The sequence below is a fragment of the Cervus elaphus genome, chromosome 9 (assembly GCF_910594005.1).
Source record: "Cervus elaphus chromosome 9, mCerEla1.1, whole genome shotgun sequence".
Lineage (NCBI taxonomy): Eukaryota > Metazoa > Chordata > Mammalia > Artiodactyla > Cervidae > Cervus > Cervus elaphus.
The window spans coordinates 45,818,914-45,960,935 of record NC_057823.1 but is presented as its reverse complement, the minus strand read 5'-3'; the positions used below and the strand labels follow the sequence as shown (position 1 = coordinate 45,960,935).

Here is a 142,022-nt window from a genome sequence, read left to right as displayed (position 1 = left end):
TAGACATATCCTCCCCAACTTCCTCAGTCCCAAGGCAGTCCATCCAAGGGACGGAAGCCTGCCCAGGCTTCAGGGATGTGACAGCAGCCCAGGTCACTAAGGCCTGAAGGGAAGAGAGTCAGCATTCTGTTTTTGTGATTTGTATTTTGTATTGGTGTAGGGTGACTTAGAATGTTGTAGGGTGTGTTTATTTGCTTGTTTCAGGTGGAGAGAAACATGATTCACTTAAGCATAGCTGTATACATGTCCTTATTTTGGTTCTCTTCCCATATAGTTTATTATGCAGTGTTGATTAGGAGTCCTCATCCTATAGTGGGTTTTTGTTGATTATTTAACAGAGTCGTGTGTATATGTTCATCTCCACCTTCTCATTTCCTTTGCCCACCACCTTTTCCTTTTGGTAACCGTAGGCGCTTTGCTATGTTGTGAGACCAGTTCTGTTTGGTAAAGAAGTTCATTTGTATCCATTTTTAGCATCCACCTCCAAGAGATTATCATATGATAGTTGCCTTCCTCGTCTTACTTACTTCCCTTAGTGTGATGTCTCTACTTCCTTCCTTGTTGCTGGACATGGAGTGACGTCACCCTTTTTATGGCTGAGTGATGTTGCTCTGTGTGCGTGTACCCCATCTTGTTTACCCATTCATCTGTCCTTACCACTTAGGCTTCATCCATGTCTTGGCTATCGTACATAATACTGCCGTGAACATTGGGGTGCACCTGTCTTTTAAAATTATGGTTTTCTCTGGATCTGTGCCCAGGAATGGGGTTGCTGTGTCCTATGGCACTTCTCTGCTCAGCTTTTCAGGACCCTTTGTACTGTTCTCCTTTGTGGATTTCCTGACTGTCATTCCCACCAACAGCTAGGAGGGTTCTTTCCCTCCATTTGCTCTCCAGCATTTATTGTCATAGATTTTCTATGATGACCTTTCTGGCCTGTGTGAGGTGATGCCCCATTGTACTTCTGATTCACAGCTCTAATACTTACAGATGCTGAACATCTTCTCATGTGCTTCATGGCCATCTCTATGTCTTCTGTGGGGAAAGGTCCATTTAAATCTTGTGCCCCATTTGACTGGGCTGTTTCTTTGATATCGAGGTGCATAAGTTGTTTGTGTGTTTTGGAGATAAATTCCTCGTGGGTGTCTTTGTTTGCACATATTAGTTCCATTATGAGGTTTGTCTTTTTGTTGTGTTTATGGTTTCCTCTGCTATGCTAGCACTTTTAAGGGGAGTTAGGTACCATTTATTTATTTTTATTTTTCATGATTATAAGAGGTGGGTCAAGAAAAACTTGCCACATTTTATGTCAAAGTATGTTCTGCTTTCTCCCCTAAGAGTTTCATATTGTCTGTCCTTTTATTTAGGTCTTTAATCTATTTGGAGTTTATTTTTGTGTATGCTGTTAGGCAGTGTTCTAATTTCATTCTCATGACCATTTCTTAAAAAACCTGCACCCTGTTCTTCATAGTGGCTGTTACTAGTTCATCTTTTCACTAACAGTGTGGGAGGGTTCCCTTTTTCCACACTTTCTCCAGCATTTATTGTCAACTTTTGGACAATGGTCACTGTGAACCGTGTGAGGAAATACCTCATTGTAGTTTTTATTTGCATGTCTCTAATATTTAGTAAGGTTGACATCTTTTCATGTGATTATTTTAAAGGGTGTGAGTTAAACTTACCTCTTGAAATTGGCCACCTGAATGCCTGCCTTGTTTTGAATTTTTTTCAGTGACACCTAGGACATTTCTTGAAAGCAGGTAATTTTTACTTACAGCCCCTTGATCCTTGTACATACTAAATACCCAGCAGCACTGCTTTTCATGGTGTTGCTAAGTTAAAAGTAGCATGCTCCACAAAGGAGCAGCACTTCTTCATGTTCCACTGTTCTTTTTGTCCCCTGTAACTTCCTTGTTATTTTATGTTGGAATATTGTTGATTTTTGATGTGTTGGTTTCAGTTGTACAGATACATGATTCAGTTATGCATAGATGTTTATTTATTCTCTTTGGGTTCATTTTCATGTATAGCTGATTACGGTGTGTTCATCAACTTTCCTATGCTATTCAGTAGTTACTTTTTGATCATCTATTTTATATATATTACTGTGTATATGTTAATTCCAAACTCTTCATTTCTCCCACTTGTTTCTGAAGTTTGGGGGCTCTGCAGAGGGCAAGAGGTACTCCAGGTCCATTGTGGAGGCACACTGCCTGCCACTTGCTCCCAGCTGCCTCAGCCCCAGGACACTCCAGCCTTGGTACCCGAGTCGGTCAGGCTTCGGGGATGTGACAGCAGCCCAGGTTGCTACGGCCTGAGGGGAATAGAACCAGCATTTCTTTTTCTATATTTTTGTTTTTGTCCTACGATTTGAACTGGAGTATATAGGTGAATTACAATCTTGTGGGCTTTTTTTCCTTTTCCATCTCATGCAGCTTGATTTTCTTAGTGACTAGAAGTTTCTTTTCTAAATCTGTTAGGCTGTGTTTATTTGGGAAAGAACTTCATTTGTATCCATTTTTAGATTACACCTAGAGGGGGTATCATATGACACTTCTCTCTCCCTGTCTCCCTTACTTCACTTGGAATGATCATCTCTATTTCCTGTGGCCGGACTTGGCATTATTTGCTACTCCCTTATCATTGAGAAATATTGCATAGTGTACATGTGCTCCATATTCTGTTTCCATTCATCTACAATTTCTACATTTAGCTTGCTTCCCAGACCTGACTACTGTACGTTGTTGGGCCGAAATTTTAGGGGTCCCCATGTCTTTAAAATTTTTCATTTTCTCTGGGTTTATACCCACGTGTGGGACTGCTGGGTCCTAAGGTACCCAGTGAAAAGGGAAAAAAGAGGAATTTGTTGCAGTAAAAATAAAAAAAGAGACAAATGAGTTTTTCTGTTTCCCCTTCCTGAGAACAAAGAATATGAAGAGAACAGTGAGCAGACCTGAACATTCCTTGTTTGTTTGTTTTTTTAACTTTAGTCGCTCCTAGCTCTCCATGTCTGTAACCAAATTTGCTTTCCAGCCCCCTAACTCTGCAGGAGCTACACTTTGCAGCTATTTAAAGTCTCCTCTGTATTGGGAACAATTAAATCATACTAAGGATAATCAGCCTAATAATACTAGAAAACTAGGCTGGGTGCATTATGGACAATGCCAGTAAATAGTTTCCCTAAAAAATAAGGATTGGTAATGCGGGAGACCTGGGTTCGATCCTTGGGTTGGGAAGATCCCTTGGAGAAGGGAAAGGCTACCCACTCCAGTATTCTGGCCTGGAAAATTCCACGGGCTGTATAGTTCAGAGTCAGACACGACTGAGTGACTTTCACTATACTTTACTATGGAATACACTAAGTCAGATGACAGGTATATACTGGGGTACACGTAAGTTCTTGACTTTAGTTCTTACTGGTGACATTATTATTATTACTGGCTATATTGTTTTCTATATTGCCTGTTTCGAAAGTGTTGTCCATAGCCTATTATACAGAATGAAATAAGTCGTAAAGAGAAACACCAATACAGTATATTAACACATATGTGTGGAATTTAGAAAGACAGTAACGACGACCCTATATGCAAGGCAGCAAAAGAGACACAGATTTAAAAACAGACTTTTGGACTCTGTAGGAGAAGGTGAGGGTGGGATGATGTGAGAGAATAGCACTGAAACATATATATTACTATATGTAAAATAGATGACCAGTGCAAGTTCAGTGGATGAAGCAGGACACTGAAAGCCGGTGCTCGGGGACAATCGAGAGGGATGGGGTGGGGAGGGAGGTTGGGAGAGGGTTTCAGGATGGGGGGACACACAGGCACCCATGGCTGGTTCATGTTGAGGTATGGCAAAAACCACCACAATATTGTAAAGTAATTATACTCCAATTAAAATAAATTAATTAAAAAAATTTAAAACGTATTTTCTCTTACATTACCAAGTGTGTGACAAAGCAGTTGTGTAATGCCCCCAAACTGTGGTCAGATTCATGACTCTGAAGGGGCTCTGCCATCTGCCTCTACAAAGATTAGATCATGGTGACTGAAGCCACTGACCTTCAACACCCTCTGAAAGGAGTTCAGGGTGGAAATTAGGAATGAGGCACTCTGGGCTCCGGAAAAACCTGCAGAAAAGGGCTTCAGATGGTTAGACACTTTTGGGAGGAGATTTTTATGATTCTTGATTCTTGTGTCTTCTCAAATCTAGAGAAACACTAACATCACTGACAGTGACAGCTGCTTTGGCTATTAAGAAAAAATATTTACAATTAAAGTGAAAATAGAGTAGCTATGCAAATAACTAGGTGACACTGTGGTGTGATTTCAGACAAGTCCTTGTACTGTTGAGAACTTGAGTTTTCTGAGTTCTGTCAGACTTAGGATGCTATCAGCCATTCTGAAAACCATGTCTGCTAGCAGCAGGTGACTACAACCTAACTTTTTAAAGGTCTCTCCTTGTAACTGTTATATGTTTAGACAAGGAAATTGCTCTGGATCATATGTTGACAAAAAAAAAATGTGTAATGACCAATAGCCACATTGAAGGTTAAGACCTATGCAGATAACCCTAGACAAATGGCTACCTGGCTACAAGTCCCCTCAAAGTGTTAAGTCTAAATTAAGATTCAGGCTTAATTTTTTCTAATTTGTCTATTAATGTTCAGGTTGTCATTCCTTCAACTATTTCTGAGTCTGAATGACTCCATTCATTAGAACAGGATGACCCAAGCACTGACCCTATCTGGACCACAATCAAAATCATCATCAAATGTAACTTGTTTCTTACTCCTTCTTTGACCCCTAGTTACGATAATCCTTCTACTGATCTATGACCTCTGTTTTCTTAAACTACCTGTTAAGACTTATCTCCTCCAGATGACAACAGTTACATCAAGATAATAATAACATGAAGAGAAAACCCACACCCCAAAGAGATTACAGCCCCTCCTCCAAACAGATCCTGTGGGAATAACCACAAAAGTCACTCTGGGGCCCCTTAATAAAACAGGGCAAGAGCTCAGTGACCCTGATTAGATAGGGTCTATGAGTCCCATGTCAGCTTTGAAGAAGTTACAAAAGATTACCATCTGTCCCTCATCACCCCAATAAAGTTTTCTTGGGGTTCATATCGCTCAAGAAAAATTTGAAGTAGGAGATAGATGGGCCTCTGGGCTTAACAGCTGGTGATGGTCAAACAGAGCAAAACTGAGGGTTTGTCCTCAGCCAGACAAGAACAAGAACAAGACCTATTTCCCTTTCTCCATTAATATGGAGGAAATAAAATGATGGAGGAATTTGTTGCAGTGAAAAGGAAAAAAAAAAGAGAAAAAAAGAAGAGTGAGGTTTTTTTTTTTTAATTTTCTTTCCTGAGAACAAAGAAGATAAAGAGAACAGTGAGCAGGCCTGAGCATTCCTAGTTTGCTTTTCTTTTTTCTTTTCTTTTTTACTTTAGCTGCTCCTAACTCTTCATGTCTGTAACTTAGTTTGTTTTTCTGCTCCCTAACTCTGCAACAGCTACACTTCACACCTACTGTCCTTTGCTTACCCTTACAACACTCTTCCCCTCGTAGTTACACATCAGAAAGAAGGCTGCAGAGCCTGCGAACTGCCAGACTCAATTACTGGGTTACTGATGCCAGCCTATGACTGTTTTTGAGAAGATTCTAATACATTTGTTCCTCATCACCAACCCCTCACTGGGAGCCCTTACCTTATATAAGCCCCTAGACTCCTCATGGCGGGGACGGGGCACAGTTCTTGGGGCATTAGCCTACTGTGTTCCCCTCTAGCCACCTTTCTGTTTCCTCCAAGCTCTGTCTCATTTTTTGATTCAGCTTCGGCAGACAGAAAAAGCTAAGGTTTTGGCCAGCAACACTTCTGTGTTATTTTTCAGTGACCCTCCATACATCCTCCTAAGTGTGCTGTGACAACCGTGCAGGGGCACTGTCTCTCCACACCCTCTCTAGCGTTTATTCTTTTTTTTTTTTTTATATTTATTTTTATTTATTGGCTGCATTGGCTTGTGGCACACAGGCTCTCCACTTGCACCTTCAGAGCATGCAGGCTTAGTTACTATGAGGCATGTGGGATCTTAGTTCCCTGACCAGGAATTGAACTCATGTCCCCTGCACTGCAAGGTGGACTCTTAACCCCTAGACCACCAGGGAAGTCCCCGTTTATTCCTTAAGATGTTTTGAGATCACCAATCTGATGAATGTGAATGCTTACCTCATCGGACTTTTGCTTTGCATTTCTCTAGTCCTTAGTGATGCTAAGCATCTTTTTAGGTGCCTATCTGCTATCTGTAGGCTTTTCTAGGAGAAATATCCATTTCGATTTTTGGCCCATTTTTTTTTCTTGGTTTGTATGTATTTTTTATATTGAGCTGCATGACCTGTTTGTATGTTTCGGAGATGAATTCCTTGTGGGTTTCTTCTTTTGCAAATATTTCTTCCTGTTCTGAGAGCTGTCCTTGTCTTTCCTTGAGGGTTTTCTTTTGGTATGCAAAACTTTTAAGGTTAATTTGGTCCCATTTTCTGATTTGTGGTTTATTTTTCATTCTTCTAAGAGGCGGATCCACAAGGAACTTGCTGCATTCATGTCAAATTGTGTCCTGTTTATATTTTTCTCACGAATTTCATAGTATCCATCCTTACAATTAGATTTTTTAAATCTATTTGTAGTTTATTTTTGCATGTAGTGTTAAGGAGTATTCTAACCCCATTTTCATTTTCATGGCTGAAGGAAGTTTCACAATGCCCTCCATAGTGGCTGTTACCAACTTACATCCCAAGCATCGGTGGAGAAGGGTTCCCTTGTTTCCACACTCTCCCCAGCAGTCACTGTTTTTAGTGTTTGGCCATGGCCATTCTGACTGGTGTGATGTGATACCTCGCTGTAGTTTAGCTTTGTATTTCTCTGATAAATAGTGATGTTGACATCTTTTCTTGTGATTATTTTAAAGGGTGTGAGTTAAACTTCTTGAAATTGGCTTCATTATTGCCTGCCTTGTTTTGAATTCTTTTCCAAAGACCACCCCTAAGGCATTTCTTCATGCCTTAGGAGGGCAGGTGTTTTTTACTTTGTGAAATGAAAATATCTCCCGCCATATTAATAAACAAGAAATGTCACAGCAATCAGTGATTTCTGGCCTCCAAATGTGAATGAGGGCTCCTTAAACTGCAATCCAGCGGATGCCTCCACCCACCCCCCGCCATGATGATTGCTGAGGAACTGGGGGAATGCAAGAAGCAAGGTGAACAAGGAAACTGGATTGGCCCCAGATAGCTGAGGTGCATAAGAAATAAGTGAATGCAGTGAGCCCAGAGGCTTGCATCTTCCCATACATAGAAAGCTCAGTTCCTTAACTTGATATCTGATCTTTGCTGTTCAGACTGCCTGCTCCCTTTGTTGCAAATTTGTATACAGCCTGACTCCCGCTCCTGCCTCCTTGGAGCAGTCTTCTCAGAACTACTGAGATGCTGTCTCCCAGGCTTGGAGCTGTAAACATTCCCACCAAGTAAAATAGCTTTCTACTTTCAGGTTGTGACTGTATTTTTTAGTTGACAATTTACAGACCTTGAATCCTTGTGAATGTTAAATGCGGCAGGCCTGCTCTTCATGGTGCTGTTACATGTTGCTGGCCACTTCATGCAGCACTCTTTTTTTTTTTTTAACTGTAATTTCCTTGTTTTCTATTGAAATATAATTGATTTCTAATGCTGTGTTTGTTACAGATGTACAGGAACTCGATTCAGCTATATTAATACATAGACGTTTATCTATTTTTTTGTTTCTTTTTCACATATAAATGATCACAGTGTGTTCAATAAACTTCACTATGCTATTCAGTAAGTACTTTTTGATCATCTATTTAAGGGATTGTTAATTCCAGTCCCTTAAATTATCCCATCTACATCTGGAGGGCAACAGGCAGTCCGGGATCATTGTATAGGCACATTGCCTGCCACATGCTCCCAGCTCCCTCAGCCCCAGGACACTCCAGCTTTCGGACCCAAGTTAATCAGGCTCCAGGGATGTTACACCAGCCCAGGTCACTATGTCCTGAGGGAAACTGAGTCAGCATTTATTTTTTGCTGCTTTTATCTCATCATTTGATCTGGAGTGTATAGGTGAATTACAGTCTTGTGGGTGGGTTTTTTTCCTTCTACCACAACTAGTTTCACTTCTACTAATACATATTGAGTTTTTTCCATATAGGTTATTACAGAGTGTGGAGTAAGTGTCCTTGTGTTATACAGTGGGTCCTGGTCATTTATTTTATAAATAGTAACGTGCATATATTAGTCTGAAGCAACTCATTTCTCCATGCCACACATCTTTGTATCTTGGTGATTAGAAGTTTCTTTCCTAAGTCTGTGAGGCTCTGTCTCCGGGCAAGAAGTTCAATGGTATTCATTTTTAGATTACACCTAGCGGTGATATCATATGATACTGATATTTGTCTCTTCCTGTGTCCTTTACTTCACTCGGAATGATCATCTCTACTTTCTCTCCTGTGGCCGGCCTTGGCATTATTTCCTACTTTATGTTGAGAAATATTGCATTGTGTACATGTACCCCATCGTCTGTATCAATTCAACTGTGCTACTACAATTAGGTTGATCCCCAGTCTGGTCTATTGTACCTTATGGGGTCAAAATCACAGTTACCCATCTTTTTTTTTTTAAATATTTTGGCTATATTCTCGACCCCACCCCAATCCAAACATGAGACACAAGCCTGCTTAGGCTCCAGGGATGGGATAGCAGCCCAAATTAGGGAGGTTGCAGGGAATAAATTAGGCATTGATTTTTTTCTTTTTGTTTTACTTAACCTCATGCTGAAGCTATGTCAGAGTACAGTCGACTTGCAGTTTTGTGCTTGCCGTTAGTGTACAACCACCTGACTCAGTTATGACATATATGTACAGCGTATCTGTTCCTTTTTGGATTCTTTTGCCATAGAAGTTATGGCAGAAGCTCAAGCAAAGTTCTACTTGCTGAACATCAGGTCCTTCTTGAGCATCTATGACAGCTACAGATTTCTGGGTATATAAGGAAGGAAGGAAAGAGATAATCCTTTTGGATTATCTATTACGCGTACAGATTTCTGTGTATATTTAAGTCCCTGCATGTAAGTGAGAGTTGGACTGTGAAGAAAGCTGAGCGCCGAAGAATTGATGCTTTTGAACTGTGGTGTTGGAAAAGACTCTTGAGAGTCCCTTGGACTACAAGGAGATCCAGCCAGTCCATCCTAAAGGAGATCAGTCCTGGGTGTTCATTGGAAGGACTGATGCTGAAGCTGAAACTCCAATGCTTTGGCCACCTCATTCGAAGAGTTGACTTATTGGAAAAGACCCTGTGCTGGGAGGGATTGGGGGCAGGAGGAGAAGGGGACGACAGAGGATGAGATGGCTGATGGCATCACTGACTTGATGGACATGAGTTTGGGAAAACTCCAGGAGTTGGTGATGGACAGGGAGGCCTGGCGTGCTGCGATTCATGGGGTCACAAAGAGTCAGACACGACTGAGTGACTGAACTGAACTGAACTGAACCTCCAAATTCATCCCTGCCCTTTTTTTTTTCTTTTACTGGAACCCTCTGTGTTTGAATTCTGAGTCTCTTTTTGGGTTGAAACTTAGTTCCTTTGTATCTCTTTTTAAATTTTTCCTACAAGGGACATCAAAGACTATTGTCTTCCTCAGTCTGACTGATTTTACTTAGTGTATGATTCTTCAAGGTCCATCCTCTTAGCGACCAGTAGCATAATTTCATAATTTTAATGGTGCTTTTTCATGGCTGAGTAATGGTCCATTGTCTATAAGTAACACACCTTCTTTAACCTTTAATCTGTCAGTGGACATTTTGCAGGTTCTGTTTTAGCTGTTACAAGTAAAGCTGCAGTGAATGTTGGGGTGCACATGTTTTTATTGAATGATGACTTTCTCAGGATATTCGCCCAGGTGTGGGAATATCTGATCCTAGGATTGACTCTCTTGAGAGATTTTTTTTTTTTTTTTGACATTTGGAGGCTGTGCTTTCTAGGGGCTATTGTCAATGTTCATTTCCACTGAACATGTAGTGGGGTTAGCTCACCTGCCGACTCTCTCCTGCTTTTATTGTTTGTAGACTTGTGAGGATGGCCAGTCTGACTGGTGGGATATGATTTCCCATTGTTGTTTTGATTGGTATTCCTGCAGCAATTAGGGATGCTGTGCATCTACTCCTGTGGTGGAGGTTTGCTTTTGTTTTTTCTTGTTTCCTTGTGAGGAAAATTTACTGTGGCAATTGACTTCTTTTTTTTTTTTTTTTTGCAATTGACTTCTTGAGACTCTGCTGTGTTTGAAATTTATTTCTGCAACCCCCGCTCTGGGAGATTTCCTGTGGGCAGCTGTCATTAACAGAAACTCCAGGGCTTGTGAATTAGAGGTGCTGGTCAGCCTCTTTGGTCAAGTTGTAGTTATAGGAAATGTTTACAGGCGACTGCACTTTTTAAAGCACATCTCTGGTTCCTGGGAAAGTCAGCATCCTGGGCTGTGGATCAGAGCGAATTGTACCTGAGCAAACACCTAAGGGCAGTGTTTCACTACTTTCCCCCCATAAAGCATCACACACACACACACATACACGAGACTAATTACTGCTGGGTCCACAGCACCCTGCTGAGTGTGCTTCTGTGCCTAGGAGGCTGCACTCCAGAAAGGAGGCTTGAATTGGAAGGCATTTGCACCAGGGCATTTGCAGGGTTCATAATATTTGCTCCCTAGTCCCTGGAGGCCTGGATCCTGCTAGGGAGTCTGGTCCAAGTCAGAACATAGCAGACAGTAGATGTTTATTTATTTATTTATTTATTTTCGCCTTCCCAACTTTATTAAAGAAAAAGCAATGATGGTAAATCTCTAGAACATGGTCAATTTTCTAGGATTCTTCCCTCGAAAACATGACATTTCCAAACACATGCCAAAGCTTACATGGTTCCCAATTGTACTAAGTAGGTGAGAAGCTGAAATCCTAAAATGTTCATCTTCCAACTTTTTCCAGTCTGTGGTCTGTCTTTGGGTCAGCAATAATTGCCTGAACAGCTACTATGGCTTCATTAATTTTTGTCTGTAGCTCTCTGAGCTCTTCTACATGCAGTAATCGCAGAATTTGAGCAGCCTCATTAAGAACTGCATCCCCCGTGTCAAAACCAAGAATATGCTTGTCTAAGGCAACCGGCAAGCCCTCTTTCGTTTGATTTGCTTTAGCAACTGCATGTGTGTCAGGCGCTTCTGGACCAAAATGCAAATTGCCTTAAGCATTACCAGGTAATCATCATGACGCTGAACCTAAAGAAGGTTAGCCAAAGCCATTACATCAGCCTTAAAATCAGGATTATTTACATCCAAATTGATCAATGGCTTTGCATTTTTGGCTGCATTGTCAGCGTTTTTTGTATTATCAGGTACCAAGTCCTTGTTGTATTTTTCATCATTATCTCCATACTCAAATCTAACAGCTAAGCCAAGAAGCCAGTTGATCGCTTCCTGTCGATCTTGAATCTTGAAAGGACAGTTAACATCTCTGAGATACTTTTCAAAGAACTTGGGCCAGTCACTGCTGTGGATGTTTCTTAAATTACCTCTGTCTTCAATTTTATAGTGTCTGATTTTCTGGTCCTCAAGCCAAACAATGAAGTTTCTAAATTCTGTTTCATCTTTGCAGTTGAAGCCAGCAGGGTTGCGGTAGTCAAGTGCTGTCAACTTGCGTCAGAACATGGTCCCGGCTGCTCGCTCCGGTCCCCCGGGATGCGGCCAGGAGAGGCGAGGCTAGCAGACAGTAGATGTTTAAAAAGGGTTCAGTGAAGGGCACCCTGCCAGGCTGTGTCCAACCAACCCTAGTCCAGCAGTGGGAAAAGTCTGCTTGGGCTCCAGGGATGGGGTAGCAGCCCCAGTCAGGGAGGTCAGGGGGAATGAAGTAGGCACGGCTTCTCTTTCTTTCTCTTTAATATCATGCTGATGTTATGTTGCAGTAGTTGATTTGCGATGTTCTGACTGTTGTCATATATAGCTGCCTGATTCAGGTATAACGTATCTATGAGATATGTCTATTCTTTTTTGGACTTTTTTGCCATAGAAGGTCAAACAGAGTGGTGAGCATCAGGTACTGGTGGATTATGTATCTCAGATACAGTTTTCTGTGTATACAAAAAGGAAGGTAGGAGATAATTTCTGTGGATTCTCTCCTAGAAATACAGATTTCTGTGTATAAGTTAGAGGTATAGGTTCCCATGTATGTGGGAAAGGAAGGAAGGAAGGGAGAAAGGAAGAGGATAATCCTTGGGAATTATTGATTATACATACAGGTTTCTATGTCTATGTTAGTTCAGATCTCCTGATTCATTTTCAGGCCCTTCACATTCTTTTTTCTTTTTCTTGGAACCCTTTGTTTGTGTTTGAAATCTCAGAGTTCCTTTGGGCTTGTAAATTTGATACTTTGTATGTCTATTGATATTTTGCCTAGAAGGTACATCACACACTATTGTCTTCCTATGCCTGACTGACTTCTCTTAGCAATGATCATTTAAGGTCCATCTCTGTGGTTACCTGTGGACATGTGACCCCAGTTTCAAGGTCTGGGGAGGGGGTCACCCTGGAGACTGTGGACATGTGACCCCAGGTGCAGGGTCTGGGGGTGGGGTCACCTTCGAGAGTGTCCACATGTGACCTCAGGTGCAGGGTCTGGGGGTTGTGTGGGCCTCACCCCTCAGCACAAATCAGGATCGTGTGTACTCGGAGACCTCCTCTCTCTCCTTTTGCAGTAACATGTCTGTTCCCCTGAGATTTCTGACATCCGAGTTGAGGGTGTTGCCCTGATTTACCTGTGGTCCTTTGTCTCCTCTTGTTTCGTTCATAAGAGGTCAGGTGCCTTGGGGCAGCTGTGCTCCATGTTCTGCTGAATGACCGATAACCCTTGGCGTGCAGTTTCTGAACCCCACTTGAGATTCTGGCCCCGGCAGAGTGAAGCCCGTCCACTGACCCCACGTTGTGGTGAAGGAAAGGAAGCATGTGTTGCAGGCACTGAGCAAGGAGTCCAGGGCAGTCCGTGCTTAAAAGGCTGACACTCCCTGAAGGCTTTCATGGGAAGTTTAAAGCCAGAGTTAAGGAGGGGGTTATGGAGTGGGTGATCTGTTCAGGGACGTTCTCCTGACTGGCTGGTGGTGAGGTCATCGGGAGTCAGCATCATCACCTTCTGGTTCTAACGGGTCTGGAGCCTGCATGCTTATGGAGCCTGCAGTCAACGTCTCCACCTGGTGGGGGCTTCAGCGTGTATGAGACAGCTCACACGTCATGGCTCAGAATATTATCTACAGCCCTTGAGGAGGGACATAGGTCCTTGACTTTGGTGGTGGTTTAGTTGCATCTGACTATTGCAACCCCATGGACTGTAGCCTGCCAGGCTCCTCTATCCCTGGGGTTCTCCAGGCAAGAATACTGGAATGGGTTGCCATTTCCTTCTCCAGTGGATCTTCCCAATCCAGGAATCGAACCTGGGTCTCGTGCATTGCAGGCAGATTCTTTACCAACCAAGCTATGAGGGAAGCCCAAAGTCCTTGACTTTGTTTAATGGCTAAATTATTGTTTTGTCTTCTTTGACAGTTTTCCTTCCTTTCTGCTTGTTCTCATTTCTCTTGTTAAGTGTACTCTTTGGAACTCAGAAGCCTGGGAGTCTAAAGGTTTTCAACAGACAGAAGGCAGGCAGAGGACATGCTATGTTTTCCCTTAAAATTTGATTATATTTTGGATTAATGGATAAATCAATGTTTTGTAGGACCTTCTCTTCTTGTTTTATTCCCACCTCTTCCCAGGAAGGTCAATTTCAGTGATTAAAGGACACAGTAGGGACTTCCCTGGTGGTCCAGTGGCTAATAGTCTGTGCTTGCAATGCAGGGGCCCCAGGTTCATTCCGTGGTCAGAGAACTAGATCCCACATGCCACAGCTAAATGATCCCATGTGCCAGACCAGACCCTGCCAAATATTATGATAAATAAATTAATTGCAAATATAAAAACCAAAAATTTTTAATTAAAATATTTGGTAAGACCCATACCTGGCCATTCTTGCAAGTCCTTATTCAGAGAATACATGGCCATGATACATGTCTGCAGACAGGATCCTGTGACATTAGAGAGATGTCACCAGGCAGGCCGTACCTCTGATACCAGAACTACGAGAGGCAGTGATCTTGGTAAACAGGCAGGATTTGTGATTGCTGAGTTCATTCACTTGTTTTACTCTTTCCTTGAATGTGTGTCTGTGCTTGAAACCGAGCAGGACCCTGTTGTCCTCCCCCACCACACCATGTCCTCCGCCTGCCTTTTGTCTGTGGAAAGTTTTAGTCAAAAAGTAAGTTTAATCAGAGAAATGAGATGCTGAAACAAAGGAAAACAGTCAAAAGAGAGTGAACAATAACAATGCTGTCATTAAGCATGGTCAAGGACATTTAGTTCTTTCTCAAGGTCTATAGATAATATTCTGAGCCACATCCTGTGAGCTGTCTTATAGATACCAAAACACCAGGTGGAAAAGTTAACTACATGATTACCAGACTGAACCCAGGACGTGAGCTGCCACAATTCAAAACACTGGCCATAAAGAAATGGGAACAAACTGACCCTGGAACTGAAGATTAACTGTACTTAAAACAGGATGACACTGGTCAGACCACCGATGACCAATTTCAAGATGACTATCAGAGCTGACTGTGCTGTTTCTGCGTGTAGTCCCCCCTCCTCTGTTCCCACCCCCTACCCCCCGCCTCCATCTATAAGAGCTCTCAACCCCTGCTTGTCGGTGGTGGGAATGGTCTTTGGATAGACGTCTGCCACCCCGATCCCCACAATTCCGGCATCTAAAATAAAGCACAGTTTCCTGTCTGCCAACCTGGCCTGTTCATTGGCTTTTGAGCAGCAAGCAGCCAGATCCCACGTACTGTTTCAGTAACATGCTGATTAACAATTGTTTTAGTAAATAATTAGGTATTGGTTTAGGTTTATTTTACTGTTAACTATCAGTGGGTTTATGCATTCTGATATAAGCTTTATGCAAGGAGAAACATTTCTTATGTTATGAACAGTATTGCTTCTGTTAATTAATCAGTTCAGTTCAGTCGCTCAGTCCTGTCCAAGTCTTTGCGACCCCATGGACTGCAGTACGCCAGGCCTCCCTGTCCATCACCAACTCCTAGAGCTTGCTCAGACTCATGTCCATCGAGTCAGTGATGCCATCCAACCATCTCATCCTCTGTCTGTCCCTTTCTCCTCGTGCCTACAATCTTTCCCGGCATCATGGTCTTTTCTAATGAGTCCCTTCTTCGCATCAGGTGGCCAAAGTATTGGAGCTTCACCTTCAGCATCAGTCCTTCCAATGAATATTCAGGACTGATTTCCTTTAGGATTGACTGGTTTGATTTTCTTGCAGTTCAAGAGACTCTCAAGAGTCTTCTCCACACCACAGTTCAAAAGCATCAGTTCTTGGTGCTCAGCTTTCTTTATAGTCCAACTGTCACATCCATTCATGACTGCTGAAAAAACCGTAGCTTTGACTAGACAGACCTTTGTTGGCAAAGTAATGTTTCTGCTTTTTAATGTGCCGTCTAGATTGGTCATAGTTTTTCTTCCAAGGAGCAAGTGTCTTTTAATTTCATGGCTGCAGTCACCATCTGCAGTGATTTTGGAGCCCAAGAAAATAGTCTCTCACTGTTTCCGTTGTTTCCCCATCTATTTGCCATGAAGTGATGGGACCAGATGCCATAATCTTTGTTTTTTGACTGTTGAGTTTTAAGCCAGCTTTTTCACTCCCCTCTTTCACTTTCATCAAGAGGCTCTTCAGTTCCTCTTCACTTTCTGCCATAAGGATGGTGTCATCTGCATATCTGAGGTTATTGATATTTCTCCCAACAATCTTGATTCCAGCTTGTGCTTCATCCAGTCCAATATTTCACATGATGTTCTCTGCATAGAAGTTAAAAAGCAAGGTGACAATATACAACCTTGACATACTTCTTTCCCAATTTGGAACCAGTCTGTTGTTCCATGTCCAGTTTTAAGTGTTACTTCTTGACCTGAATCTTGACAGATTTCTCAGGAGGCAGGTAAGGTGGTCTGGTATTCCCACCTCTTTAAGAATTTTTCACAGTTTATTGTGATCCACACAGTCAAAGTTTGGCCTAATCAATAAAACAAAAGTAGATGTTTTTTCTGGAATTCTCTTGCTTTTTCTGTGATCCAGAGGATGTTGGCATTTGATCTCTGGTTCCTCTGCCTTTAATCCAGCTTGAACATCTGGAAGTTCCACAGTTCACGTACTATTGAAGCCTGGCTTGGAGAATTTTGAGCATTACTTTGATAGCATGTGAGATGAGTGCAGTTGTGCAGTAGTTTGAACATTGTTTGGCTTTGCCCTTCTTTGGGATTGGAATGAAAACTGACATTTTCCAGCCCTGTGGCCACTGCTGAGGTTTCCAAATTTGCTGGTCTCTTGAGTACAGCACTTTAACAGCATCATCTTTTAGGACTTGAAAGAGATCAGCTGGAATTCCATCACCTTCACTAGCTTTGTTCATAGTGATGCTTCCTAAGGCCCACCTGACTTCAGACTCCAGGATGTCTGGCTGTAGGTGAGTGATCACAACATCGTGGTTATCTGAGTCATTAAGATCTTTTTTGTATAATTCTTCTGTGTATTTGTGTATAATTAATAAATTAGTCTGGTATTAATTAGTAGTTTATGTATTTATTATTGTATTTAGGTGATTGTGCAGTTGACCCTGAATGCTTTCTTAATTGATAACTGCTTTTAAACTATGGTATTGTATATGTTTATTCTCTAGAGACATTTGTTGTTGTTGTTTAGTTACCCAGTCATGTATGACTCTTTGCCACCCCATGGCCCTCTAGGCTCCTCTGACCATGGAGATTCTCCAGGCAAGAACACTGGAGTGGGTAGCCATGCCCTCCTCCAGGGGATCTTCCCAGCCCAGGGATCTTCAAGTCCCCTGCATTGTCAGGCAATTCTTTACTACTGAGCCAACAGGGAAGCCCAGAGACATTTGTACCCTGTAACTAAAAACCTGTATCTAAAAACTTATATCTTTTAAAATAACATTGAAAATTATGTTAAAAATTACATTTTAAAGTAATATTTAAAGTAGAACTAAAGTTCTTTTCTGGACAACCAGCTATCACCAGGCTTATAAGGCTTATTAGCTTTACTCATAAATCATAGGATGAGTTCTTATAAACTGTCCATAAGCAGCTCCTCTGGCTCCAGGAAATTTAACTTCTTTTATCATCCTTTATGATATTTTGTCCATAACACCAGCTTTAAATTTCTATCTTCTACACAGAGATGCTAAGTGAGTCTTTTATTTACTTATAAAAGTTGAATCTGGTAGGGAGTTTTGTTGGTTTTAGCACAAAGTGTTCTGAGATTTAAAATCTCCTCTAGGCTTCACTTTGATCCATCCAAGCACACTTTCCAGGATGTTCATCTTGTCAGGACTTATCTCCTTTTGTATGTTAGGAGCTTATTAATGGGTTATGAAGTTAATTGATATTGGAGGGGATGACTGTGTGCTTAATGGCTCAATCAAGCTCTCTATTCTTTATTTACTGCTAAATTCTCCTTTGGTTTTTGTATTTCCTAAAAACTTTTTTTGTAAGGTATGTTCCTAAGGTACAAAATGTAGCCTCCATCTTCCCTTCCCGTGGGCTAGGCCTTGACTGAACATCTGATAATTATGGTAATTATGCTTTCTGCTGTTCTTCACCAGGGTTCCCCGAGGATGGGGTTTACCAGAGTCTGTCAATTATCAAACAGGCTCCTCTAGAGGAGCGTGAATCACTGCCAAGTTCTCTGACTTTTAGGCTGATGCATATCCTGTTCTGCTGAATAATTTTGTTGTTATAATTATGTTAATGTAGGGCTAAGCATAGAGGGATATTTAATCCAGTGTGGATCTTCATTGTGGTATAATCAGAAGTGTTAAAGTCAGCTTCATAACTTATTTATATATTTTTATTATTTTATTATTTTATTTTTAACTTAAAAACTTGTCTTTTTCTTTTATTGATATGTAATTGACATATAGAGACTGTATAATTTTAAAATATACACACCATAATAAGTCAACTTACATACATGATGAAATGATTACCAGAAAAAAATTTAGTGAACATCCAATCTTATATAAATACATCATTAAATAAATAGGAAAAGTATTTTTTCTTTGTGTTGAGAACTCTCAAGATTCTCTTAACTTTCATATGTAACATACACAGTGTTAATTTTATTTCATAGCTTATTTTCTTTTAGCTATGGATGGATTTTTACACCTTCACTAGGACTTAACTTTATTTTGAGGTAATCCTTAACATGCTTTACACTGGGTTTCTACTGATATGAGTTAATCTTAGGACCAAAGTGGCTGTCATACAATGTGCCAGCCCTAATTAGTTGCTGTAACTTTACTCAGACTTCCTCCCGTGTCTGCTTGGTCTCTCAGTCATGGCCGACTCTTTGCGACCCCATGGACTGTAGCCCGCCAGGCTCCTCTGTCCATGAGATTCTCCAGGCAAGAAAACTGGAGTGGGTTGCCGTTTCCTTCTCCGGGGGATCTTCCCAACGCTGGGATGGAACCTGCGTCTTCTGTGTTTCCTGTATTTCAGGTGGGTTCTCTACCTGCTGAGACTCCTCTTGGGGCTTACCTTTCATCCCTGCCGTTTCCCACGGGGCAGGGTTACACAAGGCATAGTTTTTGTGCATCTGGTGTCTGCTCCTTTTAATCTTCTATGTTTAGAGACCGTTCTCACCAAATGCAGATAATTGCATGTGTAAAATTATATCAATATTAGACATTAGTAGACTGGAACTTCTGTGTTTATGGGGTTATTAAATCCATCCAGGTATTTACAGGGCTTCACGTTAATTATTAAGCTGCATCACCAGGTTGAGTAGCACTTTGTATGTATAAAATTTATGCATTTAAGTGATATAATGGCATTCAGTACAGTAGTTTGTATTGGGTTAAAATTAAAATTGAAATATTTAACATTTTTTTCTTTTGAAGGTTATTAAAATGTACTTTATTGCTTATTTTGTCTGAGGTACATGGCAGGTCCAGAGGGATGTCTTTTTTTTTTTTTTAACACACCTTGTCTTTTTTATTGGGGTATAGTTGCTTTACAATCGTGTGTTGGTTTCTGCTGTACAGTGAGGTGAATCAGCTAAGTTTACATATATCCTCTCCCCCCGAGCCTCCCTCCTCCCCATCCCACCCCTGAAGGTCATCACAGAGCAGCGCTGAGCCTCCTGTGCTAGGCAGCAGCTTCCCACTAGCTGTCTGTGTCACACGTGGTGGTGTATATATGCCAGAGCTACTCTCTCCATTTGGCCCACCTTCTCCTTCCCGCACCGTGTCCACAAATCTGTTCTGTAAGTCTGTGTCTCTACTGCTGCTCTGCAAACAGGTTCGTCATACCTTGAGTCAGCATCTTACTTCAGTAGACGAGGACACCGGGGCTTGTACACAGTTTCATTAGCTGGAGCACAATTAGCTCCTAGTGCTGTCTACTCCTTGCCCAGTGGCCGAAGACAGACTGGTCTGGGGTGGCGGGGGGCATGTATTCAGCAAAACTAACTGGAAAATGGGACATCAGGGAAGGCAAAATTGTGATAATTTAAAGTGGCTCTACACGGTGGCTTTTGTTAAAAAAGCAAAAACAAAAAGTTCCAGGAGCCTCTCCAGGATCCAAGCCTGCAGCTGACACAGAGCATCTGTGTTAAACCCAACCACACCACTCTTAGCCTGTTGCCACACAATCATCTACATGGAGATTGTCAATTTATTGGGCTTCCCTGGTGGCTCAGCCGGTGAAGAATCTGCCTGCAATGCAGGAGACCTGGGTTTGATCCCTGAGTTGGGAAGATCCCCTGGAGAAGGGAAAGGTTACCCACTCCAGTATTCTGGCCTGGAGAATTCCATGGACTGTATAGTCCACGGGGTTGCAAAGAATCGGACACGACTGAGCGACTTTCACTTTGACTTTGTCAGTTTATTACAGCTGCTACACTCAACAACACTTTGATATACTAAGGGTATCTTTGCTGTTTGCTACTGTAAAATCACACAGAATCTATGGTGATACCGCTCCGTTCAAGTGTGGCTTTCCATTAAACAGCTTCAATTTACTCATCCACACGATAAACTTTTAACCATGGTCAGAGTGGGCCTACCCAGCTCAGAAGATGGTTTTAAAAATCAAATGAAGTAATTCAATTTTCATTAATTAATTTGTTTGTTTATTTTTGGCTGTGCTGGGTCTTCATCGCTGCTCAGGCTTTTCTCTAGCTGTGACAGGTGGAGACTACGCTCTGGCTGTGGTGTGTGGACTTCTCACTGCGGTGGCTCCTTGGTTGCGGAGCATCGGCTCTGGGTACAGGTTCAGTAGTTGTGGAGCACAGACATAGTTATTCCACAGCATCTAGGATATTCCTGGACCAGGGATTGAACCCATGTCCCCTGCAATGGCAGTCAGTCTCTTCACCACTGGACCACCAAGCGAACCCATGAGGTAATTTTTACACCTAAAGAGAATTTTACGGAAGCCATACATGCAAACAATTCCAGTAGTTGGAATTCTTCAGAAGGAAGTAATGAGCGTATCATTTGAGTTTTATATTTAAAGCTTTGTTTGCATAATAGTTTAAAATTGTTTCTTAAAAACACAGCAATACACATGGCTCTAAGCAGGAAGTGGATGTAGTGGAATGCTGTGGAAAGTGAAAGTGAAGTCGCTCAGTCGTTTCCAACTCTTTGCAACCCAGTGGACTGTAGCCCACCAGCCTCCTCCGTCCATGGGATTTTCCAGGCAAGAATACTGGAGTGGGTTACCATGTCCTTCTCCAGGGAATCTTCCCAACCCAGGGATCGAACCCAGGTCTCCCACATGGCAGACAGACGCTTTAACCTCTGAGCCACCAGGGAAGCCCAATGCTGTGGAGAGACAGCAAGGAACTGTGTGTATGTCTACACACACACTAATCAGAAATGATAGAAATATCAGTAGTGACTGTTTTCTCTGGGTAATGGAATCGCAGAAAATGTTTAAAACTTTCTGTTTGCTTTGTTGTAAGTTATGAATTTTCTCCCATATATGTATAACTTTGATAATTTCTTTAAAAGATAATACTTGGGGGGGGAAATAATCAATGTTTCCCTGTAAAATAGCATTTAGATAGCTCTCCCCAGAATTTTCATTCTACAGAATTCGATTATTCAAGGCTTGAGGTAGAACAGTAAGTGCAGGGCCACTCCTGAGTGCTATCAGAAAAGTCTGTTTAGCAAAATTAGTGCCTTTCCAAGTAATCACACCAGCAAAAGGATTTCTTTTCTATTTCCCGTCATTGTAAGCTTAAATTAAATTCTCTCTTCTCTTCGTTTCCTTGTTCTCTTGTCTGTGTTGTTTCTCTGTGGCTTAGAAGAGGATCATTTTGTAACACTGTCTCTATGGAAACTCTAAGAAAATACAGAAAGAATTGGCCAAGTTGGAATGAACACAAACAGTGAAATCCATTTCATAGTCCTTTTGTGGACTGTGATTGTCCAGCGCAGCTCTGTCTTTTCTGGTTCTGATGCTGAAATGCTTCACCTCTCATTCTGTACGGCCTCGCCCACCTCTGAGACACAGTGTCCCTCCTAGCTGAGGAGGAAGGATTTACTCCCAACATAAAAGCACCAGCAGGAAAGTTGTTCTCATCCCCGCTCATGTGTCTAGGGATCTGAGACAACGGAAAGGATGCTTCACTTGCTTTGTTTACTCCTCTCTTTCCTGGATGGAAGCTAAGGCTCCTAAATGTTATTGTGTTCTACTTATTCTATAACGGCTACTTAGCAGAAGGTTACTTTTTTCTCTGCTGAACCTCAAATGAGAGCTTTTCAAAATGTAACTTCTCTCTTCAGGTCATGCAATAGTTAAGTGAAGTGGCTCAGTCCCGTCTGACTCTTTGCAACCCCATGGACTGTAGCCTACCATGCTTCTCCGTGCATGGGATTTTTCTGGGTAAGAGTACTGGAGTGGGTTGCCATTTCCTTCTCCAGGGGATCTTCCCGACCCAGCGATCGAACCCGGGTCTCCCGCATTATAGGCAGATGCTTTACCATCTGAGCCACCAGGGAAGTCAACACACATATTAATATATGTGTAATATAGCATACACTTTGCCCAGATGGGCTTATAATAGCAGAAATCTCAATGATATTATTTATTATGTGTTGTTTTCCAAAATATGCACTGTTGAAGACCAGTTCAGTGGATAGACTGAGTAGAAGCTCCAAAGCACTTTCCCAAAACCACACTTGCAAGAAAAAAATGTCATGGTAAATGTTTGGTGGTCTGCTGCCGGAACTGATCCACTACAGCTTTCTGAATCCCAGTGAAACTGTTACATCTGAGAAGTATGCTCAGCAAATCAATGAGATGCACTGAAAACTGAAAGGCTTGCAGCCAGCACTGATGCACAGGATGGGCCCAATTCTTCTCCATGACAATGCCCCACTGCAGGTCACACGGGCTAATACCTCAAAAGTTGAACGAATTGGGCTACAATGTTTTGTCTCAACTGTGTATCCACCTGACCTCTTGCCAACCAACTACCACTTCTTCAAGCATCTTGACCACTTTTTGCAGGGAAAACACTTCCACAACCAGCAGGATGCAGAAAATGCTATTCAAGAGTTCATCATACCCGGAAGCAATAATTTTTTTTTTTTTTGCTACAGAAGTAAACAAACTTATTTCTCATTGGCAAAAATGTGTTGATCCTAATGGTTCCTATTTTGATTAGTAAAGATATGTTTGAGCCTAGTTATAATGATTTAAAACTCACAGTTTGAAAACACAGTTAAGTTCACCCCCAACTAGTAGATGGACAACAGGCACATAATAAGATGCTCAGCATCACTAATTATTAGAAATGCAAATCACAATGAAGTACCACTGCACACCAGTCAGAATGGCCATCGTCCAGCCCTTCTTGTAAGCAGGACACAAATCAGGGATCTTTTTGTGTCTTTTACTCATAAAAATGATTAATAACAGAGAGGCAGAAAGTAGCATGATGTTTTGAAAGGTTCTTAATTCTCATCACATGAAAATTTCTAGCAAAGTATTTATTTTAGATAAAACTGAAACATGATATTAAATGTGAAATTATGAAAAATAAGGAACCGAAGAAGCTCTGATGCAAACATTGTTGAATTCTTTTGTAAATCTCAGGGAGAGATTACTAAATGTTTAATTGCATTTTAATGATGATAACCTTGGAGTTAGATTTCTCCAGCAGTGTTAATGCTGAGGGAGGCTACTTAATACATAAAAATGTCATGTATGTGGGATTCACATAGCAGCAGTTATATACACGTGCAGATAACTAACATTTGCTTTGCTAATATGTATCACTGTAAATCTAAGACAGGGCACAGATTAAAACATTTATCCAACCAGCAAAACAGGCAAATTAGCTAGTTGCCATGGGATTTTTTAATTGGAAAATTGCTGACTAGATCCAGGTATGGTATGATATTTTAAATTAGTGTCTTCCTTTATCAGATAATTTCAATAATTTAAGGACGTAAGAAAGAAGCTGCACATATTTTGTCTTTCACAGTTCGTGCATGAAAAGGGTGTTGGATATTCTACATCCGAAAGAGTGGAAGGCTCTTAGTCCTCAGGGCAACAAGCAGTATGTTGTAACTCTGTTCCCTTGGGCACATGGAGCTTTAGAACTTCCTGTGAACCCAAGTTCAGTGTTGTTCCTTTGCTTAAGTCTCAGGTCTCTGAGTAAGCTAGTAGTCATGCTACCATCAAAGAGCATGGGTAGGCAAGTTTCATCTAGAGAACTAGAGTGCATGCCCACAGAATTTCATGTAGAAAGAAAACAATCCTTCAGATCCATCAGACTGGCTTTTACATGGAAGTTCCTGAGGATGAATGTGTGTGATTTAATCAGCTTCTCAAACTCAGGACACTTGAATACTTGCTCAAGATCCCCAAGGAAAACAGACATCATGAAAAAGGACAAAGCAAGCTTCATCACCAACGCCTTTATGATGGTCTCTGGTGGTAGACGTGACAACATGGAGAACATGCCTACATCAGATGGTCCCCAGAGCCCAGGACTCCAGCAGGAGGACCACAACTACAACCATGGGCCACCCAACGTGGAATATCAGAACTTCAGTCCCTACCACGTCTCCCAACATGCAACAATTAAAATTGTTGAATGGGTGAGAGAGTATCACTCTTATGACAATGAGAGATGATCTGGAGCAAAGAGCTTGGAAGGAGGAAACTGCTTGTCTGATCACCTACTAGGGCTCATCTCTGTAAAATGTGAAACTCAGTGGCCTTATTCTGCACAACACCACACACAGAACACATACACAACACACATACAACATATACACAGAACACACACAGGGAACACATACACAGCACGCATAACACACAGAGAACCTTTTTCATAAGAGTAGTGTGAGTGGAGGGCCTTGGTCCCTTTTGCTGCTATAACAAAAGACCACAGCCATCCCTGTGGCTCAGAAGGTAAAGCATCTGCCTGCAATGCGGGAGACCCGGGTTCGATCCCTGGGTCGGGAAGATCCCCTGGAAAAGGAAATGGCAACCCACTCCAGTACTCTTGCATGGAAAATTCTATGAATGGAGGAGCCTGGTAGGCTACAATCCATGGGGTCGTGGGAGTTGGACATGACTAAGCGACTTCACTTTCACTTTCATGGAGGCTTATAAACAATAGATGATTCTGGAGGCTGAAGGCCAAGTGTGGTTGGGGTCAGGGTCAGGGTCGGGTCCATGTGGACTCACAGGGAGAAACGGGGAGGTCCATGGTCCTTCTGAAACAGCACTGACCCTGTTCCCAAGGGCTCCACTCTCATGATGAAGTGTCTCCCCTGGGCCCCACCTCCTAATATCATCATATGGGCATCAAGATCTAACGCGTGAGGTGGCAGGGTCTGGGGAAGGGGCGGCAGGCGCCATGTCGGGCCGCGAAGGTGGCAAGAAGAAGCCCCTGAAGCAGCCCAAGAAGCAAGCCAAGGAGATGGACGAGGAAGATAAGGCATTCAAGCAGAAGCAGAAGGAGGAGCAGAAGAAACTCGAGGAGCTAAAAGCAAAGGCCGCGGGGAAAGGCCCCCTGGCCACTGGTGGAATTAAGAAATCTAGCAAAAAGTAAGCTGTTCCCTTGCGCCTGAGGCAGTGATGACCCTTAGTTCCATTCCTGTTTAAACACCTGGATTCCCTGCCATGATATCTGTTGCCGCCTATAGCTAGAATAATGTGTTGTCTTGGAACCTATTGTACATTTAAGAATAAACTTTTGTAAAAAAAAAAAAAAAGATCTAACGCATGAATCTGGGGCAGACACAAATGTTAACAGGAGCCGAAGTGAACACCTCAGGGCTGTACTTTTGAGTTATTGCTTTTTCTATCTTTTTACTTAACAAGATAAATTTAAAAGCTGGATATGATCAACCAGGATTATTATTCTTTTTATTTTTATTTTTTTATTTTTTGTATTTTTTATTAGTTGGAGGCTAATTACTTCACAACATTTCAGTGGGTTTTGTCATACATTGATATGAATCAGCCATAGAGTTACATGCATTATTATTCTTTTTAAAATTAAAATTAATAGAAGTGTTGCACCAACTTTGCATACTTGGGATAAACCACCCTCGCTTGTGGTGTATAACTATTTTTATACACTGTTGGGTTCTATTTGCTAATATTTTCATGTAGATTTTTACGTTTATGTTCATGAGAGATATTGGTTGGTAGTTTCCTTTCATTTTTTAGAATGCGCGTTTGGCTGTGCTGGGCCTTCCTTGCTGTGTGGGCTTTTCTCTAGTTGTAACACACAGGGGTTACTCTCCATTTGTGGTGCATGGGCTTCTTATTGAGGCGGCCCCCCTTGTTGTGGAGCATGGGCTCTAGAGAACAGGCTCAATAGCTGTGGTGCACAGGCTCGGTCGCTCTGTGGCATATGGAATCTTCACGGGCCAGAGATCAAACCTGTGTCCCCTGCATTGGCACGTGGATTCTTATCCACGGTTCCAACAGGGAAGTTCATTATGTGATTTCTGTTGTTCTAAATTTGTTAAAGTGTGTCTGTGACCCAGAATGTGGTATGGTATATCTTTGTGAATCTTCCTTGTGAGCATGAGAATAATGTGTGTTCTGTTGTTGCCATAATTCATAGCTGTGAACTGTAGCCAACTGATGAATGTTACATTTAAAATATTTATTTATTTGGCTGTGTGGGGTCTTAGTTGTGGCATGCGGGACCTTCATTGCATCATGTGGAATCTTTTGTTGCAGCTCCAGACTAGTTGCAACATGCAGGCTCAGTAGTTGGGGGGTGTGGGCTCTAAAGCATGCAACTTCAGTAGTTGTGGCACACGGCCTTAGGTGCTCCCTGGCACGTGGGATCTTAGTTCCTGAACTAAGGATTTGGTTCAAGCCCTGAACCAGGGTTTGAACTCGTGTCCTTTGCATTATAAGGCAGATTCTTAACCACTGGACCACCAGGGAAGTTCCTACATGTTATTGTTGAGTTTAACTGTGTCCTTCCTGGTTTTCTGCCTGTTGATATGTCCATTTCTAATAGACAGCTGTTGAAATCTCCAGCTCAGATAGTGCATTTACCTATGTCTTTTGCAATTCTATTAGCTTCTCCTTCACACAGTTTATCCGTTATTAGGTTCATTCACATGAAGGATTGTTACGTCTTCCTAATAATTGATCCCTTTATCATTATTTAATGCCCTCTTTATCCCTGATACCTTTCTTTGCTTTGAAGTTTGTTCTCTGTGAAATTAATAGGCTACTCCTGCTTTCTCTTGACTACTGTTTACCTGTGTATTTTCCTTCATCTGTTTGTTTTTATACTCAGCGTGAGTTTCCTATAGACAATGTATGATTGAGTCTGCTGTTTTGATCCAGTTTACAATCAATTATTGGTCATTTAGAGCACTGACTTTCAAAGTGATTATTGATGTAGTTGGATTAGTATCTACCATATTTGTTATTGTAGTTTATTTGTTGCCCTTTTCCATCTAATTTTTTTGACATTTTTTTCTGCCTTTGTGATTTTACCTGAGCATTTTGTGTGATGTCATTTTCTCCCTTTTAATTAGCATATCACTTAAATATATTTTTTACTTTTTTTAATGGTTGCCCTAGAGTTTGCATCATACATTTACAGCTAATCAAAGGCCACTTTCAAATAATGTCATAATTCAAAGGTAGTATAAATACCTTAAAATAACAAAATAATCCTAGTCCCTTCCTTCAATCCCTTGAATCTTTGCTGTCAATTTTAGAATTTATATACAAGCATGTTGTTGTTGTGTTTAGTCACTAAGTCATGCCCGAGTATTTGTGACCCAATTGACTGTAGCCTGCCAGGCTCCTCTGTCCCTGGGATTTCCCAGGCAAGAATACTGGAGCAGGTTGCTATTTCCTTCACCAGGGGATCTCCCTGACCCATGGATCGAACCTGCATCTCCTGCATTGGCAGGCGGATTCTTTACAGCTGAGCCACCTGAGAAGCCCATATACAAGCGTGTATAAGTATATAATATATGCTTACATAATTGAATATACTGTTGGTAGTATTATTTAACAAAATGTTATCTGATAGATACATGAGAAATATTAAAAATAAAAGTTTATTTTGACTTCACTTATTCTTTCCTCAATGCTCTTTCTTACTTTATGCAGGCCTGAGTTTCTGACCATCTCTCTAAACAACTATTTTTTCCTTCTGTATAAACAATTTGTTATTTTCCTTCTCTAAACAAGTTATTTGTACCATTTCTTCCAAGGCAACAAATTCACTCAGTCTTTGTGTGTCTGAGAAAGTCTATATTTCTCCTTCATCTTTGATAGGTAATTTTGCAGGATATAAAATTCTAAGTTGGTTATTTTTTTCTCAACATTAAATACTGTACTCTCTTCTTGTTTTCATGGATCCTGAGAAATCAAATGTAATCCTTAGGTTTGTTCCTCTAAGGTATTAGAGAATGATTAAAGAAAATTCAGGAAATACAAACAAACTTTAACCCCTCATGAAGCAAACAGCCTCCATTTGGAAAACTGCAAAATGGGGGAGAGGCAAGAAACTTTTCTAAGAAAGAATGAAGAACAAGAAGGAGACAAATAGAAAATTTCTGATTGGTTGAGCAAAACAGTCAATCTCATTTAGGATGAGAAGAAGCAAGGTAATGAGTATAGATCCCAGAATCGGTTTGGCCTTTGGGGATTGACTGACTGGATATGCAGTGTTTCTGGTCAAGAGGAACATGTCTAGAGACACAAAAGTCATGTAAGTTTCAGTTTGCTGCCATGGCACCCTAGGCAGGAGCAGCTCAATCTTGGACCTAGAAAGCTATTTCAGCAGCAGACAAGGTGCTTTGTTTTTGTCCCCCACCCCCTCCACCCTGTGTCTCTCAGGATCTCTTGTTTATCGTTGGTCTTATATAGATTGAGCATAAAATTCGAGCCAGTATTGTTTCATAACCCTAAAAACAATGATGCTATTCAAGTGCTGCATTCAGTATGCCAGCAAGTTTGGAAAACTCAGCAGTGGCCATAGGACTGGAAAAGGTCAGTTTTCATTACGATCCCAAAGAAGGGCAATGCCAAAAAATGTACAAACTACCACACAACTGTGCTTATTTCACATGCTAGCAAGGTAATCCTCAAAATCCTTCAAGCTGGGCTTCAGCAGTACGTGAACAAAGAACTTCCAGATGTACAAGATGGATTTAGAAAAGGCAGAGGAACCAGAGGTCAAATTGTCAACATCTATTGGATCATAGAAAAAGCAAGAGAATTCCAGAAAAACATTTACTTCTGTTTCATTAACTACACTAAAGCCTTTGATTGTGTGGATAACAACAAACTGTGGAAAATTCTTAAAGAGATAATAATACCAGACCATCTTACCTGCCTCCTGAGAGACTTGTATGCAGGTCAAGAAGCAACAGTTAGAACCAGGCATGGAACAATGAACTGGTTCAAAATTGGGAAAGGAGTACATCAAGGCTATATATTGTCACCTTGCTTCTTTAACTTCTATGCAGAGAACATCATGTGAAATGCTGGGCTGGATTAGTCACAAGCTGAAATCAAGATTACTGGGAGAAATGTCAACAACCTCAGATGGCCAGATGATACCACTCTAATGGCAGAAAGCAAAGAGAAACTACAGGGACTCGATGAGAGTGAAAGAGAAGAGTGAAAAATTTGGCTTAAAATTCAACATTCAAAAAATGAAGATCATGGCATCTGGTCCCATGTTCAGTTCAGTTCAGTTCAATTCAGTTCAGTCGCTCAGCCATGTCCAACTATCACTGCATGGCAAATAGATGGGGAAATAATGAAAACAGTGAGAGACTTTATTTTCTTGGGCTCCAAAATCACTGCAGATGGTGGCTGCAGCCATGAAATTAAAAGACGCTTGCACCTTGGAAGAAAAACTATGACAAATATAGACAGCATATTAAAAAGTAGAGACATCATTTTGCCAACAGGGGTGCATCCAGTCAAAGCTGTGGTTTTTGCAGTAGTCATGGATAGATGTGAGAGTTGGACCATAAAGAAGGCTGAGCGCTGAAGAATTGATGCTTTCAAACTGTGGTGATGGAGAAGACTCTTGAGAGTCCCTTGGACAGCAAACAGATCAATCCTAATAATTCATTGGAAGGACTGATGCTGAAGCTCCAATACTTTGTCACCTGATGTAAAGAGCCAGCTCTTTAGAAAAGACCCTGATGCTGGGAAAGATTGAAGGCAGGAGGAGAAGGGGACAACAGAGGATGAGATGGTTGGATGGCATCACCGACTCAGTGAACATGAGTTTGAGCAAACTCCAGGAGATGGTGAAAGACAAGGAAGCCTGGAGTGCTGTAGTCCATGGGGTTCCAAAGAGTCGGACATGACTTAGTGACTGAACAACCACGAATTGTTCATATATTTCACTTTGTTTCTTTCTCTCTGCTCCTTCAGTTAGGCTCTGATGATCCTAACCAGGTGGGTTAGGTTCTTGTTCCTAGGTCTCCCCAAATGCAGCCTTATTCAGAACAGAGTGCTCTCTCTCTATTAGAGCATAAAGGGTTTTCTCACTGATATTTAATGTGAGGACCTGGTTGAGCTCCTCAGGGTAAACCCCACAATCTTGTGGGTGTCCCCCCCTCCATCATTAGGTCCTTCTGGAGTTTTTAACACAGGTTGTCTCCACTGAGGCTCTGGCAATTCATAAATTACAGTTAAGGCTTTCCTACCCCAGAACTGGCTCCTGTGATAATTTCCACTTGTGTGTCTCCACTCCAGATGTTTCGTTCTCCCATGTGGGATCAGGAGCGGAACAGAGGTAGGTAGTTCCTGGCCCCAAGGCAACTAGGCAGTGAGGAAACCTGAGTAGGTTAGCCTCCGAAAAGTGGTTTCTCTTGAGGACAGGTCTGGTGAAGGCCTGGAGCATTGGGAAAAAATGATACTCAAACATAAAAGTGTCATGAAGAGGTCCTTGGACCTTATAAGCAAAAGCAACATTCCTTAGTGCCAATAAAAAGTGTACATTAGGTTTTGACTTGATTTATTGATCATCAGTCCTTGAGTTGAGAAGATCCCTTGGAAAATGGAATGGCTACCCACTCCAGTATTCTTGCCTGGAGAATTCCATGGACAGAGGAGCCTGGTGGGCTAGTGTCCCATGTGGTCACAAAGAGTTGGACACAACTGAAGCGACTGACGCACTTTTGCTTCTTATCCAGTGTAATGGAGCAAGGTGTCACCAGTGACATGTTTTCAATATTTATATGATAACTTTTAAAACTCTGAAAATGCAGTTTTGTTAGTTTGACTTCATCCTCTCTATACTCAGAAACCGCACATGGTAAGTACGGGCTGGGAGGACATTTGTGCAAGTAATTCAGGGAAGCTTGAGAATGCTTTGTGTCAGCAAGATGTGATGAACTCCATGGCAGACGAGTGTGTGTGAGTGGCCACATAGGAAGGCAGTTCAGACATTGTCTTGACCAAGGCCTTCCCAACAGGGTAATTCCTAAATGACAGACTCTGAAGAATAAGTAGTCTGTTCCTGGGAACCATGCGAATGTCTCTTCATCAGATATTTGTTTATAAAATGAATTGTTGCCTGAGATACTGAACCAACCTGAATCCTTGACATGCTGTTTTTGTGCAATATAGAAACTCACAAGTGTTGTCTTGTGTGACTGTACAAACCACCTAAAATATTTTAGCAGGCTGAAGGCCACCTCTGGTTTCACCTGACTCATTCTTTTTAGAGAGAGATCTGTTTTTAAGGTAGGTTTTAAATGGTACATGAGACCAGAATCTCTTTTTTCCTTTTTTTAAAAAAAGATTATTGGAGTATAATTACCTTACTGCATTCTGTTCATTTCTACTGTACAGCAAAGTAAATCATTTATATGTATAACTATATCCCCTCTTCTTTTCAATTTCCTCCTAATGTAGGTCACCAAGGGGGACAGAGGGGTTGGGTGATTTGGGAGATTGGGACGGACATATACACACTGTGGACACTATGAATAAAATAAATAATTAGTGAGAACCTACTGTACAGCACAGAACCTTTTTTAAAAATTTTTATTTATTTGTTTATGGTGTTGCTGGGTCTTCACTGCTGTGTGGGTTTTTTTCCAGCTGTGGTGCGTGGTGGCTCCCCTTGCAGCTTCTGGACTCGAGAGCACAGGCCCAGGAGCTGTGGCACAGGCTTAGTTGCTCTGCGGCACGTGGGATCTTCCCAGACCAGGGATCGAACTCATGTCGCCTGCACTGGCAGCTGGATTCTTTACCACTGAGCCACCAGAGAAGCCCCCAGAATCTTTGTAGAATACTCTCCTCTCGGCCATTAACACACCCTGGCAATCAGATTGATACACTTTTTAAATAAATTTAAGTTTCTTTTTCTTTGAGTAGGGGAAGTGAATACTGCTTCAAATATTTTCTAAAGTTAGGTTTTAAATTTCACATTTGTGTATACCAGGAGGTAGGCAGGACTTTCCAATATGACAGTAAGGGTCAATCGCACAAATTCATCTTTAATCATAACATGCTTACATTGTGGAAATGTGCATAAATTATTAATTACAGCTCATTAAATTTTTACAAATGGCAACTCACACCAGTATTCTTGCCTGGAGAATCCCGTGGACAGATGAGCCTGGCAGGCTACAGTCCATGGGGTTGCAAGGAGTCAAACATGTCTGAGCGACTAACACTTTCACCTTCAACTTTTCTCAAGCAAAAAAAATCTAGGTATCTTTTGTTCGTACTCTCATAAATTAAGACTGTCTCGTTAAGATCTGTTGGGACTGTACCTTGGTCTTCATGGTCTGAATTTCTGCAGCTTCTTCACAAAATGCCTTCAGTTGTCACCAGAGCTACTCCTGTTCTCTACTCAAAACCTGCCCCCCCAACTTTTAGCAGGAGTGAGCATACGTCTTTTAAGTTCGAGGGTCCAGGGATCTCAAGCCAGGCCCCTCAAGAAGTTTATAGTCAGTTTTTCAGGGGCCCTAATCCCAGAATACCGACCAAGATGACGACTCACCTAGGAGACAACTTCTCCGGAAAACCTAGGAAGCAAGCTCCCACTATCAGAGGCGGGTTCTCCTCTTTCAGTCTGCTCGCCTGTGTTCTCCCCTTGCATCCTCGCTTTCTCCTTCACTTAGTTAAGAATCTAGATTATTAACAGATACTCAAACCTCTTATCTACAATGTGTATATGTTTCCCATCTTTAATTTTTCTTTTCATGCTTTGAGTCACTCCTTGTGTGTCTTTTGATTAAGATGCATGTTCAGTATAATTATTGTTTTTTACTTGTATTCCTTTGAATGATAACCAGCTTCCTCTGATGCTAGTTCATTGCAATAAGAAAGGTTATTTTCTGTGTAATTGGAATCAAGCAATAAGTGCTTTGTAAATGACAAAGCTATGAGTCAAGTGGCCAGAAAAATAAAACTCCCATCAAACCTAGACATGAAGATGTCTGCCTGAACAATAACAACACTTGGCAACTTTGTAGCCCATGTTTCACAGAAATAGAGCTTGGACACCCTTATCTCCTGCTGAATACAGGACTACAAACCCTGAGAGGGATCTTTCTCAGTATTATTCCATGTCGCTTTGCTCAAATATGCCATCACCAAAATCCTAAATACTGAGAAATGGACTTTGTCCCTTCAAGTGGTCCAACAAGTGATCTTTGAGCAAAAAGAAATAGAAAATTTGACAGTAATAATTCTGAAAAACTGCCAGCAGAGCCTTATCATATATCCACAGCTCACCAGAAAGCAGTGAAGATGGAAATCGCTCTGTTTGCAGACAGTGGTGTTGTAATATCCATCCTGGGCTGACATGGATGTCAAGGGGGAGGGGCTGAGAGCATAAACCCATGTGGATTTGGTTTTCCCTGTGATCAGAAACTATACATCCCCAAGATACATTCCTGTCACTACATGAAGGCTGAGAAAAATGAAGGACAAGGTAAGTCTGGCTCTGGGAAATACTTAGCCCAGAATATCAACTGTAAATCAGCAAAAACACCTGAATTATCAAGACTGTTGAGCAAACTCCGCTCAGAACTTGGTCTCGTATGCACATGAATAAAGCTACTGTGTCTCACATGCTTCCAGGTCCCAAGGAGTTCCCGACTTCACAAGACTCCTCTGAGAATCTGGCACCCAGCCAGACCCTACAAACCCATCACTCCACTCTTCCTGTCTGGGCTGTTAAGATTCTGCCAGGGTGTTTTCCTTTCTTATTTCAGCAAATCCAGCAAAGTAAGCCTTGTCTGCTCAATAGGTTTTTTGCTAAAGCCTAAAGTTGGCAAAAGCTATAAACACAAAAATCAATAGTTTATCTGTAGGATAGCAAGGCATGCATACCTAGAAATAGAATTGGGAAACAATCTTTCCACGATACATACAGCAATAATAAAATGCTTAGAAACAATGTCCACAAGAAAGGCACAGGATCTGTATAAACAAAGCAGTCGAGTCATTCTGAAAGAAGTAATGGAAAATGCCAACAAAATGGAAAAGTGTGAGAAGAATAAAAGTATCAGTTTCTCCCACATTATCATAGAATTTGGGATATGATATTGTATGGGATATGAATTGTATGAATTGGGATATGATATTGTATGGGATATGAATTGTATGAATGCACAATCTTAAAAGACCACAATACTTTACAAATATTTTACCATGTTAAACAATTAGCACCATTCTCAAATTGGTAGCCTTAGATGAAATATGAGTGGAGTATTAATATCTGTAATTTATTTTGGCAGGTAAACAATATTAAACTAGATAAATATTAGTCTTATCTTTATAGAAAATAAATAAGATTTAATTACATCTTCAAAAGCATTTTCATTCAGCTTAATTTAAGTCATTCTGATTTCTTTATATTTTTCATTCTAATTTATCTTTTAATTTTAAAGATAATGTTGAAGCAATGTAATTTTCATTGAACAAATCAAGGTAATCTATTGAAGGGAAGGTAATGTTTAAATGGAAAAAAAATTGAGTCATATCTTGTAAACTTTTATTAACCTTAATCTTAGCAAAATCAGTTTTCAATTATTTATATATATATCCCTTCCCTTCAACAGAACACGAAAGTTGTGCAATGATAGTCAGCGGTCTTGGATATTTTGTCAAATTTCAGTCAAACAACACTCAATTTCACATATTTTAAAGTCTTGTTTTGAAGATTCACATATTATTTGATCATTTATTGGCATTTGTAATTTTATGTTTAAAAATGTAAACACATCACACACTCACCTCGCTTGCACTGTTGCTCACGACTGTTAGGAGGGGCTGGAGGAGGCTTCCTGAATTCTGAAAAGCTGGCAGAGGGGTGAGGAAGCACAGGCATCCCCGGGAGTTGGAGCCGGGATGCAGCTCAGGTGGAGCCTGGAGGAGCTCTAGGTCCAGAGAAACTGCGGCAGGACTTTGACCATGGTTTCTTGACCACAGTACTTATTTTATTTTTACTGTGGTATCTTTTATTTGTACATTTTACTACTGTAGCACAGACAAAACGGAAGACCAGTATTGGACTGGTAAATTCAGCAATGTCATATCACTTAAGACCTATCTGGTCTTTGGTGAGGATTATTCTCAATGTCATGCTCTATGAAGCTATAGCATTGATTATTGTAAAACCCATTTTACATATGAATGAAAATTCAGTATCATGGGTCTGAAATGTTTCTGAAACAATCTCATAAGAAATAGAAACTTGTATTTATTTTTTAAATATTTATTTATTTTTCTGCACCTGGTCTTGTTTTGTGACATGTGGGATCTAGTTCCTTGACCAGGGATTGAACCCTGGTCCCTTGCATTGGGAGAAAAAAATTTTTTTTTCCATTTTCAATAATAAATTACTATAATTACTGTGCATTTTTGAGCTAAAAAAAGTAACAGAATCAAATTTTGATATTTTTCTATTAATGAAACAATAGTTAATGTGATGAACTAAGGGTAAAGTCATCTTTGAACCTGTGTATCAGAGAAGAAATATCTAATTAAATTAACTTTTAACACAAGAAGTCCCTGCAGTGGTGATCTGGCATTGATTAAATTTGTATTAAAACTACAAAGTGTTTGCACAAAGTGTTTCAGAAGAGAGAAAAGTTGTAACTGTGCATCTAGGTATATAGCTTCCCTTCTAGAAGTTGCAGTGCTTTTCAGAAATACATGTCTTTACCCCTGTCCCAGAAACGATTTTCAAGTGTGCAGTTTCAATCATTAATTAGTAGGGAATCATGGGAAATAAATCTTTTTCTTAGACACACTCATCTTAACCACTAACATCATCCTTGACTTTCGTACATCCAAACATCAACCTTTCAACTCCTTGTCATCTACCTTTGGATTCACATACATTTCTGATATTTTTTGAGTCCAGAAAAGCCTAAGGAAGAAGAAAGCACAGCAAATAAGTAATTATGTTGTTTTCTCCTTGTGTACTTGTGAATTGCCAACGATTTCTCATTTTTCCCCATGATCTGAGTTTTAGTTTTCCCTTAGTGACTTTTTCTTCACATCTTTAATATGTGCTGAGTTTTATCACAGAAAATGCTGCTTTTCAATGAACTCCAATCTCTTTGAAAACTCTCAGAAATGTTTGGCCTTGCGTGAACAAAAGAACAGAAACCATCTAGAACAAATCTGAAACTGTAGTATCTGAACACTGTTCTCCACAAAGAAATAAACAAGTGTTTTAGAACAAAATGGTAATATAATAAAAATAAGATTGGGAGTCACAGAAGAATCAAGCAGTAAAGTTAGAAGACACTTTTTAGCTCAGGAAAGCAAACATAAGTCCTGGATAATCCAATGTCTGTGCTCAAACAAATTAGTCAGTGCACTTTCAAGGTGAAATGCAGATTGCTTTGTTTAAAGATCCTTCTTTTTATCTAGACAGACATCTTGATGCCGAATCCAAGTGGAAGATATCTAAAAGTACATTATGTGTACACTATAATGATATCATCTCCATAGTTTGAATAATTCTGGGTTTGTATATTTATGCTAAAAAGTTTCACTGGAAATCCAGAGCCACAACTAAATTTGTCCAAAAGGTCAATGGGTAAGAAGCAAATTCAGATAAATCAGCTGGAGAACAGAGCAGAAACTATTTTAAAATAAACACCAGTTTAAACTGTTTTGACTATGGCATTTGGTTTGCATGAATAAGCATGATATTGTTTCATACAACAATTTAAAAACAACATGAAAAAGAAAACAGCCTTCCAAATAAATGGCTTAATGTCCCTTTTCTAGTACTGAAATAAAACGGGCAAAGATTTTAAAAAGAGAAGAATCAATAAAAACATATTTGTGAGGAGATCAGAGTACCCACTTTTTGTTTAAATAGTGTATTGATTGAATATTGGCTCTGATTACTGCATTCAGCCTTTGAAACAATTCCAGCCACAGTACTGATGCTGACTTTCAATGTAATGTCAGGGCTGAGTCACCAGAATCAGATGGTGGAATTTTACTAGTAAGGCTTTGTGCAGCCCCATTTCAGTGAGGACCACGCGAGAATGTGGGAGACACGGCAGGGCCTCAGGCAGAATAGGGTTAAGATGAGCGTGGTCGCTCTAAGTTGATGTGCTGGTGATAACTCACATTCTAAGATGCGACTTCAGAAACAGGTATTATTGAATGGTAAGGGGGGAAAAACCTTGATATGAAATTAACCCTCAGCCCTCATCACTATGTATTAAGTAGATCACCAATGAGGAACCTCCTGGATGGCACAGGGAACTCTGCTCAGTGCTCTGTGGTAATTTAAGTGGGAAGGGCATCCAGAAATGAGAGGATTTATGTATACATATAGCTGATTCACTTTGCTGGATGGTAGAAATGAACACAACATTGTAAAGCATCTATACCCCATTAAAAAAAAATCTGATTGCCTACAAGGCACTTGTGTAGGCTCTAGGGTTGCAAGCATTGGATAAGCAATCAAAAGCTCATGGAGCTCAAGGTCTAGTAGGGAGAAAGAGAAGAAGGGGATTAATGCATCTGTAAACAAAGGAAACGAAAGAGATATATGTCATTAAGTGCTGTGAACAAAACAAGCAGGGAAGCGATTTAGGGAATTTCTGGTGATGATACAGTGTTTGTGAAGATGGCTAAGGGTATCTCTCTAAGAAGGTGATATTTGAACCACGGCCTGAGAGTGCAGGAGCTGCGTGTGCCAGAGACGAGTGGACACTCATGGAGGCGTGTTCTCAAGAGAGGGAAGAGAACCTGCAAAGACCCCGAGGCAGGGGCGCAGCAAGGAAGCCTGTCTGTCTGGGGCCAGTGAGAGAGCAGGACGGAGGAGACGCAGGGCTTGCTGGTTATTTATTGCTACAACTGTGGCTCCTGCTCCAATGACAGAGCGTCTTTGGAGGGGGTGGTAAAGAGAGCATTTGTCGACTTAGTGTGAACAGCCATTAGATTTACATTTAGCCTCCAATTCTATCACACCGGGGATTTGTTTTTAAGTTTCCAGTATAATATTAAGACTTCTTAGGTGACGCAATGGTAAAGAATCCACTTGCAGTGCAAGAGATGCAAGAGATGCAGGTTTGATCCCTGGGTCAGGAAGATCCCCTAGAGAAGGGCATGGCAATCCACTCCAGTATTCTTGCCTGGAGAATCCCATGGACAGAGGAGCCTGGCGGGCTACAGTCCATGGGGTTTCAAAGAGTCAGATAACAACTGAGCTACTGAGCATATTGTCAAATGAAGAAAAGCATTAGAAATGCCCAGGGGTCCAGTGGCAGCTGGAAAATGTGATATTGACTGCCTCATGAATGTGAAACCATCTTAGGAGATGACACACACTTTCTCTAGTATACAAATCCTTGTATAACCATAGTACTCTAAAAAAAAGTCACTTTTCCACTTTCAAATATTTTATGTATATGTATTCTTTCTGTTGTAAAGAATGTCAGTTAACACTAGCACGCTTTATTGATCATCAGAAAAATTTGTTTAACAGAAGTTGTTTTTAAAAAGCAGATAAACACTCAGCAAAGATCATTAAAATGGTTTACTTTTTAACTCCCTTCTTAGAGTACGTCACTGCAGTCAATAAATGTGTTATTCATACTTTTCAGCACAGTTACAGTTTTGCTTTAAGACTCGCAGCACGGACCACTTGTTAGTCTTATTTATTTGTCCTGGTTTTGATTTTTATTTTATTTTTGGCTGCGCTGGGTCTTGTTGCTGCATTCAGGCTTTGTCTCGTTGCTGCGACAGGGAGCCACTCTCTAGCTCCTGTGAGTTCCAGGGCTTCTCATTGCCTGGCTTCTTTTTTTGTTGTTGCGGAGCATGCAGGGGGCTGTCGGTGCACCGGGTTCAGTAGTTGTAGCACTCAGGCTTGGTTGCCCCTCAGCATGTGAGATCTTCCCAGACCAGGGCCGCACTGACAGGTGAATGCTTACCCAGTGGACCACCTGGAAAGTCCCACTTGTTAGTCTTGATCCTTGACACTGCGCCCCTGGATCTTGGCGTGTTGGTTTTAGGCTCACAAACGCTTCACACCCCAGACTCCACGCAGGTGTGATGGAGGGCTTGTCGTCGTCGCAGAGGGGCGGTCTGCACTCGGGCAGCCCCTTGCCCTAGGGGGGTGGAGATGCCCGCGATGGGTGGAGAACTCTGACGTTCCACTTGGTCGCTGAATGGGAGAGAGCGCGCTTCCGTGCGGGAGCAGGAGCTGGGGGCGGGGCAAGCTACTCCCGAGGCGGGACGCTGGGAACCCAACTGCAGCAGGAGCTGCGAAGGTCGAACGTCGTTCTGTGAAAAGGAGACAGACGTACTTACCTGAGGGCTCACGGCACAGGACAGAAGGCAGTCGCTGCTCCTCTTCATCTCCTGCCTTTGGCCCCAGGGCGGGTGACCTCACAGCACAGGGCTCGCTGAGGCTGTAAACGCTGGTGGTCGGACGGACGTGATTCAATGCCTCCCTTTGCCTGGTGGTTGCTCATTCAAAGTGAAAGTGTTAGTCGCTCAGTTGTGTCCGACTCTGGGACCCCATGGACTGTAACCCATCAGGCTCCTCTGTCCATGGGCAGTTCCCAGGCAAGAATACTGGAGTGGATTGCCATTCCCTTCTCCAGGGGATCTTCCCGACGCAGGGCTCAGACACATGCCTCCTGCTTGGCAGGCAGATCCTTTACCACTGAGCCCCCTGGGAAGTCCGAACTGCTCCTTAGGTGAGAGTGGAGGTCAGCCCCAGTCATCTGAGCAAACACTGCACTTCCTCCTTCATCAGAGAAGGCACCTCGGGTTCCTCCAAGTGTGTCTCACTGGAAATAAAGCTGTGATGACTATCAGTCTACTTACTCCTGAAAAACAGTCATCAGAAACATTAGCCTAATTTTTATTGATGTAAACACACTGTTTTTCACAGTGAACCACAGTAGGCGCTGGAATGTTTCTGTCATCCTCGATGCTTGAGAACAAATTTTCCTTTGTAGTAGTCATGAGTAAACAAGTGTAATTTTTTTTTTTTTCTTGACACACCTGGGTAAATAATTCAAATGTAACCTTTTCTTATAAGTCATAAGAAATTATAAATTGTCTAATATGTGCTTAACTGACTTTGTGCTTAAGATCACTAACAGTGAGACTAAAAATGATAATAATGAAATACAGCCATTATTTCTGCTGCTGATGAATTTATAATAGTAAGTACAGAGCTGAGCCTCTACTATTCTCTTGCCATTTAACATGAACCAAAAATTTCCATTTTAGATCCCATTACATTGTATTATAATTGTGGGAATTGTCACAGTTCCCTACTCTACAGTTTAGGAATGTGTTGGAACAAATGTTTGTAAGTCAAGATTTATAAGTCAAGAAAGTTGTTTCCACTTGGAAAAATAACCAGGCTCTGGGAGCACAGACTCAGCCTGCTGGACACCTTCAGGAAACATCTCAGTGGGCTTCTTTAGTTGACAGAATAACATGACAAAAAGAGTCAATTACATGAGAAAAATAAGGGCCACTTTTATCAGCCATAGCATGCATAGTTTTCTTGCAATAAAATGATGGTTATATTCCTTATTTATCTGAAATGTTTAAACGTTGTGTTACAATAATATTTTCCTTCAGCACATTTCACCATCTTGTAACATTTCTTTGCAATCATATAACATTACTCAATATTCTTATTTAGTAAAAGTGGACTCCATTTTTTTGTTTGTTTGTTTTTCTTAAAGCTTATTTTAGTTTGGCTGCCTTAGGTCTTAGTTGCATCATGAAGTTTCATCTTCATTTCAGCACGTGAACTCTTTAGTTGTGGCATGTGAGATCTAGTTCCCTGACCAGGGATCGAACCCATACCCCCTGCATTGGGAGCATGGATTCTTAGCCACTCTCCACCAGGGAAGTCCCTGGACTCAGTATTCTTGATTCCTCTAATTGCCACTGTCCTTCCTTTTAGGATACATTTGGTCTTGTGCTTGAGCATTTACTATTTGAAATAAATTCACTATGGTTCCATTTTTTATATACTTTTCTCTACTGCAACATGATATCTTAGATTCCATCTGCTTTAGGTTGTGGAGATGACAGCGAGTGATGAAGTGTCTGTGGAGCCAATAGTACCATCAGTCCCAGTTTTCCTAAACATGAATTTAGAAATACGCTTCACTCCTCTGTCTCTGAGTCACTCTGTTCTGCGGGACACAGCAAGCACAGCTGATCAAATAGAGCTTTACTGTTTCCCTTCAACCTGTCATTGTTTATGGGCTTGCTTGGTGGCTTAGAAGGTAAAGAATCCACCTACAATGAGGGAGACCTGAGTTTGATCCCTGAGTTGGGAAGATCCCCTAGAGGAGGGCATGGTAACCCACTCCAGTATTCTTGCCTGGAGAATCTGCATGGACAGAGGAGCCTGGAAGGCCAAAGTCCAAGGGGTCGCAAAGAGTCAGACATGACTGAACAGCTAAGCACTGCACAGCACATTATTGTTTATATGCCAATTACAGGCTCAGTTCAGTCTCTCAGTCGTGTCCGCCTCTTTGCGACCCCATGAATCGCAGCACTCCAGGCCTCCCTGTCCATCACCAACTCCCGGAGTTCACTCAAACCCATGTCCATCAAGTCGGTGATGCCATCCAGCCATCTCATCCTCTGTCATCCCCTTCTCCTCCTGCCCTCAATCCCTCCCAGCATCAGGGTCTTTTCCAATGAGTCAACTCTTCGAATGAGGTGGCCAAAGTATTGGAGTTTCAGCTTCAGCATCAGTCCTTCCAATGAACACCCAGGACTGATCCCCTTTAGGATGGACTAGTTGGATCTCCTTGCAGTCTAAGGGACTCTCAAGAGTCTTCTCCAACACCACAGTTCTAAAGCATCCATTTTTTGGCGCTCAGCTTTCTTCACAGTCCAACTCTCACATCCATACATGACCACGGGAAAAACCATAGCCTTGACTAGACAGACCTTTGTTGGCAAAGTAATGTCTCTGCTTTTTAATATGCTGTCTAGGTTGGTCATAACTTTCCTTCCAAGGAGTAAGCGTCTTTTAATTTCATGGCTGCAATCACCATCTGCAGTGATTTTGGAGCCCCCCAAAAATAAAGTCTGACACTGTTTCCACTGTCTCCCCATCTATTTCCCATGAGGTGATGGGACCAGATGCCATGATCTTAGTTTTCTGAATGTTAAGCTTTAAGCCAACATTTTCACTCTTCACTTTCACTTTCATCAAGAGGCTTTTTAGTTCCTCTTCACTCTCTGCCATAAGGGTGGTGTCATCTGCATATCTGAGGTTATTGATATTTCTCCTGGCAATCCTGATTCCAGCTTGTTCTTCTTCCAGCCCAGCGTTTCTCATGATGTACTCTGCATATAAGTTAAATAAACAGGCTCAGTGGGTAAAAAATCTGCCTGCAGTGCTGGAGCCACAGGAGACACAGGCTTGATCCCTGCATTGGGAAGATCCCCTGGAGAAGAAAATGGCAACCCACTCCAGTATTCTCACCTGGAGAATTCCATGGACAGAGGAGCCTGGCAGAGTACAATCCATGGGATCACAAAGAGTGAAGTCGCTCAGTCGTGTCCAATTCTTTGCGACTGTAACCTACCAGGCTCCTCTCTCCATGGGATTCTCCAGGCAAGAATACTGGAGTGGGTTGCCATTTCCTCCTCCAGGAGAATCTTTCCAACCCAGGGATCAAACCCGGGTCTCCTGCATTGCAGGCAGACGCTTTAACCTCTGAGCTACCAGGAAAGCCCAACAGTCCATGTGATCACAAAGAGTAGGACATGACTAAAGTATGCACCCAGGCATATGACAATTACACTTCAGTAGGTCAACGAAACAGTTTAAGAAACAGTAACTACCATTAATCTAGATATTTCCATTGTACTTCTATTCAAGTAATATGAAATTTTTTTTAACTGGGACTTATATTCACTTTGTTGTTGTTCAGTTGCTAAGTTGTGTCCAACTCTTTGTAATCCCATGGACTGCTGTTTTCATACTGTTCATGGGGTTTTCCAGGCAAGAATATTGAAGTGGACTGCCATTTTCATCTCCAGTGGACCACGTTTTGTCAGAACTCTTCACTATGACCTGTCTGTCTTGGGTGGCCCTGCACGGCATGGTTCATAGCTTCATTGAGTTATGCAAGCTTCTTCGCCAGGACAAGGCTGTGATGTATAAAATAGATAACTGGTGAGAACCTACTATATAGCACAGGAAACTCTATTCAGTGCTCTGTGGTGACTTAAATGGGAAGGAAATCCAAAAAAGAGGGGATATGTGTATACATGTGGCTGATTCATTTTGTTGTACAGCAGAAATTAACACAACTGTGTAAAGTAACTAACTATATACTCCAATAAAATAAAAGTAAAGAAAAATAATAAGACTGTTACAATCCTGTTTAAAGGCATTAGAATGAGCACAGTTCAGCTAGAGACACATGAATCTTCTAAAGCCTTATGAAGTACTCAAAGCATAATTCGTGAGATAAGAAAATGATTAATGAGAAGATGGATGTTAGCTGAGCCTACAGTAGTAATCATTTCTCAATACATATCAATCAAAACTGTCATACTGTATGCCTTAAGCTTATACAGTGATGTATGTCAATTATTTCTAAATAAAGCTGGAAAAGTATAAAAATCCATTTTAAAATTAAAAAATAAAAATTTAGGTCTTAAAAAAAATTTTTAGGTCTTATTGAGGCCATTTAGATCAGCCCCACGAGAAGCCTTTTGTCTTCAGGGGGCCTTCCTTCAAACACCAAGATCCAAAATTTCCGTGTTTCCTCAGTTACGATGTGCAAAATTCAAAGCCTCTGAAATGGTATACAGAAGTGCTCCTAACCTGAACCTTGTAAATCACCTTCTCTTATACCCAAACACTTCTTCGTCTTAGGTATGCAGAGTCATTTGTGATTACTTCTGTTCATCACCCCTGCACACGTTGTTCTTTCCTGACTGCCTGGAAGAGGTATCATGTAAGAGGTAACCTGAGTGTTAATTTCTCTAAATTGAATCCTATTCAGGGAATGCACTTGAGGACTTCCCCGAACGGCTTTCTTCTGGACCCTGGACCTGCTTTCCCTGCCCCGGAGCCTGGCCCATCCTGGCGACCCACTACGCTGAAGCCCCACAGTGAGCTGTATGTGCCGTGAATAATGTGTATCGTAACAAACGTTGGACACCGGTGAGCGAATGAACAAGGACTCACAAGCATAACTTTTACAGTGGCTATTGCAGGGAATGGCCACAAGGTGGCATGCTTTTCTCAAGCCCAATTGTGATTACCTGGGAAATGAAAGCTTTTGAGAGTTTTGACTCATTTGAAAAGATCCTGCTGCTGGAAAAGATTGAAGGCAGGAGAAGAGGACGACAGAGGACGAGATGGTTGGATGGCATCACCGACTCAATGGACATGAGTTTGAGTAAACTCCGGGAGATGGTGAAGGACAGGAAGGCCTGGCGTGCTGCAGTCCAAGGGGTCACAAAGAGTTGGACACGACTGAGCGACTGAACTGAACTGATTGAATTCAGGGCTGTAAATTAACGTGGAATGTACCTGAATAACACCCAAAAGCTTTTGCATTTTTCCTGAGTATTCCTTTTTAAATTAACCTTTTTTCCATATTATAGTAACATTGATATACAACGTGTTGTCAATGGTGGCAGGTGAACTGAATGTATTTTCTCTTTTGTTGTTCTGCTATTTCTGCTTTCTCACCCTTGTACCCTGATTAAATTCTAGAGACATAACTTATGTTTCTTTTTAATTTACCATCTAAGCCACTGGGGAAGCCCCTCATCTGCATTAACAGAACAAAAATAATACCACCAATGTTAGAAATCTGATTATGAAATAACACGTTCCAAATTATTTGGAATTAGTTAGGTCTTTCTTTTTGAAAGGAATGGTTTTGAAATAACCCAAACTTTGGTCCATCTTGCGTTTCTGTGTTAAAATTAGCTGAGCTCTTTGAAACATTCTTTCCATTTACTTTGAACTCTTCTCTGAGAAACTAAACCACACAGTCCTTTTGCCTATTAGGCTCAGGCAGTTTGATAAAAGAGAATGAAAAAAACAAGACACCTCAGATGTCGTAAGACAGTCTGGTAAGGGATTTGTCTCACAAGAAACTTCAAGGCTTCAGTTCACTGCTGCTGATGCATAATACACCTCATAAGCATGGAAGGGTCACTGATATACATACAAGTCATTGAGCATAATCTTCTATCAACCAGAGACCAAGGGTTTCAGGAGCTGTGACAGGAAGCTCTCACTTCCCACTGACTCTGAATCTCTGTGACTTCTGAACTCTTGAAAGTGAAAGTCTCTCAGTTGTGTCTGACTCTTTGCAACCTCATGGACTATACCGTCCATGGAATTCTCCAGGGCAGAATACTGAAGTGGGTAGCTGTTCCCTTCTTCAGAGGATCTTCCTGACCCAGGAATTGCACTGGGGTCTCCTGCATTGCAGGCAGGTTCTGAGCTCCTTCCTTTAATGAGTTCTGTCCCCTCTCCCTTCCCTCCTGTTGACTGATGGTGACAGCAGCCCACAGAGCAGGTCTGGTCCAGTAACTGACGGTGGGCTCTTCTCTTCCCTTTCCAGTCCTGCCTTTTCACATCTTTCTCTTTTCTCTGCTTGTTGCTCGCCTTCGCCATTATCACTGGGAGGTGGTGGACAGGCATTATTCTTCATCCAAAAAAGAACAAGTAAAAATGCATTGCTATCCTAGTAGAAACATTTTAATTTAGACATAAGAGCAGCTCACAGTGAATATGGACTTGTACAGTTTTCCATAGGTTTGTTGTTGTTCAGTCGCTTGGTTGTGTCTGACTGTTTGCGACCACCTGGGCTGCAGTGCACCACGCTTCCCTGTCCTTCACCATCTCCAGGAGTTAGCTGGAGCTCATGTCCACTGAGTCGGTGAGGCCATCCAGCCATCTCATCCTCTGTCACCCTCTTCACCTCCTGCCGTCAATCTTTCCCAGCATCAGGGTCTTTTCCAATGAGTTGGCTCTTCACATCAGGTGGGCCAAAGTATTAGAGCTTCAGCTTCAGCATCAGTCCTTCCAATGAATATTCAAGACTGATCTCCCTTAGGATGGACTGGTTGGATCCACTTGCAGTCCAAGGGACTCTCAAAAGTCTTCTCCAACACCACAGTTCAAAGGCATCAATTCTTTGGCACCCAGCTCTCTTTATGGTCCCACTCTCACATCCATATATGACTACTGGAAAAACCATAGCTTTGACTAACAGACCTTTGTCAGCAAAGTAGTATCTCTGCTTTTTAATATGCTGTATAGGTTGGTCATAGGTTTTCTTCCAAGGAGCAGCATCTTATAATTTCATGGCTACAGTCACCATCTGCAGTGATTTTGGAGCCCAAGATAATAAAGTCTGCCACTGTTTCCATTATTTCCCCATCTATTTGCCATGAAGTGATGGGACTGGATGTCATAATCTTCATTTTTTGAATGCTGAGTTTTACTCCAGCTTTTTAACTCCCCTGTTTCACCCTTATCAAGAGGCTCTTTAGTTCCTCTTCGATTTCTGCCATTAGGGTGGTGTCATCTGCATATCTGAGGTTATTGATATTTCTCTCGGCAATCTTGATTCCAGCTTGTGCTTCATCCAGCCCAGCATTTTGCTGATGTACTCTGCATATAAGTTAAATAAGCAGGGTGACAATACACAGCCTTGACATACTCTTTTCCTGATATGGAACCCGTCACTTCCTCTGCCTCCCCTTGGGGCCCTTGTTGGCTGGGGGGAAGTGGCCGCCACGTGAGCATAGACACAGCAGCTCTGGAAAGGCACAGGTGACCCGGAAGTGGGGCCTCCCTCCTGCCCTCACCTGTGCAGCTGGACCACACAGAAGTGGATGCCTCAGCTCCGTCTGGCCAAGCCTTCCGACGCCGCTCATCTCTGTGGTCTGGTCCGGCCACCTCCATCCCTGTGTCTTCGGCCACAGTGGCCTTCTCTTTACCTCATGTGTTTCCCATAACTCCCACTCTCGGAACTTTAAAAAACCCCCTCATGTGGTACAAGGAAATCAACTCTTTCAGAAATGTATTAACTCACACAGATTTAAAACGTATTATTCTTCCAAACAGCTGAAAATTTTCACCTTTTAAAATTATTTATTTATTTATTATGTGTTTATTTGGCTGCATCAGATCTTAGTTGGGGCACACGGGATCTTTGCTGTGTTATGCGGGATCTTTTGAGTCGCTGTGCAAACTCTGGTGACTCTGAGGCTCAGTAGTTGCGGCATGGAAGGTCAGTTGCCCCTTGGCATGTGGGATTTTAGTTCTCTGATCAGCGAATGAACCTGAGTCACCCCTCGTGAACTTGGGGCACAGAGTTTCTGGTCAGAAATGGGAACTTTTCCGTATTTCAGCCCAGGAGCTTGGGGCACAGAGTTTTTGGCCTGAAATGGGAATTTCTCCCTATTTTGGCCCAGGAACTTGGGATTCAGGAACTTGGGATGCAGAGTTTCTGGTCTGAAATAGGAACTTTTCCATATTTCAGCCGAGCAATTTGGGGCCCAGGGTTTCCAGAGTTCTGACTTGAATTTTGGGGTGCAGATAAAAATATGAGAAATACATCTTCAGAGTTAACACCTTTTGAATTGTTTTTGAAAACATCATCAAAATTTTTATGTATCTTATGATGGTACTCATTATCAGAGTGTGGGCTTGGTAAAATGTGACTTTGCCATGGCTTTCTTGTCCTTATATATCTTGCTGATAGATTCATTGGCCTCTTTGACTAGTTAGTTCTCTTTGAAGCAAAGATTGAAATGGTCATTCTAGTTTGTATGATTTTTAATAATCTCATCCAAAGTAATTTCTCAGTTGTTTTTTCTGTTGTATAACATTTCCCATATTCATTTTGTTCCTTTTTTCTTCTTGTTTTCTTTTGTGTTTATAGCTGTGCACCCATATTTTTTTGTAAGAATTACAGTTGATTAACATAACTATTTTTGTGTTGTGATACAGCATAGGGATGCAATTTTTATGGAATCCACTTTATTGGAATATTACCAAATTGTGAGTTTTTTGTTGGTTTTGGAGATGAATTGCTTGTGGGTATCTTGGTTTGCAAATATTTCTTTGCATTCTGGGTTGCCTTCTTCATTCCTGAAGGTTTTCTTTTTTGGACACCTGCTTTGAAATTGAAGTATGTCGCATTTTCCTGATTTTGGTTTCATTGCTCTAGGGAATGGATTCCAAAAGACCTTGCAATGAAGTCATCCGAACCCAAAAACACTTTGTAGTTTATATCCTCGTGTGTCCTGCCTATGTTTTCCTTAAGACTTTCATAGAATCCCTCCGGACCTTTAGATATTTATGATTTGGAGTTCATTTTGTGCATGGCATTAGAGAGTGTTCTAACCTCATTCTTGTTTTCTTTTAATAAGCCTTGCACAATCCTTCATAGTGTCTCTTATCAACATATATTGCCGGCATCAGGGGAGGAATATTCCCTTTTCTCCATGCCTTCTCCATCAGTTAGTGTTTGTCAAGTCTCTGACTGTGGCCAATCTGAGTCCTGTGAGGTGATTCCTTCCTTTGGTTTTGATTTGCATTTCTCATATTTAGCGAAATTGACCTCTTTTCATGTGATTTCTTTTCAAGGGTGAGTTCATGTTACCTCTAGATGCTGCTGCTGCTGCTAAGTCGCTTCAGTCGTGTCTGACTCTTTGGGACCCCATAGACGGCAGCCCACCAGGCTCCCCCGTCCCTGGGATTCTCCAGGCAAGAACAATGGAGTGGGTTGCCATTGCCTTCTCCGACCTCTAGATGCAGCTTTCTATAACTTGGCCCTATTTTAAATTCTTTTCTGATGACCACCCCTAGGCCTATTGTTGAGATCAGCTGTTTTTGCCTTACAGACCCTTTGACCCTGAGAATACTCAATGCCCATCAGCACAGCTTTTCAAGCTGTAGTTACAGAAAATGGCCGCAAGTCAGCAGCATTACTCAACTCCACACATTTCCCACACCCTGGTCATTTCTGTGTGGTTTTATATTGGAATAGGGCTTCCCTAGTGGCTCAGGCAGTAAAGCGTTTGCTTGCAATGCGGGTGACCCAGGTTCGATCCGTGGGTTGGGAAGATCCCCTGGAGAAGGAAACTCCAGTATTCTTGCCTCGAGAATCCCATGGACAGAGGAGCCTGGTAGGTTACAGTCCGTGGGGTCACAAAGAGTCAGACTTCACTTCACTTATATATTGGAATAGAAGTGATTTCTGATTTTATGTGTGTTTCAGATGTACAGGAACTTGATAGATTCATGGATGAACATTTTTCTATCAAATTCTAACAAATTTCTGTTTTCAAGCTTTTGTTCCCAACGAGGTGATTACATGGACAGAGGAGCCTGGTAGGCTACAGTCCATGGGGTCACAAAGAGTCGGACATGACTGAGCGACTTCACTTCACTTCAGGTGATTACAGTGTGTTCAATAAACTTCCACCTGCTATTCAGTAGGTTGTTTTTGATCATCTACTGGATACATATATGAGTGTCTATGTTAATTCAAATCTCTTAATTTACTTCGCCTGTACCTAGAGATTGAGGGCTCCTGCTGAGGGCAAGAGGCACTCCAGGAACATCGTGGGGTCACACTGCCTGCCATATCCTCCCAGGACCCTGAGCCCCAAAAAAATCCAGCCTTGGGACCCTAGCCTGCCCAGTCTCCAGAGATGTGATGCCAGCCAAGGTGACCATGGGATGAGGGAAATAAAGTCAGCATATGTTTCTATATTTATTGTGTTTAAACAGTTATTTGAACTTTAGTATATAGGTGAATTACAAGGCAGTGGGTGGTGTTTTTTTTTTTTTAATTCATAGTCACTTGATTCACTCACATATTGATGTGTATATGCTATATTTCAGGGACTGTTCCTGTACAGATTATGACCAAAAGTGGAGTATCATTCCTAGTGTTAACCAGTAGGTCCCTGTGGCTTATTTTCTAAATAGTAATGTGCACATATTAGCCAAGTAGCTTATTTCTATGTGCCCAACACCTTTCTTCTCTGCTAACAGTGAGATGAGTTTTTCTAATTCTTTGAACTTTTTATCTTGACTCAAAAAGCTCCTATGGATCCATTTTTAGATTCCACCTAGAAGTGACATCATACTTTATTTGTTGCTCCCTGTCTCTCTTACTTCACTTGCTATGATCATCTCTACCTTCCTGCCTGTGCTTGAACATGGCATTGTTGCATTCTTCCTTATGGCTGATTCATATACCATTATATGTATAGAACCCATTTTCTTTACTCATTTCCATGTCCTTGTACCTGAGTAGGTTGCAGCAGTGTCTTTCCTTTGGAAGTCAGGCCGGTAGGGATGGCATGGGCACCCTTGTCTTCTAAAATGCCTCTTTTCCCTGACTGTATACCAGGCGTGTGATCGCTGTTTCCTCACGCACTCCCATGTTCTGTTTTCTAAAGATCCTCCATACTGTTCTCTCCAGTGGATGAACCAATGGAGATTTTTAGTAATCCCATCCAAATTAATTTCTTGATGGGAGCTTCTATTCCTCAACTTTTCCCATTTTTATTTTGCTAACCTTCATTCTTGATTATTATTTCTTGTGTTTGTAGCCATCTATTTACTCTTTGTTTTTCAGTTGAGGTACAGTTGATTCACATTACTCTATTTGCTTTGGGATATAACAGAGTGATTCAGTATTCACATGGCATGAAGTGAAGTGACAGTTGCTCAGTCATGTCCGACTCTTTGTGACCCCATGGACTATACAGTCCATGGAATTCTCCAGGCCAGAATATTGGAGTGAGTAGCCTTTCCCTTCTCCAGGGGATCTTCCCAGCCCAGGGATTGAACCTAGGTCTCCTGCATTGCAGGTGGGTTCTTTACCAGCTGAACTCATGAAATACATACCACTTAAAGATATTTCAAAATCACAGCTCTATTTCTCTCTGCTGCATAATATATCCTATTATTTTTCTTACATTATACATAGTGATTTTTATTTCTTAATTTCTTCTTCAATCTGGCAACACCCACAACCAAATCCCCACAGGTATCCGTTAGTTTCTGGATTTGTGTCTCTTTCTGTTTCATAGATAAGTCCATTTGTGTCTTATTTGAGGTGGAAATTAAATGTGATTTCCTATGGCAGTTTTCTCTGTGTTTCTGACAACCTTGCCTTAGATGAGAATATGTAAATAAATTCTCATGAAAGGAGTATAATTTTCAGGAATAGCATTATGTCAAATGGACTATTTCCACCTTTCAGTCTGCAGAGTTTCCGGCATGAAATATGAACTTTTCCATATTTCAGCCTGGGAGCTTGGGGCGCAGGGAACTTAACCAAGGTACGGTTTACTTACAGTGACACGCACAGATAGTAAGTATGATTTGAGGAGTTTAGGCAAATGTGAGAACCCATGTCACCTACACCCCCATCAGGACCTGGAATATTTCAGGGACTTCGCTGGTGTTCCAGGGGCTAAGACTCCACACTCCCAACACAAGGGATCTGGGTTCAATCCCTGGTCAGGGAACTAGATCCCACGTGCTGCAAATAAGAGTTCATGTTTTGCAACAAAATTGGAAAATCCTGCGTGCCACAGCTAAGACCTGGCACAACCAAATAAATAAATATATATATTTTAAAAAGACCTAGAACATTCCAGCATCCTAAATCGTTCCCTCCATTCCCCAGACAACTGTTTTCCTGATTTCTAGCACTCTAGAAATCACGCCTTTTCTGAAACTTCATTGAGTTGGTTGTACACGAGGTGTCTTCAGGGTCTAGCTAAAGAGCTATGACTTTACCAATGTACAGTAAGAAAGTTTGTGTTCAGTGAAATTTAAAACTTTTTTGGTTTTTTACTTGAAACATAAACACCTTTATGGATAGATGTATTGGTCTCTTCCCTGGCAGACATGGAAGGGTGAGATGTTTAAAAATGAAAGACCTTGTACTTTATTTCTCAAAAGTAATTTAATCACCTTGACCACCTATGGGTCCTAAAAATGGTGATTTGAAATAGCATCATTGGGACTTACCTGGTGGTCCAGAGGTTAAGACTTGTGCCTCCGCTGCAGGGAGTGTGGGTTCCATTTGGGGAACTAAAGTGCCACAGGCTGCATGAAAATGTTAGTCACTCCGTCGTGTCCGACTCTGCAACCCCATGGACTGTAGCCCGCCAGGCCCCCTTGTCCATGGGATTCTCCAAGCAAGAATACTGGAATGCATTGCCATTTCCTCCTCCAGGGAATCTTCCCGACCCAGGGATTGAACCCACATCTCTTATGTCTCCTGCACTGGCAGGCCCGTCTCTTACCACTGGCTCCACCTGGTCAAATCGAGAGGCTTTTATAAAAGGATTTCAGCTTAAAATAAAATGAATAAGATATATTAAAATTGATACTTCGCACATTTCAGAATATTTTCTTATGTGTTGCTAAAAGAAATGTCTCAGGATTTTAGGTTTTGATTCATCCTTTTAGCAACAGGGTATTTATTACTAGATGCAACCTTGGGGACAAGCATCACCTATTTCACTTCCTACAAATACTTGTGTTTTTTACATCCATGTTGAATGGCTAAAGTTTTCTGAATTCTCTGCATTTCCTTTAATAAAAACCCTACCAGTAGGTAAACTACTATTCTAAAAAATGTAAAATAAAATGTGACTATGGCTTTATACCAAAATTTGTTATGATTGAACATAGTGATATCTTTTGAAGCATCATTTGTGAAAACCTTTTACCTGTGAATTTTCTGTCTGGTTCCTTTCTTTCTCTTTCAGAATATTTATTTATTTAGCTGCTCCAGGTCTTAGTTGCAACACTAGGGCTCTCCAGTCTTCTCATTGTGATATGCAGGATCTAGTTCCGCGGCCGAGGATCAAACCCTGGTGCCCTGTACTGGGAGCACAGGGTCTTAGCCACTGGACCACCAGGGAATACCATTATGTTTGCTGAGTTTTGACAGATGCACACATCTGTAAAAGAGATCTAGAACATGCTTGCCATGGCCCTGGTTCCGTCCCTGGCTGGGGAACTGGGATCCTTCAAGCCTCTGGGCAGCCAAGAAGCAAAACAAAACAAAATATTGCATCAGGTACTATAACTAATCTAGAAATAATGTATATATCATTTGTGTATAAGTTATAGGCCATACCACAACTTATAATGCTATGCCATTTTGTATAAGGGACTTGAGCATACTCGGATTTTAGTGTGTGAAGGGGTCCTTGAACCAGTCCCCTGCATTATAGGATGACCGTGAATAACCATAGAGTGTCAGGGATTATTAAAATAGGTGGGAGAACAAAGTCACACCCATGTCCCTCATTACTAAGAGGTGTTCAGAGGTGGCCACCAGGGCCAATTGCACCAGTTACCCACCTTAGCCATGGGTAACAGAGAACATGACTCTGCTTGCTTAATTCCACAAACACGTTTATTAGTTCACAGGACAAATAGCTGCAAGCTAGGACAGTCTCCAGGCTCACCCAGCAGGCTTTTCCTCTCTTCTCCTTGGCCAAAACTGGTCATGTACGTGCCTGGTCCCTGAACCAATCAGTGGGCGAGTCATTCACACTCATGCAGATAGCTTCTGTGATCTTAGGTCTTAATTTCCAATTAGCAGTTATTTTAGAAACTGTTGATCTTACTTTTATTCCCTGGGTTTATATTTTACGTTGACAGATAAAACAAGGCAGAAATTACAAGTTATAATAGGATCTTCAGAGACTTACATGGTTCATCAAATGATAAGAGTAAAATTATACTTTAGGTGAGGCGTTTACAAAGCAGGATTCTGTAAATATTTTCTGTAAAGGGCCAGAGAGTAAATATTTTTTGGCTTTGATGAGCATAATATCTCTGTAGCAACTGCTCAAATTTGCCCTGGAAGCTGGATAGCAGCCGTATGCACCCTGTAAATGAGTGCGTGTAGCTGTGTACCAGTAATGCTTTATTTACAACCAGGGATGGTGAGCAGGTTCTGGTTCGCAGGGAGGCTGAAGTTGCTGAGGACAGTCATTATGCAGTTTTGTTAGAACTAAATTAGAAATAGCAACACAAACTCCCAATCTTTGAAATTTATTATTTCCACCTGACAATTGATGTAACCTTTAATGTTTTCCACCACAGATTTACATGCAAATAGAGAAGAGTCCCAATATTGGCTCAGTGGTAAAGAAACTGACTGCCAAGAAGGAGATGCAGGTTGGATCCCTGGGTTGGGAAGATCCCCTGGAGGAGGGCATGGTAACCCACTCCAGTATTCTTGCCTGGAGAATTCCATGGACAGAGGAGCCTGGTGGACTACAGTCCATGGGATTGCAGAAGAGTCAGACACAACTGAGCAATTAAATAACAACAGCTCAATATCCAAATGTGGCCTTCAGACTTTTCCCCACCCGGAGGAATAAGGGATCTTTGGAAACTAGCTGGTTTTATGTTTCAGGGCAGGGCAGGTACATTGTGGGCTTGGGGTATCTCACTGCCAGAAAGAAGGGGTGCTTCTCCAAGTTCTGGGGCGCTGAAGGCACACAGGAGCCCACTTAATGGTATCTTTCATCAATACTGATGAGTTAATGACCAATTCAACTACTCAAATCTGAATGCTATGAATTCGTAATTATCCTCAAAGACAAGAATCAAGATTTTTGTTCTTTTTGAAAAAAAGAGATATTTATTTTATTAGGATTTTTGTTCTTTATGAAGCTGCTAGTTCAGTATTCACAGCCTGATTTTATTCTGATGAACTGTTTTTAGCATCCCTACATAAAAAAGCTGACATCCCTGTACCACATGATCTATATTCATGATCCAGCTGTATCTAAAGATTTTCTCTATGTGCGTGCTCAGTCACTCAGTTATGTCCGGCTCTTTGTGACTGCATGGACTATAGCCCACCAGCCTCCTCTGTCCATGGAATTTTCCAGGCAAGAATACTGGAGTTGGTTGCCATTGCCTACTCCTGGGGGTCTCGTTGAACCAGGAATCGAACCCGTGTCTTCTGGGTCTCCTGCATTAGTAGCTGGGTTCCTTACCATTGAGCCACCTGGGAAGCCCATAAAAAGATTCTACTCTTTGTAAAAAACAAATAATAGAACAGATAGTAGATACAGCATTAATATTGGTTACTTTGGGATTTAATATAATGGATGAAGCACACATTCTTTTCTTGAAATTTTCTGATATTTCCAAGTTCTCTCCTTTATTTATTCATTTATTTATTTATATGTTTAGAACAAAAAAATAAATCTTTGCAAAAATTTTATCTACAGGTTCAAGATGACTTTGTCTATGGTTATAACATTGTTTGCTTGACCTTCAGGAAATTTCTCACCCCAAGGAGCAGAGGATGGTAAGGTGGGGTTTTATAAAAATCTAGAGCCCAATGCTGGGAGTACATCCTCTGAAAAGCCACTGGTGAAATCTATAGAGCTGGATCCTCAGGCCCCAAGGGTAGAGGCTGTCCTCAGGTGAGGGGACTGACTTTCAGTTGTGGGAAAGATTTGGAGGGCTTTAATCATTGCCTACCAGACACCTGGCTTAAGGTGGGAAGAGTCTATATTTTAAAGAGTAAGGAAGGTTAGGTAGTTGGGGCTGAGGGTACTGGTTGTCTTGGAGGGAGCTGGGCAGTTTCAGGAAGCCTTGGAGGAGGAGGAGGGACTGGACTACAGTGCAAACCTGGGGCCCCTTGTTAAAAAATTATTATGAATTTCAAGATGGTGACAGCAAGTGCAGGGGCTGCCTGTGAAGCCGGCGCCTGTGGAGACCCAGGGTTCAAAGTCCACTTTGGAGGTAAGAACTGGCCAGGATTCTGGCAGAGACTGGACGCTGAGGCGGAATTTCTTGCCTATGGCTCTCTTGGGTGTCCAAGGGCCACAACCCACAGGCAGAAGTCCCTTCTCCACGGGGGAGACCAGGCTCTAGACCCGTGGGGGTCTCCCAGTCACGTTTTAGATGCTAAATTGTCACAGGTGTTACTGAAGTTCTGTGTTCAGGTAGGGTCTGGGGGAAACACCCTTATGCCTCCCTCTCTACCCAGCCCCTGCCTTCTGGGATATTAAACAGGGTACCCACCCCCCCACTCCCCATTCATCTTCCTGACTCCTGAGTCACTGGTCAGCCTCCCTTCCTTTAGGAAGGCCTCCAGGTTGCCCCTGTACCCCTGAAGTCATACCTTCTGTTACATTCCTCAGGCTGCATCTCCAGGTTGTGACCCCCAGGTTGCTCAAGAGACCCTGTTTTATGCCCTCCTAGCTGCCTGTGCCTCTTCTTCAAGGCATTAGGGCACTCTGACATTGTGGGTGCAGTTAGCTGTTTGTGGGTTGCAGCTCTGTGGACACCAGGCACCTGAGACCTGGCTCAGAGGAGGGACCTGTATCTCTGTTGATTCTGGGATGCACAGCCCTCCGCTGCATTCAGTGCTCCCCCCACTGTGGGGTCCCCTCAGCTGACCACCTGGGTTTGGGGCTAGGGCTTGGGGCTAAGGTCTGGGGTCCCAACTACGGGGTCTGGACTCTGGAGTTGGGTCTGCATTTGTGTTTTGGGGTTCATGGGTCAGAGATTGGGATCTGGGGTTTAGGGACTGGAGTTGGGGTCTGAGTTCTGGCGTCCCGGGTCTGGAATCTCAGGTCTGGAGTTGGGATCCAGAGCTTGGGTTCTGAGGCCCAGGATGTAGAAGTGGGATTATGGGGACTGGGGTCTGAGGTCTGCAGCCCCTGAAGTTGAGGATCTAGGATCTGGGCTGGTGATTCCAAATCTGAGGTCAGGGTTTTGAGGTTTGAGGTCTGGGGTCACAATTTCTGGATCTGGGACACAGAGTCTGAAGTAAGGGGTCTGGGTTTAGTACCTGGGTTCTGAGGTCCAGGATCTGGGATCTGGGGTCTGAGGTACAGGATCTAGAATCCCGGCTCTGGGATCTGAGGTTAAGGACCTGGAATCTGGAGGTCCAGTGTCTGAGATAACAGATCTATAACCCGGGGCCGGGGTCTGAGGTACAGGATCTAGAACTCGGGGTTGGGGATCTGAGGTAACAGATCTAGAACCGGGGGTCCAGCGTCTGAGGTAACAGATCTAGAACCTGGGGTTGGGGGTCTGAGGTACAGGATTTAGAGTCTGGGGTCGGGGTCCCAGGTCTGAAGTACGAGATCTAGCACGTGGGGGGGTCCCATGTCTGAGGTCGGGGCTCTGGGGTCTAGGCCCAGGGTCTGAGGTACGAAGTCGCCATCAGCCTCTGCTTGCCCCCGCCCCGCCCCCTCCCTCTTCCCTCCCTCTCCCCTCCTCTCCTCTCCCCTCCTCTCCTCTCCCCTCCCCTCCTCTCCCCTCCGTCCCCCATCTCCTCGCTCCTCCCCTCTCCTCCAGCTCCTCCCCCGCCCGGCCCGCCCCGCCGGGCGCCGCACCGACAAGATGGCGGCGGGTGGGAGCGGCGGGCGCGCGTCGTGCCCGCCGGGGGTCGGCCCGGGCGCGGGGGGCGGCCCCGGGCCCAGCGCCAACGCCGCCCCGGCCCCCGGCAACGCGGCCGCCGCCGCCGCCTCCCCGGCCCCCGCTGTCCCCGGGCCGCCCCCGCCGGTGTCGGTGTCGGGGCCGGGCGCGCAGGCCGCGGCGGGCGGGGAGCGGGCGGCCGAGGAGCCGGGGGCGGCGGCGCTGCTCCGCGAGCCCGTCTACAACTGGCAGGCCACCAAGCCCACGGTGAAGGAGCGCTTCGCCTTTCTCTTCAACAACGAGGTGCTCTGCGACGTGCACTTCCTGGTGGGCAAGGGCCTCGGCGCGCAGCGCATCCCGGCGCACAGGTGGGCCGCCGTCCGCGACCGCCGCCCGACCCGGGACCGGGTTAGCACCGAGGCCCGCCCCCCGGGACTCCGTCATCCCCCAAGACGCCGCCGCTTCCCGGGACCCGGTTATCCCGGGACCGGACCCCTACCCCCACTCCCTCCCCAGGATTCAGTCATTCCTGGGATCCCGCTCCCCGCCTGCCCCCAGGAAAACCGCCAGCCCCGGGGACCCAGCACCCGCCATTCCTGGAACCCTTGCTGTCCTGGGGACCTGCCTCCCTCACCGCCCCGGGGCCCCAGCACCCTTAAGGCCCTGTGATCCTGCCAGGCCTCCGTCCAGCCTGGACTTCCAGATATTAGCCATGGTTCGCTCCTGCGACCCCTGCCCCTCCACCCTCATCGGAGTCTCCTGGCTGGCTGATTCCTGACCCTGCACCCATGGCCGAAATCTCCCAGGTCCGCTGACCTCTTTCACTTGCTGCATCTCTGACCCTCCAACCTCTGCCAGGCTTTCCAGGCCTGCAGACCCCAGCCTGGCCAGCTGCAGGACGTCCAGAGACCCCATCTCCTTCCGCCTCCTCCATCGGGCCCCAGCGACCTCCTCCCCCAAGTGCCCCCTCCTTCTGTGGCTGGGACCCCCCCAGAGCCCCGCTAGACTCCCACCTCGTGAACCCCAGACCCTCATAACCCCCGTTCCCTGACTCCATACATCCCAGGTCTCCTCTTGAATGGGGTTTTCCTTGGTGCAGGCCCACACCTCTGCCAGTCTCAGGGGTGCAGCCTGCAGACTCCTGGGTGGGGCGGGGCTGTATCAGAGACCACCCTGCCCACTGCTTGCTGGGGGATGCTGGGAGGGTTCTGTTGCGGGAGGGGGCTGGAGAGTCCCCAACCCGCTGTGAGCGTTTGTCTTCACCATTGTGACGTGTGGCTTTTACTTGGCCTGTGTCTTCGAGATTCTTCTCTCTGGCCCTTTCTTGGTTATTTATGTGCAACTGGGACTAGATTCCTGTCCGAGGAAGGTTCTATGCTCGTGAGGGGGTCCCCAGGACCTCCTGGAGCTTGTCCCTGCCCTAACCTTCTCGCCTCCCCTGCGAAGTCTCCCTAGGGGGCTGGTTGCCTTCTGACACAGGAGCCCCCAGCCTCGCTCATGCCTTTCTTGTTTCATATTCCTGCTCTGTGGATCCTCTTGGTGGAAAGTTCTAGTTCCTTTTCTTTTCAGCCTTTGGGTTGTTATTTCATTTGCATTGTGAAATGTTACCTGCCACGATCAGGAGCATGAGTGACCCTGGGTCTCCTGGGGCTCAGTTTCCCTCCACCCCATGACCTGCGACCAACCATTAGACACTTCCTTCCTGGGGCCATTGGGAGGGTGGCCCCTGTGACCAACCCTGGGACTAACCAGGTCCTTATCACAGTGCCTGGGCTCATCCTCCATACAGGCTGGCCTCACAGGCTGGTGGGGACGTAACCCAGTGCTCCAGGAAACACTCCAGAGCATTGCTGCTGGAGCTCAGACAGGAGTGGGGAGAATTCCTCACAGCATGCGCCCAGCTCCAGGCTGGACCTCACCCCCGCCTCCCTCCCAGATGGGCTGCATTAAGGGACTGGCTTGTAAGGAGCAGATTGGAACCCCATCTTGGGGAAACCCAGCAGATGCCTCTTTAGCCAAGTGGTCAAGTTGATGGTCCTGGAGGTGTCTGCACCCCCAGCAGGAAATACTCCTCCCCCTGGTGTACTCCACCCCCAGCCCTGAGTCCCAGTGTCGTGGGTTGATGGTGGCCCCCAAGTTGTGTCCAAGTCCCAGTGCCCAGAACCCATGAACGGGACCTTATTCCTTATTGGGAAAAGGGTCTTGGCAGATGTGATTAAGAGTTTCAAGAAGAGATCATCCTGGATAATCTGAACAGCACTAAATCCAACAAGTGTCTGTGTGAGAAACACGGAGAAGAGGGACCGGGCAGAGACTGGAGGGACATGGCCACAAGCCACAGTCTGCCTGGGGGCCCCAGGAGCTGAGAAGGGCAGAGCCTTGCAGGGACCATGGCCCTGATCTTGTACCTGCAGCCTCCAGAACATGAGATTCTCTCAAGTCACCCAATTTGCAGGAATTTGTTAGAGGAGTCCCAGGAAACCAGTCCACCTGGAGAAAATAACCAGATAAACCCAGTGGGGCATGCCTCAGGACCAAGACACCGTAGGGTCCACAGGACGATCCTGGGAGGAGCCCGAGGACACAAATAAATGCCACGTGGGATCCAGAAACAGGGCCTGGGGCGGGAAGGGCGTTAGTGCAGAGCTGGTGACTGCTGAACCGGACCTGAGCTTGCTTCACAAAGCAGACTGAGGGCAGGGCTCGTGCTAACTTCCAGAAAGGCTGTGGGGTCTGCACCCACCATTTCCCAGGATCCAGGCTTGTGGTGATCTCGGGCTGGGGCTCAGAATGGCGTGGACTCTGGGTTAAGGGTGACCTGGTGCATGGGACGCAGGAGGCTTTCCTTTGGCATGTGTAATGGCAGAGGAGCCAGCTCTGGCCAAGACAAGCTCAGGCCTCATTCAGAGTCTCTGCCTCCCACCCCCACCCCCTCTCCACTGTACTACTTTTTCATAGCTCTTTTTCCTTCTAACTTCTGTGATGGCTGTCCTTGGCTTGCCGTGAGCAGTGTCTTGCTGCTCTCCCTCCTGCCAAGCCCAGGAAAATGCTGGCACCCTCGGTGCTCAGGAAATCCATCAGTCCAGTGTCTGTACTCAGAGGGCTCCCTCTGAGGAGGTACTGAGCATCTTCAGGGTAGCACTGTACAATTTGGTGGCCCACATTAATATCTAAAATACCTTTATGCACATATCACTGGAGATTTAGGAGCACAGAGATGTCCCCAAAGTACAGCAGTCTCTGTGTGTGCTTAGCTAAATAGCATGTTTTTTGGTGACTGTGGCTTTATGGTGGATTTTGACAACTGCTGTGGCTGTTCTTCCCAGTTTTGCTCAAGACTTTTTGTGAAGGCTTTTTCAGCTCGTCTCACACATTTAGCTGTTCCAGGATCAATTACCCATCTGTCCATCTCTTCCTCCTGTCCATCCCTTGCTCAATCCAACAGTCTCTTAAACGGTGCTAACAAAAGACATCTCTCCCCGTGGAATTTACTTTCTAGCACAGTACCAGCAAATTTTTGTAAAGAGCCAGACAGTAAGTAGTCTCAGTAGGCCACATGGTCTGTGTCCCAACTGCTTAATTCTGCTGTAGCAGTGTGAACACAAGACAGAAATGAATGTGCATGGCTGTGTGCCAATAAAACTTTATTTTCAAAAACAACTGGTGGGCTGGATTGGGTCCAAGGGCTGTATTTGACCAGTCTCTAGCTCAGTGGTTCCCTATAATCTTTAGAATCAGTTTGTCAAATGCTAAAGAAATGACTGGAGGAGTTTGTCTTAGCAAAGATACCAGGTTGGGAGAGCTGACAGTTTAGAATACAAAGTATGGGCACATATTGTCTCTTCATTTATGCAGGGTGCTTTTGTGTTTCCTTAGGGAAGTTTTGTAGTTTTATGTTTTGTTTTGTTGTGTTTTTTGGCCACACTGCCAGATTGTGGGATTTAGTTTCCCCTCTAGGGATTGAACCCAGGCCCCCTCGACAGTGACAGTATGGAATCCTAACTACTGGACCATCAGGGAATTCCCAGTTTTATAGTTCCTTCATTTAGGTCTTGCACATTTATTGCTAGGTGGTTTTTTTTGTTGTTGTTTGTTGTTTTTTCTCTGTTGTGAATAATTTCTCCATTACATATTTCTTAGCTGGTTCTTGCTGGGAAGCTGTAGGTCTTGCACATTTATTTTTATCCACTGGAATGATTTCTTTCTGAATCCTCTTTGGTGTTAATAGCTGTTTCTAGGATTCTATGGTCCAGTGCTGTCCAGTAGACTTTTCTGTGATGATGGGAATGTTCTAGATCTGTCCTCTCCAGTCCTAGCCACTAGTCACACATGGCTACTGAGCACTTGAAATGTGGCCCTCACAACTGAGGAACCAAATCTTTTGTTTTCTTAGTCACACGACATGGCTCGAAGCATCTTAGTTCCCTGACCAGTGATTGAACCTTTGACCTCAGCAGTGAAAGCGTAGAGTCCTAACCACTGGACTGCCAGGGAATTCCCAAACTGAATCTTTTTCTTTTTCTTTCTTTAAATCTATTTATTTTTGGCTGCCCTGGGTCTTCGTTGCTGTGTGGGCTTTTCTCTAGTTGCAACGAGCGGGGGCTACTCTCTAGTTGCAGTGGCTTCTCGTGTTGTGGAACACAGCCTCTCGTTTTGCCGTTTGTAGAAATCTCACATAATTAGAATGACAGAATGTGTAGGCTTTGGTCTGGCGTCTTTCATTCAGTGTCCTGTTTGTGAGATCCATCCACATCCTTGTATCGACAGCTCATCTCTTTTTATTGCCAGAGTAATTCATCTTACTGCTGAATCCCATTGCATGGATGGACCACACGTTGTCCATTCACCAGTCATATGGGTTATACAGGCATACAGGTTAAACGGGTTATTTCTAGCTTTTCATTATAAGGAATAATACTGCCATGAGCAGTCAACATTTGTGCAGAAGTCTGCATATGGAAGTACTGTTTCTTTTCTCTTGGGTAAATACCTGAGGGTCAAATGTTGGAACTGCAAGGTAACATTTACATGTGACATTTTAAGAAACCTCCAAACTGGTTTCCAAAGTGGCTTCCCCATTCCCCACCCCCATGATGCCCGAGGACTCAGTAATGTTTTTGGCCTCATAGGTGAGTTGGGAAATGTTCCCTCCTCCTCTCCTTTCTAGAAGAATATGCAGAAGGTTGGTGTTAATTTCTTCTGGGAATGGACTTTTCCTTGTGGGGAGATTTTTTTCTTTTTTCTTTTTTGGCTGCACTGTGGGGCTTGTGGGATCTTAGTTCCCTAGCCAGTGATCGAACCTGTGCCCCCTAACAGTGGAAGCTCAGAGTCTTAGCCACCGGACCACTGGGGAATTCCCTGTGGGAAGATATTTTTTTTCAATTGGTTGTGTTGGGTCTTCGTTGCTGCATGAGGGCTTTCTCTAGTTGTGGTGAGCAGGGGCTGTTCTTTGTTGCGGTGTGTGGGCCTCTCATTACAGTGGCTTCTCGTTGCAGAGCACAGGCTCTAGACACGTGGGCTCAGTAGTTGCAGCCCATGGTCTTTAGTTGCTCCATGGCATGTGGGATCTTTCTAGATCAGAGATTGAACCTGTGTCTCCTACACTGACAGGCAGATTCTTATCCCCCGTACTACCAAGGAAGTGACAGAAGATTTTTAGTGACTAGTTCACTTGTTATTTGTTTGTTTAGATTTTTCTGTCTTCAGTGAGTGTTGGTAGTTTGTCTTTACAGGAAGTCATCCATTTCCTCTAAGTTGTCTTTGTTTGTTGACATAAAATTGTTTCAAAGTTCTTTTACTACGGATAGTTTTCAATCCTGATTTGGTAACTTGTGTCTTTTTTCTTGATCAGTCTAGCTAAAGTTCTAGCTGTGGTTTAAATTTTTTTTTCCCCCCAAAGAGTGACCTTTTGGTTTCATTGATTTATCTCTATTTTCCTATTCCCAGCTTCATTAATTCCTGCTCCCACTTTTACTATCTTCTTTGTTCTTTGGGCTTGATTTGCTCTTTCTTTTCTAGATTGTTGAGATGGAAGATTACCTTGCTGATTTTATTTTTTATTAATTTTTGGTCACTGTATGTGTGGCTTGTGAGATCTTCGTTCCCTGACCAGGGATAGAACCTGGACCCCAGCAGTGAAAGTGCCAAGTCCTAACCACTGGACCGCCAGGGAATTCCCAGAAGCTTAGGTTGCTGGTTTTAGATCTTTATTTAATGCATACATAATGTTTACCCCAAGCAGTGTTTTAGCTGCATTCCTTACACTCTGATGTGCTGTGTGCATTTTTGTTCCAGTCAAGATCTTTTCTAATTCCCCTTGTGTTCCTTCCCTGACCCATGGGTTACTTAGAAGTGTTGTTTCATTTCCAAATATTTGGGGATTTCTCAGAGGTCTTTCTGTTATTGGTGTATAATTTAATTCCTCTGTTTGGAGAACAAGCTTTGACTTCTTTCAGTGCCTGTAAGTGTATTTGTTTGACTTTCTACCTGGTCTGTCCTGGAGAATATTCCTTGAGTATGCATTCTGCCATCACCGGGCCGAGGGTTTTGTTTGGGGAGTTTAAGAAATCTTTATTTATTTGACTGTGTCAGGTCTTGTTTGCAGCATGCGGAATCTCTAGTTGTGGCGTGCAGGCTCTGTAGTTGTAACATGTGCACTCAGTTTCCCCATGGCCTGTGGGATCCTAGTTCCCTGACCAGGGATCCAAGCTGAGTCCCCTACACTGGAAGGTGGATTCTTAACCCCTGGATCACTGGGGAAACCCCTGGGCTGAGGGTTTCCTAAAGGTATGTTGGTGGTGGTGTTCAGTCTAGCTGTTTGTCAGTTGTGAAGAGGGAGATGTTGAAACCTCCAGTGGAAACTGTTGGATTGTCTCTCCTGCCTCTTTATGCTGAGTTTCTCTCTGTGTGGTTTGGGACTCAGTTGTGTGTTTGTTTGCGCTGTTACGTATTCCTGTGTACTGAGCCTCTGTTCGTAGGAAACGTCCATTTTCCAGTAACATTCCCTGTCTTCACATCTGTCTTGTCTGATATCGGGGCAACCACTCCAGCTCACTGGTGCTTTCTGTCTGCAGGATATGTCTTTCCTCATCTTTCTCCTTTCACCCGCTTCGTGTGTTTAATGTAAAACTTCCGAGCCTGTGATGTCAGTCTGTCCCATCTCTGGTGACGTGAGCCTTGGCCACGGGGCAGGTTTCTCCACGGGGATGTCCCTGCTGTCCCCCCGTCATCACCCTTCCCTCCTGAGGGGTGCTCTGTACAGACATCCCCTTTCCCCCCCTCCTCTGCCAGCTGGTGGAGTATCTCTGGATGGTGGTTCTAGCTGGAAAGAGTTGTTTACTCTGGCATCTGCCATGTGGTGATTTCCTGTTTCCGTAACTCCTTCCCCATTTATTAACTGGGATTCTGAAGGGAAAAGCTGTCCCTTCTCCCTTGCTCACACACCTCCTCCATTATATATTTATTTCATCATTGACTCACAGTTGTTTATCCTGTGGGTCATTGTCCAGTAGGAGCATTACTGTCCCAGCTTTGGCCATTGGAAGTCCTTATAGTTGGCTCAATTCCTTTTAACATTGGCCTGTCATATTGGGAGAATGTCTTTATTTCTTGGCCCCACAGGATACCCCAAGCTCATTTCATCCTTCGCCTCCCTCAGCCCAGGAATCAGCCATTTCTCCTTTTAGTGGAAAATGGTATTTAGAAACCAAGATACAGGTGCTGGGTGTGCTCACTGCTGCTGGGGTGTTGTTGTTTAGAGACCTTCTTAGCAGATAGAGCGAGGAAATATACCAACACACACAACCTCTATTTCTGTGTCTGTCTCCATCCGTCCATCTAGTCTGTCCATCTGTCCATCCATTCACCCACCTAAAAGCCACGAGATCAACTTGAGTCCCTCTGACTCTGGCTCAGCCTTGGAGAGTTCAACCCAGCCTCCCTTCCCCTCACCTGTAACTCTCTCCAGTTCTGAGAACCTGGCTCTCATTCTGCACATGTCTGCTTAGTGGCACAATATGTGTAGTTATAGAGCTGCTTTCCCTCTCCTGTGAAAAATACTTTCTCTGCATGAAGCACAGTATTTGTATATAGTTCTTTTGGCCTTTAACCTGTTTCCCAAAGCTGCTTAGCTGGTCTTTCTTCCCTGTCCCTTCAGGGTAGTATGTCATTCTTTCTTTCTTTTTAATTTTTAAGTTGTAAAATACATATACCATAAATTCACCCTTTTAACCATTTTCAAGTGTACAGCTTGGTGGTACTAAGCATGTTCATGTTGTTTGCAGCCTCCCGCACCAGAACGCTGTCCCCGTGAAGCACTGACCCCCCACTGCCTTCCCCAGCCCCTGGCCCCACCATCTTCTCCCTGTCTCTGTGGATCTGACTCCTTTAGGGACCTGTGAGTCGAACCAAACTCTGTGTTCTTCTGTGTCTGGCTTCTCTCACTGAGAATCACATTCTCAACATCTGTTCGTGTTGTAACATGAGTCCAAATCTCCTTCTTAAGGTAACTAACACTCCTTGCGTGGACGGACCACTTAGTATGGATGATGTGCTCATTGCTCATCTGTCATCTGTTGATGGACATTGGGTCGCTTCCGTCTTCAGGAGTCCGTGGATCATGACACGCTGAATACACATGCGCGGGTTTCGTGCGGACGCGTGTGTTCACTTCTCTCAGGCACATAACCTGGGGGTGGCACTGCCGGGTCAGACAGGAACTTCACGTTTCGCCCCCTGGTGAACCACTGGCCTGTCCACCGCAGCTACACACCTCATGCCCCCCGCCCCTGTCACCCTGCATGAGGACTCTGATTTCTCCACATCCGCAGCAGCTCTCGTCATTGTCTAGGTTTTTTATTTTAGCTGGTGGTCCAAGGGGTAAGGTCATGTCTCATGGTGGGCTTTTTTTTAAACTGATGCTTTTGCTTTCATGCTGCATTTCCATCATACTTTCTCATTAATTTTTATCTTCCAGAGGCTTTTGACTCTTACCACTGTAAGTGCGTGCATGCTTGTGTCTGACTCTTTTCAACTCTGTGGACTGTAATGCACCAGGCTCCTCTGTCCATGGAATTTCCCAGGCAAGAATACTGGAGTGGCTCGTGGTGGGTTTTTTTTTTTTTAATTTATTTGGCTGCATCAGATCTTAGTTGCAGCACTCAGGATCTTCGTTGCCTCATGTGGGATTTTTCCTTGTGTTGCATGGAATTCTAGTTATGGTGCATGGGGTCACTAGTTATGGCACGTGGGCTTAGTTGCCCTGGGGCTTGTCAGTTTAGTTCAGTTGCTCAGTCGTGTCCGACTCTTTGCAACCCCATGAACTGTACACACCAGGCTTCCTTGTCCATCACCAACTCCTGGAGCTTGCTCAAATTCATGTGTGTCGAGTCACTGATGACATCCAACCATGTCATCCTATGTCGTCCCCTTCTCCTTCTGCCTTCAACCTTTCCCAGAATCAGGATCTTTTCAAATGAGTCCTTTCTTCACATCAGGTGGCCAAAGTATTGGAGCTTCAGCTTCAGCATCAGTCCTTCCAATGAATATTCAGAACAGATTTCCTTTAGGATTGACTGGTTTGATCTTGTTGTCCAAGGGACTCTCAAGAGTCTTCACCACCACCACAGTTCAAAAGCATCAATTCTTAAGCGCTCAGCTTTCTTAATGGTGTAACTCTCACATTCATACATGACTGCTGGAAAAAACCATAGCTTTGACTAGATGGACCTTTGTCAGCAAACTAATATCTCTGCTTTTTAATATGCTGTCTAGGTTTGTCATAGATTTTCTTCCAAGGAGCAAGCATTTTTTAATTTCATGGCTGTAGTCACCGTCATCTGCAGTGATTTTGGAGCCCCCCAAAATAAAATCTGTCACTCTTTGTATTGTTTCCCCATCTATTTGCCATAAAGTGATGGGAATAGATGCTGTGATCTTCATTTTTTGACTGTTGAGTTTTAAAGCCAGCTTTTTCACTGTGTTCTTTCACCTTCATCAAGGGGCTTTTTTTAGTTTCTCTTCACTTTCTGCCATAACGGTGGTGTCATCTGCATATCTGAGGTTATTGCTATTTCTTCTGGCAGTCTTGATTCCAGTTTGTGCTTCATCTAGCCCAGCATTTTATATGATGTACTATGCATATAAGTTAAATAAGCAAGGTGACAATATACAACCTTGACATACTCCTTTCAATTTGGAACCAGTCGGTTGTTCCATGTCCGGTTCTAAGTGTTGCTTCTTGACCTGCATACAGATTTCTCAGGAGACAGGTATGGTGGTCTGCTAGTCCCGTCTCTTTAAGAATTTTCCACAATTTGTTGTGATCCACACAGTCAAAGGCTTTAGTGTAGTCAATGAAGCAGATGTTTTTCTGTAGTTCTCTTGCTTTTTCTATGATCCAAAAGATGTTGGCAATTTGATCCCTGGTTCCTCTGCCTTTTCTAAAACCAGTTTGAACGCCTGGAAGTTCTTGACTCACATAGTGTTGAAGCCTTGCTTGGAGAATTTTGAGCATTACTTTGCTAGCCTGTGAGATGAGTGCAATTGTGTGGTAGTTTAAACATTCTTTGGCATTGCCTTTCTTTGAGATTGGAATGAAAACTGACCTTTTCCAGTCCTGTGGCCACTGCTGAGGTTTCCAAATTTGCTGGTCTCTTGAGTGCAACACTTTCACAGCATCCTCTTTTAGGATTTGAAATAGTTCAGCTGGAATTCCATCACCTCCACTAGCTTTGTTCGTAGTGATGCTTCCTAAGGCCCACTTGACTTCACACTCCAGGATGTCTGGCTCTAGGTGAGTGATCACACCATCGTGGTTATCTGGATCACTAAGATTGTTTTTGTATAGTTCTTCTGTGTATTCTTGCCACCTCGTCTTAATATCTTCTGCTTCTGTGAGTTCCATACTGTTTCTGTCCTTTTTTGTGCCCGTCTTTGCATGAAATGTTCCCTTGGTATCTCTGATTTTCTTGAGGAGATCTCTGGTCTTTCCCATTCTGTTGTTTTCCTCTATTTCTTTGCACTGATCACTGACTGAGGAAGGCTTTCTTGTCTCCTTGCTATTCTTTGGAACTCTGCATTCAGATGGATATATCTTTCCTTTTCTCCTTTGCCTTTCACTTCTCTTCTTTTCTCAGCTATTTGTAGGGCCTCCTCAGGTAACCATTTTGCCTTTTTGCATTTCTTCTTCTTGGGGATGGTTTTGATCACCACCTCCTGTACGGTGTCATGAACCTCCGTCCATAGTTCTTTAGACACTCTATCAGATCTAATCCCTTGAATCTATTTGTCACTTCCACTGTATAATCATAAGGGATTTGATTTAGGTTATACCTGAATGGTCTATGGTTTTCCTACTTTCTTCAATTTAAGTCTGAATTTTCCAGTAAGGAGTTCAGGATCTGAGACACAGCTCCTGGCCTTGTTTTTGCTGACTGTATAGAGCTTCTCCATGTGGGATGGATCAAACCTGCATCCCCTGCATTGGAGGGTGGATCCTTAACCACTGGACTGCCAGGGAAGTCCCCTCATGGTGGTTTTGATTTGCCATGTTCATCATCATGGTTTTGAGGGTGGATGGAGAAGTGGGGTAGGAGACTCCTGGCAGGAGGCCAGTGAGGGGCCTGGTGGGCAGGGCTGCAGGGGGAGATGATCAGACTTCCCTGGACCCAGTTGCTGTGCCAGGCCTGAAGTTTGTCACCTTGTCCACCGGGAACACTGAGGACAAGTATAGCCCACCATCCTGGGCCCTGCACAGACACACCAGGCCCGGTTGGGCTGCCTCTTAATGTCCTGCCAATGAATCGTCAGGGAAGGTTTTCCCCATAGGAGATCAAGATGCTCTGTTGAATCTAGAAGAAAGGAGGAACAAGAAAGCATTGCATATATGGATTGTGTGTGGGGCTGGGGACCCGGATGTCACGGTGAATGAGCGGGGCTCCAAGGACACGACAGGGCTGGCAGCTGAACAGGGCATGAGCATCCTGGGGTGGCCAGATGGTGGAGCAAACCACATCAGTTATCCTCTCTTGGAATCCAGAAGTCTACGATGGGGTGTGGCAGGGCTGTGCTCCCTCCAGAGGCTCCTCCAGCTTCTGGGGCCCCAGCCGTCCTGGGCTTGTGGATGCTTCTTCTCAGTCTCTGCCTCCCTCATCATGTGACCTCTCCTTGGTGTCTTCTTATAAGCCATTGTGTCAGGGTCCAGCCTGGATGAGAGTAACCTGGGCTTAGCAAGTGATATCCGCAAAGACCCTGTTTCCAGATGAGGTTTCCAGACGAGGTCCCATCCTGACGTTCCAAGGGGATGTGACTTTGGGGACACTCCTTTCATCCACTATATTCAGCTTCTCACCTGGCCCCCATCTCTGGCCTGGCCCTTGGGGTGCTGTTAAGCCCTGGGCAGGACTGGGGGCCAGACCAGAGCCTGGCAGAGCTGGGAGCACACATCCACGATGGAGGAGTGGGTAGGAGCGGGGGTGGATGGGCTTCTCCTTTCAGGGAGTGAGGGATGCCTGGGTGGGGTTTGCTGGGAGCTGTGGGTAGGGTCACTGGGCAGAGAGAGGCTGGGGAGTGGGCTGTCACTGCTGAGTCCAGAGGTTTTGCATGGGGGTGGGTGCTCGGATCTCTGCATGGGTCACGGTAGGACCCAGGGAGCAAGTGTGATGCAGGCATGGTGGCTTGCAGACCCAGAGAATAGGGCTTTGCAGGGGGCTGGCCTCTTTGCCGGAGGCTGTCATGGGGCAGGCCTGGGGACCCTGAGTACACAACTGGTGGAACCTGGAGGACCCCAAGGCCACTCACATCCTAATGCTCCCTTGGCCTCGACACCCTTCCCCACAGACTCAGCACGGTTCTAATGTTCCCTCCAGGCCTTCCTTGGCAGCCTGACCCTGGGGGATGTGTGTAGAGCAGTGGAGTAAGTAAGTGAATGAATGAGTGAGGAGGTAAATGAGTGGTTGAGCAATAGTTGAACAAGTGAATAAATGAATGAGCGAATTGAGGGAGTGAAGTGGTTGAGTGAATGAGGGAATGAGTGGTTGAGCGAATGAGGGAACGAGTGGTTGAATGAATCACTGAGTGAACGAGTGAGTGAATGAACGATGAGTGAGTGAATGAATGATGGGGGAGTGAATGAGTTGGGGGGTGCCTGAGCTGCCTGTGGCGTGTGGAACTGGCAGGAAGCTGTCGTCCATGCAGCCCCAGGGAGATGATTTTGCGTCTGTGCCCTCTGTCACTGTTGATCCACAGGAGCTAACTTCTCAGTCCTCAGGGACTTCCTTCTGGAAAGATCTAGGGCAGGATGCTCTGGGCAGGGTGTTAATGCTGCGGGGATGCTCGCCATCCACATCCCAGGGCCCCAAGAGACCCCAGGCTCAGGCAGTTGGGGACTGGTTGGCCTCGCAGAGGGTAACCAGGTCTTCTCTGATTCTCTAGGTTCGTGCTGGCTGTGGGCAGCGCTGTCTTTGATGCCATGTTCAACGGGGGAATGGCCACCACGTCCACCGAGATCGAGCTGCCCGATGTGGAGCCGGCTGCCTTCCTGGCGCTACTCAAGTAAGACCTTCCAGGTCCTTCCCACCCAGAGGTGGGACAGACACACCTGGTGGTTAATAAATAGAGCCCTGGGGACATTGCCTCTGGAGCCCCAGAAGCGACCCCCTCGAGATTTCTAGAACTCAATTCAGTGAGGGGTGGGCTCTGGACATCCCCCACCCATTTTCGTATTTTGCATTTTTTGTGTCAAAATGTATTTCACATACTGTTCAACTCACCTTTGAAAGTGTACGGTGTACTATTAGTGGCATTTAGTTTTTCCACAGAGCATGCAGCCACAGCCTCTTAATTCCAGAACAGTCCATCCCCAGAACCGCACCCTTCCCAGCCCCTGACCACCAGGAACCCACTCTGTGTGTCTGTGGATCAGCCTGTTCTGGACGTTTCCCGTCAGTGGAATCATACCCTGTGTGTCCTGTGTCTGCTTCTCTCACTGAGCATTGTGGTTTCAGGTTCACCCACATGTTGGTGAATCTCCCAGTTTTCATTCCTTGTACTCAGAGTTTTTAAAGAAATAGACTAAAGTAAGAATTTTTAATTCGACCTATATTTTTTCTTTCCGAGTTTCATTTTTTTTTCTCAAGGACTTTAAAACAAATCTAGTGATTTGGGGTGGGGGTGCTACACACAGACTGCAGGAAGCCGTGGAGGCAGCACCACCAGGCCGGCAAGCTCCGTGGACTAGATGTGTAGCTTGAAGGTTATCCTACACGGTCAAACAGCTTTTCAAACACGGAGTTTACTTTTTGGCCTTTTTTGTTGTTGTTGGCCTCAGGACATGGGGGACCTTAGTAGTTCCCTGACCAGGGGTCAAACCTGGGTCCTCAGCAGTGGAAATGCAGAATCCTAACCACTGGATGGCCAGGGAAGTTCTTTTCCCTTCTGATTATAAAAATGGCATTGATTCACAGAAAGAGAGAGGGAGGGAGAGAAAGAGAAAAGAAAAAGTGGAAGAAAATGGAGTGAACCGGTCCCCACTCTGAGCACCATGGACAAGGCCTTGACTGGCCGGTCCCGTTCATATCCAGTCTCATCTGTGTTGTGTACTCCCAGCCCCCGGCCCCAACCGTGTCATCTTCTCCCCTCTGGTATCCACAGTTACCCTTGGATGTAAATCAGTTCCTGTTAGCTCCCTCTAACCACGCTGAATTCTGCGGGCTGATCACAAACAACACTTGGTGGAATAATCTCACTTCTCTGTCTTTAGGCAGCTTTTCAAACCAGGGGCCACAGGCTGCCTGCAAGAGAGGGCAGGGGGTGCTGCTTCCATTGCTGCCTGCTGATCCTGCAGAAGTGGCCTGGAAGAATCTGTAAACTGTAGGCAGGGCTGAGTGCCAAGAAAAACTTATTTACAAACCAGGTGGTAAAATCACAGTGAGCTGTCACTTCACACCCACCAGGATGGCTATTATCAATATTAAACAAACAAGTTGTTTTGAGGACATGGAGAACTGGGGGCCTTGATGCACTTCTGGGGGAATGTGAAATGGGGCAGCCACTGTGGAAACAGTCTGGAGGATCCTCAGAATCTAAACATAGAGTCACCATATGCTCAGGCAATCCTACTCTGGGTACAGATCAAAAAGAAGGGAATGCAGGGACTTGAAGAGAGATTTGCACACCCACATTCACAGTAGTGTGATTCACAACAGCCAGAAGGTGGAAACACCCCAGCTGTCCATGAACTTAGGGATGAATAAGGTGTGATCCATCCACATGCTAGAGTATTACTCAGCCTTCAAAAGGATTCTGACACTTGCTTCAACATGGATGGACCTTGAGGACATGATGCTCAGTGAAATAAGCCAGATGCAAAAGGACAAGTACCGTCTGATTCCACTAACAGGAGGTCCTAGAGGAGTCAGATCCAGAGACAGGAAGTGGATGGTGGGGCCAGGGGCTGGTGGAGGGGACAGGGAGTCAGTGTTTCGTAGGGACAGAATTTCAGTTTGGAAAGTTGAGAAAGTTCTGGAGATGGATAGTAGGGATGAAGGCACAATGATATGAATGTACCTAATGCTACTGATGGTCAAAATGGTAAATTTTATGTACATATTACCATCATTTTTAAAAATTAAAATGTCTATTTTAAAAAAAAGACAAAAAAAGTGACAGATTGCAGTTAGCCAAACCCTCCCTTTAGTCTAAACTTGGTGAGACATGGGGTGAAAGGCTGTTCTGTCTCATCTCCATCTCTGTCTGTCTCTCTCTATATATTTTTTCTGTTTCTCTTTCCATCTCTGGGTTTTGACGGCCATAGCTGTTCCCCTGAGAGGGTGGACACTACCTCCATTGGTATGTGAGGGGCTTACCCATCTTCTCCCACATGTCCTGGTCTGTTCCATTACAAGGTCCCCCTCAGCACTGCTGACACTGATGGTCACTCTGTCCCTGACCCCGCCAGATCCCTGCTGCTGCTGTGTAGGCTTCCAGTGCATTCTGGGGGTGCTGAGTGCCAGGAGGGGGGCACCTTCCAGGAACTTGCTCTTCGGGCTGTTCCCGGTTGGGCTGGGCTTCCACCCTTGCTCTCTTCTGCTCCCGCTGTGTGCCTGTGGACGGACACTCGGGTGGTTTCCTGTGTATTGTGCTGCTGTGAACACGCATCATTTCTCCTGCACGCCCAGGGCTGCCCTGAGGTGCTCCCACCAGATGGCCAAGGGCTGCTTTCTCACTGTCTCCCGGTGGTTTTGTAATCGACCCCACTTCTGAGCCACACAGAGAGTTGGCCTGAGGGCAGGTGGTCACCACGGCCGCCAGCTGGCACTTCTGGTCCCATCAGTGGTTGAGCTTGAGCTGGCTGTGGCTGGGCCCGAGGGTGGTTCAGAGGGTCATGGCGCCGGGCACATCCCATGCTGCCCACAGAAGAGCCTGCTGTGTGGACACGTTCTGTGGGTAACGTGGGGGTACTTGAGCTGTTTCTTTTCCCTGGTAACTGCCTTTGAGGGGTCGAGTCCACAGGTCAGAGGGCAACTGGTGCTGCTTTGGATGGTTCCTTGGGCCGGTCTGGAGGGTGAGGGCAGGGAGGCTGTCCTCACACCCCCCTCCACCCCCAGGTTTCTCTACTCAGACGAAGTTCAGATTGGGCCCGAGACGGTCATGACCACGCTGTACACCGCCAAGAAGTATGCGGTGCCTGCTCTTGAGGCCCACTGCGTGGAGTTCCTGAAAAAGAACCTGCGGGCTGACAACGCGTTCATGCTGCTGACGCAGGTGCGGGGCTGGGATGCAGGGGGCGAGGATGTCAGGGAGGGGAAGGCGTGGGACCTGCTGGGGCACAGGTGCTGAGTCTGGGCAGCAATACAGGTGGGTGAGGACGACGCCGGGGCAGGAGAGATCGGGTTGGTGCATTTCTGAGTTTTAGGTGTCTGCTAAATCTTGTGGAGGGATAAGTTCCTCCCTCACTGTACCCTGCACCCTGCGGGTGAGTTTCCCTGGTTACTCTTGTGCTTCTGTGGACGTTTTGGTGCCCTTGTGCAGGGTTCAGGTGTGGGGAGAAAGGTGTTCCGTTACTAGGTTTTTTAGAGGGGCACGTTTGAGGCTGTCTGGTCCCACTGACTGCGGCGGGGCTGGACCACTGAGAGGCCGGCTGGGATGGGGCAGCACCCAGGTGTAGTTGTGGCTCTGTGACCCCTCACCGCCGTGGTATCTGGGCCCCGGCACATCTGCTGAGTTGCTCTCGAGTGCTAGAGCCTGGGCTGTCATGTAGGGACTGTTCCCAACCATTTCCTGAGAGCTGCAGCCACGTGGGGCGTCCTGGCCTCCTAGCCCAGCCCCAGGCAGCGCACAGTGCATAGGGGTGTGGGTTCGGGCTGCCCCACAGCTTCCCGGGCAGAAAGGAACCAGAATCTTCTCTGTCCCTGGGCCCCACTCTGTGCGTGAGTTCTTATATCAGGGGCACAGTTCTGCCATGTCCTGTGGGTCCTCCTCGGCCCTCTCCCCAAGGCTCCTGCCTGACCTGGGGAGGACTGGGCCCACCTCCAGCCTGAACCTCTCAGTACCCTGACTTTTGAGGTTCAAGCCTGCCCTCCCACCGCCCCCGCCCCCAGGCAGTGGTTACTGTGATTCTGGGACCCTGGAAGAAGATGATCTCTGGGCTGCTGCTCGGCTACCAGGACTTGAAATCCATGCCCATGTGGAGCCAGGGTTCATGTGGCTGGGTGTTGACCTGCTCTTCTCTTACTGCCCTCCCACTCTCCAGGCCAGACTTTTTGATGAACCACAGCTTGCCAGCCTATGTCTGGAGAACATTGACAAGAACACGGCTGATGCCATCACAGCTGAGGGCTTCACAGACATCGACCTAGGTGAGGCACACTGGTCGCCGCCCAGGGCCCATCAGAGCTCATCCCCGAGGTGGGGCCGCGCCCACTGACAGCCCTTCCCCGCAGACACACTGGTGGCGGTGCTGGAGCGGGACACGCTGGGCATCCGTGAGGTGCGCCTGTTCACAGCTGTCGTCCGTTGGTCCGAGGCTGAATGTCAGCGGCAGCAGCTGCAGGTGACGCCCGAGAACAAGCGGAAGGTTTTGGGCAAGGCACTGGCCCTCATCCGCTTCCCACTGATGACCATTGAGGAGTTTGCTGCAGGTAACAGGGGCACCAAGGAGGACTGTGACCCCAAGTGTGAGTCATGTGACCCTAAGCTGGGCCACAGTGGGTCAGGCGCTGGCCCTGTCCATGTGAGAACCTGGACTGGGCTCGAGAACCTGATGTTGGAGTGACCCCCAGAGGCCAACCATACTGAGTCCCCACATCTCAGGTGTCCACACGCGTGTTGTCTTGAGTGTTGCAGGCCCCCAACGGGGGTTCACGTCTGGGGGATGGGCTGTGGCGTCCGGGTCCTCCATGAGCCTGTGAAGGGCTGAGAAGTGTCTGGGGCTGTGCTGCAGGGCTCGGGTTGGGACTCAGGCCCAGGCGGGGTTGGCCCTGACCCTGCCTCCCGCCCCATGGGGACCCTGCAATCCTTTGGGCCGTGTGGCAGTAGCTGCCAACTTGGCACCCTCCCCCTGGGAGGCTGGGTCTCCCCTTTGGGTCATTTTCGTGGCTGATGCCAACCTTGGTCCTGGAGCCAGCCTGGCCTGGGAGGTTCTGGGTGGAGCTGTAGCCCACAGCAGGTGCACCACGTCCTATCTCTCCCAGGTCCATGCTGCTCCTGTTCCCGCCCTGGTTCAGGGTCACCAGATTTAACAACGACAGCAAACAGATCGTTTTTCAGTGTGAGTGTCTGCCATGCAGCGGCGGGGAGACACTACTTCTATGGGTCAGCTCTCTGTGATCTGAATTTGACTTGACCAGGTGACCCGTGTTTTATCTGGCAGTCCCTGGTGGCATGGCAGAACTTGGGTACAGCCTCAGAGGCTGTCTCTGGTACTCTGGGGCTCACTTATGCATCAAATACTTAGCACTTCCTCATACCAGACCCTGGCAGCACCACAGTGATGTGACTGTCAGTAGTTGCAGCACATAGGTTTTCTAGTTGTGGAGCTCAGACTTGGTTGCCCTTTGGCGTGTGTAACTTAATTCCCTGACCAGGGATTGAACCAGAGTCCCCTGCATTGCATGGTAGGTTCTTAACCACTGGTCTGCTAGGGAAGTCCCACCCCTATCTTGATGATCACGGATGTCACAAACATTGCCCAGTGTTCCCTGGGGAGCTGGGACCTCCAGGTGAGAGCCCTGAGCTGTCCCAACCTAAGACACCTATGTGAGCCTTGCAGGAATCCCTCTTTCTCCAGCCCTGCTTGTCACACTGAAACAGTTCTTCTCCTGGTCCCTCAGCCCACCTGGTTGCCAAAGCCCCCCAGGGTCTCAGGTCTCCTGGAAGCACCACCCTCCAGCCTTCCTTGGCCCCCTCGCCCCTCCTCCCATGAGGGTCCCTGGGCTGGAGCACCCACCCCCCACATGCAAGCTCCTGGGGATGTGTGCCAGACCTGGGCCTTGTCCTTCTACTATGGGCGGGACCTGTGGGGCTTTGGCTCTTTGTCACTCAACTGTGTTTTGGAGAATTTTCCTGCCTGTTCTATTCCCCTTGAAAATATAGGAAAGTAGAAGGTTGGGAAAAAGTCCCCCAAAGACTACCCTAGCTGAGTGTGTCAGGACTGAGGTCAGAGGTGTTTTTCTTTTTGTTTTCTGTGCAGAGATTTAAAGAGTGATTCTTGTCTGTGTTCAGTTTTGTATCTTATGTGCTCCACGGACATCTCTCCCCTGTTGCTGCAATCTGCGCAAGTGGGGCTACCGGGTCTGTGAGCCAGGCCATGGCTGACCTGCCCCAGAAACGAGCTCAGAGCTGGTGAATGAGCGATTGCTGTAAAGGAGGGCAGTGGTCTAGGCCTGTTGCAGACACCTTGTCTTGCCACAGGTGGTGGGCAGGGGCGGGTGTAATCCTCCCACCCACTGTGGCCCAGGAGACCCCAGCACCCTGGTCTTCCCCACCAGAAGCTCCTCTGAGCTCTTGGGTTGCTGCATCTAGGCTCCCACATCCACACTTTTCCAGCTCCAGGCTGTCTTGGGGCCAGCACCCCCACATCTGTAGGTGCCTGGGGCGGACAGGCAGGGGGCATGAGCTCTGTGGACCCGTGGTGTTCCCCTAGGTGGTCCCTGAGGAGGTCAGGAGACCTGAGGAGCTGAAAGGGATTTTGCCCAGTTAGCCAGCAAATTGGAGCATTGGCCCCATGTCAACCTGGGACCGTTCCCCAAACGCTCTTGGAAGGGCCATTTCCCCCTCATTAACACCCCCGCCCCCAGCCCGGCGGCTGCTTGGACCCACGACAATTTCCAGAGAAGAGAGACTGCGTCTTATGCCTTGCCTTCTGGTGTCTTTGTGCGCTCATGGTTTGCCCCGTCCTTCCCATCTCGCTCCTGTGCCCACAGGGCCCGCGCAGTCGGGGATCCTGGTGGACCGTGAGGTGGTCAGCCTCTTCCTGCACTTCACCGTCAACCCCAAGCCGCGCGTGGACTTCATCGACCGGCCGCGCTGCTGCCTCCGTGGGAAGGAATGCAGCATCAACCGCTTCCAGCAGGTGGAGAGCCGCTGGGGCTACAGCGGCACTAGCGACCGCATCAGGTGGGCGGGGCAGGTCACGGGGGCGGGGCCTGGTTGGGGCCTCCCCGTGGGGAGGGGCGGGGCCTGGTTGGTCGAGGTCACTCAGCATCTCCTTCCTTCCATCCCCTCAGGTTCTCGGTCAACAAACGCATCTTCGTGGTCGGCTTCGGGCTCTACGGCTCTATCCATGGGCCCACAGATTACCAAGTGAACATCCAGGTCCTGCCCCCACCTCTGGGCCCTGCCCCTCCAGATCACCCCTTCCTCCTGTCTCCCCTTCTTCACATCCCACCCCTCTCCCCTAGCCAAGGGGGGACCCAGGACCATGCCTCTCTACCCCCACCATTGGCCGCCTCCTTTAGGGTTAGCTCAGCCCTCGGGTCCAGGCTCCGTGGGATCCCGTGGGTGGGCACCATGTTGGGGGTGCTGGGGTGAGCTGGCCCGGCTCTGGTTCTTAGATCATCCACACGGACAGTAACACGGTCCTGGGCCAGAACGACACGGGCTTCAGCTGTGACGGCTCTGCCAGCACCTTCAGAGTCATGTTCAAGGAGCCGGTGGAGGTGCTGCCCAATGTCAACTACACGGCCTGCGCCACGCTCAAGGTGCGCCTGACCCCACCCCTGATCCCAGAAACCTACCCAGGACTCCAGCCCTGATCCTGACCCCCAGCCCAGACTCAGGGTGTCAGAGCCCCACCCAGGACCTCGCCTCCCAGTTACTGCCCACCTTTGAGGATGTGAGGCTGGGAGGGCACAACCTTGTGTCCTCCTTTGGAGGACACGGGGCAGGCCCTGAGCTGTGATCTCATGCAGCACACCCTTGCTGACCCGCCGGGTCCTCCCCACAGGGCCCGGACTCCCACTATGGCACCAAGGGCCTGCGCAAGGTGACCCACGAGTCACCCACGACGGGGGCCAAGACCTGCTTCACCTTCTGCTATGCGGCTGGGAACAACAATGGCACGTCGGTGGAGGATGGCCAGATTCCAGAAGTCATCTTCTACACCTAAGCCACTGGCCCGGCGCCCCCAGCCCAGGCAGGCCACCTGGCCCCACTGCTGTGCCTGCCGCCCACGCCACTGCCCCTCACAGGGCCAGGAGGGCTCCTCTCTGCGTGCGGTGAGCTGGCTGCCTATTCCAAGGTGATGGAGGGGTGGTTGGGGCGGCAGAGACAATCCCTCAGGACTTGGGGGGCAGGGCCCTGAGCAGAGGGTCTGCCCGCCCACCACCCCTGCAGCCCCACTCAGGGTTGGTGTAGGGTGTTGCCTCCTGTTTGTTTCAGCTGCACATGGCAGTGCGTCCTGAATTCCTGTTTCTCTGGTAGGAGAGCGCGTGCGAGGCCCTGGTTGGCATGGGGGGCTTGTGTGCCTCTGCTCTGTTCACTGGGGAGGCTCAGGGCCCCCAACCTGCCCGAGGATGAGGGCTCAAGCCCTCTCAAGGTCCTGCAGGCCGGCTTCCTGCCAGGCCCAGGCCCTGCCCCTGGGCCCAGTAAAGGACCGTCTGTGTCCAGCCTCCCTGGATGCCCCTCCCCGCCCCTGCAGCTGTGGACACAGGCGGCAGACCGGGTCTGCCTGGGAGGGGCAGTGTTGCGGGCCAGCCATGGTGGCCATGTCCCTGCTGGCCCACCTGCCCACCCTGTAGCCCCACTCCCAGCCCCCAGCAAGTATTCTGCCCAAGGTGCTGGAGGGTGCAGCCCCCACCCCACCCCACCCCCATGCTTCCATCTGGAGCCTGTGTCCTCCCCGAAGCCATGGAAGGTGTGTCTGCACACCATACCCCAAATGTTTTTTTTTTAAATAAAGGAAAGAAACGTATAAGCCCTGAGACATGTGCTGCTTCCGGTGCAGTGGGGTCCTGGTGGAGCCAGACTTCTCACCTTCAGCACATCCAGATCACACGGGGCTTGCCCTGGGCTCCTCCTGGAGCAGCCAAAAGTGTCGGGAGCCCCCCCCCACCGCCTGAACCGGGAATCTTGTCGGCTCCCTGGACCCAGGGATGCAACCCAGAATGGCCCTGCTGGCTCTGCCCAGGGGGGTGTCCTGCTTCCACAACCCACCCTGGCCCCTCCTATCCAGTGAGGACTCTTGGGGATGACCTGGACCCAGGACCAGGCTGGCTGCAGAGACTCTGAGCCCCTAAGCTCCAGCCCTTGGGCTCTACGTCACCTCCTGAGACCTGCCACACTGCAGGCGGACCCCAAATGAGGGGTCCATGGGGCGGGGGACCAGGCCTCCCACTGTAGCCCCCAGAGCAGCCTGTCCCGGGGCCACTACAGTTCAAGGAGGCGCCTCAGGACAGGAGGACAGATGGTGTCAGCCTGGGGCACCCGCAGGGTGTGGGCATGCAGGAGTAAAGGCTGGGCAACAAGCTGGTGGGCTCATTAGAAGGGGCCCCGAGATGGCTGTGCCCCACTCCCAGGGCGTGCGGCCATTCAGGGTCACAGTGAGCTGCTGTGACCGTCTCTTGCCAATGGAACATGTGACCTATCCTCTGGAGGAAAACAGCAGTACAAGCTTCCAGCATCATCACAGGGTGCTACAGCAAGGCACAGATTACAAAGCAAGAGAGAAAACAGAAACAGATCTACATGTACTTCAGAAGCTGGAGTTACCAACGTTCCTTGACATAATAAAGGCCATATATGACAAGTCCAGAGCTCATACCATACTCAGTGGTGAGAAGCTGAGAGCATTTCCTCTAAGATGAGGAATAAGACAAGGATTCCCACTCTTGCCCACTCTTATTCAACAAGGTTTTGGAAGTCCTAGCCACAGCAATCAGAGAAGAAGAAAGGGATCCATACTGGAAAAGAGGAAGTAAAAGTGTCACTATTTGCAGATAACAAGCACTATACATACATTACCAGAAAACTATTAGAGCTCATGAATGAATTTGCAGGATACAAAATTAATATACAGAAAGCTGTTGCATTTCTGTAACAATGAAATATCAGAAATTAAGGAAACAATCCCATTTACCACTGCACCAAAGACAAAATACCTAGGAATAAACCTACCTAAGGAAGCAAAGACCTGTAGGCCAAAAACAACGAGATCCTGATAAAAGAAAATGAACACAGAAACATATGCAAAAACATAGCATGTTCTTGGACTGGAAGAATCAACAGTTAAAACGTCCATACTACCCAAGGCAGCCTACAGATTCAGTGCAATCTCTTATCAAATAACCAACTGCATTTTTCATAGATCCAGAACAAAAAATTTTAAAATTTATATGGAAACACAATCCTGAATAGCCAAAACAATCTTGAGAAAAAAGAACAGTAGACGTCAGAACACACTCATAACTTTACACACTACTATAGAATACAGTCATCAAAACAATGTAGTACTAACACAAAAGGACATGGAGCAATAGAACAGGCTAGAAAGACCAGAGAGAAACCCATGCACTTACTGTCAATGAATCTATGAAGCAAACGGACTTTCTTGGCAGTCCAGTGGTTAAGACTCTGCAATTCCACTGCAGAGGGTATGGATTCAGTCCCTGGTTGGGGAACTAAGATCCTGGGTGCCATGTAGTGAGACTAAAAAATAAAATATATTATGCTTCCCAGGTGGCTCTAGTGGTAAAGAACCTGCCTGCCAATGCAAGAGACTTAAAGAGACAGGTTCAGTCCCTGGGTCAGGAAGATCCACTGGAGGAAGGCATGGCAACTCACTACACTATTCTTGCCTGGAGAACCCCATGGGCAGAGGAGCCTGGTGGGATACACAGTTCATAGGTTTCAAGGAGTCAGATGTGACTGAAGTGACTTAGCATGGATGCATATATATATATATATATATATATATATGAGGCAAGGATATACAATGGAGAAAAGACAGTCTCTTCACTAACTGGTGATGCAAAGACCTGACAGCTAAATTTAAAAGAATGAAATTAGAACTTTCTCTAACATCATATACAAAATAAATTCAAAATGGATTAAAGACCTAAATGTAAGACTGGATACTATAAAACCCCTAGAGGAAAACATAGGCATAACACTCTTTGACATAAATTGCAGCAATAGCTCTTTTGGCTCCCCCTCTTAGAGTAATAAAAACAAAAGCAAAAATAAAGAGATGGAAACTAAAAAGGTTTAGAAAGAAAGTTAGTCACTCTGTCATGTCCGCCTCTTTGCGACCCCACAGTCTGTCATCTAGTCAAGGCTGTGGTTTTTCCAGTGGTCATGTATAGATGTGAGAGTTGGACTATAAAGAAAGCTGAGCGCCGAAGAATTGATGCTTTTGAACTGTGGTATTGGAGAAGACTCTTGAGAGTCCCTTGGACTGCAGGGAGATCCAACCAGTTCATCCTAAAGGAAATCAGTCCTGAATATTCATTGGAAGGACTGATGCTGAAGCTGAAACCCCAATACTTTGGACACCTGATGCAAAATACTGACTCATTTGAAAAGACCCTAATGGTGGGAAAGATTGAAGGCAAGAGAAGGGGCCGACAGAGGATGAGATGGTTGGATGGCATCACCAACTCAATGGACATGAGTTTGAGTAAACTCCGGGAGTTGTTGATAGACAGGGAGGCCTGGACTGCTGCAGTCCATGGGGTCTCAGAGAGTCAGACACGACTGAACTGAACTGAAGTCTGTAGCCCACCAGGCTCTTCTATCCATGGAATTCTCCAGGCAAGAATGCTGGAGTGGGTTGCCATTTCATTCTCCAGGTTAAAAACTTTAGTACAGCAAAAGAAACCTTGAACAAAATGAATAGGCTGTCTAGCCTATGGATTGAGAGAAAACATTTGCAAACAATGTGACACATAAGGGATTCATTTCCAAAATATGCAAACAGCTCATACAACTCAGTATAAAAAGAAAAAAGCCCCAATCAAAAAATGGGCAGAAGATTTAAATAGACATTTCGCCAAAGAAGACATACAGATGGCAAAAGGTACACGAAAAGATGCTCAACATCACTAGTTATTAAAATTAGGGAAATGAAGATCAAAACTATGAGGTATCACATCTCTGATCAGAATGGCCATCATCAAAAAGTCTATAAACAATAAATGCTGGAGAGGGTGTGGAGAGAAGGGAACCCTCCTACACTGTTGGTGGGAATGTAAACTGATGCAACCACTATGGAGAACAATATGGAGGGTCTTCAGAAAACTAAAAACAGACAGTCCCAGTCTTGGTCATCTATCCAGATAAAACCATGCACCCCTATGTTCATAGCAGCACTATTCACAATAGCCAAGGTGTGGAAGCAACCTAAATGTCTATCAACAGGTGAACTGTTAAAGAAAATGTGGTACATGTATACAGTGGAATATCACTCAGCCATAAGAAGAATGAAATAATGTCACTTGCAGCAACAAGGATGGACCTAGAGATTATCATACTAAGTGAAGTAAGAAAGAGGAAGACAAATATCATTTCACTTATATGTGAAATCTAAAAAATAATACAAATGAACATATTTACAAAACAGAAACAGACTCACAGATGTAGAGAACAAACTTACAGTCACCAAGGGTAAGGATGAGGGGGAGGGATAAATTGGGAGTATGGGATTACCTACTTAAAACACAGGAAACTATCTAGTATCTGTAATAACCTGTAATAGGATAATCTGAAAAAGAACATAAATGTAACTGAATCACTTTGCTGTACATCTAAAACTAACAACACTGTAAGTCAACTGTACTTCAAGAATAATTTATCTCCTGTAAAGCATGTTCTCTGGCTAAAGAGGAATCACACTGGAATCAATCACAGGATAAAAACAAGAAATCCCCAGATGTTTGTTAACCAACTCCTTGACATAAACATTGGCTGAAACAGAAACTATATGGAAATAAGGAACTATTTTGAACTGAATGATATTGTGATTATAACATACCACAATTTGAAGATCCCACTAAAGCAGAATTGACATTTATACTTTATGCACAGACTGGAAAAGAAGGTTTATTTTTATTATTGTTGTTGTTCGGTTGCACTGTGTTACTTATAATATCTCAGTTCCCTGACCAGGGACTGAAACCAGGCCCTTGTAGTGAAAGTGCTGAGTCCTGACCACTCAACCAACTGGGAACTCCCAAGAATAAAAGTTTAAAACCCACGGCCTAAGCTTTCATCTTAAGCCATTAGAGAGTTAACAGCAAGTTCAACTCAAAACAGGAGAAATAACAAAATGAGACCGAAAATGAAGCAGAAAATGAATGAAATACAAACCATCAGTTGGTTATTTGACAAAACCACAGCAAAATGTTTCTTTTTGTTTGTTCATTTGTTTTTAAAGAGAGACAACACATGACTAATATCAAAAGTGAGAAAGGGCCACCATGGCAGATCCTGTAGACATTTAGTAGATGGTAGAAGGGGTTCAATTTCTGGACAGGATATAAACTGATGTGGCAGACCACAGCTTTAGCTGGTTATAAAGAAACTAGAAAAAGAACAAATTCACTACAGGAATCACAGATACGTACAGCCACAATGGAAAAGAGCATAGAGGTTCCTCAAAAAATTTGAAACAGAATTACATACTTTGGCCACCTGATGTGAAGAACTGACTCATTGGAAAAGACCCTGATGCTGGGAAGATTGAGGGCAAGAGGAGAAGGGGGCGACAAGAGGATGAGATGGTTAGATGGCATAACCGACTCAATGGACATGAATTTGAGCAAACTCTGGGAGATAGTGAAGGACAGGGGAGCCTGGTGTGCTGCAGTCCATGGGGTTGCAAAGAGTTGGCAACGACTTAAGTGACTAAACAACACCGACCAGCAATCCCAATTCTGGGTATTTATCCAAAGGAAATAAAATCAGTTGTATTAAAGAGACACTTGCACCCAATGTTCACTGCAGCACTATTTACAACAGTCAAGACATGGAAACAACCTCAGAAACAAAGAAAATATGATATATATATTGCAGATAATTATAATCATAACATTATTTAGTTAGAAATCATTCCTAATTTGCATACAGTAGAAATACACACATACACATTATTCAGCCTTAAAAAGAAGGAAGTCTTTTTGAAATTTGCAACAACTTGGATGAACTTGGATGACAGTGAAGTAAGACACAGAAAGATTAACTACTGTCTGATTTTGCTTATGTGTGGGACATAATATTAAAGGTGAAATCACAGAGGCAGTGTGTAAAACAGTGATTGCCAAGGGCTGGGGCTATGGAAAAGGGAGATGCTGGTCAAAGGACACAAACTCTCAGTCATAAAATGAGTAAGTTCCAGGGATCTAAAGTACAGCATGGTGACTGCCGTTGATGATACTGTATTTTACACTTGAAATTGGCCCAGAAAGTAGATCTCTCATCACACACACAAAAAAGTAACCGTGTGCGGTGATGGATGTGGTAATTACCTTGACTGTATGCGTCTGTATATTAGATCATTGCATTGTATACCCTACATTATAATAATTATATATAATTTAAAATATATTGATGAAACATGGATGCTAAGAAATCGAGAAGGACTAGATTCCAGTGAGGAAAGAGCCCCTTCCAGGTCAGTGGCCCCCAGCAGTCTCGGAGGAACTGGGCGCTTCTGGGGCCACGTGGGCTTGCGGGACAGCCTGGACCCCAGAGGAGCTAGAAGCACTGCCTAGGTTGTCTCCTATGGGACCTTGCCTTGTGCTGGGTGGGGAGTGTGTGGGGCTGAAGAGGAAGAGTGAAAAAAATGTTATTTTCCTGCTATAACGCAGGAGTCGCAGGTTAAGATGTAAGTGAATGTCAGGACACCTGGACTAGAACGGAGGCTAACATGGGGAAGTGCAGCCCAGTCAGCTCACCTCCGGTCAGGGACCCGCCCCCCAGCTGCTCTCTGGTGCAGATCTATCTGGCGGATCATCCTCTCACAGTGCTTGGGATGTGATGGAAATTTTGATACACACGAAGGAGGAAAATGTTACCTGAAATGAAGAAGCAACAACAGCTGGTAGGAGCAGACCTACAGGGGACCCAGATGTTGAAGTCAGTTGTCAGGGATTTTAAAAATTACTGTAATAAATCTGTTAAAGAATATAGAGGAAAACAGGGCAGGAGGTTGAAAAGATGGAGGATTTCAACAGAGAAATGGAAACTCTACAAAGAAACAAAAGGAAGTTCTGGGACTAGAAAATACTTAAACAAGATTTAGAGGATGTGGGCAGCTTACAGGCAGACACAACAGAAGGGGGATGGATGTCTCTGAAGACAGGTCGAAATGAAGCCCAGAGGGAAAAATCAGAGGAAATGTGGGGTGTGAGAGACCTGTGGGATCACATGAAAGTCCTACATACAGGCAACTGGATTCCTGGGGGAAAAAATAGAAAACATGAGCAAAACAAATATCTGGAGAAATAATCACAGGAAATTTCCCCAAACTGATGAAAAATATCAACCCACAGATCTAAGCTCACCAAATGGTCAGAAGGATAAATAGAAAACTTGTCATACAGATCAGTAAAAAACACACAACCCAGTCAAAAAACGGGCAGGAAAAAAAGAAGACCTGAGACGTTTCTCCAAAGACAACATACGGGTGGCCAACAGGCACATGAAAAGATGCTCAACGTTCCCAAGTATTAGAGAAACGCAAATCAAAACTACAATGAGGTATCAGCTCATACTAGTCAGAATAACTATCGTGAAAATGTCCACAAATAACAAATGATGGTAAGGGTATGGGAACCCTCCTACACTGTTTCTGGGAATGCACACTGGTGCAGCCACTGTGGAGAACAGTGTGAAAGCTCCTTAAAAAAAGAACTTTCAAAAAAAAAAAAAAGAACTTTCCTGTCTGTCTAGTGGTTGGGAATCTACACACCAGTGCAGGGGACACTGGTTCGATCCCTGGTCTGGGAGGATCCCACATGCCAAGGGGCAGCTAAGCCCAAGCACCACAAGTACCGAGTTCAAGCTCTAGAGCCCAGGCTCTACAACCAGAGAAGCCACCACACCACAACCGGAGGGCAGCTCCCACTCCCACAACTAGAGAAAGCGTGCACAGCCCAATACATAATTAATTCTTAAAAACTAAAACAAGAGCTGCCATTAGATCTAGCAATTCCACTGCTGGGCATACATCCAGACAAAACTCCAGTTTGAAACGATACATGTACCCCAGTGATCACAGCAGCACCATTCATAATAGCCAAGGCATGGAAGCAACGTGAATGTCCACTGAGAGAGCAACGGATAAGTAAGATGTGGTACAATCGGCTATACCCGAATACAAAAAAGTTTATGGTGTTAAAGATGCTATAAAAATAAAGATATGGTACATACATACAGTGGAATACTACTCATCCATATAAAGGAATGAAATAATGCCATTTGCAGCAATATGGGTAGACCTAGAGATTATCATAATAATCGAAGTAAGAGAAAGACAAATACCATAAGATATCACATATACGTGGAATCTAAAATATGACACTGATGAACTTATTTACAAAACAGAAATAGACTCAAAGAAAACAAATTATGGTCATCAAAGGGGACAGAGACTGATGGAGAAATAAATTAGGAATTTAGGATTAACAGATACACACTGGTATATGTGAAACATAACAAGGACCTACAGTATAACACAGGCAACTATATTCAATATCTTGTAATAAACTATAATGGAAAAGAATCTGAAAAAGAATACTTAGGTTTATACACACACACACACACACACGTAACAATCACTTTGCTGTACATCTGAAACTAACACTAAGTCAACTATTCTTTAATAAAAAATAAAACAACAAACCACACATCTGAATCAAATAAATTTAAAACTAAGATAAAACGCACACAGGACAAGAAAGGACACATTCCTTTGAAGGAGACAGTGCCCACTCAACTCTCACTGGGAACGATGGAGCAGTGTCTTCAAACGCTGAGGCAACAAAGTCACACCCAAGCCACCTGCCGACCCAGAGTTCCATTCCCACCAAAAATACCTTCTGCTGATGCAGGTGAAATAAAGGTATTTTCAGGCCACCAAAAGGTGGGAGAATTTGCTGCCAATGAACTCACACCATGGGCGTTTAATAGGAAGCTTTTCAGGGTCTCAGAGAGAACCTCTGGTAGATCTGCAGGAAGCCTGACCATGTGGGCAAAACTCTTTAAAAAATGTGACTGAAAGACTTGACCATATAAAGTAAGTATGACTACAGGGGAATCATCATGGGCTTATATGTCAGAAGTACAATAAATGGTAAAAAACAGCACAAAGCAGGTGTAAGTGGGAATGGGCCAACAGCATACAGGTGGTCCTCTGTTCTGCACTTGTTTCCTGTTTACGACAAAAACTGCCCTGTGAACCAACGCCCCTAGGGCTCCCATCACCACAGGGCTGGGCTGGCCTCCTCTGCCTGCCTTCCCGACAGCACCATTTCCACTTCCCCATGACACAGAGATGGCCTCCATCACCCCACTCCCCCATGCCCGGTCGGGCAGCACTGACCTCCTGAGGCCTCAGGGCTGGAGAGACGCCTAGGACACATGTGGAAGCCTCGGCTCAGGGTGGTTTCACCAGGTTCCAAAAAGGCTGCAATGCCAGATCTTCCAGCCTGGGAGTATTACCCTACCACTTCGCCCTCAGGCATGATTAGTCATCACCTTTAAAACCCAGCTGTCTCGTGAGGACATGCCTTGTGGGTGACTGTCCTCTAACTCACAGTGGAGACTCCAGACTCTACCTGGAAAGTTCCCTTCAGCGGCAGTTCTTTTTTTAAATTCATTTTTATTTTTGGCTGTCCTGGGTCTTCACTGCCTTACGAGGGCTTTCTCTAGTTGCAGTACCCTGGGTGCTTTGCATTGCAGTGGCTTCTCTTTTGTTGTGGAGCACAAGCTCTAGGGCGCATAGGCTTCAGTAGTTGTGGCTCCTGGGCTCTAGAGCACAGACTTAGTACGTGTGCTTAGTTTGCAGCACACAGGCTTAGTTGCTCCAGGGCATGTGGAATCTTCCTGGACCAGGGATGGAACCCGAGTCCCCTGCATTGGCAGGCAGTTTCCTAACTACTGGACAGCAGGGAAGTGCCAGCAGCAGCTCTAAGTCCCTGCTCTGACACTTCTCGCTGACTCCGGTTGAACACTGCCCCTCCGCCATCTCCTGCTGTGTCATCTCTGGCTGCTCACCACCAGCGTTGCCTCTTCACGCCCTCCTCCTCCCCAAGCCTTTTCTCAGATCTTCCTTGGACCCTCACGCACCTTAAGAGTTTACTCTTCGTTTCTAAATTAAAATTTCACTTATTTTTACCTTTGCTTCTCAAATCTGATTGGCTGGTTCTGAGTCCAGATTTTGTGTCTGTCCTTCATGTTTGAATTTCTGATCCTAGGTGGTTTCACATCTTCCACTGCTGGGAGAGTCTTGTCCCTCTCAGGCCCCATGTTACATTCTAGGGAACCTAGGGCTCCAGGCTGTGGGTTTGGGGGACCTCTACCCACCTTGGCTGGCTGCCCCCAAGGCCCGGCAGGGGTAGGCAGGAGGCCAGGCTCCTGGAGGAGCTGGGCACATTACTTATTTCATGGGTAGGACATTGCATGCCCCAGGCCTTCCTCATGTTGTCGTGACTTGGGGTGCCTGTGAAGCTGCTCCAGGAGCCACTACGGTCTCTGTCAGGCCAGAGTCAGAGGGCAGCGTGGCCGGATCCTAGTGAGGGCCCACCTCCTGGTCTGCAGACGGCTGCCTTCCTGCTGCATCCTCCGAGCAGTGGTCACTCTTCCTCTCTGTCAGGGACCCTGGCCCCATCCTGGGGGCCCAATCTCCTAAGACCGACCCCACTGAGGGTTTGGCGCAAACTCTAGGCCCCCAAGAGGGCGTTTCCTCAGCCATCCCAGGGCTCCTTGCTTTGCTGCGGGGTTCACTGGAGACCCAGCCATCCAGACACGGCTGAGGCCTTTCTGCTCCTGGAAGGGAATCCGTCTGAGTGGGGGTTTAAAGTGGATTTGTGTAAACCGGGACAAAGTTCCCGATCCTTCATGTTCGTATTTGTGGCTCCTCTGTTCTCACTGTGATGTAGTTAACTGATTTTCCCACTTGCCACCAATAAACCAACCCGGTTCTTATCTCCACTTCAGTCCTCTTGTTTCCCACCTCCGTTTCTCCTGAGCAGGGGGTTGCTACTCCCTGGCTCCCTCCCCAAGTCGTGTGCCTCCTTTCCAGACACCCAGTCTTGCGTGTCCCTTCCTAGACACACCCCTTTGACAGACTGGACACCATGCTGGGAATTAGTTTCATTTTCCTTTATTTTTTTTAAAAAAGCCCCTAAGTTCTATGGCTTCCAGGAAGCATCAGAGAAACGGAAGTGCCATTTCTGTACACTTTGTAAAGCCAGACCTAGACGCACGCACCGCGAAGACGCCCCAGCTGCTCTACCCGCAGCTCGCGGCCCCAGGGGACCACTGGAACCGCACTGACGGGGCTGCCCGCTCCACACACACCTGCGGGGCTCAGACGGGCTTTAAGGCGCTTGTCTCCAGGCTCGGCCGGCAGCGCGGAGCGACACGAAGAGCCCGCACACGCGCCGCCCACGGGCCTCGAGGTGGCTGCCCCCAGCCCAAGTTCAGGCCGGCGGCTCCGCCGACAGGTGCCCAGGACCCCTGAGGGCCGCGCCTGCCGGCCCAGGCTTTGGTGCAGCATTTTGGTTGGGGGCCGCCCCCACCCCGTCTTCCCCTCCAGTCTGGGGAGGCCCAAGGCGGGCTCACCCCCGGCAGCAACGCCCCGCAGCGCCCCCTCGAGAAAACGGCCTTTGGATCGAGGGAGACAAGCTGGACTTTATGACACTAACGGGCGGGCGGCGGTGCTGGCGGCCGCTCTACTCACTCAGCAGACGCGGGTGGGGGCGCAGGGCAGGGCAGCCGCCGTGGTTTCTCTTTTCCTTGTTTTAAATAGTTAATGCTCTCGGAGGGGAGGACTAGACACAGGTGTAGAAATCTCGGCCAAAGTCTTATGTGAAGGTCGTGACCCCGCGCGGGGGGGGGGGGAGGGGGGGCGGCAGCGCTGCCGGCCTGCAGTCTGCGTCCGGCTGTGGCCAACGCGGCCGTGGACAAGCTGGCCCCGGGGGGCTGCAGCGGGAGGATTCGGGGGTCACTGCCCTGGGGTCACTTGTGTCGCTGCAGCGATTTTCTCTTTCTCCTTTTGAAGAAACAGCAGCACCTGGAAGGGGGACACAGGCTGGAAGGGGGCACAAGCTGCAGAAGGGGTGAGGGTGGAGAAGGAGGGACAAGGGCGCGAGGGGGCAGACCCAGGACACCCCTGCTTCCCGTCCCTGCCGTGGGCCTTACTTTGTGTCGTCAGCCACCTCCACCTCTGCAGGGGCTGTGATGGGGGCGTTGGAGTGCCCGGCGGTGGGGTCGTCGGCATTCAGCTCCCCGTTGGTGGAGTTGAGTGCCTGCGGGGGAAGGGGGCGGGGAGTCATGTACGCCCCGCCTGACACCCGCCCCCCCCCCCCCCAAACACACACTTTGGTGTGGCCCTTAGCCCGGCACTCACCTGGTTTTTGCTGTAGAGCAGGGCTTTCTCTCGAACCTGAGGCTGCGCGGGCAGGTCGGAGTGAGCCGTGCCGATGGGCGTAGGCTGCACGCGAGCGAAAGGCAGCTGAGGCTCGGCTGGGGGCCCCTGCCAAACGCCCCCACCTGCCAGGGGCCCCTCCCGTGCCAGCCCCCCTCCCTCCACATACCAGGGGCTTCCCGGCCCAGTCGTACTCGTAGTCAAACACGAAGCCGCTGCGGTCAAAGAGATCGGTGAAGAGCTTGCGCAGGTAATCGTAGTCCGGCTTCTCGAAGAAGTCTAGGCGCCGCACGTAGCGCAGATAAGTGGCCATCTCCTCTGCAGACACCAACAGGGCTAGTGGAGGCCCGGGGCGGGGGCACTGGGCAGGGGTCTGCAGAGCAAAGGGGCCAGGATACGTGGGGAGACGACTCTCACCTGGGAAGCTCTCACAAAGCACCTCGATGGGCGTGGCCCGCTTGGTGTCCCCGATCTTCTGGTAGCGTTCCTTGAGCGTGTCGGCCTGCGGGGGAGTGCGGTCAGCACCTTGGCCGGCCGCCCACCTGCGGGAGACCTCCGGCCTGCCCACCCGGCCTGGCCCACCCACCTTCAGACCCTGCCAGGGCAGGCTGCCGCGCAGAAAGTACATGAACATGTGGCCCAGCGCCTCCAGGTCATCACGGCGACTCTGCTCTGCGGGGGACAGCAGGTCAGCACGGCCCTCCCAACCCCCGTCCCCGCCCCGGCCCACACACCACCCACTCACCCTTGCCCAGGTGCGTGTTGATGCTCATGTAGCGTGCCGTGCCTGTCAGGCTCTTGTGCTCGCGGTACGGGATGTGCTTCTTGGTCTCGGGGTCGATGTACTCCTTGGCCAAGCCGAAGTCGATGATGTGGATGGCGTGTTGCCGCTTCGTGCCCGGCCGCCCCACTAGGAAGTTCTCCGGCTTCACATCACGGTAGATGAGGCTCTTGGTGTGCACGTACTCCATGCGCGTGATCTGCCAGTGCCCAGGCGGTAGGTGGGCCTCAGCCCGCTCTCTGCGCCCCCAACTCCCGCCCCCCCCGCCCCACCCCTTCCGCCCCAGCCCAGCCCGCACCAGCTGGATGGCTATCATGAGCACCGTCTTGAGCGTGAACGTGCGGTCGCACAAGTCGAATAGGTCCTCTAGGCTAGGCCCGAGCAGCTCCAGCACCATGGCGTTGTACTTCCCGCACGGGCCGAAGTAGTAGACCTGAGGGACGCCCTCTGCGGATGGAGGACATACAGACTAGCGCAGGGCCCAGGCAGGCTCCCCTGGCTCCCCCACGCCCGGCCCTGGGGTACCTGCGGCGCTGAGCTGCTTGTAGAAGCGGTACTCCAGGTGCAGCTGCGGCGCCCGGGACTTGATGGGCTCCTGGGAGAGACGAGAGGACGCATGGGCGGTACGCAGGGCGCGGTCCTGCCCTCCTCCCGCCCTGACCCTGGCCAGGCCCATTGGGACAGCTGCCGCTTGGGGCTAGGGGGAGGGCTTGGACTCACCAATTTGATAGCTACGTATTCATTTGTATAGAGATTCTTTCCTGTGGGAGAAGCAGCACGTCAGGTCCGCGGGACTTCCAGCCCACGAGACTGCGAACCACCCACCCCTCCAAGGGGCATCTCCTGTTCCCCCCACAGCACTCCTTGCGCTTGTCCCCTCCTTTCCCAGTCTGGGAGGGAAAAGGATGCCTGCAAGGGGCTTTCCCCCCGGCTGTGAGCACCCCCACCCATCCCGTCCCCAGGCCAACCCTGCCTCCGCCCACTGGGGGCTGCTCCCCTGTCCTCAGCGGGATCCTTCCCGCCAGCACGCCCACGCACTCCACTTTCTCCCATCTAGAAGAGTGAACACAGAACAGAGTCCTCGTGACCCCAAGGCCCTTCTTCAGCTCCGGAGACCTGGAGGAGACATCCACACAACCCCACACCCTGTCTCTGTCCCCAGATGCTCTCTGGGCCCTCCTCCACCACGCCATTTGACCAGCACTCACCCCTCTCGGTTCTAGGGACCCTCGAGGGCGCCCCCCAAACCGCACCCTGCCCATAAGTCCAAATAGTTAAGTTGTAAACCTCTGCTGGACAAGCCCCACCGCCTCACTGTGGAGCAAGGTCCCCAGGCCAGGAGCTCCTTCTCCAGCCTGAGGCTTCCTAGTACAAAGCCCATTGGGAGGAAAGTAACCTGTGTCCTTGGCTTAGAAACTGACATGCCTGCAGCAGGACGTCTCCGGTAGCCCCTCACCAGCCACCTGGCCCTCCAGGTGTGCATGGAGAACCAGCTACTGTGCTCAACCTCATAAAACTGCAAACACAAAAGTTCCAGAACCCCTGCGCAGGCCATCTTTTCACCTGCTAGTTGCCACCCTTGGCTGAGCCCCAGACAGCGCCCAGGGGTGGCGGCCTGTGTGCATACCCAGCAACCTGCCGCACCCTCTCTGCCCCTCTCAGCACCAGCCGGCCACCCTCTGGGGCCTGAGTGCCAGCAAGCCCCACAGCATGCTGTGCCCCCAGGAGACCTCATGCTGAATCACCCCACTGCTGCATCTTGCTTCTGAGAGGGTCCAGCGTGGGAAGAGGCCTCAGCTAACCCTCCATCCCCCTGCAGTGGGACAGTCTGAGTGCCCAAGGTACTGGGCACATCTGCCCCACTCATGGGGTGGCTGAGACACCGATCTGTAAGACCACACAGGCTGAAGCCAAGGCCCACATGCCTGTCATATCAGCTCCCTCCTCCCCCCATCCTGGGTCTCCCATCACTGTGGCCCCTGCCTGGGGTCTTCAGCTCAGCCCCTGCTCCTCCAGGGCCTCGGTTTCCCCTATGGTGCACAGTCAGCTGGTCAATTTCCCCAGAGACCTGACAGCATGGCCCCCAAGTCTGCAGAGGAATCGTGTCTTGGGAATTAACTTCACAATGCACTTAGTGCTCAGCGTAGGGCACATACCACCTTCGTTAGGTTTATCCTGGAGGCACCTGGAGGGTAGATTTTTAAATGTTTCTTTTCCGACTGTAGCTCCAACAGAGAAATACAGCTGATACATGCTGGTACACCCAGCAGCCTTACTAAACTCACTCCCTCCCGTTTACTGAGCGGCCACTCTGGCCTCCGCACATGGACAGTCAGGCTGTCTGGACAGGTCACACATGTTTCTTCCTGTCCCATCTTTCCACATTTGGTCCATTCACTGCCGCTGTCGGGAAAGGGTACCCTCTGGGACCCCTCCTGCAGCCTCTATTCTTCCATTCCGATGAGTAAGACACCCGTGGGCAAGGAGAGAAAGCCTCCATCTAGTCCTGGTTGTCAGATTTTGAGTAAAAAACAGGCATGCTTCTTGTGACCCCCCAACATTTTATTGTGAAAGCTTCAGATAAAGAAAACACAAGAGCCGGGGGCACGAAGCCTGCACCCTTGCCGCCAGGCTCGTCAGCTCATGGTCTGCTCTGCTCTGCCGCACAGCTGCCCAGTCGTCACCTGTTCATTCTCAGATGCGTCTCAAAGTTGTAGACCTCAGTCCCCTGTTCCCTAAGTACTCCAGCCTGCAGACCACCTTTAGTCTGTACTCAGTCCCTGTTTTTCCCTTGGGAAGCGACATTTATCACTAAAGAGCCCTACATGAGCTCTGTGCCACCCCACCCCATCAGGACAGAGCACATCCCACTCACCTCCCCAGAAGAGGCCTTCCTTCGGCAGCACGTCACTTCTTGGCCAGGTCTGCTGGCTTGTCCTACCCTCCACACCCCCAGCCGCCTGGCCGCTGGCTCCTGGGAGGTGTCTGCTTGGATCTCACGCCCAATTTTAACCGCACCGCCTGTCTTCTGACTGAGCCATACCCGTTTCCTGTGCCGTGGACACTGGCATTTTGTCCAGGGGTGCTCTGCAAACAGCACCTCCCAGTATGCAGCTCGCCTGCTCCTGCTCTTAACAACACTTCTGGATGTTTAAACTTCGATGATGTCTAACTGGTCCCTTCCAGTAAATAGTGATCTTCTTCTATGTCTTGTGGTAGAAACCTGATGTTTTGCTGCATGTGTGAGCTCTGGGGTTCAGCTGAGTTTAAGGTGAATGTGTGGTCTGTGCACACGCACATGCGGGCAACTAGAGTCCGTGGTTACAGTCTCCCCGTGGACCTCAGGTGTTCTGGGCTTGGCAGACTGTGTGAAGAGTAAGAGTCTGTGAGGCCTGATGAAGAACAACTCAGGGGGGACACTGTAAGCAGAACGGAGATGCCAGGGGCTGCCCAGGGCAGGAGCAGGCTGCAGACACTGCATCCAGGACACGGAGACTCCCCGAGCTCCCCTCCATTCAGCTGAAAACCCGGAGAGCCCATATATTGGGAGGGGCGTGACTCCAGCCCTTAAATAATGTCTTCTCTTGGGCCAGCCTATCAAAGCTGCGAGCCAGCCCCTCATGGGTTCAAGATGAGTCCCCAGGATGAAGCATAATCCAGACCTCACAGGTGCTACCCACGTTGTCCAACAACTGATCAAACATCAGTACACATGTGAAAAACGGAACAGGACCGTAAGAAGGAAAAACAGAATCAAAGGGACCCTAGAAACTGGCGTTTAAAATAGACACTGCAGACAGGAACCCTCCTACACTGCTGGTGGAAATGTAAGGTCGTGCAGCCACTGTGGAGAGCAGTATGCAGATTCTTCAGAAATCTAAAAACAGAGCTGCCATATGATCCTCCAACTGGGCATATATCTGGTGAAAACTCTAAATTCAAAAAGACACAAGCACCCCAATGTTCACAGTAGCACTGTTCACAGTAGCCATGACAGGACATGGAAGCAACCTAAATGTCCATGGACAGATGAGTGGATTGAAGATGTGAGACATATATACAATGGAACACTACTCAGCCATAGAAAAGAATGCAATAACGTCATTTCCTGGTGGTACAGTCAATAAAAATCTACCTGCCAATGCAGGGAACACAAGTTCCATCCCTGAGCCACAGCTACTGAACCCATCCTCAACAAGAGACGCCACCACAATGAGAAGCTAGTGCACCGCAAGGAAAAACAGCCCCTGCGAGCCTCAACTAGAGAAAGCCTGAGCACAGCAAGGAAGACCCCACAGAGCCAAAAATAAATTTTTTAAAGAAATGAAAAAAAAACAAAACAATGTCTATATATGTGTAACTAAATCACTTTGCTGTAAGGTAGAAATTAACACATCATCATAAATCAACTATACGCCAATTAAAAAATAGCTACTTTAAGTATATTCAAGAATTAAAGGAAAAGATGCAAAATTAACAAGCAGGTGGAAAAATCTCAACAGGAGAAATAAGAGGAATCAAATGGAAGTGAAAAATACCATGTATGAAATGAAAATTTCAGTGGATGTACCTAATATATTATAGATGCTGCAGAAGAAAAAAAAGAGTGAACATACAATAAAGAAATGAAAGCTGTCCAGATTGAAGAAAGAAAACAAGCTGGGAAAAAACTCAAAGGAACTTGAGGGACCTGTGGGCTAGCATCAAACACTCCTGACAGGCTTCTCCGGTGGCTCAGTGGTAAAGAATCTGCCTGCCAACGCAGACCTCCGGTCCAGGAGGACCCCACATGCCACAGAGCAACTGAGTCTGTGTGCCACAAGCTGCACTCCAGAGCCCGGGAGCTGCAGCGCCTGAGCCCGTGCTCTGCAAGAGGAGAGGCCACTGCAAGGGGAAGCTGAGGCACTGCCACTAGAGCGTAGTCCCAACTCACTGCAAACACAGAAAAGCCCACACAGCAACGAAGACCCAACGCAACCAAAAACAAACAATTAAAACAACAACACACTCCTGACCATAAGTGACTGGAGTATGAGAATGAGAAGAGACTAGACAAAGGTAGAAAAAGTATTTGAGGAAATAATGGCAATCCTTGCCCAAATTCAATGAAGAAGCGCGCAGATCCTACAAACTCAATGAACCCATAGCAGGATAAACAGAAAAGCATACCTAAACAAGGCAGAATCAAAATCTGAAGCCAAAAATAAAAAGAAATCTTTGGGGGCTTCCCTGGTGGTCCACTGGTTGGGACTCCACTCTGCAATGCTGGGGATACCAGTTGATCCCTGATCAAGGAAGATCCCACATGCCATGGGGCAACTAAACCTATGTGCCACAACTGAACCCACGATCTCAAGCCTGAGAGTTGCAAATATTGAACCCTGCACACCCTAGAGTTCGTGCTCTGCAACAAGAAGTCACTGCAACGAGATGCCCATGCACTGCAACTAGAGAATAGCCCCTGTTGCAAGTAGAGAAAGCGTGTGCCCACCTTTCTGAAAACCCAGAGCAGCCAAAAATTTAAAAAAAAAAAAAAAAAGAAAGAAATCTTTGAAAACAACCAGAAAACAAGACATAGGATACACAGAACAAGGATCGGCATTAGTCACTGGGGAAAAGCAAATGAATTCCATATTAGGCACCATTTCACACCCACCAACATGCTCAGAATGGAAAGCGGGCAACCCGAAGTGCAGAGGAGACTGTGGGACATCCAGCGCTCTCCTGTGCAGCCTGCAGGGTTTAAAGAGATTCCCCAGCTCCGGAAACCAGTCTGGCGGTCCCTCATAAGCACCTACACTCTAAAAGAGCGCCCCGGGGCGGTTTTATTCACAACACCCCAGACCTGGGCACCGGTCCCTCAGCAGGACGAGAGGAGAGAGGAACCCAGAGTCACGTAGGCAGGCGCAGGAAACCACGTGACTGAGCAGCGGGGGCGGGCGTGGGCGCCGCGCTGAAACCGCTGGCGCTCCAGCCCTGACCAACCTTTACACATGAAGGGCACAGCACGCGACATGGCGGTGTTCTGGGTTTCGGAGCAACAACCGAACCTGGATTCTTAAAAGGCATTTTCTGCTGAAATTACCCAGACCTGTGTGGTTCAGGCCGCCGCCCCAAATGCCAAGGGCAGGACCCGGGGGTGTGAGTGCCGTGCGCGTGTCCGTGAGAGCACGTGCAGATGCTTAACTCCGCAGCAGGGCTGAATTTCAGCCCCATCAGGAGAAGCTGCGGTCAGGCAGTGGGTGGTGCGGGCCAGGCTGGGGGGAACCCATTGGAGGGGGGGGGTCTGTGTCTCCCCTGCCCACACCCCTGCCATCAGCAGGCCTAGCCCCACCCTTGAACCTGGAGCCCTGGAGCCTGGGCGGCGAAGCTCTGCCGGCCCCACCCCAGCGCCCTCGGAATCTGCCAAGGTGCAGACTCTGGCGGGCCTCTCCACCCAGCCTCATGGGGCTGCCGGACACATTTGACACTGGCAACAACAGACACGAGCTGGGCAATGACCACCAGACAGGGACTCAGGATCGCCCAGAGCTCACCACCAAGGGCTGTGCAGGATACGCCCCCGGTCCTCCGCTCTGCCCCGTTGGGTACCATGGGCCAGGAGCCCCCAGCACAACTGCTCCTTCCTTGGGGGCAGAAGCCCCACGCACTTACCTGTGTCCCATCCCTACGACTCCCACCGCCCCCGGGGCCCCAGACGTGATCGCGCGGGGCTCACCTAGCCGGAGCTCCCCGAAGTTGCCACAGCCTATCTTCTTCCCGACCCGGAAGTTGGGGCCCACCATCAGGACCCCCGAGCTGGTCCCCGAGCTGCGGACGCCGTGGCTGGCCCGGCCGGCGGCCTTGGACATTCTCCGGCCCTCCTCCGACTCCCCTTTCCCTCCTTTCTTGTCAAAATCCATAAGTTTGTGGTACCCTGGCCTCTCCACGGTGACTCTGCTGCCGTGCAAATCCGGCTCCACGGAGACCTGCGGTCGCGGCGGCTCTTCAGGGCTAACACCCCATGGCGCCCGGCGCGCTCCAGCTAGTGGGACGCGGGCGCGCGCGAGGGCCCAGCCGCAGCGCTCATCTCGGTGGCCTCCGGGTCGCGCACAGGGGGAGGACTCATGCTGCTGACGGGTCCCGGGGGCTCAAATCTCGTGGGTCTCGGCTGGAGGAGAAACAGAGGCCCAGGTTAGAAAGACACGCGCCTCCCCTACACGTGCCCCGAGGTCCAGAGCACAGCCTAGCTGGACCTGGGACTGGGCTGTTCACTGCTGGTGGAACCTCCTTCTGGAAAGATCTGAGGCACTGGTGCAACCTGGAGCCTTCTGGGGGCTGAAGGGTGGGAGGTTCAGGCCTCTTGAGAATCCCACGCGTCCCCTGCTGCCCGCCCCCGCCCTCCCCAAGGGCTGCAGGATGGCTCTGTGGGCAGGGGAGATGCCCAATTGAGTGACCCAGACGCCACCCCCGCCCCTGCCATGCGGCACTGAGCCCTTCGAAGAGGACAGATGCAGAGCAGTACATGCAGGGGCCTCGGAGACAGGACCCACCACTGACATGGGGACTCCAGAGATGCCCCTCCCTCCCCCACCCAATGTCCAGGGCACATAGAGGTCCCTGGGCCTCGTTCCAGGAGCTCATGACCCTGTGGTTAGGTGGGTGACCCACTGCTGCGGGACAGAAAGCAGGCAAGGAGGGGCTGCGGAAGCCAATACCAGCCTGGCTTCATTTGGCCCAGCGGCCCCCCGCCTTGACAGGGCTGGCTGGGCACATGTCGCTGGGGTGAGTCTGGCCTGGCCTCGCCAGTACAAAGCTGGGGTTGTGGACCGGATGGCAGGCACCCCAAAAGTCCCCCAGGCTGCAGGAGAAGCAGCCCAAGCCAGGGGGTGTGGACACACGGGGCAGGTGCCCTGAAGCAACCCAGGCTGTGTCTGTGGTGTGGGCTCCTCCCTCCCCCCAGCCCTCCCTACACCCCCGTGCAGACCAGTCACCCTGTGTCCAAGACAGAGGAGGGTCTCCCCTGCCAGCCATCCCCTTCTCTCAACCACAGTTACTACACCCTCCAACAGGCCCTCACTGCCTCCCGTTCTCTCACACCAAAGTCACAGGAATCTCTCCAGAAAGAAAACACTAGCGTCCTCCTCTAACACCTCCCTAGCCCCACTCTGGCCCAGACTGGCCACCGTGAGGCTCACACCTCTGCCCCTCCCTACCAGGCACTCAAGGGCTGACACCTGGTGAAGGCCACGCCCACTTAACAGCCAGGGTGAGGGGAGGCCAGAGGTGGCTCCTTCCCGGAGGGTAGGGTGTACCAACACCAGGGCCCTAAGGTTTCAGCAGGATCAGCTCTGTAGAGCCTGGGGCCCGGGGCCCTGGCCCCTGAATGGGTGCCCACACAGCCTCCAGTGCTGATGGACAGAAGGGCCAGGCAGCCCCCTTGTGTCACTGACGGCACAGGTGCCAAGAACAGGCCCCAAAGAGGGGACCCCCTGGGTACATGCCCAGAGGCAGGACCACAAGCTGGTAAGACTGAGGCCGGGGTGCTCACACACACGTGTACACGCCAGTCCTCACTTGGGCACAGCCCAGGAGTCCCAGACAGGCAGGAGCCCGGGCTTCAGGCCAAACCTCACTGCTTACAGCTGGCGGCTCCCACGCTTCCCAACCACATGAACAGCGTACACAATCCTACCCCAGCCAAGACCGTGCACCCAGCTCCACCGCTGCTGGGGTTCCTGGCGGCCACGTCCACCCCCGAGCAAGGGCCCAGCCTGGGGCCGTGTGAATGCGGCTTTTACACCAGCAGCGTGTGCCCCTCCTGAGACCAGCGCCCTGGCACCTGTGGACAGGACCCCCTTCACCAGGCTCGGGGCACTGGCCTGGCCAAGCAGCTGCTGCTCCGCCTACACCTCCATCTCCATTGGTCGCGCTTACGGGAGACTGGCCGGAACCACTGCGACGCCAAGGGGGCACCAGACAGCAGGAGTGACCAGAGGGAGGGAGGGAGGAGCCTGACCAAGGAGCTGGGGGCTCAGAGCAGAGCAGGCTGTCCACCCCCCGACTCCACAGGCCGGCCTCCACCTCAAGGGGCCATGCTGAGCCCCAACTGCCCACAGTTCCCTGTGGGGGGAGGCTGTTCAACCTCAAGGATTTGGGAGTTAACTGTGAACAGCTGCTACAAATTTACAAGTAAATAACTACATTAAAAACATTAATATGTAGTAGAGAGCAAACGACTAATAAGGACCTACAGTAGAGCACAGAGAACTCTACTCAACACTCTGCAATGACCTATATGGGAAAAGAATCTAAAAAAGAGTAGATACGTGTAAACCTGTAACCGGTTCACTTTACTATATACCTTTACTAACACAACACTGTCGATCAACTCTACTCCAATAAAATTTAAAAGCACACAAAACGGCCAGCAAGCCTACTGGGGTGGAGACTGCATGCTTGGTTCTGAGTTCCTGGGACATCTTTATTCACATCTGGAGACGACGACCACGGGGCTTACAACCCCTTCCAGAGAGGACAGATCAACGGCTCTTACTAGACCTTGCTTTATGCTTGCAGAGTTGTGCTACAGTCACCTCTGGCTCCAGAATGTTCCATCCCCCAAGAGGAAGCCTGTTCCCATCAGCAGTCACCCGCCTCAGCCCCTGACCACCAGGAACCCACTCTGTGTCCGTGGATCGGCCTGTTCTGGACACTTCCCACCAGTGGACTCACGCCCTGTGTGTCCTGTGTCTGCTTCTCTCACTGAGCATCGTGTTCTCAGGGCCTGTCCACGCGGTAGCGAGTGTCAGGGCTTCTCTCCTTTCTGTGGCTGAGGGATGCTCCTGGGTGTGGAGGGACACACTCACCCACAGGACACCCAGCTGTGTCCACTCTTGGGCCACAGTGAACAGAGTGGCTACAGTGCTTTTGCACAAGTTTCCAGGAGGCCACGTGCTGTCCCCCCTCCCGGGCACTACCTACGGCTAGAATGGCAGGGTCAGGTGGAGGCTCTAGCTTAATTGCTGGAGGAACTGGAGGCTGCCTCCCATCAACTATCCCGCTCCCACCGGAGCCCTCTGCTGCCTCAGGGTGGTTCTGATCTGCATTTCCCCAATGGTCCTGCTCCACCTCCAGACACATGCCTTCCCCAGCACTCCCTCCCCCCACCCAGCACCAGACACACTCCTGTGAATCACTCATTGCCTGTGGGAACAGCACCCGCAGGGGATGGGCTGAAGGGCTGAGGGTCTTCACAGGGAGGCAGGACAAGGGCCTTCCCACCTTGAGAGGAGGTAAGCCCGGAAGCCAGGGTGCAGCCAGGCTCGGAGCAGCCGGACACCTGACTGCATGGGAGCTTGTGCCCATGACTCGATAACACGCCAATGTGGGATTCCTGCAGAGAGCAAGCCATGCCCTGCAAACATCTGGGTACCTCCTGCTCCCAGACAACACACCTGCACAGGTGACCCTCCTTTCTCTGAAATCCTGCTAGATTCCACAACAAGCGGACACCAAAAGCCCCTTGCCCCCGGATGAACAATCAGAAGTGGTTTCCTGCCAGATTTTGTTTCCTCTAGGAAATTAACTAAAACACAGGTCCGCACGCACACCCCCACCCACAAAGGTGCACAGAGGTGGTCGTAGAGCCCACGGGAAGCTCAAAGACAGCAAGGAGATGTCCGCATTCTTCTGTCTCCGTGCCTGAGGACACTGCGGGCACTCCCACCAGGCGCTCCCGCCCACAAGCAGCAGAGAAAGAGCCAGGGAGTGTACAGCCGTGGCAGGACACTGTAGGGCCCCCACCCAGGGGGTGGAGGAGACACGCATGAAGTCTGGAGGGACAGCGGCCCAACCAGGAAGACCACGTGGGAACAAAGGAGGGGAGGGGAGGGTTGGAGATTGGGGCTAGACATCCTGGCCAACAAGATGTGGGTGCGTCCGCGTTGATGGAGGAGTGGTGGGCAGGGGCCTTGCAGTCCCCCATGCCACTGCTGTGACCTACTCATCCCTCACAGGCAGGGACTAAGGTCTGCGTCCCACTTTGTGCCAACTGTTTTTATGGTGCAGCACCACCAAACGTCACTCTGCCCGGACAACACATACAAGGAACCCTCCAGACCTTACTTCCCTGTACTCCAACCCCCAACTCTCCTGGGAGGCCCTCCCCGGTCAGCAGCACAGGGCGCCTGCAACAGCCGGTATCCTGCTCTGACAGACTCCATTCTGAGCCGTGACCCCTGGTCAAGGCGGGTCATGCTCTCAGCCCCACCCCGAGATCCACAGCGGCCTCTTCACCTCTGTCTGGCCTCCAGCTGCAAACCTTTCTGAGCCCGCAGAGCTGCCTTCTGAAAGCAGCAAAGCCAGGAGACCTGCGCCCTCGGGCTGGCTGGGAGGCCGCAGGGTGCAGGACGCAAGGCTCAGGGTAGGGACACTGCCCCCCACAGACCCTCCTCCAGGGCTGCCTTCGGGGACCCTGGTAATGCCCAGTGCCTACTGTAAGTGAGCCTCTGCACCAGGAGCACCGTGTCAGCCCCCATGCCCAGAGTCACGGGGGTCCTGGTGTGCGGCACACGGACAGCAACCAGGCCTCAAACTAGAAGCTGTGGCGGATGTGCTGCCCCAGCCCAGCCCGCCAGCCCACGTGGCCCTGACGCGACACCAGAGGCCCGCCCCATCCGTCAGCCCCTGGACAACAGGGCAGGCGTGTGGCCACCACAGGGTCACTGCCTGCAGGGGACAGTGGACACCAAGGAGACAGGTGAGGAGGCCAGACCCTGACCCTCCCAGAGACAGGACGCCAGCGCCTACTCAACCCATGAACAGGAGCTACCACCCACCACCCCACAGGGGTCTTCCTGGGTCCTCTTTTGGGACCTCGGGGGGGATGGCCAGAGCGAGTCACCGGCTGGCCTGTGGGGCGCAGGAACAGCAGCGTGGACACAGGACTAAAAGCAGAGTCAAACGCCGCCAGAAGCCTGGAAGCCGACAGGTGCCCCCAGCACACCTGGTGAACCGGGAAGCAGGTGTGTGTGATGTCAGCAGATGCACTAAAACTCAGGGGGGGAGGGAGGGACCCAGCCTAACACCCGGCCCTAAGGCAAGCCAGTCTCACCCCACCAGAGTGCCCCCAGTTCCTCCCAAGGGCACCTGGACTCACTCCTCACTCAGGGAAGGCCCCCCCGGCGTGTGGACTCTGCTCAGGTCCTCGTGGGGAACTTAAACCCCAGGCAGGCAGGGCTCCCAGCCTACCCCCAACCCTCCCAGCCCACACCCCCAGTGACCCCTGGCCTGCCTTCCAGCTCAGGGGGCTTACCTGCTGCGTTCTCCTGGGGGTCCTCCATCTTGTCAGGGCCAGGGCCAGGCCCCCTGGCAGAGGCCCCATGAACCCCCTTCTCTGACCGTCTCCACCCAGTGATGTCACAGTCCCTGCTGACGTCATGGGCACAGCCCTGGGCCAGAGGCAGGGTGCACCTGGAGGAGTGGCAGCGGCTTCCCTCCTGGGCGTGGCCCCACCACACCTGCAGGTTCTGTCGTGGTAGCCACCTGGGAGCGCAGGGCTCCAGGGTGACCCTGGCCACAGCCCCCTCAAGCGCCTCTGGACACACATGTCCCCCTCCTCCGGAGTCACCCAGGTCCTGGGCCCCAGCAGCCACGAGTACCCCAAGTGCCAGGTGGTGCCATCCACGCACCACTCCCTGAAAGGGACCCGGACTCTGGAGATGCGCCAGCCTGGGAGGCCGCAGCCTGGAAGCCTGAGGTCACTGACAGGTAGTGTTAAGGCAGAGAGAAAGGGAGTGGGCCGAGAACGGGGACCAGACCCCAGGACGAGGTCAGCGTCCAAACGGAATCAAGCAGAAACGGTTCACGACCAGGGATTTACAGACAACGGAACACAACCCTGGATAAATGGGAAAGGAGGGGGCACCCAGGCAGGAGCTGCAGCAACCCTGAGGGAAAGGCCCTGTGCGAGGACACGCAGGGTTCATTGAGAAGGGCAAGGAAGACGGTCAGAGCTCACGCTCAGGGTCATGAAGAGCAGGTGTGGGCAGATGCGCAGGTTCATCCAAGTTACAGACAAGCTCAGAAGGATGTGGGACTCAGAGCACTTTCCCTTCAGCCTTTCCAAGGACTTAAACATGTGCATGACAAACCCCACGGCCCCAGCCCAGCAGTCAGCAGGCCATGTGCTTGCTGGAGTGACCACCAGCCGGCTCCCTGAGCACACTTGAAAACCCCCACGACTGAGAGCTGAGAGAGAGAGATGGGGAGATGAGGGATGGGGAGGGACACAAAAGGTGCTCAAACCCCGCATAACGCCTGCTGAGAAGGGACCAGAAGGCACAGAGCCGGGGCTAGGCAGCCACAAGTGAGAAGACAGACACGTACGGAGACGGCTGTACCCCCCACAGGAGAGCCGACAACGGGCAGAGCCCGGGGGGCCTGGGGCAGAGAGGACGGGGGAAGCGGGGACCCTGGCTGAGGATGACACACCAGCACCGGCCCATCAGCTGCGACACAGGTGACAGTGAACTGAGGTGTGACCCACAGGGACCCCAAACTGATCCACAGACTCGCCATAAACCTAACACTGCTCTGAAACAGAGTCTAAACAGGTTGTTTAAAAAACAACCTCCACCACGTCTGGCAGTGCCCCCCAGAGCCCCCCTCCCTCTACACGGTGCCAGGTGGGCACACTCCTGCCCAGGACCTTTGCACCCGCAGCCCAGCACCCGCCCAGCCCCTCGGCCTCCACCACAGAGCCAGCAAGCACCCGTCCCAGGGACACAGAGGCACCAGCCAGGAGCACGGCTGCTCCTTGACGTCAGGGTCCACGACCCCCAGAGCAGAGCAGGGAGGACAGGCGATGCCTTGGTCAGTCAGAGAGAAAGACGGAGCCCCAGCTGAGCACCGGGCGGGGACACGAGCCCTGAGAATAATGGAGACATGGGCTCTAGGGCCAGACGAGGGGGAGACGCCTGATGACCTGCAGGGCAGCCTCCACGGTGCCCGGTGCCTGTCCCATGCCCACTGGAATCCTGGGCTGGCCTCTGCTAGCAGGTGCAAACTCTCCTGAGCTCAGAACGGTGGGGAGGGGGATAGGAGAGCTGGGCTGGACCTCCCTCCAGAGTGTGTAGCCTCAGCCCAGGGCAAGGGGCTGTGCGGGCAGACATTAAAGATATTAAAGGGCCAGAGCACCTGCAGACCTACCAGAAAACCACATGCCCTGTCTCCCCGTCTTACTGGAGCTGGCCGAGCATCACTCACCCGCCTAGCTCTCCTGCTGGGGGAGATGGCTCCTTTAGTCTGGACGGGTCCTCAGAGGTCGGCACATCCGAGACAAGGACCCAGCCCCTCTGCTCAGGACTGGTGGCGGGGGGGAGGACCAGCACCCACCCACCACGCAGGATCCCGTGTCCCAAATGGAGCCTCCCCAGACCTGGTGCAGCAGCGGGAGGGCCAGGCCAAAGCACAGGAGCACACGCCCCCGGGAGGATGGCTTCACTCCTGTGGGCGCAGCTGGAATGGTCTCTCGCCCCAAGGAGGAGACCCACGGCCGCTCCCAGGGGGGAGCGGAGCACAGCAAGCAGCCAGACCCGCCTGCAACACACCCATGGTGTGTGGGGGTTTGGAAGGACATCACTGACATGTGAACAATGCCCACCACCTAGATTCTGAGTGAGTTCTCAAAACTTTCCCACGCTTGGCCGAAACACCCATTTTCCTCAATGTGTGTCTTCTGCCCCTGAAAAACACCAACGACAGGACGGGATGATGGTAACACGCGGCCAAGGCACCTGGCCCTGTGGGGCTGCAGTCCCTCCCGGCACCCAATACACCCGCTCAGAGGGGCGCCAGGATGAAGACCACGGGCCGGCCTAGGTGTCTGAGACATCAAGGGGCAGGGCCAGCCCTGGCCCACGTCCTCTGAAGGGCTGGCGCTCCAGAAAAGTGCAAGGCAGCAGGAAGATGGTCTTCCAGAAAATGGCCAGGGTTCCCAGGATCGGAGGAGGTAGAGACACTATGACCAAGGGTCAGACCCTAACCCAGGACAGGACACAGAACCTGGAGAGGGAGTCTGCAAGGACGGGGACAAACAGGACCCTCCTCCACGGCAGGTGGCACAGAAGACGAAGCAGCCACCATAGAAAACACAGCAATTCCTCACAAGAGTCACCACTCAATCTACTCAGTGTCCACCCAGGAGAACTGAGAACACGTCCACACAGACCTGTGTGCACAGCGTACAGGCATCCACAGCCGCTACTCATGACGGCTACAAGGCCCACACAACCCAGTGATCACACGTGTCCCTCCACACGGGAGTGTCCTTCAACCAAGAAAAGGGGTGAAGCCCTGACATTCATTACCACGTGGAGAGACCCTGAGAACACGATGCTCACTGAGAGCAGCAGACACAGAAGGACACACAGTGTGTGATTCCACTGATGGGAAATGTCCAGAACAGGCAGATCCACAGACACAGAGTGGGGTAGTGGTTCTTGGGGGCTGTGGTTCTTTTGGGGTGACAGAATGTTCTGGAATTGACTTTAGTGATAGCTGCACAACTTGTGAATATACTAAAACCACCGAGGTCTCCTCTCCAGTGAACTTTATGGTCTGTGAGTTGTATCTTAATTAAAGCCAGTGTAGTGTGTGGCATCACAATAAAGCTGTCAGGAAGGGCATGGGGCTGGGCAGGTGGCCCAGAGCAGGGCTCCTCTGTCCAGTGTGGGTCAAAGTTCGACCCTCAGGCAGCTGCCAGAGTCACACCTCCCACTCCTGTGACAGATGCAGTAACCATTTCAGACAGAAATCAAGAGGTGTGCACCCACAGGAAGTGAAGATGCAGAAGCCAGGGAGAAGGCGGGGAGGGGAGGAAGGAGAGCTTGGTCTTCCCCAGCAGCGCTGGCCCAGGCCGAGGGGACACAGAACTCACCCACTGCTCGCCCAGCGCTCTTCAAACCGGCCAGGGCAGCCACCCGGCTCATGCTTACCCGCACCCACCCTGGGCTGCTCTCCCCACCCGAGCCACTCTGCTGGCCTCCGGCCCATCTCTTCCCATGAGCTGGCAGCACTCCAACCCTGGTCCCCCAGATTGGCCATGAGCTGGGGAAAAACCCCTGGCCGAGAGGCTGCATCATAATCACCAGATGCCCTACCTGCCCCCAGATGCTGCCTGCAAGGACCACACCTGATCGCAGAGGTTCCAAATCCAACCCACCAGCGACAATGCAGCCCTGAGCCCCAGACAGACAGCAGAAGGACGCAGCCCGGAGCGGCTAGACGTAGATTAAACCCCAGACACCCAGCAGACAACAGAAGTTCAGATAAGCAACGAGTTAACTTTTACTGCAAGTGTGTCCCACACACCACCCGGGGTACGTTTATACCAGGCAACTTTCAACCGTCTGTCAGGAACTACAATTGCGCCTGGTGCCCCAAGCTTTATCAGCAATATCTGGCCACGCCTGACAGCAGTGCAGACAGCCTCCCGGCAGGACTCACTCCCCAGGGCCCTGATGTTTTTCTGCTCAAGCTCTGTATTTGTTAAAATAGAGTGTTTTCAATGAAAATTTAGCTTCCAAATAGTGATAAGCCACACACACCCAAATATGAAGGATGTAAACTATCTCAACAGTAACCTCTCACACCAACTACGTGTTTGACCGTATCTCAGATACCCCAAACTAAATGAGATAAACAGGTCACCTGTTTCTTTCTGCTAACCAGCACACTGTCCACCATCCACATAGCTCTCATCCTATCTGTATCAGGGGCAGGGGCTGTGAGTCTTGACAGATACCTGTGCCTCCAAAAGACTTGGGACCACCTGCCCCCAGGGCACCAGCATGACCATTGTGGACTAGAAAGTCGAGGCCAGGGCATGAGAGACGCCGGGCATGCCCTACAGCATGCCTGGGTTGGGGGCACAAGTCGGGGACGAGCCAAGCTGGAGCTTCTGGGCCGAGGGTCTCATCATAGACTCTCCCACAGGAAGCCCCAAAAGCCCAGCCACAGCCTGGAGACCAGAAATAAACCAGGAGGGACCCTACGGGTCACCCTTGGGCCAGCAGGAGGGCGGCCCAAGGCAAGAGCAGAGGACATTGCCCTGTGGGGGGACCTCAGCCAGCCACCATGTCTGGTCCACAGGAGCAGTATTCCTCCTGACGTGCTTCCACAGACTTCCTGCTCCCAGGGGCAAAGGAAGGGGGCCTGTGGAGGCCCAGAGACAGGCTCAGGGAGCCTCTGAAATGGGTACCTGCAAGCCCCTCGGCTGCAGCTCACTGTGCACAGCAGGCTGGTAGGAAACCCTGAGGTGGGTGCTCACTGGACCCGACTGCCTTGCCACTGGGCAACGCCTGGACATTGTCTCTCTGTGGCTGCCCTAGAAAATGACCCACTCCAGCCCCATAGGGCGGAGGGGACAGACTCGGCCTAGAGAGCGTGTCTGACACCCCTGCCTATAGCTTCAGAGGAAAGACGCCCATGTCCAGGGGCCAGCAGGTGAAGGGAGAACTAGGCCCAGGCAAAAAGCCCCACGACTGCTCCCTGCTGGTGTGAGAGTAGACGCCAAGGCAGGGCACCGATGGGGGCACAAGCGGTCCTGGAAGCCTCCAGTGCCTCAGGTTAAGCCACACAAGCAAAGGGCTGCCAGGCCCGTGGGTCTCCGTGGGTGGCTCCTGGGGAGGTGCGGCCTAGTACATGGTGTGATCAGGTTCCTATAAGACACCAGGCTCCCAGTGTGGGCCTGGAATGAGCCCACAGCCAACTCTAGAAGCCACAAGGAAGGGAGCCCTCAGGGCTTTGCGCCCTAGGCACCAGCCCCGTCCCTCTGTTGGACCCCTCTTCTCTCTCAAGCCCCTGGTCTTCCCAGAATTATCTCCCTTGGATTCTTCATCTCGGCCCACTCCCCATCTAGCTGCCCCGCACACAGCTCCGCTGGGTCACCCACCAGGCTCCCAGAGAGCCCTGCCAGTGCCCATCAGCCGGGCCCTGGGACCGCAGCAAGCATGAGGGGCACTGCAAACACTCATCGAGGTCCCATGGAGGCTGCGGGCCCCACAGTGAGCAACACTGCCCTGCAACCCTGCCCTGCAAACTGGGGTGGGGATGGCCGGACCTCCAAAATGGGGATCATGCTGGATCACGCCAGGGGTGACGTTTAAGCACAACTTTTTAATACCCTGAGGTGTGTCACGAACCAACAAGAAGTCGTGACGTGTGAGGTGTATCTGTTTCTACCTTTGAACAGTCACGCCGTGACCCAGGATGACACAGGACATGATCTGCACCTGGGTGCCCCCGCCCGCCACCTGCAGGAGAGACTTCTGTTGCCTTTCCACTCATGCAGGGGCACTCCTGAGGAGCACAGGCCTCGGCAGGGTGAAGGTCCTCCTCCTGAAGGTCACTTGGGCCTCACTTACTCATATGTAGAAAGAAAGAGGGCTTGAGGTCTCACCCAGCAAGGCCCCCAAAGTGCCTGAATAGGGTGGGGCAGACACAGAACTGCTCAAGGTGGGACCTTCTGCACCACCAGGCCTTGGTCCCTGACCAGGCGACAAAGAATCCTGACTCGTGGCTAGAGCGCACCTGCTGCCTAGATCACAACAGCAAGGCCCCCATCAGGTGTGACAGCCCCGGAGAAACACCAGACACTGACGATGACCACGACCCAACCCGTATATACAACTCCTTTACAAAAACCCTTTCCAGGGAAACCAAAGGTGCCCCCCCACCACGCTGACCTGTCTGACGCCCCCCAGCCCTGCTGCCAACTCCCTCCCCAGACTAAGACCTTGTAAAGCCTCCCTGTAAGGCCTCTGTGGTGCTAGCAGGGAGGGGGGTAAGTCTAGAAACTTTCCAAGGCTGAGACCAAGCCCCACAACAGCCCTGAAGAGAAATGCTGCACCTCTGAGGCAGCCATGGCAAGTCCATCAGACAAGGCGTTCCTGGTATCCCATGCTGTCCAGGGGACATGCCCCTGTCCCCGGTACTGCCTTGGGAGGGCTGGGCCCTCCCTGAGTGCTTGCTCAGACCCACCACCAAATCCCCGCGGCTGTCCAGAACACCTCTCAGCTGGGTGGCTTCCCCGGAGCTGGATGAGCAGACAGGATGCTTTCAGTTTATTAAAAAAAAAAAAAAAACACCTCACCTACTTCCTCTTGCAACCCAGAGGTAATTACTAGGTAGTTAGAAGGAGGAGGAGATTCAGATGGAATCAGAAGCCACAGTGCAGAGGAGTCTGTGCTCACAGGACCTGCTGTCACAGTTCAGAGCCAGGTGACCAGATACCTGTCCCCAACCCGCCTCAGAGAAATGAGACGGACCCAGAATCAGATAAGAAGGCCCAACAGCAGGGGGGTAAAAAACCAGAGCCCTGCCCAACGCCCGCTGCGGACCTTGGGGTCTCGCCCATAGCTGGGGTGGCAGTCCAGCCAGCTCCTTCCAGATCTCCTTCCCTCTCTCCACTGCCAGATGCAGCAGACACAACTGGCCCCCGAATCTGGGAGCTGACCCCCACCAGCTAGATTCCCGGCCCACACTAACCACCCCCATTCCATTTCTCAGAGGTTGGGCCACAGACACCACCGCAGGGGTTGAACTAAACATCTGGGGCTCCAGAGACAATGAGATGGGCCAGTAAAGTCTTGTCTAGCCCAGTGTGTGCTCCTGAGGGTGCTATAGTCAGCCTGCCCCCGACCCCAACCTCCAGCTGCAGAGCCCAGAGCAGGTCACAATTCGGTGGAAACACATTAGATAAAAACAAACTCCCGGCAACGACCACAAACTTCCCCCAGCAGCTCAGTCTGTTCCCCTCGGGGGCCACATCCAGCCCCCCAGTGGCTACCCCCTTCCCTATCAGAGCCATCCTCCCCTCAGATTCGTGCTTCCCCACTCATCCCCCACACCCTGAGCCAAAGGAGCCCCTGAGGGTCAGGAAACGCCAACTGAGCCTGTCTATGTCCCTCAGGGCAGGGACGAAGCTGCCCAGAAGCCCCTCAGGATGGATGTGTGGACACCCCCGGGAACCCCAGACACTGGCCGGGCCTGGAGCCCCCTATGAAGGGGGCTGGGGAGAGAACGCTGGACTCCACCTACGTGCACAGAACCCTCCAGGCCGTTTCCTGCAAACAATGCCATCCGGAGGCCAAGGGAATAACCCAGCTGCCCAAAGCCGGCCCAGGACGACGCCCCGGACGTCAGGGCAGGGCTTTCCCTCAGGCCCCCAGCCCGGTCCTGAACGCCTCCCCTGAGAAAACTGGGGCAGAGGGAGCAGGCGAAGCGCAGGACAGGGAGGGGGTGGTGTGGCTGCCGGGCACGCAGACGTCGCCCCCCCCCCCCCTTCATCTGAAGTGTTTCCGGAAAACAAAGCCGGTGGCGAGGGCGGAAGGGGGAGGCGCAGCCCGGCGAGCGCCGGGAGTTCCTGAGCGTCCCACAACAGGTCCCCCAGCCCAGACCCCTCCTGCTGTTCCCCTTTCCTGCCCCTAGCTCCCCCCACAAATCTGCAGGGCCACAAAGGGGCGAGTGTGCGCGCCAGCGTGGGGAGGAGCGACGGGCCCAGCGGAGAGGGCTGGAGAGGGGGAGGCCACGGGGAGTGGGCAGTGGGCTTGAGCACTTGGGGGGGCAGTGAAGGAGGGAGGTGGGTGGGGCTGAGGGATGGACAGGCCAGCAGTCAGGAGTGACGAATCCGTGGAGAACACTGAGGTCTGAAGTGAGGGAACAGTAGGGTCTGGAGTGAGAAATGGAGGAACAGTGAGGTCAGTAGTGTGAGGATCTGTAGGGAGTGAGAAGTGGCAGGACCTGAGTTTGGGAGTCACTGACAACGACAACGTCTGGAATGCAAGGGGGTGGAAACGAGGAGTTGGGTCGACAGTGTGGGGGTCACTGGACTGTAGAGGCAGTTGAGGTCGCCGTGGGGGGTGCAGTCGGGAGTGCAAGGGTTCACAGAAGCAGGTCCACATTGTGGACGTCTGCGAAGTCCGGGGGTCCGAACTACGGGGTGTACGGGGTGCGGGGTCTGAGGAGTCTTCGAGACATATGAGCAGAGGGTCTGGGGGTCCGCGGGGGTGGGGCCGCAGGACACGCGACGCGTGTCCGCCGCCGCCAGCGAGGGCGCGCGCGTCGTTACCTGACAGCCTCCGCCGCGGCCGTAGCCCCGCCGCGGGACTGGGCGACTCGGGCTCCCTCAGCAGCGCTGCGTGGACCCCCGCTCCGGACCCTGTTCGTGCTCCGGCTCTGGCTCCGGCGCCCACTTGGGTCCCCGCTCCCGCTCCCGCGCCGCCGCCGCCGCCGGCCTCCGCATGTTGAGCGCAGGCCGTCCCCGCCGCGCGGGCGCCCGGCTCGCCCCGGTCTCGCAGCGTCGCCCGCGGCCCGCGCTTACGCCGCCAGCGTCGCGGGGGAGGGCCCGGCGCCCACTGCGCAGCCGCTGGCGGCCTTGGGGCGCGCACGAGACGTCACTGAGGGCGGGGCCGGGGCGGTGCGCCCGCCGCTTTGCGGCAGCGGGTGACGCCGCGCGACAACCGCTGCGCTTTGCGGCCGCTCCAGGGTGGCCGGGCCACAGCCCGCGGGACTACCGGAGGGCCGCGGCCGTGAGGACACGCAGGGGCTGAGAAGGAACCGGGCCCAGTCCACCCTCCCGGGGGGGCGGGGCTTCCGCCGCCGACCCTGTCCCACCCCGCCGTTGCCATGGCGACGCGTGGCCGGTCGCCCCGACACCGCCCCACCGCGCTTCTGTGACGTCAAGGTCTCGCCACTTGACGTCACGGCCGGGCGGTTCCGCGGGGCGTGGTCAGCGCGGGGACGCGCCGACTTCCGGGGCGGGCGGCTGGAGTCGGGTTGGGTGGGGCTGAGAGCGGCGAGGGCTGTAGGTGATGGGCGGGGGGCGGGGCGGCGCCTCTCTGCGTGGTAAGAAGCGGTGACGTCAATGAGGAGCCAAGGAGGGGGTCACCCAAGGTACTGGTCCAGCTGGGCCTTCTGACCGAGCTAGGGCACTGACACGCAAGCTGGCACTCAACAAGTGTGATCTGCAGAGTGCTGGCTCACGCACCGTGTCAGTCGGGGGCGACTGGCAAGGGGCCCACAGTGAGACCCTGCTCCACCTGGAGCCTCTTCCTGCGGGGAATTTTTACGGTGGAGGGAGACTCATCCATTCCCGTCTTTATTAAGTGCCTGCTAGCGGCTCTGAGAATAGAATGGTGAACTAGACTCTTGGCATGGCTTCCCAGCAAGTCCTCAGTCCTGAGCGCGGGGGATAGACAGGACAGAGACTAAATACACAGGACAGTTTCAGGTGGTGTTATAAGGTGGCTTGGAGCAGAATTACCGAAGGGCAGACCCTAAAGGCCAAAAGCTAGATGTGGCACATGGAAGGAAGATTTCCGTGGTCTCTGATTATCGTCCTGCTGTCCAGCAGCCAGAAGCGGGGAAGGAGAATTAAACCTGAGGGGAACGGCGGAATGGCAGAGCTTTAGAGCGGGTTCTGCCCCACTTCTTCCGCCCCCTTGTAATGTTGACACCTCCAGAAAGCCCAGGTCACGTCCCCCTGTTGTCCTTTCTCAACTGCGCCTCACCCTCCAACCTGAACCTTACCTTTGTTTCAAATCCACCTCTTCCACCAGCCATGCCAGACCAGGGGCCATATGCCTTGCTCACTGCTGTGCCCGCACACAGTATAAACTCAGGCTGTGTGTGGTCACCATGTGTGGTTCATTTGTTATGAACGAAACAACCAATGACTCTAAGGTCCTTCCAGATTCTGGAGAGCCGGGAATTGTATTTACTCAGACTTCCTGGCCCCATCTGTCCTCTTCTCTTCGTTCTTAACGTTCAAAAAAAAAAACAAAAAAAAACCTGCTCTCCAGTGCTCAACTCCCATAAGAGCAGGGAGCATGGTGGCCTCTCCTCCAGAGGTGTTTGAGCATTAAACTTGAGCGCCAGCCTTGCTTCTGTAAAATGCAGGGTGGCTTGTGCAGATGAAAGACTGCAGAAAGGCCACGGTTGGGGTTGAGCCAGCCAGAGGCTGTCTGACTATGGGTAGGCAACTGACCCCTTCTGGTCCTCTGCATCTTCTTTTGTAAATTGTAACTAATGATACCCCACTCCCTTACATCATGAGAATCCATGGGTTAGTGAATAAAGAACTGCCAGCATAGGACCTTCTGCCTCACATGGACATATTTCTTTCTAATCACCTAGGATCTGTGAAAAAGCAAACAGGTTTCAAAGCTTCCTCTTTAACCCACTTCAAATGTGGCCCACATGTTCCTGCATCCTTTCAGCTTTGATCATGGAGACACCATTTGGGAAAGTTGGGATAGGGAAAAAAAAAAAAAACACCTTTTGGGGCTCTAACAAAATAACATTGTAAAGAGGATGAGCTAGTCTCCCCATTGCCCCCATCCCTCAAGGGTAAGTCAAACAACATCCCAGCTTTCTAATAAATCCCAAACAGCTGTGGGTTTCAGCAAGAGACAAACAGGAAATGCTCTCTTCTGTTCCTTTTACCCATGAAAGAGGCAGGTCCATGGAAAGATCCCAGGACAGGTTCAGGGCTGCATCCTGGTTGTCCAGCTCCAGCACACAAACACAAGTTGGGGGGCCATGTGCTTTTGTTGAACTGAATGGAAGTAGTAGCTCTCCCTATGGCCAGGTCTTTCCCCCAGTGGGGCAGGAACTTGGACACAGATATCCTCATTTTCGAAATGTGGAAAGTGAGGCTTATGGAGCCCAAGTAAAGTGCCCAGTGTCTCCCAGATTTGACCTCCAATTCAGCTGCCCTCCACCAGTGAGTACAGGGTGGGCCCAGCACCCCCACCCCAATCCCAGTGGCTGCAGGCGAGGTCTGGCAACATAAGCTAACCAGTGATTGGTATTGTGAGCCACCAAACATAAAGCAAGGTCAGAAGACAAGAGGCTGTGCGGCGCAGCCATGAAAACATGAAAACTCTGTGCTTCCACTGCAGGGGGCACTGTTCTGCCCCTGGTCAGGGAATGCTGCATGGTGCAGCCCCCAAGAAAGAAACCAAGGCCTCAAGGATGCAGAAGCTCCCCGGGCACTTCACTCTACCCATCATCCTCTGAGAAGAGCCCCAAGCAACCAGGTCTGTACCATGTGACTGCCCCGCCATCTCTGATTGGCTCAGGAGCCAATCAGCGTCTCCTCTAGGGACCAGTCAGCACACGGAGGCCAAAGGACCTGATTTGTGTGAAATACGACCCAGGCGATGGCCTTCTGCCACTACATGGTTGCCATTGTTGAGGTACAGCGTAGGCTGACCAAGCATCTCAACTTCCCCGGGTCTCCTGGGACCCTGACTTCTCATTGCCAAGACCTGAAATCCCACCAAACTAAAAAGGCTTAGTCCCCGGAGCACAGGACATACAGTGTCCTACTTGTCCCCAAGGGGTCCCCACGAGGAACGCCTTTGCCCCACTCTTAGGGCCGAGGTATGGGTTTATTGTTTAGTTGCTAAGTTGTGCCTGACCCTTTTTAGCACTCCCCAAAATTCATATTCCACCTGAAACCTCAGAAGGTGACTTTGCTTGGAAATGAGTGTTTGCTGATGTCATCAGTTAAGATGAGGTCATGCTGGATCATGCCTCTTGATGAGGGTCAAAGGAGAGTGAAAAGTTGACTTAAAACCCAACATTCAAAAAAACTAAGATCATGGCATCCAATTCCATCACTTAATGGCAAACAGATGAAGAAAAAGTGGAAACAGTTGCAGATTTTATTTTCTTGGGTTCCAAAATCACTGCAGATGGTGACTGCAGCCATGAAATTAAAAGATGCTCGCTCCCTGGAAGAAAAGCTATGACAAACCTAGATAGCGTATTAAAAAGCAGAGACATTACTTTGCTGACAAAGGTCGGTCTAGTCAAAACTGTTTTGCCAGTAGTCATGTACGAATGTGAGAGTTGGACCACAAAGAAGGCTGAGCCCCAAAGAACTGAGGCTTTCTTTTTTTTTTTTTATTTTATTTTTTTTCCCCCCGTCCCGTCGCCCCCCTCCCCCGCTTGGCGTCTGGATTCCACCCCCGCGGCTCGGCCTTAGCTGCCCTACCCGTCGCTGGGTCGTTTCCCGAATCCTGGCGCCCCGCGCTTTCCTTCCATCACCTTTTTCTTACCTTTTACCTTTCTCTCTGCCCGCTTGGCCCCTCCCCGCTCCGGTCTCTTCTCTCCCCCCCTGTATCTCGCCCTTTGGTTGCTAAACTCTTTAACACGCACGCTCTCGCCTTTCACTAATCTTTTTTTTTTTTAAACCCCACTTTGATTCTGTCCTTCCTTATCCACCCAAAGCTCCTATTTCCATCATCTCTCCACCTGATACTCTGTGGGTTTTATTCCTCCCTCCTTCCCAGGCTGTGGATTTTGCCCTTCATTACTTGCCCTCCTCCGTTCCCTGTCCTGATCTGAACTCCAGAACTGAGGCTTTCAAATTGTGCTGGAGCAGGCTGTTAAGAGTCCCTTGGACAGCAAGATGAAACAGTCAGTCCTAAAGGAAATCAACCCTGAATATTCGTTGGAAGGACTGATGCTGAAGCTTCACTACTTCGGCCACCTGATGTGAAGAACTGACTCATTGGAAAAGACTGATGTTGGGAAAGATTGAGGGCAGAAGGGGGCGGCAGAGGATAGCATCATTGACTCTGTGGACAGGAGTTTGAGCAAACTCTGAGAGATCGTGAAGGACAGAGAAGCCTGGCGTGCTGCAGTCCATGGGGTCACAAAGACACTTGAGGCCAGCTCACTCCAGGGGCCAGGCTGTGGTCCTGCCCTCTCATCACGCAGGACGCTTCAGAAGATGGTGACCTGTTAGCATCTCTTGGTCCTTACAGCAACCTTCGCTCACACCTGAACAGGGTCTGCCTCATGGTCCCCAGTCACCCACCAATGCCACGGGCATCAGCCAAGTTCCCGTAAATCAATTTACTCTGAAGAATCAACTCCAGTGACCTCCTGGCTGCCTCAAGAGAGGCGCCCAGCTGACCTGTTGGGTGAGCAGAAGCCATGAGGCAGTGGGGAAGACATTTTGGTTGGTGACAGCTTAGGTCACAGGAACAGAAATGAAGACTGACCAGGCGATCGGGCGTGTCTAGGGGTGGCCAAAACAAAGCACCCTGAATGAGCAGCTTCAACAACAGAGATTTACTCTCCCCTGGTTCTGGAAGCCAGAAGTTCAAGGTTGAAGTGTCTCGGTGGTGTTCCCTCTGAAGGGGGAAGTAAAGGCCCTTCTCTGAGCATCTGGCAGTTCTCCGACCCTGGCTGCATCACCCCCTCTCCAGCTGCCTTCTCCCAGCCTCGGTGTCTGGGTCCAGACTTCCCCTTGGATAAGGACACCAGCCATCCATCCTGTGTTGGGGCCATCCCACCCCAGTCCCGTCTGAACTAACACCATGTGCCCTCAAGGTGACCTGTCCCAGTCCTGGTCAAGGGCAGCCCCTCCCCTCAGGGGTCCTGCTGAGGATGCTCTCAGCACAGCCTCCCCTGTGGGAAGCCCTTCCTCCCCAATGGTGTCCACCACCATCATGAACATGGCTCTCGTCCATTCCAAGGCCCTGTCCCCCATGGCCAGACCCCTCACTGCAGCCTCAGCTCTTCCTGCTCTGAAAGCCGTGGTTTTCCTGGACAGGCTGAGTGGTGCCCCCACATCCTAAAACCTGGGACCTTCCCTGGAATCAAGGTCTTTTCAGACATTAAAGCTTAGGATGCAGTTGAGGTCATGCGCTGTGGGATGCACCCCAAATCCGAGGATGGTTACCTTGTTCTACTTTTTTTTTGGCCATGCTAATCTTAGTTCCCTAACTACAGATCAAATCTGCGTCCCCTGCACCCCTGCAATGGACGCATGAAATCTTAAACCCCTGGACTACCAGGGAAGTCCCCAGGGATAGTGTCCTTGTAAGAGACAGAAAAGTTTGTGAGGACAGGCAAAGCCTGGAGCCACTGGGGGCTGGAAGAGGCTGGAAGGCTGCTGCCCTGGGGCCTGACATGCAGTCTGGCCACACCTGGATGGAGAGCCAGGGATCAAGCCTTCATTTAGGCCCCAGGTCAGTGGTCCCATCCCAGCCACCCCGACAAGCTACCGTCTCAACCTGGCCTTCATCCCCTCACCTCCACCCTGTCCTGTGTCCCCTGTATCACCTCTGAGTCCAGGTTGCAGATCCCCTCCCCCAGGCCCACCTGGGCCACCCATCCTATCTCCAGCAGACACTGTTCGTCCTCTAGGTGCTCCTGCCCACCAACCTGTGTCCCCCATGCCAATGGGCAGCACAACCCCCACAGCCTCCTTGTCTCACTTGTGGATACTCTCGGGGCAGCTGTGATGGAGCATGGCAGACTGCACCCACCCATGTATCCCCTCCAGTTTGGGAGGGCAGAGGCCGAGATCTGGTATCCCAGGCTGGCTCTTGCCAAGAGGCCACCTACCGACCCCCAGCTTTTGGAGGTCGCAGCAAACCTGGGCTGATAGGGGCCTCACCCCAACTCCTCCTCCACTTTCATGCGGCCCCTCCCCACGTGGCTGTGTCCAAATACCCCGCCTCGTGAGGCCCAGTCCTGCTGCGTCAGGATCACCTGCTCCCACACAATGCCCCCTTAACTACCTACCCCTGGAAGGATCCTGTTCCCAGGCAAGTCCTGCTCTGAGATGTGGGGTCAGAACCTCACATGAACTTGGGGTTACAGCATGCAACAGCCTCTATCACTTACTTTGGGTCCTTTCTCTCTGGGCGTCTGCTGCCCTCCCCCAGTGTCTGTGGAGTGACAGATGCACTGACCCTGTCCCGTGTCTACATGGGGTGTCCACTTTGCCACCAGGACCCCCCAAGAGTCGGGTGAGGACCCCTGCTGACCAAGCTGCTCCTACTCCAGCCGCTTCTGTCCTTGTGTCTTCCGCACAGCAAGTGGCGCTGGTATTTCATTTTCTGCAAATTTCCTTTTTCAAGTGAAAGCTGTTGAGCGTGAAGAGAACATGACTGAAAGCAAACAAGAAGGGAATGACCCCAAGGTGCAAGGATATGGCTTCTGGGTCCTCTGCAGTGGGTCAGGGCAGGGTCCCCAGGCAGGGCAGCTGGCAGCGTGGACAGGACTCGGCCCAGGCGCACAGCATGGTCCTGCTTTATCCCTCTTGAAGTCACAGGAGCCAGGATCCATGGGAGGAAGGCCCTCAGAAAGCTCTCTTGGAGGCTCACCTGATGCACAAAGGATGTCTTTATTTCCTGGATATCTTCACGTAACAAAAACCACAACGCGCAGTGAGGAGCGGGGGAGGGGTGGGTGCTGTGGGCGCACCCTACTACCTGCTCAGCGCCCATCAAAAGCTGTGCCCCGGACCCGGGAGGCTTGGCCCCACCGGGAGCGCGACGCTTGCCTCATCACAGGAGGCGGCCTTGGGGACATGAGGGAACCTGGTTTCCCATCTGGGCCCCAGACCCCGGTGCTCTCGCAGCCGTGGCCACTTTCAGGCACCACAGGGCGTTCAGCAGGAGTAGCCAAGCAAGCAGGCATAGGGGGCAGCCTCGGGGAGAGACCTGGCGGCCAGTGGGACAGGAAGTACGGCTTGTCCCGAGAGCTGGGCGACTGGGAGCCAAGGGGCAGTGTCAGGGCACCCGGGGCCTGGCCCACGAGGGCCGAGAGGACACTGGGAGGTGTCTCTGGCCCGTCCCCTCACAGAGGTGCTGGCTGCTTATGTGGGAAGGAGAGGGCAGGGATTCAGATTCCTAATAAGGCACAGACTTACTGAGTCTCCCTTGTCTCCGTCCTCAGGCTGGGGACTCCAGCTCCTGCCCCACAGCAGAGGAAGGGCTCCACTCTCAAGAGATGCACCTGTGTGCCATGTGTTTCCAGCGAGGCAGGCTGGCGGCTCCCTCCCCCTCCACCGCAGGCTCTAATGAGGTTCTGCCTGAAGGTCCCAGCTCTGAGACCCCTCCATGGGACAAGCGTGGCCCCAGACAGGGAAGCTGGAGGCAAGCTGCCAACAGACGACAGACAGACAGACAGACGGAGAGCAGTAGCTCCTATCATGAGACGGAGGAGGCGCATCAGCCTCTGGGCCTCCCCATAGGCTCGCCCACTACTAGAGGACGAGCCACCACCCAGGCCCTCAGTCTCCTACCAGACACAGAACTCTGGTGCCTGGACAGCCTCCCTCCTCAAGTCACTGGGCCAGGAGCGACTGCCTGGACGGAGGCTGCGAGGGGTGGCCCTGGGCTGGGCCCTTCTCCATGTCATCAGTTCTGAGAGGGGTGGCCCGGTCAGCCCCCCGCGACCCCGAGGGAGCCGGTGTGGCTGCAGCACAGTGGACGTCGCCATGACAAACGGTGCTCCAGACTATGGGGGGCGTCCTGCCGGATGGCAGTGACCAGACAGCTTCCGGGCAGAGCTGGCAAGGAGCCCTGCCTCAAGAGTGAGATGAATGTGGGCTTGGGTAGCCGAGAGCCCCTGAGCTGCCCTCTCAGCTGCGGAGGGGCCTCACCAAACCCAAGGTGGTGGGAGTGGACGGTGAGGGGCAGGTGGGCCGGCGGCAGGTGGGCAGCAGGGCTGCTGGCTCCCCCTAAGGCCACTGGCCACCACTGGCCGGGTAGCTGGGCACGGTGGGGTACTCGGGCAGGCTGTTCCCCGAGAAGTTGTTGAACTGGGCCTCCCTGGACGGCGGGTTCCTCCAGGTGCCCGTGCTCCACTCCGTCTGCGCCTTCTGGAAACTCCCACCAGCCCCTCGGTAGATACTGTGCACCTGTGGGGGTGAGGATGATGGTGGGGAGGCCACTCCTTGCATGCAAGGAGGGGCTTTTCTTAACCAATCGTGACTAACATGACAGCATTTGCAAGAACTTTAGAAAACGTACAGAAGCAGAGGCAGGGGGCTCTGAGGGCCACGCCTATACTGTGACTGCTGCCGGCTTGTCCCCAGGGGTCTCCACTGTCCCAGCCAAGCCCCAACACTCAGCACAAGTGCTTCTTCCGGGGGAGGGGCTCATCCGGGGCAGGTCTGAAGCCTGGCGACCACCTGGTGACTCCTCCCTCAGCCATGTCAGAGCCGGGACCCCCAGGTCACCAAGGGGGTGACATCATTCTCTTCAATGATGTCCTCAGCAGAGGCCTAAGCGGATAGGCCACTGCCCCTGCACTGTCCAGGAAGGCTGGGCTCCTCAGATCTGCGGCTGGGCTGTTTCTGGAAGTCTGGCAAATCCCGTAACTGAATTCATTTAACTTGAGGTTCCTGACCAGCAAAGCTGACGGTACTGTCCTTTCCCATCAAAATTCGTCTTTCTTCCTTCCCGGAGAACTGCCAAACCTGGAGTGGTGCAGGGGACCCCAACGAAGTGGCCCTACTCTAGGGGGCTTGCTTGGCTCGGAAGCCCCTCCCTTGTGCCGTGACACGTCCCTGCCAGAACCACAGCCACCTTGTGTGGCCTTCATCCTGGCCTCTGACCAAGTCTTCCAGGGTCTGTTCTGCCCCGGTTATCCCCCAACCCCCTTCAGGTCGTCCACATAGTCAGGGGGCTTTGGAGGCAAACATGGGGGGAGCAAGTACCCTTCTGTCCTCCCAGACAGTCTCAGGACCAGCTGAACAGCCCAGGCCTGGAAACCTGAAAAACAGCTGGGACCCTGCAACACGGAGGCTGGAGAGACCCCAAATCCAGGTTTCAGGAGTTGCTTGCCAGGCTGCAGCACAGGGCAGATCCAGCCTCCCCAAGCAGGCTACCAGGCACATGGCCAAGAAGGTCACCCTGGGAAGGCCAGGCAGGCGCACTGTCAGCCATCAGTCTCTACATGGTCCCAGGACAACCCTCGTGTGGTCAATGCCCCAGACTACAGTGCACATGTTCCTGCTGGTGCCTCAAGGCACTTGGAGCAGGGCCGTCCAGGGAGTGGCCGTGATGGTGGAGACAGTCAGTGCCAGCCTTTCAAAGCCTGAAAGGCCACTCGGTTTGAGGGCAGTGCGATGGATGTGAATTTTCAGTTTTAGTTAATTTCACTTAATTTGGATTTAACTGTAAGCAGCAGCACGTGGCCAGTGGTGGCTGAATCAGCAGTGTGGTCAACCCTCTGGGACACACATGCTGGGGACTCCAGCAGACACCCAACTGCCCCGATATGGAAGTGGTCACCCTTGGCCACACGGCGCTGTCTGCCCTCCTCCCTGGAAGGCTATGTGGGCAGGAAGGAAGGTAGTCAAAGGCCCAGATTGCAGAGAGTCTGCCCTGCTGTCAGCAATCACTTCACTCGCCAGCGCTTGGCCTCTTGCTCCTAAAACAAGCCAGGACGAGTCCCAGGGATGGGAGGTCAGAGAACAGGATGTGAGGGGGGAAGTGGAACATCCCGGGAGCTGGAGGACTCACCTTCATGATCATGATGGCCATCATGGCAGCCGACATGGAGAACATGATGGCTGGGAGCAGCATGACCACAGCGGCCCCGACGCTGGTCTGGAAGAAACCAATGGCTGCCAGCCAACCACTGCAAGGGGCGAGAACATGTGTGGGAGCCAGCAGGACCGGCAGCTGGGCCCACTACCTCTCTTATGTAAAGAGCTCCGGCAAATCAAAAAGAAAAAGGTAACCCACCAGCAGAGACATGGGATTCCCATGAGGACTACCACGGGGCCAGTATACTTAGGGAGTGATGCCCACCCACAAAGACGTGCAGGTCAGACAGAGGTCTCATTCTCACACCATTGTCCCAACACATGTCGTGTGGAGGACAGAGAAACAAACCCTATTCTGTCAGTTTGGGCTGCACCCTTTCTGGAGCACGATGGGGTCTGACCCATAACAAGGCTTAAACACTCATTTCCTTCTCCCCAAACTGTTTCACTCATCCAGTGTCTGTAACAAGGACAATCTGAGGATGATCAAAACACCCATTGGTTGGGCAAAGCATGAACGTCAGTTACACTAAGGAGATGTGAAAACAAGAGAAAGTTGAAGGTCTGAACCAGCACATGGGAGAACATGAATCTGGGGTCCAGGCAGGCCGGGGGTGGGGTGGGGGGGAGGCAGGAAATAGAGTACTTTTGAGAATGTTTTTTCTTAGTGAGTAACAAAACCACACAGTTCAGGAAGCTTAGAAAAACACACAATAGATGCCTCTCTCCTGTCAACGCCACTCCCCAGCCCAGAGGAAACTGGCATTCCTCATCTGCTAGTACACTTCCAGAGAGAGTTTACAGAAACGTGTGCAGGGGATTCTCTGGTATCCAGGGGTTAGGACTCTGTGCTCTCACTGCCAGGACCCAGGTTCAATCACCTGTTGAGGAACTAAGATCAAGTCACACAGAAAAAAAAAAAAATGTGTGTGTGTGTGCGCACATGTGCACAGGTATACAACCTGCTGGACATGCACACACACACACACACGTGGACACGCCTCGCCCCTCTGAGAAGCCAGGAGGGACGTCCTCGCGTACAAATGCACACTGCTCTGCACTTTGAGGGAGTGTAAGCATAGCTGGGGGTCTGGGAAGATGACAGACCTGGAGATAAGGGGGATGGGATGAGGGTATGAGGTGTTCCTCCAGGGCCACTCAGCCAGGAGCTCAAGGGACCAGAGCCAGGGAGATGGGGATGCAGCCTGCGAAGGCCAGGGGAGGGTCTGGCAGCTCTGATGAAGGTTCAAGAGTTACCATGTGGCCCAGAAATTCCACAGCCAGGCTTCCACCAGAGAGAACTGAGAACACATGTCCACACAGACAGGTGTACACAATGCACAGAAGAACTACCAGCAACAGAAGAGCAGAGAACCCAACGGTCCACCCACAACAAACAGGCACACACACTGCATCCCACCAACTCAGCCACCAAAAGGGGCAAAACCCTGACACTCGCTACCATGTGGACGGACCCTGAGAATACACTTGCTCAGTGAGAGAAGCAGACACAGAAGGACACACATCGTGTGATTCCACTGATGGGAAAAGTCCAGAACAGGCCGATCCACAGACACAGAGAGTGGGTTCTTGGTTGTTAGCGGATGAGCAAGGGACTGCTCATGGGGATGGGGCTTCACTTTGGGGTGGTGGAATGTTCTGAAACTGGAGAGTGATCGAACCTCCATCCTTGTAAACACACAGAACCAGAATCGTGCACCTAAGTGGCTGCCTTTCTGGGCTGGGAAGGCACCTCAAGGAAGCCCCATCTGTGGAAAGGACAGGCAGTGGGGGTCCCAGTCACGGAGGGTGCACACTCCACCCTACCTGGAGTCCAATGTGGACCAACCACAAAGGCCAACTGTTAACAAGCTGCAGGGACCCCAAGGGGAAGGCCTGACATGGTAGCACTGTGGGTGAGGGCACTGTGCCCACCACATCCAGTGGAGGCAAGGGCGTCAGACGGGTGGGGAGGCAGCTTGGGGTGGACGCTCTACCCCAGATCTGCAAACCACGAAGAAGCCCCATGTGAAAAGGTCACAAGCAGGCAGGACAGACAGGTCTGAGCCTCTGGTCACTGTTGCTTCCTAGTGTGAAGCAGCACTATAGTCTTTTACACATAAAACGTCTCACAGGTTTTAAAAGGCCTTCTGAATGGACTGACAGGGAAGCGTTCACCCAGCGGATGGTGGAAGTCTGGGGCCAGCGGGGAGGGATGGATACCCAGGGCCCAGGACTGGTCGGGTGTCCCTGTAGCTCCACAGCAACAGTGGACCCCCCACCCCATGCTGTCCATCGCCCCCTGGAGGGGACTTGCAGGACTGCGGCCACCCAGACTGGAGCAGGTGGCTCTCTGGAAGGACCAGCCCTGCCAACCTGTGGGTTACATGAATTCTGACCCCTGGGACTTAAGATGAAAAGTTTGTTTCAAATCACTGAACATGGAATAATTCACTATAGCAGCGGCAGACACCTCATGTGTTAATGAGTGCTAAGTCGCTTCAGTCGTGTCTGACTCTTTGTGACCCTATGGACTATAGCCGCCAGGATCCTTTGTCCATGGGATTCTCCAGGCAAGGATACTGGAGTGGGTTTCCATGCCTTCCTCCAGGGGATATTCCCAACCCAGGGATTGAACCCACCTCTTTTATGTCTCCTGCAGGGGCAGACGGGTTTTTTTTTTTTTTTTGGGCAGATGGGTTCTTTACCACTAGCACCACCTGGGAAGCAATGGAAAATACCTCTCCCAGATGGTGGGGCATGGCCCTCCCAGCTGCTCTCGGACCCCGGGGACACACAGCTGGACATGTCTGCCAGGTTTTCCCGGGGGTCAGGTGACTGGCACAAGAACCACTGCACACGGGCTACTAACCCGGCACCTCCCAGGGTAGCGGTTTACAAGAGCGAGGAGCAGACTTCACCCTTGTCTGGCCATTGGCATTTTGGTGTTCTGGCCACAGTGTTCCACCTAAGCTCATGTCTGTCCTGCGCGTGACACATGTCCCCATGGCTGACCCCGCAAGCTTACCACGCGCCCCATCCTGAGAACCCGACGGCCTGGATGATGGTCAAGATGAACTGGGCTCCAAAGATGAAGAAAAACGCCATGAAGTTGAAGGAGCTGTCGGATCTGGAGGGAAGCAAACGGCTTTGTTACCAGTACTGGAGGGGAGGGCGGGGTGAAAGTGAAGGGGCGGGGCCGAGGAAGGGCCCAGGCCAACCCGGCTATCCACCGCACCTCCGGTTCCCGCCCCCAGGAGGAGGACACCCCTGACATGCTCCTCACCGGAAGGGGATTTAGGAGCCCCCACTATGCCCAAGGACCTGCCAATAGCCTGAGGTCAATCTGATAGGTTCGTGGTGGGTTTGTGATGCCCTGCTGTCCCGGACAAGGGAGGCTGCAGGGGGCTCACATAGGGAGGGCAAGCAAGGGGAGATCTGGGATGGAGGATGGGCGGGACCTCACGGTGCAGGGCTGCGCCTGGGCTGCCCCCAAAGCCCTCGGGGGGTCCCCATTCTTGCACACAGTTGCTGGAATCAGCTTGTGACCTGAAGTCACAGTGCCCCTTTCGCTTCAGCACAAGTGGACACGTTTCTGGTTCTTGTCTCCAAAGGGCCCCAGGGGCCCCACCTGACTCCCACTGAGGGTCTGGTATTAGGGGCCACATGGAACAGACATAGCACATGCCTGAGTGCAGAGGGCAGGTTTGGGGTGAAAGCCACAAAGCAAGATTCACAGTAGCCAGAAGGGGGCAGCAACACCAATGCCATCCACAGATGATGGAGAAACACCACTTGGTCCCTGCGCACATGGGAGCATCACTCAGACCCCCAAAGGGATAAAGCCCTGACACTTGCTACCACGTGGATGGACCCTGAGAACACGATGCTCAGTGAGAGAAGCAGACACAGAAGGACACGCAGAGTGATCCCACTGATGGGAAAAGTCCAGAACAGGCAGATCCACAGACACAGAGTGGGTTCTTGGTTGTCAGAGGCTAAGGAGATGAGGATGGCGCTAATGGGGATGGGGTTTCTTGTTGGTTTGTTCTGGAACTAGACATGCTGGCTGTCCAGCCTTGTATAAATGCTAGAAACACCAAGCTGTTGAACAGGTGAGCTGAGTGGTATGTACAATATGTCAACAAAGTCATTAACAAAACAGGGACAGATGGATGTGGCTTGTGGACCCCAGTACAGTGTCATCCAAACATGAGAAAGAGGCATACTCACACCTGGGCCGGGCGGCGGCTGCAGATAAGGGTGCGCCCCTCTCAGGACTTGGCCCGGAGGGGGGCACGCACAGTGAGGTCACCTGCTCTTGTTTCTGAGCTGACCGTCAACCCCAGACACTCCCAAGGGCCCCTGGAGGGCAGGGGCCACCCCAACTCACCGGAAGGCCTTGTAGGCGGGCCGGAACCAGCACACATAGCCGCAGGGCGAGAAGAGGAGCAGCCAGAGCAGGGCCAGGCCGAAGTTAGCGCCTGAGCCACCCGCGATCCACCAGGCCAGGCAGGCAATGAGGTTGACGCCCAGGGTGGCACAGTAGACTAGAGGAGGGGAGGAGAAAGAGGGCGCTGAGTGGGACACCCCCTACCACTGGGGTGTGGCTCCCACGAGCACAGGGACCTTGGGGCCAGAGAAGGGCCTGGGGGGCTGGGGCTCTGTGCCGCTGCCCACCTGCTCCATCCACTCCGGAGAGGAGCTCATCAGTGTATGTACTCAGTTATGTCTGACACTTTGCAACTCTATGGACTATAGTCTGCCAGGCTCCTCTGTCCATGGGATTCTTCAGGCAAGAATACTAGAGTGGGTTGACATGCCCTCCTCCAGGGGCTCTTCCCAGCCCAGGACTGAACCCACATCTCCTGTAGCTTCCGCATTGGCAGGCGGGTTCTTTACCACTGAGCCATCGGAAAGCTTTATTACTAAACCCTCAGGCTCCCACCCACCTGGGTAGTGCACCCCTCCCCCTGACTCACACAGCCACAGACGGTAGATCCTCTTCACCAGGACCTGGTGCTCAATAGGGATTTCGTCAGAGAAGTTCTGGTAGAAGCAGGGCTTCAGGGGGATGAACTTGGGCAACGGGGGGAAGTTGTTCTCCTTTCCTGCAGGGATGGGAGGGCAGAAAAAGACTCACATTGCACTCAGCTTGTAGTGGCCCTAGGGCTGTGCCCATCTGCTCCTGGGACCTGTGGATGCATCACCTCACGGGGCAGAGGGGACTTCGCCAGAGGGATTAAGCTAAGGCCCCTGAGACGGGGTGATCCTGGATTCCCTGGGGAGCCCAGTGCCATCATAGGGTCCTTATAAAAGGGAAGGGGGAAGGTCAGAGGCAGAGAGACGTGAGATGCTGTGCTGTTGGCTGTGAGGATGGAGGGAGGGGCCACAAGTCAGGGATGCAGCACCTCTAGAAGCTGGAAAAGGGGGGAGCCAGTGCTCTCTGGGAGCCTCCAGAGGGACCAGCCCTGCCCACACCTGGATTCAGCCCTGTGGTACCCATGTGGGACTCCTGACCTCAGGACTGTCAGAGAACAAATTCTATTTACTTATTTATTTATGGACTTAGTTTCTGACCATGCCACATAGCATGCAGGATCTTAGTTCCTCCACCTGGGATTGAACTCACGCCCTCAGCACTGAAAGCATGGAGTCCTAACCACTGGACCTCCAGGAAGTCCCAGAACAAATTTCATTTAAGTATCTGAGTCTGTGGCGATTTCTTACAACAGTGAACATGTGAAGGCACATGTGAAGATTCAACAGCAGGGTCCACACATATCCACACTGTTGACTCCAGGGCAGGTTGTGGCATCTGGGATGTGGGAGCTCCCTGGGGTTGCCGTTACAAAGGACCACAGGCTGGGAGGCCTGATTGGACAGAGGTCTGTCGCAATCATCTCCAGTGTCACAGAGCCACGTTTCCCTCAGATGCTCCGGGCGCCCCGGGGTTGTGAACCTGTCCCTCCAGCCTCTGCCCCATCCTCCCTGCTTCCCTGTGTCTGTGCCCACGTCTCCTCCATCTTAGGATGTCAGTCCCACTGTTATCTCAGGGCCACTCTGCTCCAACATGACTTCATCTCACAGCCACACCTGCCACTGGGTCCTCTTCCTGGAGTCTGGGCTCCACGGGGTTTTTGTTTTTGTTTCCTTGGCCTCACTGTGCAGCTTGTAAGATCCTAGTTCCCTGACCAGGGATGAACCCAGGCCCCTGGCAGTGGAAGCTCAGAGTCTTAACCACTGGACCATCAGGGAAGTCCTGGGACTTCCTGTTTTCCAACACGGAACACTTCCATCTTCCATGTCTCCATGGCCAAGGGGCCGAACTCGTCTCTGTATGGTCCCTCTTTAGCACCTGTGCCACCGTGGTGGGCAGTGGACAGACCTCATAGCACAGTAACAAAGTGCTGCCTGGAGCCGCCCACTTCAGCTCCACGTCCGGGCAACTACCTGGGTGTCCCATGGGCTCTGCTGGCTGGGCCAGGTGCTCACTGTGCGGACTCGTCACCCTGTTGTCCAGTCCAGTGGCCAGAGCAACCCCGACTTCTATCCCGGGAGGAGAGCGAGGCTGTGCCCCTCCTGGGGTCACAGTGTGCCCAGCTGCCTGGGGAACTTTCCAGATGGCCCGAGAAGCCAGGACCCCCCACTGCGGGGCGCGGGTAGGACTCACCTGACATTTCCGCTGTGAAGACAGGGTGGGAGTGGAAGCCTGCAGCCACCTGGAGGGAGACAGGCACAGTCAGGGGGGCCCTATGGCTGCAGGGCGAGCCCAACACCACCTGTGGATCCAGGGGCCACTGCAGTTACTGCCCTAACTACCAGAGCATCCATAGGGGTATCTGGGCTCTTGGCTCAAGGCCAACCCAGCCCTGCATGTGTGACCCCAGTCACCACCTCATGTCAGAGCCCACCACCACCACCCCAGGCAGCTTGCCACTGATGTGGGGGAGGCATCTGGGTGGAGGGGCCCAGTGACCCACCACTACTGCCCTCCTGCCTTGTCCTTCCCCAACTCCCCCACAAAAGTGAAAGTGTTAGTCACCCAACCCTTAAACTTTCCCTTTATCCACGGATGGCTCTGCACACTTCCTGTGGCCACAAAGTCTCCGAGTCACCAAAAACTGAGTTCACACTCATTGCTGTGTGACCTCAGGGAAGTTACACAACCTCTCTGGTCCATGGCTTTTGCCCCTGTGAGCTTTGCAAGGCCAAGGACCCCACTGCAACCCAACTGAAATGCCTGGAGACAGGACAGGCACCCAGCGGCCCTGCCCAGCAGGAGCCCAGGAGCCTGTGTCATGGAGCAGCCCCTCAGAGGCGGCACCACAGAGGCACCAGTTGCACAAAGACCTAGGAGGCAGACATTTCCTTCTCCAGGAAGCAGGCCAAGCAACGTGGCCACACCTGGTACCCAACCAGCACAGCTGAGCCTGAATGGCCCCCAGTGCTGGGCACTGAGCAGGTGCAGAGCCCCACATGGAGGGGGTCCAAGGGAAGGATCCAATGATCCAGAGTCCTCAGGTCCACCCCCGGCCCCCAGCTCGGAGAGGGCCTCCCCCTGGGACCCGGAGCCTGGCCCAGCCCAGCCCTCCTGCCGCAGGCCCCACCGGCCATCCGCCGCTCCGGTTCCAGCAGACCCTCCACCTGCCCAGCCCCCATGGGCAAGGAGTAGCCCTGGGATGGGGGCTCGAGGCATGGATGTCTCAGGGACCTGCAGCACATTTGCTGCTCGGAGTCCCGTACACCTGGGTTCCAGGGCTAACCACTCCAGAGCAGGCAGAACCCCCCTGGCCCCTCCAGGGACCCTCTGGGCACCTGGGAAGGACGGGAGACTGATGCAGTCAGCAATATCCAGGCTGGTGGGCCCTCTCCCTAGGCTCTAGCCATAGCCATCCAGACTCAGGGCCCCTCCCTGCCTACACTCCACTCAGCAGCTCACCTCCTCGTGCAAATCCAGGTGTCAGAGAAAATGGCCACCCTGACCCAGGGACTCTCGGCCACCGGGGCCTCACGCCTTTGTTAACAGACACCAACCTGGTTTAAGTTGTTTATTTTCACATGTCAAAGCTGTTCCCTGACACCTGAGAAAAGGGGACCCAACGCTGGTGACCCCAGGGGCCCACCTGGGTCTGAAGGTGCCTGGCTACTCGGCCAGCTGGACCCCCACTCTGCCCAACTTTGAGGAAGACCGTGTCCAGAAAGGGGATGCCCCCCAAGTGCCAGCAGAAACAGCATGAGTGTCCATGAGCTGAGACAGAGCAAAAGCCCCTGGCGATGTGAGGAAAGCCAAGAAGGGTCCGGGCTAGCGCCTATGCCTTGGGGTCCAGCCCGTCGGGGTCCAGTTGGCGGCACTGGGCCTCCAGGATGCCGCGGAAGGCCTGGAAGCGGTGGTTGAGGTCAGGCCGGGCGTGCAGGCGGAAGCGGGTGCCGAGTGCGCCATCAGGCGAGGGCGCCCCATAAAAGACACGCCGCACCCGCGAGTGGACCAGGGCCATGGCACACATGGTGCAGGGCTCGCGGGTGATATACAGGTCGTAGCCGGTGCACACATACGGCAGCCCATCCTCGTCCTCGTCCAGCTTGCGCACAGAGCCGGCGCGGACGGCCGGCGCGAAGGAGCAGGCAGGGTGGGGCGCCAGGTTGTAGGCACCGCAGCCCTGGCCTCGCGCCACCAGGTCAATGCACACCATGGCAGCGTGCAGCAGGGGGCTGGCAGCGCTGCTACAGTCGTGGCCCGTGGCCAGCACGCGGCCTGAAGCCGGATCCACCACCACCGCGCCCACGGCCCTCAAGCCCCTCGAGGCTGCCTGCTGTGCGGCCCACACGGCCCGCTCCATGTGGGCCTGCATCGCAGCCCGCTCCTGGGCCGAGAAGAGGCATCCAGCCAGGGCTCGGGTCACCTGCCTGTCTTCATGAAAAGTCGTGGGCCAGTGAGTGCGCGCCTCCTCGAACTGGCTCCTGGTCAGGGGCGGCCGCACAGGCACAGGCACCAGGAAGGGCTGCCCCAGGCCACGGGTGTCCACATCCGGCCGCGGGAGGAGCTCGGCCAGCGATCGCAAGCCCCGGGCCGGCCCCGCCAGGCACAGCAGCATTTCCAGTGAGTGCGGGCGGCTGGGGTCAGGGCTGGGCCGCACCCTCTTGAGGTGAGGCTGCGCAGGCAGCGGGTGGACTGCTGACACCTCCTTGAGGAGGCGTGAGGTCTGGCTCTTGTCCAGGACGGGCGCAGCATAGGCCAGCACCAGCTCCACGGACCCAGACTGCTGCTCTGACAGAACCGGGAGGGCTTGCCACGGCGGTTCTTGCTCAGGACTCTTGGCCTTTGCATCTCTGCGCAGCTCCATGACGCCCAGGGCGGGGTCCATCCTCAGTGGGGCTCTGACTGTGGGAGACAGAGACCGGAGCAGGGCATCATCCTGGGCTGTGGTGGGGCCTGACGAGCTGGAGGGGTCGTCCCAGGAGCGTGCCAAGTCTGCAGGCTCGTCCCACCGAGCAAAAGGCACCAGCAGTTGTGCTCTCACTCACATCTTACTAACGTCGTGTTTGCACAGAGTTTAAACCGCCCTTGTCTGGGTATCTTTCCTCTGCCCCCTTTTTTCTACTGAGAAGTGCCATGAGCAAAAATGCACACTGGATTCCAGAGACTTAATACAAAAGAGAAAATGTAACTGTCTCGTTAAGTCTCTTTCTGTATTTCACGGACACAGAAGACCGACTCACTACACCACTTTATTCAAAGGCTTTGAGATCCTTGGATCCTCTTATCCTTGGGGGCCCTGGACCCAGTTCCCCATGGATGCCGAGGGATGGCTGTGTTAACTACATGGCTGAAGTGGGAATACTCTACATGTCTCAGGTTAAATAAACATATGATTAAGGTTAAGTTCAACCGTTTCTTTGTAGCTTCCCAAAACGTGGCTTCTACACACTTCATTTCGTGTACATGTCTCACGTTATATTCCTACTGGTCAGGGCTGCCCTGGATGACAGCAGAAATGGGCCACAGATGACCTTCACATGGCTCCAGGGGAGCTCTCTGCCATGGCTGCAGAGCCCGGTGCCCTGGCAGTATCTGGGATTGGACCAACCCCTCCCACCTCTTTCCCATGGACAAGGTGTGCTGAGACCGTGTCACAGTCTGGCCCTTACTGCTGCAATGCAGCCTACTCATCATTCCTCAGCCCATGGGCCCTGCAGCGGGCACAGGAGGTCCTCACCAACCACTACCAGCAAACACACAGCATGGCTAGGGGCCCCTCAGGTACCCAGGACGCCCAGGCCACGTCAGGCCCTGAGGAGGGTCCTGGGCATGCTGGGTCTAAATCCGCTCCCAGCACACACCGTGCCCAGGGCAAAACGGCTCCCACAGCCTGGTCCAGGCCACAAAAGATCCCACTGTCTCCCGGGCAAGACAGACACAGTCCTGTTTGTCCCTTCAAGACTGCAATCTCTGTCTGACTGAAACAAAACAAGTGACAGAGACAGGAGGCTGGCCTCGGACTGCTGCTGGTGGGGCTGCCATCCTCCAGGGAGAACAAATAAAAACCACCAGGAGGCCACCATCTGGCCCAGTGACCCCACTCCCAGGTGCACGCCCAGGAGAACTGAAACACATGTCCATACATGTCCATACAGCCATCTATACACACAGCACGACTCACAACAGCAAAAGGTGGTTGCAAGCCCACGTGTTAACTGGAAGATAAACACATAAACACCAGGTGGTCCCTCCACACACGGAAGCATCCCTCAGCCATGGAAAAGAGAGAAGCCCTGACACTCACTGCCACGTGAACGGACCCCGAGAACATGATGCTCAGTGAAAGCAGCAGACGTAGGACACACGGGGCGTGATTCCACTGATGGGAAACATCCAGAACAGGCAGATCTACAGACACAGAGGGTGGGTTCCTGTTTGTCAGAGGCTAGGAGGTAGGGGGTGGGGGGATCTGCTCCTGGGGACAGGCTTCCTATTGGAAGACAGAGTGTTCTGGAACTACACAGAGGTAATGGTCATATAATACAGTAAATACACTAAAAAACACTAATATGTGGGTGATCCCCACACTATGTGAACCGTACCTTAGTAAAGCTGCTGCTCTTTGTGGCGGCGGTGGGGAAATCTGGCAGTCACCAGGGCGTGCATGCTTGCTTAGTCAATCAGTCATGTTGGACTTTTTGTGACCCCATGGAATGTAGCCCACCAGACTCCTCTCTGCCCAGGGGATTTCCCAGACAAGAATACTAGAGTGGGTTGCATGTCCTTTTCCAGGGGATCTTCCCGACCCAGGGATCGAACGGGCATCTCCTGCATTGGCAGGTGGATTCTTTACCCACTGAGCCACCAGGGTCACAGCACACCTTGAACAAGGCCCAGACCTCGTGACTGCTGCCAGTGCTGAAACCACTGCCTGTCTTCACTCCTGCAAATGGGCTCCCCAACTTCCCCCACGACCGAGACAGAGGCTGCGGGGCTGGTCCCTTTCCAGAGGCCAAGGGACTTGCCCAGGGCCACGTGCCTGGGAGGGCAGAGCTGCAGCCCCGACGGCCAACAGCTCCCAACTCTGCTTTCTGAGCCCCATGGTGGGGAGGGGCTTTACAGATGAGACACAGGCTTCTCCAGGGTGACACACCCAGACTGGGAGCTGCGGCCCACCTGGGAATGGCCCCCACGCCCAGCGATTTGCTTAAATGAACCCTGGGGACCTCAGCATGCTGAGAGGATGATCTGTTCCTCTTTTCCTCCTCAAAATCACACGTCCACCCCAGCTCTGGGCACCCCACTGCCCTACCCTGGCCGAGCGCCCTGCATGCACACCCCCCACACACACACTGCCCCACACCCTCCCTGCTGCGCACTTGGCTGCTCCGCCCAGCTCAGGCCCTTCCCTGGGTGTGTCTACCTCCCTCTGTCCACAGCCAGGCAACCTCCTGAAGGTTCCTGTGCTCCAATGGGGTGGAGGCCAGCCCCCTCCACAATCCTTTGTATTTATGGTTGGAGCCTCTGTGGCTGGCACCCACTGTCAGGGCCTGTGGGGAAGGTCCAGGAGGGTCCAGGAGACCAGGGAGCTGGGACCCCCAACAGCCAATCCCCTCACTGGGTGACGAGGCCTGAAGCCCAGGAGGCATCAAGAACATGGGGCTTATTCAGTGAGCTGAGGCAGCGTCTACAACCAGAGGTAAGGGCCTTATCTCACCCCTGGGTGTGTCACGGCCCTGCCCACATTCTCCTGGCTGAGACCAGGCCTTACGCCCAGGATAAGCTTCCCCCTCAGTAAAATGGGATCCACCACCACCCTGGCTGAGACAGAAAGTGAGAAAATCCATGAGGCTGGGCCCACCCCAGGGCACAGCTCTTCTCAGGAGCCAGTGCCCTGGAAGGGCAGATTCCTGGAAGGCTCCTCGGAGGCAGTGACCCACAGCTGGACCTGGAAAGCAGGTGAAGCAGGGTGGGGAGCCCTGAGCAGAAGGAAGACCCAGTGCTGGCGTCTTGGACTCTTGAACAGCCAAGGCGGCCGATGGCTTCAAATATGGTATCTAGAACTTGGCCCCGTGGAAGGGGGAAGGTGCATTAATGTCCACATCTGACAAACTCCCCAACAAAGCAGGGTCCCCAGATAACATGCAGCACACCCCGCTAAGTGTGAACCCACATGAGCAGATGACTTCTGAACATAAATGTGTCCCATGGAAGCTTTGCGATACTCTTATACTAATACATATATATATATGTGTGTGTGCATATATTTGTTGTTTACACAAAATTCTAATTTAGTGGGGCAACCTGCCTGGTTATTTGCAGAACCTAACAACCCTACAAGCAGGCCTGTGTGCATGAAATATCGATAACCATGTGCATGTGGGGTGTGGCAGACCCAAGGCCAAAATTTAAAAAGGCCTTGAAAACTCACACTTCCCTTAAGTATCAGCAAAGATTATCAATTCTTAGGGCTTCCCAAGTGGTTCAGTGGTAAACAATCCGCCTGTCAATGCAGGAGACGCAGGAGATGCGGCTTGATCCCTGCGTCGGGAAGATCTCTTAGAGAAGGAAATGGCAACCCACTCAAGTATTCTAGCCTGGGAAATCCCATGGACAGAGGAAACTGAGGGCCACAATCCATGGCGTCGAAGAGTGGGACACAACTGAGAGACTGAGCGCGCGCACAAACAAGACGTACAGAAAGATTTGGGGTTTTCGCCCAAAGCGGGCGGAAAGCTGGTAACACGACAGCACGGAGGTAGAAGGCTGACCAAGACCCGAGGCCTGAGCACAGCGGAAGCAGTTAGGGCACGGGGTCTCAAAACCGGACGGCAGGGGCGAGCGCACGCGCAGAAGGACGACGGGCGCCGAAACAGGGGTCCTCAAACCTGGCCGGCCCGCGCGCACGCGCACACGCGTCCCTCCACGCGTTCGCCCGATGCGCGCGCACGAGCCCGGTCCAGTTGGGCCCCCTCGCTCCCCGCGCGGCCGGCGCCCCTCCACAGGCGCGCCCCCTGCCTCCGCCCTCCTCGCCCTCCGCGGGAGCCTGGGTCGTAAAAGCCCGAGACCCCGGGGCCGTGTGCTTACCTGAGGAGACGGGCGGAAGCGCTGCGCTTCACCAAGTCTTAGCAACCAGCCCGCCTGCTCCGCCTCCGCCACCGCCTGGAGCCTCGGGGCACGACGGGAGCGTAGTTCCAGGGGCGGAGTCGGCGCGAGGCGGAGGCGAGGCCCGGACTACAATCACCACAAGGCCGCGCGCACCACCGACTCATACCTCCCCTTTCTTGAGCGCGGCTGCTGTGACCCGCAAGATAGTGAGGCGAGCTCTGAGTCAAGGGTTCGAGACCCAGCACGGTGGCAGGAAAAGTTGGACCCTGCGAGCCTTTTGGGAAATCAGCAGAGTGAAGAAACTGAGGCAGAGGGGTTCAGGCCACGTGCTGCAGTCACTCCCAGAGTGCAGTTTGCTGCCGCCACGTGGCTCCAGAGATCCTGACCCCACAGACTCGGTTAAGGTCGGCTTCCAGTTATGGTCTGCGGACCCAGCCGACCCCGGCCTTATTTTATCGTCTCTACAGTAGACGAAGAGGATCTGTTGACGCTCCCAGGCAAAACTTGCTAATTTTATGAGAAAATCCAGTTATTCATTCTAGTTAGAGATTAAAACCAGAGTCTCAACCAGGGGCAGTTTGTCCCTCCACTCCCAGGGGTGGTTACGTACGTGGTGGCTACTCCGGGGTTGAGGGTGGGGGTCCTCCTCTCATCAAAGCCTAGGATGTCACTGAGCAAGTGAAAGTGGCTCAGTCGTGTCCGACTCTTCGCGACCCCATGGGCAATACAGTCAGTGGAATTCTCCAAGCCAGAATACTGCAGTGGGTAGCTTTTCCCTTCTCCAGGGGATTTTCCTGACCCAGGAATCAAACCGGGGTCTCCAGCATTGCAGGCGGATTCTTTGCCAATTGAGCTATCAGGGAAGCCTTACCATGCATAGGATGCCCCGAAATCAGCCTCCCCAATTGTCCACAATGCAGGCTTTGGAAGACCTTGGTTTAACCCCACTGCTAAACACGGAGAAAGTTTTAGGTCCAAAAAAACTATCCTAAAGAGGGGAATTTTCAATCTTTCCATTTTTTTCCCTGCTCCCCTCCTTCAAAAGCCAAGGAATCAAAAAACAAACAAGGAATCCTCTGGCAAGATACGTCCAATGTCTGGAAGCTGGTGGCTGGAGGAGAGAACCCTCCTGGAGTCCTCGCTGCACCCCAGCTCCACAACCCTACAGGGCCCTGAGAGTCCATCCTCTGTGTTTCTCCTCTTAATTTGCAAAGCATCGCCTGGTGTCCCGCTCTATTCCTGCGTGAAACAGCATGGGGGGAAGCCATTCTACTTGAAGCTAGTCACTCTCTTTTTCTTTTCTCAATTAAAGCTTAGATTGATGTGTGCTTTTAACTTAAAAACAAACAAACAAATAAAAAAAAAAGACGTCGTTCCATCCCTGGATGGCCCACTCAAGCTAGCCAGACGTTCCTGTCTAGCTTTTTTTTTTTGGCCACAACAGGCAGTTTGTGGGATCTTAGTTCCCCAACCAGGGATTGAACCTGGACCATTGGCAGTAAAAGCGGGAGTCCTAACCAGTGAACCTAGGGAATTCCCTGCTGATTTTTAAAAATTGCTCTTTAATTAGTATGTCGTTAAAAGCAATGCCTAGATTTTTTGCATCTAAAAAGTGGATTTCTTCAACCTATTTTTCTGCATGTTTTAAATTTCTCAAAATGCAAAAATACACAAATAGGGGTGTAAAATTGTGCAGCTGCTCTGCAAAACATTGTGACAGTTCTTCAAAAAGTTAAACATGGACTTATCCCAAAATACAGCAATTCCATGTCTGAGTATAGACAGAAAAGAGTGGAAAGCAGGGATTGAATGGGTATTTGCACAGCCATGTTCATAGTAGCATTATTCACAATAGACAAAGGATGGAAACAGCTCAAATGTCCATCATCAGATGAATAGATGAATGCAATGTGGTCCATCTAATGGAATATTATTCAGCCACGAAAAGGATGGAGATTCTAACACCTGCTATAATGTGGCTGAACCTTGAGGACATGAGGCTCAGTGAGAGAAGCAGACACAAAAGGACACACACTGTCTAATTCCACTCAGGGGAAGTCCCTGGAGGAGTCAAATACACAGAGACAGGAAGTAGATGGTGGGGCCAGGGTCTGGGAGAGGGGATGAGAAGTGCCTGCTAATGGGTATGAGGTTTCCTTTTGGGGTGATAAAGATGTTCCACAATTAGAGACTTCCCTGGTAGTCCAGTGGCTAAGACACTATACTTGTAGTACCAAGGGCCAACAGTTTGATTCCTGGTTGGGGAACTGGGATCACACATACTGTGTGGTATGACCAAGAAGATTTTTAAAAATGAAGATGTTCCACAATTAGAGTTGACGGTTATACACATTGTGGATGTGCCTTCTCTACCACCAAATTGTACCAAATTGGTGAATTTTTTGTTGTGTGAAATTCTCCTAAAAACAAGAACAACATAAAAGAGAGGAAAAGAAATGGTCCTTGACTTCCTACCCTCTCCTGCCCTCTTTTCCTTGCAGAACAAAGATAGATAAGATTTCTGCAGTCCTCTTTCCACAGCCTGACAGTTGCTGGCTGGCCCCCACCCACCTGTCTGCCTGCAGGGTCCCCCTGTCCACAGTGACTGGTTTGAGGAATAATCTTGTGACTCAAGTTGGACCAATGAGAGTCAGCCGGGAGACTGTCAGAAATATTAATATAAGCAGAGTCACTCATGGTTCCTTAGGGTGAAAGCCTGGAGCTGCCAGGAGTTATGTTTTGCCACCCCACAGCTGATCTTGTCTAGGATGAAGCCAAAACAGAGGAGGGCAGATCCTAGAAAGAAAGAGAAGTCCATGCCTTTAACAACATTGTTTAAGCACCTTGATCCAGCCATACCTAATCAGGACACCCTTGGTCTTTCCTGTGGATTTGGTTTGGGTTTGTGTGTGTTTGTGTGCGAGGAACTTTTTTATTTATTTTTATTCTTATTGGAATATAGTTGCTTTACAATGTTGTGCTAGTTTCTACGGTACAGCAAAGTGAATCAACTGTACACATACATATACCCCCTCTTTTTTGTATTTCCTTCCCTTTTAGGTCACCATAGAGCATCAGGTTGCTTGTGCTATACAATAGGTTCTCATTAGTTATGTATTTTATACATAGTATCGATAATGTATATATGTCAATCTCAACCTCCCAATTCACCCCACTCCCCACCTTCCCCCTTTGGTATCCATACATTTCCTTTCTTTCTTTTTTTTTTGAGTCATACTTCAGGCTTTTGAAAATCAAGAGTTTCAGCTCCTAATGTTCCTTTTGTTTTGACCTGATCCTTCATCCAGCACATCCGACAAGTAATGTGACCATCAAAACTCACGATGGCAGGTTAGTGTCCAGAACTGAAAGGTAGCAGAACCATGGAATCGGTTCCCAAACTGTAAGCTTAGCAGCAGCAGATTGCACCCTGGAGTTAGTCAGAAGCCTGGGTCAGCTGCCAGTCATTAGCCTTTCTCCTCTGCAGGGCAGGCGGTTGACAAATGTGTCCTGGGGGGAGAGAGGCTTCCCTCCAAGCCACCCTATCTCCATGGGGCTGGGGCCAAAGTCAACATTTCTTGTGCCAAGTTGTGTGGCTTGTGTGTATCTGGCTCTTCATCCTGTTGACTTTCTGAGGTTGCTATGGGCATCTGTATGGGACCCAGGTGCTTCCCGCCTCTGTGGGGATCTTCCTGGAGATGGGCTGTGGGGGCTGCCTTCAGCTCCCCAGGGAAGGCAGATTAAAGCTGCGAGAGCCTGGAGGGAAAGTTGCCAGCCCCTGCTTCCCAGGAGTTACAGGACACTCAGCAAGTGAATCCTTACCTAGTTACCCAGGTTCTAAGAGGGCTCCGTGACTCTATCACTCACACACACACAAGATCAGCCACCAGCCATCTGTTGTTGTTTAAGAGCTAAGTCATGTCCAACTCTTTGGGACCCCCATGAACTGCAGCACACCAGATTTCCCTGTCCTTCACTATCTCCCAGAGTTTGCTCAAACTCATGTCCATTGAGTCAGTGATGCCCTCCAACCATCTCATTCTTTGTCTCCCCTTTCTCCTCCTGCCCTCAATCTTTCCCAGCATCAGGGTCTTTTCCATTGAGTCGGTTCTTCACATCAGGTGGCCAAAGTATTGCAGCTTCAGCTTCAGCAACAGTACTTCCAATGAATGTTCAGGGTTGATTTCCCTTAGGATTGATTGGTTTGATCTCTTTGCAGTCCAAGGGACTCTCGAGAGGCTTCTCCGGCACCACAATTCAAAAGCATCAATTCTTCACCACTCTGTCTCCTTTATGGTCCAACTCTCATAGCCGTATATGACTACCGGAAAAACCATAGCTTTGATGCCAGCCATCTGTCATCTGGCAATTTCCCAAGCCCGGAAAACATTAGTTTCCTTTGCAAACTCAAGTATTGCAAGATTCTGAAATGCAACCTCTTTTCTCACAGCCCTTTAACCCTTAGTTTACACACAATGATAACCTACTTTGTTCTCTGAGTTGCCAGGTCTCAGATGCTGAAATTAATGATGATAATTAACAGTGATTAATATCTACTAAGTGCTTGTTTGTTACGAGACACCATTCT

General features: G+C 49.5%; 5 protein-coding genes and 1 pseudogene across 6 annotated transcripts; 2 read left to right on the top strand and 4 right to left on the bottom strand.

Annotated features, from left to right (window-relative positions):
- Positions 1 to 11,031: 11,031 nt before the first annotated feature.
- LOC122700975 lies at positions 11,032 to 11,768 on the bottom strand (annotated as a pseudogene).
- A 13,305-nt stretch (positions 11,769 to 25,073) lies between these two features.
- Positions 25,074 to 25,461, top strand: LOC122700976 (translation machinery-associated protein 7-like). The gene has a single exon (XM_043913999.1). It carries the CDS (start codon positions 25,105 to 25,107, stop codon positions 25,297 to 25,299), a length of 195 nt encoding a protein of 64 aa, XP_043769934.1. The 5' UTR covers positions 25,074 to 25,104; the 3' UTR covers positions 25,300 to 25,461.
- A 32,128-nt stretch (positions 25,462 to 57,589) lies between these two features.
- On the top strand, positions 57,590 to 80,044 carry BTBD2 (BTB domain containing 2). Its single transcript, XM_043912755.1, has 9 exons — positions 57,590 to 58,001; positions 71,065 to 71,184; positions 74,238 to 74,394; positions 75,383 to 75,488; positions 75,573 to 75,770; positions 78,054 to 78,246; positions 78,357 to 78,444; positions 78,684 to 78,830; positions 79,076 to 80,044. The coding sequence occupies exons 1-9, from the start codon at positions 57,619 to 57,621 to the stop codon at positions 79,235 to 79,237; spliced, it is 1,554 nt and encodes a 517-aa protein (XP_043768690.1). The 5' UTR covers positions 57,590 to 57,618; the 3' UTR covers positions 79,238 to 80,044.
- Positions 80,045 to 90,432: 10,388 nt separating this feature from the next.
- On the bottom strand, positions 90,433 to 113,746 carry CSNK1G2 (casein kinase 1 gamma 2). 2 transcript variants are annotated; one of them, XM_043912753.1, is made up of 12 exons: positions 113,608 to 113,746; positions 99,214 to 99,645; positions 93,216 to 93,256; positions 93,021 to 93,090; positions 92,794 to 92,942; positions 92,460 to 92,694; positions 92,301 to 92,386; positions 92,132 to 92,216; positions 91,884 to 92,032; positions 91,697 to 91,780; positions 91,489 to 91,595; positions 90,433 to 91,360 (listed from the first exon to the last, which is right to left on the bottom strand). In XM_043912753.1, exons 2-12 carry the CDS (start codon positions 99,395 to 99,397, stop codon positions 91,306 to 91,308), a joined length of 1,245 nt encoding a protein of 414 aa, XP_043768688.1. In that variant the 5' UTR covers positions 99,398 to 99,645; positions 113,608 to 113,746; the 3' UTR covers positions 90,433 to 91,305. The 2 variants fall into 2 exon arrangements, with proteins under 2 accessions (XP_043768688.1, XP_043768689.1); XM_043912754.1 differs by lacking the exon at positions 113,608 to 113,746 and having other exon boundaries at positions 99,411 to 99,501.
- Positions 113,747 to 120,671: 6,925 nt separating this feature from the next.
- Positions 120,672 to 137,500, bottom strand: SCAMP4 (secretory carrier membrane protein 4). The gene is made up of 7 exons (XM_043912752.1): positions 137,414 to 137,500; positions 130,520 to 130,568; positions 128,829 to 128,957; positions 128,240 to 128,396; positions 126,875 to 126,976; positions 123,821 to 123,938; positions 120,672 to 122,211 (listed from the first exon to the last, which is right to left on the bottom strand). The coding sequence occupies exons 2-7, from the start codon at positions 130,524 to 130,526 to the stop codon at positions 122,032 to 122,034; spliced, it is 693 nt and encodes a 230-aa protein (XP_043768687.1). The 5' UTR covers positions 130,527 to 130,568; positions 137,414 to 137,500; the 3' UTR covers positions 120,672 to 122,031.
- On the bottom strand, positions 132,157 to 137,516 carry ADAT3 (adenosine deaminase tRNA specific 3). Its single transcript, XM_043912751.1, has 2 exons — positions 137,414 to 137,516; positions 132,157 to 133,228 (listed from the first exon to the last, which is right to left on the bottom strand). The coding sequence occupies exon 2, from the start codon at positions 133,209 to 133,211 to the stop codon at positions 132,159 to 132,161; it is 1,053 nt and encodes a 350-aa protein (XP_043768686.1). The 5' UTR covers positions 133,212 to 133,228; positions 137,414 to 137,516; the 3' UTR covers positions 132,157 to 132,158.
- Between the last annotated feature and the right edge of the window lie 4,506 nt (positions 137,517 to 142,022).

Excerpts from the sequence above, each read along its gene's own strand:
- LOC122700976 (XM_043913999.1), top strand. The coding sequence starts at position 25,105 with ATGTCGGGCCGCGAAGGTGGCAAGAAGAAGCCCCTGAAGCAGCCCAAG.
- BTBD2 (XM_043912755.1), top strand. The coding sequence starts at position 57,619 with ATGGCGGCGGGTGGGAGCGGCGGGCGCGCGTCGTGCCCGCCGGGGGTC. Across the intron at positions 74,395-75,382 it reads CGTTCATGCTGCTGACGCAG|GCCAGACTTTTTGATGAACC; the intron begins GTGCGGGGCTGG and ends CCCACTCTCCAG. Across the intron at positions 75,489-75,572 it reads CTTCACAGACATCGACCTAG|ACACACTGGTGGCGGTGCTG; the intron begins GTGAGGCACACT and ends CCTTCCCCGCAG.
- CSNK1G2 (XM_043912753.1), bottom strand. The coding sequence starts at position 99,397 with ATGGATTTTGACAAGAAAGGAGGGAAAGGGGAGTCGGAGGAGGGCCGG. Across the intron at positions 92,695-92,793 it reads TCATGATAGCCATCCAGCTG|ATCACGCGCATGGAGTACGT; the intron begins GTGCGGGCTGGG and ends GGGCACTGGCAG. Across the intron at positions 92,217-92,300 it reads TGCCCTGGCAGGGTCTGAAG|GCCGACACGCTCAAGGAACG; the intron begins GTGGGTGGGCCA and ends ACTCCCCCGCAG.
- SCAMP4 (XM_043912752.1), bottom strand. Across the intron at positions 128,397-128,828 it reads GATCTACCGTCTGTGGCTGT|TCTACTGTGCCACCCTGGGC; the intron begins GTGAGTCAGGGG and ends CCCCTCCTCTAG. Across the intron at positions 126,977-128,239 it reads CCCGCCTACAAGGCCTTCCG|ATCCGACAGCTCCTTCAACT; the intron begins GTGAGTTGGGGT and ends GCTTCCCTCCAG.
- ADAT3 (XM_043912751.1), bottom strand. The coding sequence starts at position 133,211 with ATGGACCCCGCCCTGGGCGTCATGGAGCTGCGCAGAGATGCAAAGGCC.